This window comes from Scophthalmus maximus, chromosome 20 (genome assembly GCF_022379125.1).
Source record: "Scophthalmus maximus strain ysfricsl-2021 chromosome 20, ASM2237912v1, whole genome shotgun sequence".
Classification (NCBI taxonomy): domain Eukaryota; kingdom Metazoa; phylum Chordata; class Actinopteri; order Pleuronectiformes; family Scophthalmidae; genus Scophthalmus; species Scophthalmus maximus.
The window spans coordinates 15,574,060-15,677,291 of NC_061534.1; the positions used below are offsets into that span (position 1 = coordinate 15,574,060).

At 41.7% G+C, this 103,232-nt stretch overlaps 7 protein-coding genes and 1 long non-coding RNA gene across 21 annotated transcripts; 3 read left to right on the top strand and 5 right to left on the bottom strand.

The window, feature by feature from the left end:
• Nucleotides 1–1,568: 1,568 nt before the first annotated feature.
• On the bottom strand, nucleotides 1,569–5,963 carry LOC124849727. The gene is made up of 3 exons (XR_007030197.1): nucleotides 5,780–5,963; nucleotides 4,983–5,086; nucleotides 1,569–4,299 (listed from the first exon to the last, which is right to left on the bottom strand). It is a non-coding gene; the product is annotated as an uncharacterized LOC124849727 (long non-coding RNA).
• An 8,070-nt stretch (nucleotides 5,964–14,033) lies between these two features.
• On the top strand, nucleotides 14,034–18,812 carry arid6 (AT-rich interaction domain 6). The gene is made up of 6 exons (XM_035608747.2): nucleotides 14,034–14,215; nucleotides 14,767–14,923; nucleotides 15,781–15,833; nucleotides 16,369–16,466; nucleotides 16,552–16,708; nucleotides 16,910–18,812. Exons 1-6 carry the CDS (start codon nucleotides 14,183–14,185, stop codon nucleotides 18,272–18,274), a joined length of 1,863 nt encoding a protein of 620 aa, XP_035464640.1. The 5' UTR covers nucleotides 14,034–14,182; the 3' UTR covers nucleotides 18,275–18,812.
• A 4,528-nt stretch (nucleotides 18,813–23,340) lies between these two features.
• Nucleotides 23,341–39,715, bottom strand: LOC118285247 (rhotekin-like). 7 transcript variants are annotated; one of them, XM_035608751.2, is made up of 13 exons: nucleotides 39,567–39,714; nucleotides 37,885–38,084; nucleotides 37,552–37,598; nucleotides 37,405–37,458; nucleotides 37,009–37,126; nucleotides 36,539–36,784; nucleotides 36,334–36,428; nucleotides 36,046–36,140; nucleotides 35,822–35,950; nucleotides 34,380–34,542; nucleotides 31,061–31,159; nucleotides 28,298–28,364; nucleotides 23,341–23,675 (listed from the first exon to the last, which is right to left on the bottom strand). In XM_035608751.2, the coding sequence occupies exons 1-13, from the start codon at nucleotides 39,582–39,584 to the stop codon at nucleotides 23,669–23,671; spliced, it is 1,338 nt and encodes a 445-aa protein (XP_035464644.1). In that variant the 5' UTR covers nucleotides 39,585–39,714; the 3' UTR covers nucleotides 23,341–23,668. The 7 variants fall into 7 exon arrangements, with proteins under 7 accessions (XP_035464644.1, XP_035464643.1, XP_035464646.1 ...); XM_035608750.2 differs by having other exon boundaries at nucleotides 28,298–28,385; XM_035608753.2 differs by lacking the exon at nucleotides 28,298–28,364.
• Nucleotides 39,716–40,176: 461 nt separating this feature from the next.
• Nucleotides 40,177–60,287, bottom strand: zgc:162472 (uncharacterized protein LOC553495 homolog). Of its 4 annotated transcripts, none has more exons than XM_035607221.2 (29): nucleotides 59,678–59,895; nucleotides 57,855–58,058; nucleotides 57,136–57,772; nucleotides 56,904–57,007; nucleotides 56,710–56,775; nucleotides 55,567–55,731; nucleotides 55,167–55,300; nucleotides 54,936–55,030; nucleotides 54,745–54,799; nucleotides 54,506–54,643; nucleotides 54,127–54,366; nucleotides 53,335–53,398; nucleotides 53,045–53,246; nucleotides 52,847–52,953; nucleotides 52,293–52,680; nucleotides 51,994–52,128; nucleotides 51,464–51,500; nucleotides 51,261–51,365; nucleotides 46,194–51,156; nucleotides 45,895–46,055; nucleotides 45,539–45,795; nucleotides 44,203–44,266; nucleotides 43,969–44,107; nucleotides 43,758–43,875; nucleotides 43,620–43,653; nucleotides 43,416–43,523; nucleotides 43,041–43,326; nucleotides 41,158–41,479; nucleotides 40,177–41,059 (listed from the first exon to the last, which is right to left on the bottom strand). In XM_035607221.2, exons 2-29 carry the CDS (start codon nucleotides 58,049–58,051, stop codon nucleotides 40,946–40,948), a joined length of 9,435 nt encoding a protein of 3,144 aa, XP_035463114.1. In that variant the 5' UTR covers nucleotides 58,052–58,058; nucleotides 59,678–59,895; the 3' UTR covers nucleotides 40,177–40,945. The 4 variants fall into 4 exon arrangements, 3 of the variants coding, with proteins under 3 accessions (XP_035463114.1, XP_035463112.1, XP_035463115.1); XM_035607219.2 differs by having other exon boundaries at nucleotides 43,041–43,329; nucleotides 59,678–59,891; XM_035607222.2 differs by lacking the exon at nucleotides 51,994–52,128 and having other exon boundaries at nucleotides 43,041–43,329; nucleotides 59,678–59,890.
• Nucleotides 60,288–60,718: 431 nt separating this feature from the next.
• dab2 (DAB adaptor protein 2) lies at nucleotides 60,719–69,297 on the bottom strand. Of its 5 annotated transcripts, none has more exons than XM_047329651.1 (15): nucleotides 69,042–69,297; nucleotides 66,174–66,448; nucleotides 65,913–66,046; nucleotides 65,538–65,636; nucleotides 65,311–65,442; nucleotides 65,137–65,220; nucleotides 64,822–64,848; nucleotides 64,660–64,710; nucleotides 64,487–64,549; nucleotides 63,029–63,634; nucleotides 62,332–62,461; nucleotides 61,592–62,230; nucleotides 61,320–61,495; nucleotides 61,142–61,234; nucleotides 60,719–61,066 (listed from the first exon to the last, which is right to left on the bottom strand). In XM_047329651.1, the coding sequence occupies exons 2-14, from the start codon at nucleotides 66,316–66,318 to the stop codon at nucleotides 61,160–61,162; spliced, it is 2,361 nt and encodes a 786-aa protein (XP_047185607.1). In that variant the 5' UTR covers nucleotides 66,319–66,448; nucleotides 69,042–69,297; the 3' UTR covers nucleotides 60,719–61,066; nucleotides 61,142–61,159. The 5 variants fall into 5 exon arrangements, with proteins under 5 accessions (XP_047185607.1, XP_047185606.1, XP_035463116.2 ...); XM_047329650.1 differs by having other exon boundaries at nucleotides 61,142–61,231; nucleotides 65,913–66,052; XM_035607223.2 differs by having other exon boundaries at nucleotides 65,913–66,052; nucleotides 69,042–69,296.
• A 7,056-nt stretch (nucleotides 69,298–76,353) lies between these two features.
• On the top strand, nucleotides 76,354–81,210 carry LOC118284494 (complement component C9). The gene is made up of 11 exons (XM_035607224.2): nucleotides 76,354–76,501; nucleotides 76,619–76,709; nucleotides 77,299–77,449; nucleotides 77,536–77,677; nucleotides 77,999–78,137; nucleotides 78,262–78,483; nucleotides 78,576–78,816; nucleotides 78,901–79,020; nucleotides 79,506–79,681; nucleotides 80,368–80,602; nucleotides 80,706–81,210. Exons 1-11 carry the CDS (start codon nucleotides 76,428–76,430, stop codon nucleotides 80,861–80,863), a joined length of 1,749 nt encoding a protein of 582 aa, XP_035463117.1. The 5' UTR covers nucleotides 76,354–76,427; the 3' UTR covers nucleotides 80,864–81,210.
• A 1,601-nt stretch (nucleotides 81,211–82,811) lies between these two features.
• LOC118284495 (complement component C9) lies at nucleotides 82,812–91,562 on the top strand. The gene is made up of 11 exons (XM_035607225.2): nucleotides 82,812–82,940; nucleotides 83,058–83,148; nucleotides 86,887–87,037; nucleotides 87,124–87,265; nucleotides 88,164–88,302; nucleotides 88,424–88,645; nucleotides 88,782–89,022; nucleotides 89,122–89,241; nucleotides 89,699–89,874; nucleotides 90,538–90,772; nucleotides 90,889–91,562. Exons 1-11 carry the CDS (start codon nucleotides 82,867–82,869, stop codon nucleotides 91,062–91,064), a joined length of 1,767 nt encoding a protein of 588 aa, XP_035463118.2. The 5' UTR covers nucleotides 82,812–82,866; the 3' UTR covers nucleotides 91,065–91,562.
• Nucleotides 91,563–97,014: 5,452 nt separating this feature from the next.
• LOC118285398 (growth arrest-specific protein 1-like) lies at nucleotides 97,015–98,335 on the bottom strand. The gene has a single exon (XM_035609031.2). It carries the CDS (start codon nucleotides 97,925–97,927, stop codon nucleotides 97,148–97,150), a length of 780 nt encoding a protein of 259 aa, XP_035464924.1. The 5' UTR covers nucleotides 97,928–98,335; the 3' UTR covers nucleotides 97,015–97,147.
• Between the last annotated feature and the right edge of the window lie 4,897 nt (nucleotides 98,336–103,232).

The window sequence follows — 103,232 nt, forward strand, 5'->3', positions numbered from 1 at the left end:
CAGTATGGCAACAAGATGAGGAAACCTGTCATCAAAGTTAACTTAACAAATGTATATATATCATGTATACACAGAACAAAGCTTATCAAAAGCAAATGCTTTAAGATCAATGAACTTGACATTTGTACAGGTTGGGTTATATCTCTGTAAAAAATGTTTTACATTTGTTATAAATAGTTGGTGGTTTTGAAATGGAAATAAATTATATGCAAACTGTTGTATGCTTTTTTGAATCCAGTTTTTTATATGTGGGTCTTGAAGCATGCATTTCTCAGCATTACTGAGACTAATTTCTCTCTATAGAAAAATCCCCTTGTTACATATGTGCACCACTGCAACACACAATCACAGCCATCACTCCCTCATTCTTACTTTTCATGAGCCACTATTTTTCCCTCTGGTGAATACCAATACCAACATAACATGCCAAACACTGTTGTGCAATTCGTCTGTATTTCATTCTAAACTGTTTTTTATTTATCTATCTGTTGTCACTATGTTTGAGCATGGCTGCCTGCCACACATGCAAGCATCCATATAAGAATTTCAACAATGTTTTGTGACGAATGTCATTTCTATAACACAGTGAAAAGATGAAGACAATAAAAAACGGATTAGTACGGCATGAGGAGAAAACGTCAAGAGGCCACGCCTGTGCTGGGAATGTCTGACAGGAGATAATCACACACCTCGCAACCATGAAAGAACTAATTAAATGTAGTTCACCATGAGGCTTCAATCCACAGAAAGAGCAATTTGACAACATAATTTCAATGTTATAGTTATTGTCGTTTATGAAGCTTTGAAACTCTTTTCAATTGTCATGGGTCATTTAGCTGTTATTATATCTATCTGTCTGTCTATCTGTCTATGTCTCTGCTTTCAATGTGTCGTGTTGTCACATATCCGCCATTAAAATATCAATCCACCAAGGTGAATGAACAAGAATTCGCAAGGGAATGGGAGATGGTAACTGATGGCACTCTGATTGGCTTATTGCATGTTATGCCCACAACACACCCATGATGAATTAAGAGACTTAAGTATAACCCTTTTGAAGCATGCACCAAGAGCAGCGTTTTTGCCATTTAACATGCAAAAGTGGATTTTGGAGACGTCCTAAATGCACTCAAATTAAAAATTTAAAGCTACAGTTGGTAGGATTTGCAAAAAAATACTTTTTTTTCATATTTACTGAAACTGTCACTATATCCTCGTAGTAATATGTGAAACAGATCATATCTGACAGAATCTAGTTCATTTATTTCCCCCTACTGCCTTTAATGCCATTTGCAAGAATCCACCGCGCCTGAAAAATCACCAATCACAGCCAAGGGGCGTCTCTCCGCTCTGTCAATCATCAGGGTACGCGCTTCACAGTTCCTGTGCACACACACTCACTCGCTTGGTCAAGACCAAGCTCACATCTTAGCAACGAGGAGCTAGCAGCAGAAGCGGAGTTAGTTTGAAAACACAGTGGCTGAGAAATGCCAAGTATTGAAAAAACGGCCCACCTCCTTTGCCTGAAACTGCATATACGACAAAGACCACGAGCAAAATGAGCGAAATAGAAGGAAGCAGATTGAGAAAAGATAAAACCTGTTTAAACAGGAGCATTTCAAGACAAAGGTGAAGTTCCTGTGTGTTGTTTACACTGCTGGGAAAGTGTAAGGGATTCTTCCCGAAGCAAGACTCCACTTTGGCCATGGGGAAAAGTAAAATACACATCACCCCTTCGTTGAAACCAAGCAGTAAAAGGCGAACCAATGCAACCAATATCGTCATCTGTTCTTGAAAAAGAGGCACACTCCTCTCTTAACATCTTGTGAACATCTCTCGTTCTGGCTCAATGAGATGGCTCAGGTCCACAGGTGGATCCCAAACATTGCCAGTAGTTTGATCCTTTTCAGCTTTGATGTGATTTGCTGTAGCTGGAGGTGGAGGGCGGGACCCCTCGAGTATGGAAGCGGGATAGACTGCCTGTAATTGCTGGACAGTCCCGATTACAATTCTCCCTGCTAACACTATATCATGGTCCATAGGATTGTGCACACTGTTTTATCTTCATGTGAGGAGTCCATGCTTACGTGGCACTCAACTCTGACTGATGTGTGTTTCGGTATGTTGATCCTCTCCCTTTTTGTCTTGAAAACATACTCATCCACCTGCTCTGTACTGACTTGCTCTACAACAGCAGTTACTTGTTCTGCAAAAGCCTGTGCTATAATGATCTGGATTACATTAGACCCAATGATTGGTTGAACCAGGTGGCCACCCTTCATTACAAGTATGGGGACAACAACTTCAGTATTGGATGCAGCCCCTGAAGCTAATCTGAAAGTTGCCTCAACCCAACCTGTGTATGGCATGCTCTCCCCATTAGCTGCCTTTATGTCAAAATTTGGGGTTATGTCAAGAATTTCTACAATGTCTCTTAATCTCACGTTTGGTAGGTGTGCTTCTTTCCATAGCTCATCAATTATGGTCACTTGGGAACCTGAGTCCCACAAAGCCTGAACCCTTTGATCTTGAATGAAGCAATCAACAATGTGCTTTTCCCCTACCAATGGTGCCCTTTTTCCTCTTTTTAGGTTACTGTTCGTGGTCATACGTGAGGGAGGTTCACAATGTTTTTTGTGTTCAGCCCAATTATCAATTTGACATGGCCTAGAGCAGTAAACAACTTTATTACAAGATGCACATTGCTTCATCATTGTCCCTTTACCCCCTTTTTTACAACGTTCACATTGCTGGGACCCCGCTTCATTATCAGTCCCTCCCCGTCCCGTGCGAGTGACCTTCCCCCATTTAAAGGCTCGCCCCTAAACTGTCTCTGCTCTCTTGCTCGACAGCCAGCCAGGAAGTGCTCACTGCTGCCACACTTATAACAGTGTGTGCAATAATCTCCAGCTCCACTCTGATGGACTTTTGTTGAGTTGACGATCGTTCGACCGGACTGAGTGGATAGTGGCAGGCTTTTGTTGTCCTGACAACTTTTTCTTGTTCTGCACTCTCTGTCTCATAGGCACATGCGGTGTTCATTTGGCTCAAGCAACAGTTCATCAGAAATGTCAGCTTGCTCCAAATAAGGCTGAAGATCCCGTCTGATGTTGTTATTCTGTAGGCCAGTTAACACAATATGAAGAAACATTTTTTGCACTAACCCAAGGTCATATTGGCGACCTGATTCAGCTTCCTGCGACACAAACAAAATTTTTTATCTCAAGTCAAAAGTGCGAATGAGGAAGTTCTGTGGGGTTTCTTTGATACCCTGCACCTCTGAGGTCAGCTGCTTATAAAGGTCTGTAGCACTTTTCTCTTGATAGTGACAACGGAGTATTCATCTCAATGTCGGTAAGGTCAAGTTGGCTTTGCCCTCTAAATAACTTCGAAGTTGTATGCCTGGGGATATTGCTCTGATAACTGTATCTACAATCTCAAGTTCGGGGAGCCCATTGCTTAAGCCAGTTTCAATTTGTCATACTAGGCTTGAAAAAGTCAGCTTGTCTTTCTGACCGGGCTCACCAATTTGGCCAGCGTTTTTAAAGTCTTTGTGCCATGGGTGAGGCGCAGGACTTTGGACTGTACTCTGCGGAGGCTATGTGGTGAGGGCTTTGCTTCTAATTTCTCGTTTATCCTGCTTTCTTCATTCTCGTTCTTCTTCCGTGTGCTTGCCAACTGAAGCTGCAAGGCCTCAATTTCCTCCAATATTCTTTCCTCCTCTCCATCTTGTCTTTTCTGTTGCTCCTTTACTTGTCTCAGTGTGTCAGCCTCCCAAGTTACCTGGAGCTCAGAAATTTTGTCTTGAAGATGGAGTAATTCAGACATGCCTTTATCCTCAAGCTTCTCTAGCTCTCCTCTCTGAATGTGGTTGGAAATTAATGTGATGAGAGCCGTTCGGCCCTTGTCAGTCATATACTCGAACTCTGTTCCAGCGATGATTAGATAGTCACATAGCTCCACCAAACTTTCTCTGGGCAGCAGACACAGCTCTCTTATTACTTCAAGCTGTAATTTCTCTAACTTAGTCGACTCCATCTTTCCAGTAGAAGGTGAGAACTAGCAGTGACGTGGTACTCTTCACTCTTTAGGTGGTAGTGGCAGCTCTCCTGGTATTTAGAAATACCTCAGATCACATGCCAGCTGCACCAAAGACGGTCGGGATCCAACTTTTGGTGATCTGACACCTGCTCCCGATGGTCTTGGTTGATTAAAAGGGATGTGATGCCTGGCGACATATCTTGTAGACGCTGAACCACGCTGCACACAATCAAAGCGGTGCCTCCAAATGTTATGCCCCTGTAGAGGGGAAAATAGAAAATATGACACGGACACGATGTTGCTTCAATCACATCCGCTGGTGTAATGTTTTTTCCACAAACATATCAGCATGTTTGCAAAACGTACACACAATGAATTACACAATTAGAAAAATACAAATGTCAATAATGCCTTACATGCATTAATGAAACTAAGCAGGAACACAAATATTTGTCATATATCAGAAAAGAGTTAAATCTTTAAATTGACAAAAATAATATGGCAAAATGCATTTCAAGCATCTCAAAACAGTTTCTTCATTAAGACAGGTTCTCAAACAAAATAACATGAAACATAAACAGCACAATAGGACGTTTTAACGCTAAATACTGCTGTGCATATAGGATGTATCCTTTTACCTGTTCACATGCATCACTGTAATATTCAACACTATTAATTTATTTAACTGCAGCAATAATATTAATATCTCCCATTCAAATAAAACAAGCTCTCACAGACGCAACGGCGACGTCACACACGGTACCACGCTTTCACCTAGCTCCTCGTGGCGCAGCTAACCTGCAGACTACGGTAGAGCTACATTTAGCCTGCTTACTTCACCTGTTGAAGTTATCACAGTCACTCATGTTTACTCCCTGCATGTTCCTTACAATATGAACACATACAGACAACTTCAAACACATCACAACCCTCGTTCTTACCTGTAGAGGGGAAAATAGAAAATATCACACGGACACGATGCTGCTTCGATCACGTCCACTGGTGTAATGGACGAGAGCACCGCACGTGCTCCTATTCCCTAACCCTAGACATTAGCAATCAAACACAGATCAGCAAATCACATCTCGATATTAAAACGGGAAACAAATGGAAACTTAAGGAAATAAAGAAATACTGCAAAATGCAATGTAAAGTGTAATTCTAGTAAAAGTTAGTTAGACAGCATTGTAACACAAATCGTCTTTTTTTGTTTTTTATTTATCTTTTAAACCTCTTCTAACAGGTCAGATTTATGGATTACCGATCATAATGTATTTAAACTTTATTAAGAGATTAATCTTTTGAACCAAGAAGTGCAATGAATTACAGTATCACATCTTTATCACCATTACATTTAAACCATCTCAATGATAAAAGAACGGCCATACCAATCACCACTGCATCAAAATTTTATAGTATTCATAGTATTTATTGTAAATGGCCTACTTCAATATTCATCGTAGTGATTAATGCATAATTAAATAAACAGGAACTCAATCTGTTTAAGACTGGTCTGTGTTTGATCTCTTACTAACAAATATCATGCAGATTTACACTGCTGTGATTTGTTTTCTTTGTGGCTATTAATGTCAAGTCATATTTTTTTCCCCCTCCTGCATTATTACTGCCACAATTATCATCACGTTCATTTCACACACATCTACCCTACGTTCCCATAGAATTGAAGGAACTGGTTCAAAAAAGTTGCCTACTTTCATTTGTACAAATGAAAACTCACTCCCAGGCCAGTTTGGTAGCATTGCGTTTCCATGTAAAAAGTGCCTCATTGCTCAGTCTCCCATCTGTGTCAGGGTTGAGCAGGAACTGGACCCAAATGCAAAGGGGATAAAAAAAAGGATGTTTAATAATAAAACAAAAACCAGCATACAACTAAAGGTGTCCACGAAATGTAGCAACAAACGATAATCCAAATACTGGAGCCAGGGGGAAAAAATGCAAAAACAGACCGGGGCAAATAGCAGGAACAGACAAGAACAGACCGGGCCAGACAACAAGAAAAAAACAGACGAACCAACACTGACAAAGGGAAGCACAGAGACTAAATACACACAAGGAGGGCAGGGCAAATTGAAAACAGGTGAGACACATTAGGAACAGGTGCAGACAATCACAGGGGCAGGAGACACAGGAAAAACAAGACACCAGAAACTAGACACAGGACAGGAAGTGAAACAACACAAGGAATTAATTCAAAATAAAACAGGAAATGAAAACACAAGATCATGACAATCCGATCCAATAACAATTGGAAAACAATCAGCCATTAAAAAAAACTTCCATAGAGCTACAAAAGTTTTACTTTGTGACAAATGTTTGAATACTTACACTTGTAGAAAGACCCCAACATGTTTGGCATTGCAATAATTACTGATGAAAATTTACTGAGTTTATTCATATTGTTCTTCTTTAGTGGTGAGCAATTGTGGAGTGTTACTGCCACCTACCCATGGATGTATTCTCTTGTACCAAATGCATAACTGCAATGTATTGTGGGTGTTATCAATCTCTGTGACCATCGTTGTTCACTCGCTCCCTCAGCCCTCTGAGGGTCGATTTCATCAAGTTCACAAGTTTTTCTTCAACAACGTGACCGCGCATACCCAGCTTGAACCTCGGCCGCATTGCTGCAGTACCAAGGACTGGCCAGCATGTCTTTTTTGCTCCAAGGCTGAGCGAAGTCCCCGTGGGTTGGGGACGTCACATGATGTCAAGTTAAACGGCAGCTACCTTGAAACATGTGACTCTAACAAAGGAGAGATCGGGGACGAAGTTAACTTCAGATCAGAATCTCTGAAGCACCTACGAGTGTGTGTAAATGTTCGTTAGTAAGAAAGCAAAGGGAAAGCATTCAAAGCAGCAGTAAGGCTCATGCGATGATGACTGAGATCCAGCACCTGGTCTGTGTCAAACAGGGACACAGCGGCTCAGCTGATGAGCCCACACGTCTCTGGTCTTTAAACCAATGACAGCCTTCTGAATTCAGAAACGTTGGTAGAGCAACACACAATAGTCCGATGTGGTCCGACACAAATGACATTCAAGCAACACTAATAATAATGCAGTTATAAAGAGGGTAATCCATGCTTTTATTACCACACGGCTGGATTACTGTAACTGCCTGTATGTTGGTATCGAACAGTCGTCACTTTGAAGCCTGCAGCTTGTACAGAATACAGCTGCTCTTCTCCTTACTGGTAAAAGAAAGCGCAATGCCATTACACTGGTTCCCCGTCCACTTCATGATTGATTTTAAACTTTTGTTGTTTCCTTTTAAAGCTTTAAATGGGCTGGCACCTCTGAATTTAGCTGAACTTTTAAATCGTCATACTCCAGCTGAATCACTGAGGTCGGCTGATCAACTGCTGCTGGATGTCCCTAGGACTAGGTGACCAAGCCTTTGCACGGCTGCCCCTAGGCTCTAAAATAGCCTGCCCTCACACATCAGATCTGCCCAGACCCTAGAGGTTTTTAAATCCCTATTGAAAACTCACCTTTTTTCCTTGGCTTATAATTCAGACTGAGCAAGACACCCTTTTATTGTACTTTTATTGCACTTTGGCCAACCGTTGGTTGTTTTAAATGTGCTTTATAATTAAAGCTTGAGTTGTTCCCTTTATTAATTTAAAGTTCACCTGTAATGATAACTGGCTCTCTGCCTGCCACCTTGCCAAACTCTATCTTGCCATCAGGGTCTGTAGACTGGGGTTCTTTGCTCACCTAAGCTATATCAACCTGGGAGTTTGACAGGTGAACACAGTTTACGTCTCAAACTCTCTGACCGTCAACACTGGCTCCCCTCAAGGCTGCGTGCTTTCTCCACTTCTCTTCTCCCTGTATACCAACAGCTGCACCTCCAGTCATTAGTCCGTCAAGCTCCTGAAGTTCGCGGACGACACAACCCTCATCGGGGCTCATCTCAGGTGGAGATGAGACTGCCTAAAGGTGGGAGATTGACCATCTGGTGACTTGGTGGAGTCTGAACAACCTGGAGCTCAATGCTCTGAAGACAGTGCAGATGGTTGTGGATTTCAGAAGTAATGCAGGCCCACCCTCCCCCATCACCCTCTGTGACTCTCCAGTTTACACTGTGGAGTCCTTCCAATTACTGGGAACCATCATCTCCCAGGACCTCAAGTGGGGGCAGAACATCAGCACCCTCACCAAAGAGGCTCAGCAGAGGATGTACTTCCTGCGGCAGCTGAAGAAATTCAACCGGCCAATGGCGATGATGGTGCACTTCTACACTGCCATCATCGAGTCCATACTCACCTCTTCCATCACCATCTGGTATGCTGCTGCCACTGCAAAGGACCAAAGCAGACTGCAGCGTATCATCGGCTGTGCCGAAAAGGTGATTGGCTGCAACCTGTCGTCCCTCCAGGACCTGCCTGCCTCCAGGACTCTGAAGCGTGCAGTAAAGATCATAGCCAACCCCTCCCACCCGGACATAAACTTTTCAAAATGCTCCCCTCCGACAAGAGGTTGAGGTCTGTCAAGACCAAAACCTCCTGTTCTACCCTTCTGCCGTCAGCCTCATCAACAAGGCCCGGGACTCACTTCGGCAACTTTACACACAAAAACTATATGAAGACTTAACCATTCTTGGTGAAACTTGCACAATGTTAGAGGATTTTATTTAATGCTGTTTCAGGGTACCAGGGCCACACTGTATCCCCTTCTCCTCCCACCACATGGAATCTGCACCTCTGAGCTTATTTTGAGCTCAGCTGTTACTGCTTGCACAGGCCCAGTCTGTATATTAAATGTGTTCTATAATTTTAATATTGTCCATCTTTTTGTGTTTTGTACCGTCACTAAAAATAAATCTGAGAGTTAATCTATAACTTCTGGTTCAGGCTAATAAATTATGTTTATATCATAACTATTTTTGTCTTTAATACTGACTGAATATGTGATATTTCACATTCAAATATTTTAAATGTGTAACAGTACATGTAATGATAAGAACTGAATGATTAATTTTTCTTCTCTGCTCTTGGAGACAGAACAGGGTCAGCACAGCGGAGTCCTTCAGGCAGGTCCTTCCCTAATAAGACACAAATAAAAAATAGTAAGACACATTTGTAATTAAAGAGGTTTGTGTGCTTGTGTTCTGTAGATATTCAACTGTATTTGAATGTAGTTTAAGATTTAACAGAGTTCTACCAACACAGTGAATGTACAGTACAGTGTGTATAGAATATTTAACTGTCATCAAAGCTTACGGGCACCTTTGTTCTCATGTTGCACTTGGGAAAAATGTGACAATTAAGATATTCACAAACCATATGTGGACCTTTGTTCAGTGCTGAAGGGATGAGCCCAGTTCAGTTCTGCCTCATGTTGAGCTTCCACTGGTCCAGTCTCTCTGGATCATCTTGAGGAAAACTACACAGACAAACCACGTCACATGCGATCACAACAAGTCTGTTTCTGCATCCTAATTATCTAGGATGCAGATAATGATCTGATGCAGATCATATGTTTTAGTAAAAAATATGAATCAAACTTCTTGTGTTCTTCTGTTTCATTTTTAGTTACCGTACAGGCACAATAAAAAAAACTCCATCACAACCAAGAACACAGCGCATCCTCTACGTTCACGGTGTCTTCTGAAATAATGGTGATATGTGACATGAACACTACATTACAAACACCTTAATGTACCTTGACAGTTTCTTTATGTCACGTTAACATTGCATTGCTCGTATTTAATGTGGTGGACCATATTTACCATCCACACGCAGACGCCTGTTAACCGGATCATGTCGGTGTCATGTCATGTTGATCCCGCTCGCCTCGTCAGCAGAGCCGGAGTCTCGCTCGAGGCTAACCCCGGGCTAGCTGGCTGAGAAGCGCTTTAGCGAGCTAAGCTAACGAGCCAGCTACCGAGCGCAGACACCGACACCCGCTAATGACTGCAAACACAGAACAACACCATCATTTAACTTACCTGAACAACAGGAGCACAAGCTTCCTGGACTTCTCTGTTGGAAACAGAGCAGGCTTATTATTCATCTGGTAGTAGCTGGAAATGTTCTCTGCAAGCCTCCCAAAGCGGTTGAGAAATCCCGTTTAATGACCAGGTATTAGCTCTGGTTCCAGCTAACGCTGCCAGCGGCTACTGCCACCGAGCAACGAGCAAACAGCGGCGTCACCTGTCAATCAAGTTTCCACGCCCCTAATTATGCAGAATTTCAAACCTTAATATAATATAAATGGGGGAGTTATAAAAAAATCCCCCCCCCCCCCCCCCCCCAGGGTTGTCACCAAGGGGGGGATTAGCCACTGGGATCAAAACCATTTTTTTAACCAGGCTGTAGACCCCGTTTAATTATGCTGTAAAGTTGGGCAGTTTAACATGGGGCTCTATGGGGATTTGCTCCTTTCTGCAGCCAGCCTCAAGTGGGCATCTAGTGAACTGCAGTTTATAGCACTTCCGCATAGGCTTCATTTCTCAGCCTCAGAGTTGGCCCCTTGCTCCTGAAGTTCTGCTGCAATGTGTGGCTCAACAACTGCACAATGGAGAACCGGCAGGTGCTGCAGCGGGTGGTAAGGACAGCTGAGCGGGTCTTGGGAACACACTTCCAACTCTCAGTGACATTTGCACCAGTCGTCTACATAAAAAACAGCTCCATCACTAGGGTAACCCTAACCCCCCCCCCCCCCAGGTAAGCTTACCTCATGTGTGGCCTCAGTACCCAACAATAGTTTGTGGCACCCTCCGAGGACCTTCCACAACCCTCCGACTCATGGGGAATGATAACTGGCTCTCTGCCAGCCACTTTGCCAAACTCTATCATGCCATCAGGGCCTGTAGACTGGGGTTATTTCCACACCTTAGCAATCAACCTTTGTACGTTGGCTTCTTCCTTGTCATGGCAATATGTATCTGGATACAACATGACAAAGTTATGAGTCAAAAGAACGGGTTTGACTCAATGACTCTAGTCAGTGGTGCAACTAATATGACAAGTAGAGAACAATCATGCTTAGGTGTGCCAGGGAGGCTGTTGTTTACTGTAATTACTTCTAGCAGTTATTTTCCTGTTGTTGTGAGACAAAATGACTCCACGAGTGGTGCAGTTGAACCTAGATCAGCTAAAGGAATTATACTGGTTGGCTTTGATGGATGAATTTGGCAAGTCTGCAGGGCTACATATTGTGTGACACAAAATGAGTTCCTGAATGGTCATATGCCATATGGATGCTGAGAGTATCTGTTCAACAATACATACAGCTTATGCAAAAATGGTAATAATAAATAAATAAATAAAAATTGTCTCCTTCGCATCTGATTTGCAAAGAACAATTACAGTTACCTTTTGGTATAGGTTTTTCCTCTATCTCTTTATCTGGCCTATCTTGTAATTGTCTTTTTAACTTGTGTCATAATTTTTATCGGTCACTTTCAAGTGTTTTGTCTGTTACCTCTGTTGTATATTTTTTAAACAAACCAAATTAAAATGTAATTTTTTTCCAATGTGGATTTCATAAACTTCCGTGAGTTGCCTTAAATTGAAGAAGACAATGAACGTACAGTGAAAATGTCCACATTTTTCTTTGCACTCTTTCCCCAGCAAAGGTGTGTCATGTGATTCTGAAACATGACACCAGAAAGCTGTAACACGTAACATGTTGAGATATATAGGTGCTCGGATGAATCGGTGGGATCATTGCCATTACGGCTAATTACTCGTGAATTCCGAGCACCGTTTTTACTCCCATTTGCTTTTATAAGGGTTGGATGTAGAGGATCCAATGATGAATTACTGTGTGTGGCACAGCGGCAGCCATTAGGTGAAATAATTCAAAATGTTATCACTTTGAGCTTAATTTCACATTAATAACTTAACTTTAATGATACTTTTAAGATTATTTAAAATATTTGATAATCACAATTTGATAAGTTTAGTGACTCTGTATATGCTCTAGCTTTGGGGCGACCTGGCTCCACTTTTTCCTTTTCACTAGCTTCCGTTTCCTCCTCCTTGAAGAGTTTGTGTGAAAGAATGCAATTTAATCACACAACCACATTAGTGTACAGCAGCGTACTGAATAACATTGTACTGGAGTCAACAAATCTGGCTTGTTCAAAGGGAGCAAGGGAGAAACAGCAGCTGAATGAAACTAATTAGGGAGTATTTTATACGTCAGAGGCCTAGTCATTTCCTGGTGAGACTATATGATTATATATAATATACAAGTCTTTTGTAATATCTTGATGAAGTCAGAGCCTCATCTGACCCCACCTCTGCACTGCCTATATGACTAAAACCTGAAGGGCCTGAATGTGCAATAAAACAGAGCTGTCATATTAATGGAATCGATTTGAGTCAGTGCTAAACAAAATATGATAACACTCTCCTGTGTAATGGGAGGGCCTTTGCACATTGTTTACTGGAGGGTATGTTCTCTATATAGTAAGGTTGGAAATTGAAACAGGTTCTACCGGCTGTAATCAGGCCTCCTGATCACATGCAGGCCTTGAAGAGATCTGTGTCCAAATCAGTCTATATGTAAATGATGGGGTGTATCTGAAAATAATATGAGGCCTCAGCAATATGGGTTCAGTGATTCAAGTGGATATTTTCCACAAACTTCAGGTTGTCCTTGTCTGTTTCTGAATGATTGTCAGCTGATCGCCATTGATTATTTTTCCTACCTTTAGTCAAAAAAATGTTTTGCCTTGACAGCAGTGACACAGTGAACACTTTTTTCCAAGAAAAAGTCTAGAAGAGCTAGATGCAACATCATTCTTGATATTTCATATTGTCCACAGGTAGGTTTGTTATTTCAGCATGTGTATCGTGATGAGTTTGGATGAGACATGAGATCCTCCCTCATTCACCGCTCGAAGATTTCACAACATAGAATTCCAGTCATCAGAAGAAGGAGAGGATGTGTTCAAACTTTCGCCCCATTCATCTCTCTTCCCATAGCCATGTCAGGCTTCTATATTTGTTCTGTAGCAGAGAACACACTTAGATCATGTGTTTTGATAGGGCCAGTGCCACACCCAGACAACTCCTCTGACACGAATCCTTTGCAATGCAGACTGTCAGTTCACAGACAGACTTCATCGCAGACAGATGTCGTACACCTATCAAAACATACTAATGAATCCTTAGGATTAATTCTGAGAGGAGAGAGCAACAATACAGCAGATGTTGCTGCTTTACCCTATTAATTCTCTTCGTGAACATTAGGCACGATGCCCCACAATATTTATCACAAACTGTCTTTTCAGATTGTTTTTGGATTACTTGCCTTTTTCATACTGCAAATGTGTTATTAATATTATTATGATTATTTTTAACAACTGTGCAAGTTTGAGGCTTTGTTTGGACTATTCGGGGCAAATTGGGCAATGAATACAACATACTGTGTTGAAAACCTTCAGAAATCTGTTCTGCTCATGCAGCTTTGTATGAAGGACATATAATTGCTCTGACAAATACATTCAATCAAAAACTATGAACCTCAAATGAGTCCCATGCTTATCGTGTCCCAGTTGTTTGGAACACTCGGACAATCTCAAATTTATGAGATACGTGTGATTGAGTTTCAACACATAGTTACTGAAAAAAATGCATTTTAGTTAATTACAATTACTGCAAAACAATTAAATGTAACAGTTAGTAAAATATCTGGGTAACTTGAGGATGTGTTCTGCATTTAAACTTTAAACCAATACACCTAAATAAAAAAAAAGACAGGCCCATCACCTTTGTGCAATGCGTCCCAACCAAGTATAATGAGACAACTGTCAAAATCTCATGTTTCCTGATTCCACACTGACAATGTACTCCCTTTTAAAGACACAAATGTCCACCGTTTTCCTTGTTATTCTGCCAATTAATGTAGACAATGTTTTTTTGGGCACATGCCCCGAGAGCAGGTCGAACCAGTCTGACGATAGAAATCTCAGCAGGAAGACATTAGAGTGAACATATTTCCCCTCCTTCTTTAACCTTCACAGATAGTCACACAGGCGTGGGACTGACACAACATTATTACCTAGCAGCAGTGATTTCTTGTCTACGTTTTACTTCACTGGAGGGCAGACACAACCTACACGCAGTAGGTTGTTCTGTGATCATCGGGGCAAAGCAATAATATGATCGACTCTATTCTCTCAATGGAAACACAGGTGAGGATCAATATTTCAGATGTAAATCAGAGCAGGGTTGCTGTTTGATAATATTTCTTCACATAAAAGTAAATGAGCAATAGTAAATATTGAAATACATGCTAACTGAATTAAAGTAACGTGATAGTAATACAAATACTGAATTAAAAAGTGGAAAATGAAAAATATTTTTTATGATAGCGCACATGCATCCTGACATCATGACAGTATTAATGGACAACCGAAAACAGGGAATGAATACAAAATTGACGTCATTTTTGAGATTCATATCTATGGCATGTTGTTTAAAGGGACGGTGTTGACTCCAGTGAAGCCAGTGCAAATGTGTGTTCAGTTTGGTGTGTTGACAAAAACCTGGACATGTTTGACAATCATCAGTTAAGATGATGGGACCTCAAAACACTGAGGCATTGTCACCAGAGCAGCTCAGGGTTTAGATCGGATTTGCTCAAGTTGATCATGTCCTTACAGTTTCGGCAAAAGGAACTCTGATGCTACGATCATTTTTTAAAATACCTATATAGTAAACATTTGTCGTGTTTCTTTCTCAGGCACACAAGGAAATGGCTCACGGAGAGATCCACGGGAAGAGAACCAGAGAGCTGGTAGACGAGATCACGGAGGAACAATTCCTCAAAGATCTCCACCTTTTCATGAGGATGAGAGATACACCGATAGAGAGGATCCCACATCTGGGCTTCAAACAAAGTACTTAAATATTAATATTAAATATCAAAGTACTTAAATATTAATACTTCGGTCGACTGAGTGAGTGAGCTTTTTGTAATGTACCAGAAAAAGAATTTCAACCTTCCATGTAAAGCAACTAAATAACAGTATGGATGGTACAATGAAATGTATCTGCTTGATCAGAAACATTATTGAAAAATCTTTAAATACTTGGCCACACATGATGTAATAGGTGAGAGAGGGTGATCAGATGTACAGCTCCATATACAAAAAAAGCATAACATTCAGTATTTCTGTACTAATGTAAATGGCAAATTAAGAAACTAACAGGTTTGAATAATGAAGTCAAATCATTTATTTGTCAACTGACAGAATTAATTGACTGCTGTCAAATAATCAATCTATCATTTAGGTAATTTATAAATGTGTAGGACTTAGGGCGACCTTTTGGCAGAATTTGAAAATAATATAAAATATTGATATGAAACTTCACCGGCTTGATGCCACTAAATGTGGCAGCATTATCATCATCATCATCATCACCACCATTATCATCATCATCATCACACTGAACCTGTGAAACCAAAGTTTCCCTAATTTCAGCTTTTTGCTGTGTGAATGTAAATTGAATAATTGCTGTATTATGACAGCTTGTCAGTCCTTGCCCAAAACAATTTGAACATGTCAACTCGGGGAGCTGGGTAATTCTGATCTGAATGTTTCACTATTTTCTTACATTTCATAAGAACGATTAATTGGTTACCTAAAAAATTTAAAATTCTACTAGAGCAAAATTCTAATAATATGTGGAATGTACTATATTTAATGTGTATTTGTAATAAGTGTATCGAATGTATATTTTCATTATTTTTCAGTTGACCTTTTTGTGATGTTCAAGACCGTCAGAGACATGGGTGGATACCACCTGGTAATCAAATATTTCTGATTTACCATTATTACAAAGTATTATCATTATTATTTCATTTATTTATTTTATTTTATGAATTTTATTATTATTTATAATTGGTAGTAGTATAGTAATTATATATATATATATATATATATATATATATATATATATATATATATATATATATATATATACATACATACATAGAGTAGTTGTAAGTATATTTACTTAAGATAGCAAAAAAACGATTATTTATAATAATAATGACATGGATACTTCTTATCATGTTCTCAGCAGCCATAAGTAAAAGCCAATGTGACAGGATGGAGACAGACTTTAAAAGCTTCTTATATTGATAATGTCTTATACTGATCATACAAAGGAAATGCAAGGGCATTAATAGCTCAGGCTGGAAATGCAGTGGGGTGGGGAATTTGTACATGCCATTTACTTGTCCGTATGAGACAAACAGGAAATTAAAATACATAATTGTGCTGTTATTATTCTATCATTATCTAATTATAGATAAATAATTCCCTGTACACTACTTCAGGTAACTGCCCAGCAGCTGTGGAAGCAGGTTTATAACCGGCTTGGAGGAAACCCCCGAAGCACGAGCGCGGCCACATGTACTCGCAGACACTATGAAAAGTGAGTGCAACAATGCAAGTACACACCTATCAGGGTGAGAGTGGGCGGTTTGTTAACTTATCAGTTTCATCTGATCCATGCACAGGCTACTTCTGCCGTATGAATGTCACAAGAAATGCATATTGATGAACGCCTTGCCTCAGCACCAACCGAAGCTCTTGCATGACATCAACTTCAACAAAGACGATGAAGACGGCCAGAGACCAGCGAAACGCAAACTGTTATCAGCACCGCTGCACCAGGTTAGTTTCATTTAGAACATAAACAAGATTATGTCAAGTAATGAACTGGCTATTTGGGTTACTGTACTATATTTGACTGTTTTCTACCGAAAATCCATACTGCCCTTCTGTCTGTATGGTAAACATGTGGCTGAGAACGGTATTTCCCAAGGCATCAAACTATTTCTTCAACCACTGATGGAACACTTCTCTTTCCCACAGACACCGCGCAACCTCCAGTCAGAGCCACGTGGGAACAACTTCCCTCTGCCACTCCAATACCCACACTACTATCACCCAAGCCATGCAGTTCGGCCCCCGTACGTCTCCATCCCCTCTTCAGTGTTGACATCCCAAAGCACCCCTTCCCCCGAGCCCCAGTTCTCTTTCCATCCAACACATCTGAACACAACAGACAGGGTGAAGGAGCCACTGGAGCATTTGCGCGACCTGGCGGAACAGTACAAGACCTCATCGGGACTGGCCGAGCCCCTGAACCTCAGCATCAAAGCACAGAGCCAGGAAGCCGACAGAAACCCTGCCTCTTCCTTCGCCCCACCTTCCTCAGGCAAGAACCCAAAGTTTTTGAACAAGCCCTCCCCTCTGTACACTCCCCATCGCCCACCAGTGATGAGAAGTGACGAATGTGAGACACAAGATGGCGAAGCAGATGTCACATCGTATTCGTATCCTGCTAAAGAAGGGGAGGAATATGTCATTGATGTCACAACCTCAAGCGGCAACACGCCTGAGCATACTCCGACAATGAGGACAGACAAAGGCGCCACAGCAATGGCACCAAAATCCAGCTCTCCAAAAAGAGACTTCACAATCCGGCCAAAAGAAGCGAGGGAGGGCAATTCAGAAGTACGGGGCCTCAATCTCAGTTACACTCTGCCCAGCCCCCCTCAAGACAACGGAGGCAAGATGGAAATTCAGATACCACTCGCTATGTTTCAAAGCTGGCTCCGGTTATGTGGGTCCTCGGCCATGATTAACGGAGTTAAGCAGCTACATACCCTTCCTACTCTGGAGGGACACTCTGCACAAAGGAATTGCTCTGACACAGAGGTCCTCCCCACCAACCTGTCTCTTCACACGGATCACCAACACTGGAGCCTCGCTGCTGAGGATCTGAGGGTGAGGCAGAAGAGCGTGCCGAGCCCGCCACCAACACCCCAGACTACAGAGAATCACCACCACACAAGCCAAAACCATTTCACCAGCTACAAGCCATTGACTTCATGTGGCATTCTGAAAAGCGCATCCAGCTGGGACGTCTATCCAGTTGACCAGCAGGATGTCAATCAGTCATACGGCTCCAAAGCCTCAAACAGCTGGGATGCCTACAAAAAAGAGACCCCGACTTCCCACAACCGAGTGAAAACTGTCTCTAGTCCCCTCACAGTTCAGCGAGACATTACAGCCACTAAGTCCCATTACGAAGAACCTCCCAGGGGGGAAAAAGACAGTTCAGAGATGGGGCCCTCATCCGTGCTCATGGTGAATTCCGGCTCTGCTTCTCTGCTGCACCTCACCACCGAGGAAGTGATGAAGCTAAAGAAGATCATCTCGAGTTCGCTGTGAAGATCAGTTCAGATAATCACTCCAACACGCCACGTCACATTAAAGCCAACTCATATGATACCACTTTTCCACATTCCACATCTTATTCGATTTCTGTTTGGCACATAATCGAAAAGATCATTTGATAAATAATCCACCATAAGCTGAGCTTGATTTAAGTACAATGTACATACAGATGGCCTCCTTTTTTTGTACATAAATTTCATTTAATTCACTTTGAACTTTACAATGTAAATCTGAATAAATTCACATAAATAAAAGGAAATATTTTCAGTTGTTGATAATGTGGGATGTGATCCTACTGTATGTATATATATATATATATATATGTGTGTGTGTGTATATATATATATATATGATTAAATATAAAAAGTATGGATATTTATGTTATTTTATTCTAATTACTTTTCTGTTTATGCTATATCTGTATGTTAACGAGTATGTGTCAATATACGCACAGTAAATATATATATATATATATATTTGAAAAGTGATGTAACATGTTCAAAATCAATAATAAATATGTGATTAAAAAGAGTGCAGTCGAAGGAATATTCCTGTAATATTCACCACGATGTCACACACCCACACAAAGTAGAGCCACGTACTAGGTTTTTTTTTTACCTATTCATCCTAAATTTATCTGCAAAATAATTACTATTGTCGTGGAATTTTATCTATCCTCCCCTGAGAAACTGTTAAGACGAGTCTTCGTCAAGGTCAATCTGTCTGTGGCAAGCCACAACAATCATCGAGCAGCTGAAGTCTCTCTAGAGGTGTCATAGTCGCGGGGAGATGACGACATTACCTTAAACTAACTACACTACAGAGACCGGGAACAGGCAGATTGTCTTGGGGCGCCATACACTGACCACCTTGTTGATCTGTGTAAACAAACCAGAAATCTCCTTGATATATATTGAGCTCTTATAATAAATACTTGTGCTTAAGCCACGGTTTCCGTCTCCCTGAATCAGCATCCACTCCTTCAATTAATCCTTTTCAACTATGAACAGTGGAATTTGGACAAAACGATATAACAAACAGCGCTCACCTAGCACACCTCAGTTCTTTTAGTATGTTTCAAAGAGCCGTTGTAAAGCCCCTTTTTTCGGAACTTAACGCCACCACTTGGAAGAGGTGTATCAAGGATAACAGCAATTACTGCATTTTTGTGCCAAGCAATGAGGCGGTGGCCTCAAGTCATATTCAGTAAGAGGTGTGGTAGCTATTGCCATGACAGCAGTTATTTTATTACCTACACAATCTGCCAGGTTAACACCTAATAATGGAATTTTTTTAATTTTTCACTTGTTGTCTGACCTTTAACAACATTTCATGGGCATGGTGTTATTGTGTTCCTGCATTTTGCCAGAGGAAAGAATTACCAGGTCAAAAGAGAATGCCTCAATTGTGCTGTAGTAAACTCTGCTTTTATTTGTTTGTCTTTCTTGAAGCCTAAATATGCAGACTGCTATTATGTAATGGTAATTGCTATAATTAGTTCTTTCAGATTCAATGCGTGATGTGTTGAATTTTACAGGTGTGACCAAAACAACATGAAACAAGACAGACTCTCCCTTCAAACTTTTTATAGACAGTGATAGTTGTATGCAAATTTTTCATTAACGTCACAAAGTGACACAAAGTCACTCTGTTCAGAAAACACCTCATACTGTCCATTCCTGCAGCTCGTCTTCCCAGCCTGTCTGAAACACTTGGTTTGAGCTCCGGTCTCTTTAAGCCCCACCCCAATGAAGCCCAGTCCTTTAATATACACAAATAAACTATGAAAAGGGTTTTAACTTTTGCGTTTTCACCTTGTGACTTATCTTTGATATGTTGTATTTCGTTGGTTGCCATATGAGAACCTTGTTAACATCAATAGAAACCGCAAGACCATAATAATACAAGTTCAAAATAACTTTACTAAAACCTTAGAATAATGGGAACATTTATAATGGGTTGCACTTCATCAGAGTTCTCAGTAATTTCAAATAATAAGCCAGAATAAAAATGACTGGACAGTGTGCTTTCTAATCCTTTCAAAGTTTTAATTTATTTACATTCAGAAAATTCATAGAGCCAAAAAACCAAGTAGATTATTGTCCTCTAAGATACATGTATGAAGTCGGAAATGCTTCCAGGAGCTGTGGCTACAAAATGCATCATCTTACAGTCTATGGAGGATCCTTGTCCATCAACATAAACCCACTGATGGACACTGAGGGATTGTATCAGTCTGAAAGATGCAAGCAGGCTCAACTGCTTCTGTGAATTCAGTATGAAACCGGTGTACGAGTGACTTCCCGAATTCACCATTTTTTTTTCTTTGTATTTTGAGATTTCTTTCAAATACACACAGAACTTACGGTTGGTCCTGAACTGTGGTATGAGTTGCATAACTTGGTCTGATGTTAATTAAACCAAGTTTTTCCACTTTCGGATAATTTAAAAATTATAGTATTATAGAATATATAAATTAAATTAAATGTATGAAAATATATAAATTTCACCTCATTGTGTTGGCATTATTCTGTATAATTCTGCAGTTTCGAATTACAATATAATGCTATATGCATTTGTGTACCTGTTAAACCTTATTGTGCAATGGCCAGGGGAGCGCCCATCTTGTTGGTATGCGAGTTGCGCAAGGTGCAGACAGAGTTGCTGGCTTGATTTGTCATTTGTTGATTGTCATGCAAGCTATTTTCAGATCATTCACTCAAAATTAGCTGATGACATCTCTAGTCAACCCGCACACGAGACGGGAGTGTATGGCAAGCCTTTTCAACATATATTCCATATCCTTGATATCAGACGTCAGGTTCCTCCACTAATTAACTAGTAAATGTTTTGAGGCTCACTAGTTAACTAGTGGAGTCAAAAGAGGCTTCAACATGTTAACTAGTAAACATTTTTGCATTCACTAGTTAACTAGTAAGCAATATGTATCTTACTAGTTAACTAGTAAGCTGAACATGTGAGAGCTTTTGCAGCTCACTAGTTAACTAGAAGGACTTTTAGTGTTACTAGCTCGGTCCACAGGACCACTAGTTCGTCAAACAGCTGACTAGTTCGGACTTTGGTGCTACTAGTATGCTGCCCTGCGTTACTTGTTGGACAAATGTTCCACTAGTTGCTAAGAAAAAGTGACAAGTAAGAGGTTTTTTTTTTTCAACTAGTACAAACAAGTGTCCAACCAGTACTGACAAAGAGCCAACTAGTGGAGGAACCTGATGTTTGATATCAAGGATATGGAATATATGTTGAAAAGGCTTGCCATAGGAGTGTTGGTGCGTCATATGCGCACTTGTGCTGTGGTGAAGCGCGCAGTTGGTGTAGTGAAGGGCAGGTGATGAGCCTTAACACAGCTGGTGGTGAGCTGCTCCACACGCCAGAGAAGACATGTCAAATAATTTTAGCTGCATATTGAATAATATTGCAATGAACAAAGTTAAACTGATCCAGCACCAGCAGACGTGGTTATGGCACTGATTTCTTCATCCACATCAGTGACGGAGCCTTCACCTTGACCTCCTTGCAGTAATCGATCACCTCGCTGTGGCGAGTCATTTTCATATTGATGCATTTCCTCTTTATTTCAGTGACAGAGTGACTCACAGGTGACTCAGTATTAACATCTCTGCTTTAGTCTGTCACAAAACTCCTGCGCACGCTGCTAAAATATACTTTCATTTCTGGATATCTGAAACGTCTGCTGATGCTGGATCAGTTTACCTTCGTTCACTGCAATATTATACAATATGCAGCTTAATTATTTGATATGTCTTCTCTGGCGTGTGGAGCAGCTCACCACCAGCTGTGTTAAGGCTCATCACCTGCCCTTCACTACACCAACTGCGCGCTTCACCACGGCACAAGTGCGCATATGACGCACGAACGCTCCTGTCTCTTCCGTGGGTTGACCAGAGATGTCAGCAGAACTCAGTCTACAATCTCTTAACATTTTCATTTTTTCTCTTTAATGCCGTTTCATGAATGAACTCTTCCTGACATGGGACAGGAAGCGAAGCCTTATATGGTATTTTGGGGACATTGATTATGCTAATGTGCCCGCTCAAATAGGCACAGGTGACATTCATTTTGTTTACACACGTAATTTTCAAATTTTTCTGAAGACAGAAGCGTTTAAGGGGCAGTAAGCGATTCGAAAGCAATACCCTTTTTGTAAAAAATCTGCAAATATTTCCTCACAGTCCGCTAGCTGTGGGTTCTGTGTGTGCGCCAAAAAAAAATCTGGGTTTTCGGCTCAGCCCTGGCTCCGTAAATCGAAAACAATCAAATGGTTTGGGTCACACCGCAAAACACTGTGAGTGCAGTTTGTAAACATCACGTGCCGACACGTTCAGAGACGTGCTAGCGGGTGGCGCTGCAACTCAGGGCTTTTGGCCTAGTGGTTAGCACGTCGACAGAGGCAAGGCAGGCTAACTGCTTGGGGCCCCAAGGTCATAAGGGGGCCCCCGAGGGCTGACAAACTTGATTACTACAGCAGTGACAATGCGCAAAGTTTGCAATGAGAGTAGGAGACCCCCCCCCCCCCCCCCCGCCCCCCTGAGGGGGCCCCACCTGAGTGTATTTAAATGTCTTTTTCATGTCTGTGGACTAAACTGGAATCTTCATTAAGCTGTAAATATAAAAACCTTAGTAGCCATAATGCAGGCTCCAGCACACAAGTTTAATCATCTGCATTGGAACTATGTTAAATTCCATTGTCACTGAAATGTAAATATTAAACATGAATAGTTTTTAAATGGATAGATTATTTATAACATAATGGTGATGAACGCTGGTTCGAGGGGTCCCCTTTGAGTTTTGGCCTAGGGCCCCAACATACTTTAGAATCACTTCTGTGCGTCGATCTCCCATTCCCGAGGTCGGTGGTTCGTGGCCGGCCAGAACAGTAAAGTCATCAACAACAACAAAGAGGGAGACAAGCTTTCTCCAAAATCGCTTACTGCCCCTTTAAAACTGAAGCTGTGGTGTGGGTGAAATTAAGTGGAAAATATAATTACATTAATATACAGAATAAGGAGGCAATTGGAGAATGTGTCTGTGTTTCTTTAAATGTATAATATCAGAAGACAATGGTACAGTTGGAAATTTCTGGATTCATCAATGTACATACAGTCAGTTTTGGGTTGTGATTTAACACTCAGACTTACACTCATTCATTTTCCATTCGCTTTTCTACTAATACTGTGGGTTGGGTAACCAGTTGAAATGAAAATTAACTGATGTTACAGTAAGTCGAGATGCTTCCAGGGCAGAGTTTGAGATAGCACCATTCATGTCCATGCTTGCATCCTCGATCAGGCATGATAATCACACGGAGCAGCTTGTCACTCCTCCAGTGCAACTGCGGTCGGGTCATCAATAACTGTGAGAAATAAAACCAGAGAAAACTGTCGTACCAGCAAAAGAGGACAGTTTGACTAAAATAGCATCACATAAGCATTGCATCATCAGTTACCATCCATCTATCTACAGTATCATCTGTTTAGCAATGGCATTAACAAATGTCTCAGGTGATCTGATCACAAGTACACAGCCCTGAGTACAGGTGTGAACGCACCCACGACACATTGAGGACACATCTGAGATCTGATCCCTCAGTCCACATATAGAGCTGGTCTGGGACACGTGGCCACCTTCTTTTAGCAGTGTAAACGCAAATGTGACCCGGGCCACACTGAAGGACCGAACTACTCAGATGACGTCCTCTGACCTCCATGCTTTATAATGATCCAAAAATATTTCACACATTGATTTTTTTTGTGGCCATTGCCCCAATATGAACAGAGGCTCCCACATATTGATTTTAATTTATTCTTTTTCTGCTTCAAATGATAAATTCTTATTTCATTAAAGAAGCCAGGCGCGGAATATTCATTCGCTCCGACCCTCCATGCCTGTCTGTCTCTCTCTCTCTAACACACACACACAAGAGCATATCATACAAAGAAGTGAGCACCAATGACATGGAGACTTGAGATTGACTTTCCACTTGTAGACTTGAGATGGCTATCAATGCTAGGTACAAGATGTGTAACGAAGCAAGTATATTGGCATGGACATTGTTTTTCTCTCTCTCTCTCTCTCTCTCTCTCTCTCTCTCTCACACACACACACACACACGCACACACACGCACACACGTACGCACACACGTACTAGGACGGATTAAATAAAGCACATATCACATCTTCCTGGCATTTGAAACTATTCATGCTGGTATCCATCCACACATCAGCTCACACTGAGTTCGCCAATTTCTTATCTTAGCGTTGGTTGGTATGAGGATGTGGTTCCTTTTACAGGCATATGAGGTCATTCTTGCCAGGTTTCATTCACCTGACCTACTGACAGGAAATATTTATCAGATCCACTGCTTGTTTGTTTTTTTAAATATATTCCCAGTAAGAACACATTATAAGGTGTGAGGTTTTGCAGCTTGTGAAAGCCCTGTCAGACAACAGTATTAAAAGAAAAAGTTCATTCAGGATTTGTGCAAATAAATCATGACACAGAAAACACTACCAATCATCTTAAGTTAAATTCAAATGAATAAAAAAATCGATGGTTGTAAGTCGGTTTGGACAAAAATCGTCAGCAAAATTAATGTAACGTCAAGTGTAATGTAATCAATGCAGACACTGCATTCTTATTTTACAAGACTTAAGTGCAGCTTCTGATACAGAGGATGATGTTATCCTGATGTAGAGACTCCAGCATCGGTATACCTTATACAGCCTCATGGTGTGGCTTACAGGATACTCATCAGATCATAGACTGCTTTTTATTTAAGCTGGTAACAGTGTTTCTTATTTGCATTCAAAGTTACACAAAGCCACCATTGTAAAATCTGGACTATTTGACTTCTTAGCTTGTGACTTCACATATATCAACTATCACAGTCTCCAGCAAAACCTGTTCTCCAGGACATCAATTGACCAACCTCTGGCCTTCCTCTGCACACAAACCACCACACTCCTGAACAATATCTGTAGTATTTGACACTGAGGTACATTATGTACTGACCTAAACTTGTAACCCTGAGTGTTTGCCATTCTAAGTAGTCAAATTATCAGTTAGTGTGTGGTGACATAGCCCACATTGTATAAAAGGACCGGTATGTGTTTAGATCAAAGCAGTATATATCTTTCTGAGCTCCGATGTCATATTTTTAGCCATGTACCTGTCGACCTCAGCAGGTGCATGAAAGAACAATCTGTGACTCATGCCACTGTGAGTTATTGCTCTTTCCATGATAAAGAACAAACAGACAAAGCAAGAAGTTCTACCCAAGTATATAATTAGGACTTGATAATGAAGCCTGACTAACTCCAGAGCTGCACACAATGAGCAGTAAACCTCCCACAGTAATTCCACTGAAATTGAGCTGCAATTTCACTAAGCACTTAAGCAAGTTAATACAACTGCTGATATAAAACAGACTTAAACCAAGGATATGATTATAAAATAAATGGATATGGATTATAAAATACATTGATACGTAGAAGAGGTATGTAAAATATATAGACACAGTGAGATATTATCAGCAAGATTTTATCTCGTACATATTGCCTTTGCTGAGACATTATTTCCACTGAAATACTGCCAGAAAAATAAGCATGGCAAATTATTCATTGTTATTGAATGTCAAATGTGGGTGGGCATTTATTCACTCAACACCTTTTGTCAGTGCAGGTGAGTGAAATTCCAGCAGACTTTTTGTTCTTCTGAACAAGACTGTTGAAACATCAGCATTCGTTTTAATACCTCGGAAACAGAGGCACGTCCTACTTAGTGCTGCACTGCTTCTATTTTACCTTAGTTCACAGAGACAGTGCATGTTAATATACATTACTATAAACATCCAAGAATTTGTCTTAAGGCTAAACATTTCATTTGTAGTCCTTTGCCAGGTGTAAAGTTGGCAGCCTTAAATCATAAAGAAGTTTAAAACAATATTCATAATGTAAAACATGTCACTTGCATAAAAGCAGAACACATACAAGCATATTCAGAGAACTGAAATAGGAAGCTAAATTAAATAAATAAAATAAAATAAAAATAATGGCTTAACATACCAACAACTATCAGTTACAGAGCAGTTTGAGTTACAGAAGACATTGCAAAAAGAGACCGTTAACTTAAATCAAGCAACATGGCAATTTCAGAGCATGCAATTTGTATATTGACAGACATTTCTGAGATGGAGAGAGCATCCAAACTTGTGCTGAACGATTCAGTGACTCAGTGACTCTCTGATGTGTATTGGTACATGACTCCTTTTGTGTGCTGCTTGAATTGAAAAAGTTCATTATCTTAGAGGAATATTGCAGTTGATTTACTTACTTATTTTCTACTCTGACTTGTATTTTGTCTTCCCAACAAAGTATTTGAGTGGGTGAGTAGCCATACCTACAATTGATACATATTTGCATGTTTGATCAGATTTTCCCAGCTCAACTGTGTGTTACAGAGGTGAAAATTATAAAATTTCTTATCGACAGTTGCAATGGTTTGTTTGCATGATAAATCAAGTGGCCTCCAATTACTTGCTTGTGACCTAGTTAAACAGTAGTTTAGGTGCAATACGGTCATAGCATTCTTGTACATTCCAGTAGTCTAGACTTTCTTTTGAATCTGAAATTTACTAAGTTATACTTGATCCTTTTGCAACCCTTCTTAACTTTTGGAGGAGATCCTTGAATCAAGCACAATCCCCATGTATTTGAAATATTTGTATTTGTTGAATTACAAGTATATATGGCCCCAAATCTTTAGTACTTGTCTTTGTGCAATCACATGCTTGTGATTTTTGACATAATTGTTTTTGCCATTGCATTAGTTAAGGTAGAGTCTCTGTAATGCTGTGCACACATATTTGTGTCGTCAGCATACATTTAAGTCGCTTTGTTGGGAGTATACACATTGCATGTCAGTAAGATATGAACAAAATCCCTGTGGGATGCCAGTAGATAAGAGTGAGAGCAGTTGATTGATGGTTTTTGACTTTGACAAACTGAAATCAGTAAATGTCTCAGCATGGGTATCTAGGGAAACACTAAAAGTAGATAGATTTGAAAGAATAACAGCATGATTTACAATTTCAAACCTTTACCTAAAGTCAAAAAACACAGCCCAGACAACTTCACCCTTAACCAACAATGATTTAACCTTCTCTAAAAAAATGCAGTTAGCCATCTCTATAGAGTATTTGGTTCTAGATACAAACTGCACTGGTGCAGTGAAAATGTGCTATTTTTCAGGTGGAAAGCAACTCCACTTTAAACAATATTAAATACTGCCTGTGAGTAGGCCAAAATCTTATATCCGTAGTGGTCATTTCTAATCCAGATAACCGTATATATTGTTGCTCGTTTTATTGTTTTACTGTGTCTTTGAGATTTAAGTTGTAACAGTATCTATTATGTCCTTTCATCTTTGTGATACTTTGCCATATGGTTTTTTCATGGGCAAAAACATCTTGCAACATCTGAGTTTGGAAGAATATCTCTAATGCGAAAGGGTGGTTGAGCACCATCTAATGAAGGGGATGTTGGCTGCAGGGCTGCAGCCTCCAATTGAGTAATTGTAACTGCAGCCTCTATTGCAACTGAAATAGAGGCCAATATTTTATTGATTGGGCCTTTCAATCAGTAAAAATAATGATTGAAAGACTTGACAATTTTGACTGGGTCAATTGAAAGTTTGCAACTGATTTAATTCATGTTTAATTTGCCTTCCTATTTTGTGAAGCCTCTTTCCTTAATCTTTTGCCAAATTTTCTTGCTTTGCTAATCATGTTCTTTCTTCAACTAGCCGTGCCAAAAGTCCAATGCAAGCCTTATTGGATTGTCAAAACAAACAGGAATTACAGTAAGCTATGTGTTATGATGACAATATACAAACAGAAAGCTAATCCCTTAAACAAAATCCTGCAGAAGCCAAAATGAAAAATGTGAAAGAAAAGTGCTATGTGAGAGAATGCCTGCCTTTCCTTGTAGTAGGAAGAGAGCAAATTGCGGATCACTACAGATAAATCCGGAACCACATGACCCTCTATGGGAGAGGAAGGTGTAACTTAAAAAAGGGAAAACAGGAAAAATGGGAGCAGACTTAAATTACTTCAATTTATTGTTTAAAACATAACAGAATCTAGATCAAATATTTCAAACATTTCCCATGAAGCTTAGAATGTCAAAGTTGATGATTGATAATGGGGAATTCTGAGAAACACTGTTACTTCCTTTACAACATTATCTTGCCCTCTCTTCCTTCTGAGTTTTGTGTCTTGCAATGCTATCTATGAAAAAAAAAAATTTCACTCAACAAAGCCATATTTTAGGTAAACAGATATTTCTTCTCCTTGGTTGCAATTATATAGCATAGCTAATTCAGCTCTGATTTATTTCGGTTTCTGATTAGAATAGCTGACATGTTTTTGTAGGAATATTTTCACATCAACAGAATCTGACTTGTTGTCCCAGGTCATTCTTGAGCAGCGTCATATACCTGTTTTAGATCCTGTGATTTGCCCTAACCAGTCTGTCTACTTTCACGGGAGGCAACACTCTAGCTTTTGGCAGATGAACACGAAGTCTGTACAAATGAGGCGTCGTGTTTTATGTTTTCATTATATTGTAAGATAAGCATAGATGGATGTAAGTTGACCTTGACATTTTTGATACATGCATCCAAGGCAGCTTTTAGTTTTCTTTCATTTCCACATGATAACATGATGAAATCAAATAGCAGACTCATAAAACTTGCTTAGTTCTATAATCACAGTGAAGATTAAGTCTGAAGTATAAGGTTATAGTCATTGCTGGTACATGAAAGGGGTCAATAGTAAATGGACTGGTAAACGGACTGTATTTATATAGCGCTTTTCTAGTTATATAGACCACTCAAAGCGCTTTACAGGAAAGTCACATTCACCCATTCGCACACAGCGCTGCTATTTACCGCGCATTTTTCTGTCACATTCATACACTGTTGGAAGAGCCGTCAGAGGCAAGTTAGGGTTAAGTGACTTGCCCAAGGACACAATGGCATGTGGATTGGCGGAAGCTGGGATCGAACCGCCAACCTTCGTCCTGAGCCACAGCTGCCCTAGTAGTGACGACTCTGAAGAAAACCATCCGTTGACTCTGTATTTCCCGGCAGCTCTAAGTGGGTAGTTTACTTCACATCCTTGGTGGGTTTCTCCAGCCTGCAACTTTGCTATTACAATTCAATCACTGCTCTAAGTGAGAAATGTTTCAGCAAAAAAGCTCTAAAAATCTACATTGCACTGCTCAGCTCCTAACTGCAGACACAAAGTAAGCAAATAGTTGGTGAACATAGGTTTTCTTTGGTGTTTAAGCTTAAATCCATACATTTCCTTCAGGAGTTGGTGAAGAAGAAAAAAAAACAGCTAATGGGAGAGAGAATGGTGTGCACTGAAAACACTTTTTGTGGATGCAAAAACACCAACATGGCGCTGGTCAAAATGTGAAACTCGATGCTTCAAAACGGCAGTTCACAAACCAACGGGTGACATCACGTCAGTTGCCACTTGGTCTACACACACTAGGGGCACTTTTTCATGTGATAAATTCACATGTCAATACATTTCTTGTAAATGTTGTTTTTATAATCATTACTTTTGCACACAATTGAATATTACGAAAAGGAAAAAGGAGGCAGATTTTTCTGAGCTCGGTGGGACAATCATGGTATGTGATGGTGGAGCTTCAGCTCCTGTATGATCCTATGGAACTCTCCCTTTCTTTCTCAACCTGGTATAATAGGAAATCTCTTCTTTTGTCAAGAGAGGAGAAGGTCAAGATAATCATCACTGGACAATACAATCACTTTTGCTGAAGAATAACCTGCTGCAAATCTATTCAAACTTCATTGAAAAGGTGTTGCAGTTTTTGCAAATTCATGTCGCTGTCAGTATGCATATTTGTGATTCCAAATATGTGTTGGTAAGTATTTCCATGTGGTTGGTTAGCCGCCTTTTGGAAACCAAGTTGCTTTGGAGCCAAACAAGACCATAACCGTCCTACAAGGTAAGCCACATATTATTATCCTTGCCATGTTGACAAAGGTCTTGTATGACTGCCACTGAAAGGGCACGATTTCATGGGACGTTCCCATGGGCCGTATCAGTGAGGAGGGACAAAAACTTCAGCTCTGTTCAGGTTGGAGGACTTGTTGGTAAAATGCCAACTATTTAGAGCTGTAACAGTCAAATGATTACTAAATAAATCGCCAAATATTTTGATCAATCGGTTTAAGTAGTTTTAAGTTTCTTTGATTTTAGCTTCTTAAATGTGAATATTTTCTGGTTTCTTTGCTCTTCTGCGACAGCAAACTAAATATCTTTGGAGGGTGGACAAAACAAAACATTGTGTTGGGGTTTGGGAAACACGATCAACATTTTTCACAAAATAACAATATTTTATGGACCAAACAACTAATCTATGAATCGAGAAAATCTTCGACAGATTAATCGAGTATGAAAATAATCGTTAGTTGCAGAACTACAACTATTTGCTGAGAAGTTCAGCACATTAACTTTAGTTAAGTGACAATATGCTGTGTTTACAACATATGTCAGTTGGAGCCCTGAATGAAAAAAAATCATGTGAATGTCACACAAATAAAAGTCGACCAGTCAAAGTACTTTAACATTTCATTTGAGTTAAATCACTGGGAGGTATCAGTGTGAGTATATGCCAGGTCTCACTTTGCTTTCGTTACACTACCTATTTCATGGTATAGCGATCCCTGCTTCACTGCAATGGATTTCCTGGGGCTCTGCATTTCAATCTTCATGAGGTGATGACAACACTGCTTCCACTGGCCTGCAACAAATAGTACAGTATGAGAGGTATGAAATTAGAAGAATTGCGAACATTTTCTTGGCAGAAATTGATTGACCCTCTGCTTCTGTATTTAACCTGCCACGTTCTGTTTCAAGAATTTGCAAGCTGGCGGAATCTTAATAGCGAGGAAAGTCACGACTGTCAGGAGGTTTGGCAGGAGGCTAAGACAAGACTTAGTAAAAGTAAAGTAAAAAGTGGACTCAATAATTTGTTCCACAATGCAGACTTATTGTTGGAGACACAAGCAAAAACAGTAAAATAAGTTCAATTTTTACTCTTACAAACCTGAGAGAGAGATTTAGCCATAGTTTATTATTGTTTTAGGTGTGTGCAGTAAATACGAATTACCCAACAGTCTTTTGGATTTATGAAGTTGGCTCAACAACACTGAGACATCTGCAACTAGTGTCAAACTAACTGTTTCTTTGATCATGATACAAGAACTATAAAGACCAATTCGGGGCCCAAAGAGCTAAAGGCACCGCAAATTGAAATAAAAACAACACAACCGAATATAGAAACACATTGTATCATGGTCTACAACCACATTCCCAAAAAGGCTGGAACGCTCTGTAAAATGTAGATAAAATTTGATGATTTGCAAAACATTGAAAACCCATATTGAATTGAAAACAGCACAAAGACGACATATCAAACAGAATGACAGAATATGAAACAGAAAAATATTTTTTGTCAAAGTGACACTCATTTTGAGTTAGGTGTGAGCAGCACATTTGAAGTAGAAAGTTAAAGAAATAATTGTCTGTTCTTCTGATCGGATTTTCATAAATATGCCCAATGATAAATGTTCGACTAATATTGCCAATTCTCTAAATTAACATGTCCTTCACCTTCCTCCCTAAATCTTGCATGTCTGCTACAGAGGTTCCTTTTTTTTTAGTTTAGTCATGGCTGCCAGGCAGGTGGATGATTGTATGTCTGTCAACAGGCTGACAGTATGCGGAGCAATTCAAAGTTCATTGCAATGACTCGAATATATCTTTATCTTATTGCTTGTCTTATTCAGTGTATTCACTGTGCTGAATTACTATATAGTCATGTACAATGCAATTATTGAAAGAGAACGTTGGCCGTGCTGCAAACACAACCAAACAGACAAAGGTGTCAAACAGATGTCCACACAAGTGTTTCCAGGGGACACAAACATGTAAGGCACCTGCTTGAATACTTTTGTCATTCAATGCCAAAGATTTTCAAACTTGAGTTGAACAAACCAATTGCCACATTTTGCGTGAATGCACTGGAGAAATCTACTATATACTCTGTTTGTCTCAAAGTGGCCCAGGAACTTGTAGCACTGATGTAATGTACAATATTATAAGACTAAAGCGTCGGAGTCGGACTGTCGTAAACCAAGGCAGTAGGAAAAATGTTTGGACTACGTATGAAAATTGTGTTTGGCTGGCATTATCTTAGAAGTTGGAAAGGCCATTCCCCTAAAAGGGGCAGTATGCGATTCTAAAGTGATACATGTTTTGCAAAAATCCGCGCATATTTCCTCACCGTCCGTTAGCTTTCGGTTCTGTGTGCGTGCAAGGTTTTCGGCGCAGCCCAGGCTCCGTAAATCGATAAAAACAAAACAGATAGTGTGGGATCACACCACATAACACTGCGAGTGCAGTTTGTAAACATCACTCGTCGACACCTTAAGAGACCTGCATGGCCATGCAACTCTGAGGTTTTTGGCCTAGTGTTTTTTTGCGCGTCGGGCTCCCATACTCGAGGTCCCGGGTTTGCAGCGCGGCCAGAGCAGGAAAATCACATCAACAACAAAGAGAGAGACAAGCTCTCTCCGAAATCGGTTACTGCCCCTTTAACAAAACAATTGCCACAATTTTGCGTGATTGCATTTGAGAAACCTACTTTATCCTCTGTATGGCTCAAAGTGGCCTAGGAACTTGTAGCATCGTTGCAATGTACAATATTATAAGACTAAAACGTCTGACTGTCGTAAACCAAGGCTGTACGAAATATGTGGAGGGATGGATGGAGGGACGGCTGTAAATGTAAATGGCCTCTATAGTTTCTTGCTTACTCGCCGAGAGCTGGATGAGAAGACTGAGAAGTTACTACAAGCAGTCAATTGACTTAGCTTAGCATAAAAAATGGATTCTGACTCTTTCCAAGCTTGACCATTGAGTTCCTGGAGTCTCCACTGGTTGGCAATTGGCAACCACCAAGATTACAATTGTACTGGCTGCCAATGTGGCCAGTCAAAAAAACAACAAGACAACTTGTCAATTTGACACCTATTATGATATTGTACCAAGTAAACAAACAAGACATCTGTTCTTATAGGCAGAGTTTGTTATCTTCATTCATGCTTGCAGTTTCCTCATGTTTCCAGGCTTTAATCTAAGCTAAGCTAATTGGCTGCTGGTTATAACTTCATATTTGATAGACAGATATGAAAGTGGTATCAATCTTCTCAGCTAATACTTGTGAAGTAAGCAAATACATATGTGTCTCAAAATGTGTTGACTCCAAATCTCTGACTTAACTGACACAACGTGAGCATTACTGGTTTCACAAAAGTCGTATTTATTGCAGAGACTGCCATTATCCGACAGGTTATGTTTTCAGCCTTCTTCGCTCTTCTTCTGTCTGTCTTTTTGTTGATCATCAAGGTATCTTAAAAACCTGCCCTTAAAAAACCCTTTTAGTGAAATGTGGTGGTAGTTCAGGCCACCAGAACAAGTGTCGAGACTGTAAAGTGTTGTGTGCTTCCGGCGCAGATGTTGATCAAGGAGTAAATCTGTGAAGTCATTAACTCTTGCACTTTATGTATATATTTCAACTAAGTAAGTAAATAAGATCCAGTGCCAAACTAAAGCTGGCTTGTGATAATACAGGATTGTGTAACCGTGGCAGATGTTTGAACTCTTAAGGCTCTTGAGTGTCTCTTTTGTGTGCACATTTGTCAGTACAAAGAATATTGTGCTTATTCTAATTAACTGTGACACCAAAGCAAAACATTTCTTCCTTGGCCCACATCCTAAATTCCCACATCATTTAATATAAAGGACATTAAGTCAAATGAAGCTACCCTAGGTCACACAGAAAATGAAAACCTGCCTAGCTGAAAAGTAGTCTAAGTGTCGAAGGGGAATATTCAAATATGCAGGTGGCAGAGAGAGGACGGTATAGGTATTGTTGATAATAAACAACCAGGCCTCACTTATGTTAAAGATCTGCTGCCAGAGGGCTTCATTCCAGCGCTGCGTGTCTTCAGGTATGTGCAAAGTCAGTGTGTAGGATACATCCTCTCCATGACACTGTGTGCTGATGTAGAGTCTCTGAGAATGGATGGCATCTCTCTCGAACGCACAGAGAAGGGTATCCTGACCGAGAAAGGATAGGAAAGAAAACACAAATATGCAACAAGTATCAGTGTGAGTCAGTGTAGTGACATCCACATAGTTAAGACATTACAGCACATGCAGCCTCAAAGCTACAGTTAGCCCGCAGGACATCAATTTGACATGATCATTGACAGAATAATCCAACAGCTTTAAATGCACATTAACAGAAGCTGACAACAACTATATCAGTGGTAGAAGTACATTTGAATATGACCCTACTCTTTGGTACATTTTACTTTCTAACCGCTTTTCATATTCTACCTAATACAACATCGGTACATTTAATAAAAATGAAATAAATAAAGGTAGATTGATCACGGGAGTTGAGCAGTGTGCTGTCTATCTGCAATCATCTCCTGCAAAGTGTCTCATTATCTGTGCCGTGTGATTTCAGATTAAAAGTCAGTTCACATGAAATCAGTACATCAATTGTTCAATATGTTCAACAGTTTCAAATGCTGTGTTCCCAGCAGATGGAATGAGCTTTAAAAAAACCCACGTAGAACTAAAACTTTTGCGCTCTGAACAACTCGATAAAACATCTCAAACGTGACATGTGGAGTATGGGAAATACTGGTTGAATCTATTATAATGCATTGTATTTTAGAAGTTGATCAAATGTTTGTCATGCAATTGTCTGACTATAATATTGGTTTTGTTGTGTGTATTAAACCGAAAGAATAAAGTTATTAACTTCATTAAAGTTGCGTGATGGTCCAAGATTTGGCACGTTGCAGTATTTACAACTGTCGCCTCACAGCAAGGTTTGACCAGCCATCATTGCACTCTGCACCATTGCACTAGTGCCTTCCTATAACTTAAATTTTCTTTACTAATAAATGAATATACATATATATATATATATATATATATATATATATATATATATATATATATATATATATATATATATATATATATATATACATATATATATATATATAATTTTCTATATATGTTTATATCTGTACATATAGTAGCTACATTTTTATACACTCATAAGTACACTGTGAGACCACAGTCAAATTCCTTGTTACCCATGCTTGGACAATAAAGCTGTTTCTGTTTCTTGTGACTTTTTTATACTAATATAATATGTCTAACAGGGTGTGACATGGTTTAAAGTGCATGAACAATATGTTCGAATCTTAAGATTACAACTGGCTGTCTCTCCGAGGAAATGATTTCATTCATTCACAAGTGCACTCTGGTGGCCTCAGCGTGTTATTCTCATTATTCATGCCAGCTCAGAACCAACCTTTTTGATGGGGATTACAAGTAATGGCTCGTCCTCGGACTCCACGTCTTCTTGACTCTCATAGCAGAGCAGACTTTGTCCCCTGAGGATGCCGTAGACATTCTCCCAGCAATCGAGGTCCTCTCCAAGCTGAACGAGAGAGCTGAGAGTAAAGTTATACTGCCGATTGAGTGTGTGAGGGAAAAAAACACGAGGCTGGGAAAAAGATATGAAAATCTAGTCACCTTGACCTCGAGTTGACCACTTATGACTGGCTGAATCATGCACAGAGGCTGAGCAACTAAGCGGCAGCACATATTTCCATAGAGAGGCAGCCACTCTGGGAGACAAAAGAGATTAAGGATGAATTTTCAGGAGGAGAGGGGAAGAGAGGAGACAAGGAGAGTAACCAATGGGGGAAGAGAGACGAGAAGTGAAGAACAGAGGAGATAAGGAAGTGAGATGAAGGAAACAAGAAAATAAAAAAAGCAGTTGAGAGTAGAAGGAAGGAAAGGAGAGGATCTGTAACTCACCTGCTGCTGCCAGTGACAAATCATGTGTCTTGAAACCTTCCTGCACATGTTCCACTGTCAGAGTTGCGTGAGCCACCAAGTTGTACTTTGGCCCCCTTCAGACAGAAAGCAGTGGGCAAAATCAAATGGACTTTTCTCTGACAGAGTCACCCGTAACATATTCTCCTCTTAATGTGTGTTGAAGGGAGAAACTGTCACCCCTCACAGTGCGGACAGATGAGGGGGTGCAGGCGGGGACACACTTCCTGGTCCCGCGTCTTCTCCACTGGAGACATATCCACAGATGGCTGCAGACTCGAAGGCAGCACGGATCTTCTTCCCCGAGGAGCCCCCCAAAGAGCCCCCCAGACGACTCACTCTCCTGGGTCCTAGAGCCCCTGGGGAGAAATCCTCCACCACACAACTGCTGTACAGCTCGACGCGCAGATGGAAGCCTGGATCTACCTCATTGCTACACACACACACACACACACACACACACACACACACACACACACACACACACACACACACACACACACACACACACACACACACACACACACACACACACACACACACACACACACACACACACACACACACACACACACGTACTAGGACGGATTAAAATGTCTTTAAAATTGCAACAGACAAAAATGAAAGTGTAAAAGGCTTACAGTTGAGTTCACATACAATATGACGGTGTCTTCAAAACAGATGTCAGTCAAAGTCCTGTCCACCATCACCAGGCCGGTGTCGTAGATCTCTGTGTCACACTGAAGCAGGCAGAACACGGCACAACGATGTAGCTCTGCGGGCAAAAGGAAATAGTACAAACTGGCATTGATCCTAAAGATCTTTATATATATATATATATATATATATATATATATATATGTTTGTTTGTTTTCCCTTTAATGATTTAAATCCGTGGAAGTCAGGGTGTAGATAACAACTTGACATAAACATTCATAATATACAGCAAAAGGGACTTAAAAAAAGTAGTCAGTGTTAAACTCTTTATAGCAATTGCTGTCATCTTGAAGACATTCACAACAATCCGTTCCCATTCACACTATTCCAACTCACCCCCTTTGTTTTTGAAGTATTCTGAGTCTTTCCACATGAGAGGGATTCGCAGGTCTACAGAGTGCAAGTTGTAGTTAAGAGATAATAATTCCGTTTCAGGTATGTCCATAAATTTGTGGCAGGATGGGTTTTTTTGCCGACACTCACCTGAAAGGGCTACCTTTCCCTTACATGGCACTGTATCTTCTGATGGCCTGCAGTCGGAGACATAGATCATTACACACAAACACACATGTAAACTCTGCGTGCATGTGTGTACTGTCAGTATCACATGTAAATCATAGGCACACTATTTAAGGAAATCCTCGCATCTTAACAAATGTCTGACCTCTAGTGGCCGGTCGCAGTCATGGCAATGTCCAAAATCACATCCTCTGCACTTACTCTCTGCCCCGTTTCTGTGAGTAACATTCCTTTACATCTGTCTCCACTGATCTGTTATCTATTGATCCGTACACACAGTGTTGTGAGCCATCTGACCTGCGTCCCGCTCTCTGTAGGATTTGAGCGTTCCTCATCTTCTGCAGTTGGCTGAGCAGTGCCAGGATGCGGGCATTGCAGGTAAGCAGGGTCTTTGATGCCTCGAGGGCCTGTGCTCTCTGAGAACAGGCTGCCAGCAGCTTACTGGCCCCTTCCCGCATCCGCACCTCCCTCTCAATCTGCTTCAGTACCTCTTTGTCCTGCCCAAGATAAGTTGGGAAGAACATTATTTTTTTACTCATTTTCTTTTGACAAAACAGGAAGGAAGAAAAACAGCACAGAATGTTTGGAGGATTGCACTGAGAATTATCTGGCTTCCAGGACCCAAAGTGTAAAATCGTAGCCCTGGTCAGCTAATCAGTTGGTCAATCGCTCTGGCCCAGGCTGAAACATTTTCAAAGAGTCTTGGATTGATTGGCAGGAAAGTTAAACCACGCTGAGCCAGGGCCATTACATAAGAAGAATCCAGAACTGGCGAGGGGTAACATTAGTGTACACTGCACTGAGTTAAGTTCCTACGTCACATTAATCCCTTGATACAGTCGAGCCGTCAAGGCAATGAGACTAAACTGATTTCTTGCGAGTTGGTTCGACCAGAAAATCAATGAGATCGTGTCACCTTAGAAAATAGGGGGGGGGGGAAATTAACAAGACAGAATGTGGAGTGATGGAAAAACTACTCCTAAGTCCATGTGCATTGTGTAAAATGTCTTTCTTGATAATCCATTTAGTTTTTGCCAACAAGCTATGACTCTGAACATTAAACCTTCACATGAAACAGCCTCAACATCAACGTTATGTAAGATTTGTTTCACCACGGTCAGTCTCTGTCTGTACCGTATATTTGGACACAGCATTCCATGCATTAAAGAGCCATACAGTCCATGTTTGGAGAAGTACCGCTTTAGGGATCAGAGCGTCGTTACATAATTAAGTAATTTATTCTGATCTTTGACAGAATGTTGTGATTTTGTTATGAATGGTTCCAAAATTATTATATAACCTGTACATTACTTTAGAGCTGCAAGAGTAAATCGGTTAATCGATTAGTAATCGATTAGTAAAGGAATGGTCAACTATTTTAATAATCAAATAATCGGTTCAAGTAGTTTTTATGAAATTCTCTGATTTCAGCTTCTTAAATGTGAATATTTTAGTAAATATATTTAGTAAACTAAATATCTTTGGTGTGTAATATAAACACGATGAACATTTTCCCCCATTTTATGGACCAAGCAACTAATCGAGAAAAAAATCGACAGATTAATTGATTACGAAAATAATTGTTAGTTGCAGCCCTACTTCACTTGACAGACTTCGAAATATAGATATTTTAATGGCTCATTTGTTTATTTCCATTTTTGTAATAGTGACGCAAATTAATTGGTGGTTATCTGTTATAAAATGTTTTATTTATATAAGATTAGTTTTCTTACAGAAACAGAGGATGTATTTTAAATGGAATCCATAGATGGAAACATGTTAAATGTTAAGATTCTTTTTCTGACATGTAAAACAAAAGGGCGCCTTTTAAAATTTTGTTTAAATAATAGGTTATATCTAAAGCCTAGCTTTAATGAAAATATAACAACAACATACTCTATACTGGACCGCAATACTTAGAATTATTAATAATGTAATTAAAAAATGCAATGCAAATAGTTTGAGTTCCTTTCACTGACCTTGGTGTTTTCATTCATGTTCCTTCTCCACTGGGCCTCAGAGGTCTGCTCCAGTCCCTCTGCAGTTGGCAGGCAGCGCAGTGAGCGGACTGACTAATCCTACAGCTGACTACGAGTGTTGAGTGGACCTGTAGACAGAGCAGTTAGTTACTCAACACAGATCAAAAATGGCCTTAAGTTCACTACAAGACGTTCCAGCATGTGGGATTAGGAGAGTGAAACTCTTAGTGCTGTAGTCCAGCAGCTCCATCACAGAAAACGTTTAATACACAGTGAATCACACACAGCACTCCATTAAAAAAAAGTGCAGATTGACGCAGTGAGATGTGTTCAAACTAATTTCTGAGGTCATGAGGTGTGAATTGGATTACATTATTGTTAGGTGCGATACCTCATAGTGCCTCGGAGTGTAAATCCCTTCTGTGGTGAACAAGCAGGACTTAAATACAGGACTTCAATGCGTCTGTGGTTATGTAAACATTCAAAGCAGTTTAATGTACCATTCACTAAGCGCCAGTCATTCATGACTTCTTTCAGAATAGGTCAACATAAAAATGTCACAACTGTAGTATCATAGTTGCAAGTACACTGCAGCAAATTCTGAATCCAGTGGAGGTGGAAGAATACTTTTTATTCAGATCTTATAAAAAATAACATAACTTAAGTATCAAAGATTATCTGAATGCTGTGAATCTGTTGAACTGATGTACATTATATACACACAAAAAGCCTAAATCTATGTTGATTAGCATTCATTTTTGATCAATTTGACTACCTCTATTTTGTATGTCGGGATTCGCAGAATATATTGATGGAAATTTTACTAAATTACATCTGAATCTGACGTCCGTTTTCTGTCATTGTTTTAATCAAATAGAAATAAAAATAGTTTCAGATTAGAATAAATTATTAACAATGATCACAAAAATACAGATAGGCATTAACAGGGTAACACAGGAATGTACAACTGTACATGATGTCAAGTAATCCAGTAATCTACAGTATTTACATTGTTACAGCTTGTTAATAGACAAATAAAGAAAAATTTGAACCTGAGAAAAAAGAGTGAATAATTGGGAAAAAGCTGCCGCCTCCTTCAGCCAAACCGGTGATTTACAGGTACCAATTTTTTTTTTTTCATTAGCACTTTGAATAAGGATACCCTGAATATGTATAATGTATACATTCAATGTATAATGTATACGCACTCATGGAAGTGAAAATGTGTTTGTCAAGGTAGTAAATTCAGCCTCACTTCACTTCAGGAAAAAGTACAGTTTTTAGATATAAATAAACTTTTACAGAGATAAATTCACACAAGAAAGAAAAAAAAGGTGAGCCACTGGCAGGTTTTTTCACACTCCACCTCGCTATGGCTTTTATCCCTCTTCCACTTCAGTAAAAATATCACTTAAGAAGTACTGGGACACATTGGTGGGCTCCTCTTCTATAGAGCTGCTCTCCACACAGTTACCTTGCTCAGGTTCTGACACCTAGAAGAAAGAAAAGCAAGGGGTCAGCGGTTATCAACTCCTTGAGGGTGTGTAACCCTTCCACCGAATTAAGACGACTCTCCATCCACCCTCCTTACCTCAGCTGAACACTGAGAAGTGCAGTGGATTGCGTCCGAGTATAGTTGACCGTGTCCAGTGGTCTGTAGATTATCCACCTCTGTAAGTGCTGGTGAAGTGGCAGAAGAGGTCGAGTCGGCTTCCGCTGGCTGCTGCGTCGGACTGGGTGTGAGGGCAACAGCGTGTGATGTTGAAGCGACTGATGTTGTGGTGGAGCCTTTTCTTGTTGTGCGTTGAGTTTTGACCTTAGGGCCCTTGGAAGCTGCTTTCCCAGGTGAGGGGTCGCTTGAAGGGACAGTGGTGTTCACGTCAGAGAGGACAGGGAGGAAATCTTTGGGTTTTCTGTCAGAATTGGAAAATAGAGATGATGACTTTTATCCACCATGTGAAATGGAACCATTGGCGAAAATGTCTGTATGTTAGACACAGAACACTGTGGAAGGCTTTGTATTTGTTTTTTGGTATTTTGTTTTTTATGTTTTTATATTCTGTGTGTTCTTATTGTGATATGGATCCCCTTGGGTCTGAAATAAAGAAATATATATATATATATATATATATATATATATATATATATATATATATATATCATGCTGTATTTAGCATTTAAGTACAGCCTTACAAAGTTGCAAGCAGGGCTGCAGACAACTTAAAGGGATAGTTCAGTGATTTTGAAGTGGGGTTGTATGAGTTACTTATGCATAGTAAATATGTTACCTTATGGAGATGGTGATCAGCGATGTAATTTTACGGAATTTGGAGGAGAAGCGGAAGTAGCGAAAGTCTGAGTCCCAATGTTGCAGAGGGGACCACGGAAAAACGTATTTTTCGCCAAATTTTTGAATGCTTACATAAAAAATAAATATCAGTTCAATTGTACGCTAAAGGATGTATTTTTTTCACTGCTTTAGTTTGCCGCCAGACAGCCGTTTAAGTTTGCACTTTTTTTCAAGCGTACTTCGGCCATGTATTTACTTTGCCAACTCGTGCCGTCAGAGTATCACTCCGCAAATCATCTGTTTGACTCAAAGCTACCGCGGTGAGTTGGCGTACAATTGAACGGATATTTATTTTTTATGTAAGCATTTAAAAATGTGCCGAAAAATACATTTTCTGTGGTCCCCTCTGCAACTCCATAAGGTAACATATTAACTATGCATAAGTAACTCATACAACCACAACTTAAAATCACTGAACTATCCCTTTGAAGCCCCAGTGTGTAATTTTTGTAATTTTCTGGCGGTATATGGTGGTAAAGTTGCAAACCCCAGTAGGGCGATAGGTTTTCAGTAGGTAGATACCAAGCAATATGATTCAAGATGTAAAAAAATGTGGAAGCACAGGCCTATTAATTACAGATATTTAAGCAAAAGCTCACAACAGGCCGTGGTATATGCTCATTATTGCACACTGAAGGGGCTTTGTTTAGCTGGTGACCCCCTTAACTGCGGTATAATGAGCATACATCCCGGTCTGAAGTGAGCTATTGCTTTTATAAAACGGTTACAAGTATGGTGAAATGAAAGTAATAGACATGTTTTTATTTCTCCTGGCTGCCTGCACAGTCCACGGCAGTTGCTATGCAACACACTGTAGCTTTCCTCAGAAAGAAAGCTACGAGACAATAGCTGGCTTCACCGGCAATTTAAGTTCGCCGGCGTTTTAGCGTGGGCCAAAATGCCATTCAACCTCGTAAGTTTACTCAACTTCACTCCGTCACTACTCACGTCTACTTACGTCGTTACTTCCTCAGTCGCTGAGTGATACAGACCTGTGCAAACTGATTCAACGTCATAGGCGTGGTATATGCTAAAAATACCATGGCTATGAACCAATCAGATCGCTTGATTTGAGCTACCCGTTTTATCATACAGATTAATTACTTTCATTTTATTTTCCTCACCTTTTCCCAATGTTAGTCCCCCTGGACTTTGCCGTGTGAGTTTGTGCTCCTGAGCTTCTCTCCTCTGAGCCTTTACAACTCGCCTGAGACTCCTTTCCAATGTTTTCATGGCCAACACCTCTGTTCTGTGGCTCAGTGACAATGTCTTTGCCTGCTATTGTGTTTGCATTAGAAGCTTCTGGCTGCATGGAAGGCCCCGGTAGGTCAGAGTCCTGGTTGTTGTTTGCAGCGAAAGCCTTGCTGGCATGCGTGTTCTTTGTAGTATTGGGCTTAACTTGAAGTTTGGCTGCTTCAAAGAGAGACAGGTACATGATGAAATAGATGTGTCCAGTTTGCTGAGTGCTTATGATGAGTTTTTGTTTAGCCTTTGCTTACCTCTTCTTCCAGTTGCTGATGTTCTCTGCTTTGCAGGAGGGATTTCAATCTTCGCATTATTCTCTTCAGTTTCTGGTAATATGGGGGGCTGGACTGCTGGTCTACTATCTGTTCCAAAAACACAAAAAAATATTTTGGTATTGGCTATTGGTAATATGAGATGAACCACTAGAGAAAAGAAGACAAATAATGAAATCACTCTACCCTGTGAATCCACTGGATTCTCCGCGATCGAATCCTGGTGGGTGTTAAAAAAAGCGAGACAAACAAAACAGAAATTTAGACCAAAACTGACATTTCATAACACTGCAGATATAAGTGGTTCCTTTCAATTTTACTTACCATACATGCAGCTGGCTCCGGCCCTGCATATTTTACACTGGAGAAGCCCATTTCACCAGTCTCCTTAGTTGGCATCTGGTATCCATCTCCACCTGGTGCCAACCTTTCCCCAGGGACACTGCCGAGGGGTGAAGGTGGTTAACAAATCAGACACAAACAAAACAGGCTCCCTGCCTGCATGGATGATGAGTTGATGAAGGACCGCACAAACCTCTGCTGCTGTGTTGGTGCATTTCCAGCAGGAAGACAAGGTCGGGGCTGATCTGCACTGTCCATCACCTCTCCTGATGAGCAGACTGGGATCTCGGTCAGTGAGAGGATGAAGAACGGTTCATCTGAATCCGACATCACTGAGAGGCAGGATTTAAATTAACACCATGACGTAGGCACTCAGAATAATTCACAGTAAAAATTATCTGATGTGTGCGATCAATATTTTACTTACGGTCTGGTAATAATCTGAGACTTTGAGGACTTTGGGGCCCCTCAGTACTTAATGTTGATGTGTTCTAGGATTGAAGGAATCAGAGAAAACCAGTTCAGGGTTAATCCTTAAATGTGGTTCGGGCTTCTTGACCAGGATTACACCCTGTGCTTATCCAAAGTTGTGTTAATCAGTGCAATGACTTAGTGTAGTGTTTTGCTCGTACTACACTGTACAGCAATTGTTTGCAAACTTTTTTCGCAGATATAGGCCCTTAGCCCTATCAGATTCATTCAAGTACACTAACCCCCAAGACACTACTAGTAATGTTCCAAATGTGTTTATCCGAAATTATATCAAACTGGGTGTTATTTGACATTATTAAAAATAGAAATGTGGATACCGTAAGCCTACAATAATGCAAGCATAGTCACTGTCAAATGCATAGGTTTTCCTTTGAAGGACAAGCATCCTGGTTGGGAGTCAGTGCTAAAGAATATGAACTTGGTGATTTGGTGACACATGATAAAGTTGTTGCTCTGTGTTATCAGCATGTTACGGAAGGGGCCACATATGAAAAATGTATTTGAATTCTGACCTCTGACGGAATCTTGGTGTACTGTTGGTTGGGTGACCAGACGGCTGACTCTGGTCCAAGATATTCCCTCATTCAGGACGGTATAAGTGCTACTGCAGGGAGTATGACCATAATCATTTTTACCTCACCCACTACCGAAATATTATCCTGCTTGGTTGTCTGAAGCAGATCTTACACACTAAATAAGGAGAAGAATGTTCATTCAGGTGCAAGATTAATTTATTTTACTCATATTTTTTAGCCACTACTGCCATCTATGGGTGAAAAATGGCATAACACTAGTTATTTCAGGAAATTGCAGGCAAGTGCAATCTGCCAGAAATCCATTTTAATAAGAGCAAACTATATATATAAAAAAATGTTCATCTGTTTATCTAGATACTTACACAGGCATTACCCTCCTTACAATTAATTAGCTTGTTAAATTTTTGTTTGATCCAAAAACATGTATACGTTGTATTTAGTATGATTAAGCCATTTAGCTCCATTCACCCCCATTCTCTCAGGTCTGGCAGGTTATGGTTAGGGTTAGAAGTCAGAATTCTCAGAATAAAGTCAGAATACTGAGAATAAAATCAGAATTCTGAGTTTTGAGTCAGAATTCTGAGATTAAAGTCAGAACTCAAATAAAATGTTGACGTGTACCATAATCCTCTTCCGTAGCATGTAGTCACATGTCTGGACATGGCCAACATGAACACACTTAGGATGCATTTCAATACAAAAAGACACTGATCTGCTTCCTCCTGCACATCTTACCTGAGAGGTATTTTCCAGTACTTGTGTCACACAACCCAGAGAGGAAATGGCATCATTTCGATGGGAGTCATTTTGACTCGGTTGATCATTTATTTGTGTCATGCCGCCCAGCGAGGACCCAACATCATTTGGGAGGGGCTCTTGGTTACTAATATGTTTACCAGCTCTCTCTACTGGTTCTTGAATGTCAGGTCGGAGTTCAGACACAAGGTTGCGGGAATCTGACCCATCAACACATTCAAGTTGAGCATCGGAATCTGTGAAAACAGAAGAACCATTAGTGGCAGTAATCCCCCCCAAAAAATCTGCCCCTCATTCTTGGAAATAAGGTCATTTTCATTGTAAGGGTGTCAAACCTGTTTCTGCTTGTGTAGTGTTCTGGACTTGTCGGGGTTGTGGAGGCCTACTGCTGCGGCCCAGGTTGGGTTTGGGTTTGATAAGCCTTCCTCTATGACTTTGAGGGCCTTTTATTGAAGTCTTGGAAGATTCGGTGGGCTCTGACTGGGTACTGTCAGTGCTTTAAGTGGAGAATTAAAGAGTTACAAAAACTATTTCTACTTAAAATTCATTTATAACATAACATTTGTACATAAGACAATCATATTGACATTCAAACACCTTTTGAGGAAAATTTAAGATGGAAATTATAACTCACAGCTTAGGTTTGTTGGTTGATGTTTCATTAGTTTCCCTCGTTTCTTTTTCTTTTTCTCCTTCTGCTGTTGTATTGTCAATGGATCTAGGCTTTACAGTTGGGCTGGAAGGTCTCTCCACAAGCTGCACGACAGAGTCTTTCGTGGTTTGAGGTCTAGACCCAATGCTTCTTGATGTTTGTGCAAGGTTTGGTTTGGGTTTGACTCTTTGTGATCGCCCTCTCGTACTCTTGCAAGTAGATGCAGCTTCACTCTCTTCTTTCTGACTAACAGGTAAATCTTCTACTGGTGTAACACGTGGAGCCGGGTGATCACTACTATCTTGGTCTGAAGCAGAGTCTTTTCCAACTTGTGATTCTGTGACATCTAAGTCGGATGTCACCAATTTATCACTACTCTGATCAATCAATCTACTGACTGAAGCTGTATCTCTACTCTCAGTTTCCCCATCATCTTTATTATCTGTGAATCCAGATGTTGACCCTGTGTCTCTGTTATTGGGTTCAGAAGGGGTTTGAGAAAGGATCAGGTTTTCTGAGGTAGTCTGATGTGATGTTGCTGCAACAGAGTAAAGCTGACCAAGAAGTCCATCATATGTTCTCGTCTCCTCAGTTGTAGACAGTTCCTTTATGGGTGTAAGAGTGGATCCGAAATCAAATGATGGTGTGAAAACTGAAGCAGGACCAGAGCTTGAACTTGGGTTTTCAGAAGAGGTGCCACAGGTTGCTTCAGGTTCAACCTCTGCTATTGCTTTTTCATGGACTTTGGAGATTGGAATTGGGCTGCAGTCTTTCTCTACAGAGTCTTTTTTAGATTGAGGTTTCGACCGAATGGTTCTTGATATCTGTGCTAGGGTTGGTTTGGGTTTGACTTTTAGTGATCGCCCTCTCTTAATCTGGCAAGTAGATTCAACTTCACTCTCTTCTTTCTTACTGACAGGCAAATCTGCAGGTGTAACACATGGAGCAGGAAGGTCAATGCTGTCTTGAACTGAACCTAAGTATTTTTCAACTTGTGACTGTGTCACGGCTTGGTTGTAGGTCAACAGGTTATCACTACTCTCAGGTGTTCCATCATGAGTTGCCCCTTTATCATCTTTGGATCCAGAGGACCCTGTGCCTCTGTTACTGGGTTCAGAAGGGGTTTGAGAAAGGATCTGGTTTTTTGAGGTACTCTGATCTGAATTTGCTGCAACGGAGTAAAGCTGACCAAGAAGTCCATCATCTGTCTCCGTCTCCTCAGTGGTGGACAGTTCCTTTGTGGGTGTAAGAGTAGAGCCGAAATCAAATGATGGTTTCAAAACTGAAGTTGGACCAGAGCTGGAACTTGGGTTTTCAGAATAGGTGCCAGAGGTTGCTTCAGATTCAACCTCTTCTACTGCTTTTTCATGGACTTTGGAGGTTTGTATTGGGCTGCAGTCTTTCTTTACAGAGTCTTTTGTAGATTGAGGTTTAGACCGAATGGTTCTTGATATCTGTGCTAGGTTTGGTTTTGGTTTGATTTTTATTGATCGCCCTCTCTTAACCTGGCAAGTAGATGCAACTTCACTCTTTTCTTTCTGACTGACAGGTAAATCTACAGGTGTAGCACATGGAGCAGGAAGGTCACTGCTGTCTTGAACTGAACCTGAGTTTTTTTCAACTTGTAATTCTGTGACAGCTGGGTTGTGAGTCTCCAGGTCATCACTAGTATTAGTTGTTCCATCATGAGTTGCCCCTTTATCATCTGTGGATCCGGATGTTGACCCTGTGTCTCTGTTACTGGGTTCAGAAAGGATCTGAGAAAAGATCTGGTTTTCTGAACTACTCTGATCTGATGTTGCTGCAATGGAGTAAACCTGACAAAGAAGTCCATCATCTGTCCTTGTCTCCTCAGTTGTGGACAGTTCCTTTGCGGCTGTGAGAGTAGAGTCTAAATGAAATGATGGTGTCAAAACTGAAGCAGGACCAGAGCTGGAACTTCGGTTTTCAGAAGAGTTGCCACAGGTTGCTTCAGGTTCAACCTCTGCTATTGCTTTTTCTTGGATTTTGGAGTTTGGGATTGGGCAGCAGTCTTTCTCTACAGAGTCTTTTGTAGATTGAGATTTAGACCAAGTGGTTCTTGATGTCCCTGGTAAATTTGGTTTGGGTTTGACTTTTAGTGATCGCCCTCTCTTAATCTGGCAAGTAGATGCAACTTCACTCTCTTCTTTCTGACTGACAGGCAAATCTACAGGTGTAACACATGGAGCAGGAAGGTCACTGCTTTCTTGAACTGAACCTATGTCTTTTTCAACTTGTGACTGCGTGACGGCTGGGTTGTAAGTCACCAGGTCATCACTAGTATTAGTTGTTCCATCATGAGTTGCCCCTTTATCATCTGTGGATCCAGATGTTGACCCTGTGTCTTTGTTATTGGGTTCAGAAAGGGTTTGAGAAAGAATCTGGTTTTCTGAGGTCCTCTGATGTGATGTTGCTGCAACGGAGTAAAGCTGACCAAGAAGTCCATCATCTGTCTTTGTCTCCTCAGTTGTGGACAGTTCCTTTGTGGGTGTAAGAGTAGAGCCGAAATCAAATGATGGTGTGAAAACAGAAGCTGGACCAGAGCTGGAACTTGGGTTTTCAGAATAGGTGCCAGGGGTTGCTTCAGATTCAACCACTGCTTTTGCTTTTTCATGGACCTTGGAGATTGGAGTTTGGCTGCAGTTTTTCTCTACAGAGTCTTTTGTAGATTGAGGTTTAGACCACATGGTTCTTGACGTCCCTGGTAAATTTGGTTTGGGTTTGACTTTTATTGATCGCCCTCTCTTAACCTGGCAAGTAGATGCAACTTCACTCTCTTCTTTTTGACTGACAGGTAAATCTACAGGTGTAATACATTGAGCAGGAAGGTCACTGCTGTCTTGAACTGAACCCGAGTTTTTTTCAACTTGTAATTCTGTGACAGCTGGGTTGTGAGTCTCCAGGTCATCATTAGTATTAGTTGTTCCATCATGAGTTGCCCCTTTATCATCTGTGGATGCAGATGTTGACCCTGTGACTCTGTTACTGGGTTCAGAAGGGGTTTGAGAAAGGATCTGGTTTTCTGAACTACTCTGATCTGATGTTGCTGCAACGGAGTAAACCTGACCAAGAAGTCCATCATCTGTTCTCATCTCCTCAGTTGTAGACAGTTCCTTTGTGGATGTTAGAGTGGATCCGAAATCAAATGATGGTGTGAAAACTGAAGCAGGACCAGAGCTGGAACTTGGGTTTTCAGAAGAGGTGCCACAGGTTGATTCAGGTTCAACCTCTGCTATTGCTTTTTCATGGATTTTGGAGTTTGGGATCGGGCTGCAGTCTTTCTCTACAGAGTCTTTTGTAGATTGAGGTTTAGACCTAGTGGTTCTTGACATCTCTGGTAAATTTGGTTTGGGTTTGACTTTTATTGATTGCCCTCTCTTAATCTGGCAAGTAGATGCAACTTTACTCTCTTCTTTTTGATAGACAGGTAAATCTACAGGTGTAACACATAGAGCAGGAAGGTCAATGCTGTCTTGAACTGAACCTAAGTATTTTTCAACTTGTGACTGTGTGACGGCTTGGTTGTAGGTCAACAGGTTATCACTACTCTCAGGTGTTCCATCATGAGCTGCCCCTTTATCATCTTTGGATCCAGAGGACCCTGTGCCTCTGTTACTGGGTTCAGAAGGGGTTTGAGAAAGGATCTGGTTTTCTGAGGTACTCTGATCTGATGTTGCTGCAACGAAGTGAAGCTGACCAAGAAGTCCATCATCTGTCCTCTTCTCCGCAGTTGTAGAAAGTTTGTTCATGGGTGTAAGAGTGAAGCCTAAATCAAATGATGATGTCAAAACTGAAGCAGGACCAAAGCTGGAACTTGGGTTTTCAGAAGAGGTTGCTTCAGGTTCAACCTCTGCTATCGCTTTTTCATGGGTTTTGGAGGTTGGAGTAGAGCTGCAGTCTTTCTCGACAGAGTCTTTTGTAGATTTGGGTTTAGACCGCGTGGTTCTTGGTGTCCCTGGTAAATTTAGTTTCGGTTTGACTTTTTGCAATCGAGTCCTTCTAGACTGGCAAGTAGATGTGACTTCACTCTCAGCTTTCTGACCAACAGATACTTCATCTGCAGGTGTGACAAAAGCTGCTGAATGTTGGCTGCCTTCTTGGACTGGGACAGAATCTGTGTTTGATCCTTGTTCAACGTGTGATTCTGTGACTGAGGTGTCAGATGTTACTGAATAATTGCAGAAACTCTTAATTTTTTCAGCCTGAGACTCGGGCTCAGTCTCAGCTTTGGACATTGTGTCTGTTCTGGCTTGTTCCCGACTGGGTTCAAACTGGGCATCAGAAGAGTAGTGACTCTGGTTTTCTGAGGCTCTCTGAGCTGATGCTGCTGCTCCTGATTCTACCTGACCAACAGAGCTGTCCTGACTGACAGACAACTTTTCTGTAAGTGTCACTTTAGTGCAGGAAATGTCATCTTTTAGTGAATTTGGGGAACATTCTGGTATCTCAGGAGTTGTTTCTTCAGGAGCTGATGGTGATTCAGTGACTTGACAGTTGGCAGTTTCTCTGTTGCTCTCTTTAGCGGTCTGACTTGTTGATGTCTCTGGCTGGGATTTGGGCTGTGCAGTCCTTGAGCTTCGGCCTAGATTAGGTTTAGGTTTGACCTTGGATACGCGTCCTTTTCTTGTCTGTAGAGAATTCTTCTTTGAGCTCTCTGGACTTGACTGTAACTGAGGACTAGGGTCTGTATCAGAAACAATCTTCTGCCCAGCACATGGCAGATCACTGGTTGTAATCAGGGCATTGTCACAACGGTCTGTTGTGCCTTCTTGAGGCTCCACAGAAGCAATAGTCTCTGACGTTTCTATGTCTCCATGAATGAACATGACAAGAGTGTCATCTATTTCCTCTTGGGCAGTAGGCTTTGAGGCAGTTTCTTCTTCCAGGTGCTGTCCGGTTTGTTCGACACCGACTGATGTTGTCTCTATAATTAAACATAGCAGCACATTTTATATATACTGTAATTAAATTTGAAAATAAATAAAATCTAATTCTAATATGAGGAGTCTTATAGCATCTGTCTCCAACCTGTTATGTGATCTTCTTGATTCTGTGCTGACTGAGGGAGATGAGTCAGGTTGCCAATGGTCAACAGGGTTTGAGCAGCCTCATTGTAGCCCTCGTCCTCAGATACTGAAACATATATACATACAAAATGTATATTTGAATGAAATGAAGCAATCTAAAATAAGAGTAATCCACTTGCAGCTAGTAAGAATACTTCAACATACCTTCTGTGTGTTCTGTAGAAAGGAAGTCTATAACATCCTGCAAGGGAAACAAATATATTGTGAGTTGTGTTTGACGCTCCTTATGTAAGCCAGAGTAGTTAAGAAAGGATCTGATTGTATATGGAAAACATGTATTACAGTAGCCCCAGATACATTTCCTTGTCATTTTCTTTTCTATGTCTTTGTAAGGTGATTACATCTGGATACAAATATGTTGCTATGAGTTCATCCAGCTCAGCAAATTATGAGCAAAGCTGTGAGTGTCACTGTTCAAACTCAGATTTGTTGCTTTTTGTCATTTAATGTGTGCAACAACAAAAATGAGAAAGCAAGCCAAGTCATAATATGATTGTGATCCAAACACAAACAAATACATGCACTAAAAAGAGGGAGACATTTGAAAAAAAAAGAAGATAAAACTACATATCAGATCTTTAAGATTAGATCTCAGAAATCATTTAAACATGTTTAGTGCAACCTGGAGTAATAATTAAATTTTAGTGGTACTTCATTTTAAACAGGACACTTACAACCAGCAGGTCCAACTGATGTTCACTTGGCTCAGTTGTGCCTGTCTCATTTTGTGCCCACTCGCAAGAGGCATCAGGGCACATGGCATCTTGGGAGATGCCCAACACATCAGGTATATTGGCCAAGACATCAAGCTAAGGGTGGGATGGGGGGAGTCAAATTGGAGGGTGTGAATATGGAATGTGAAACCATGCACACAAAAAAATGCAAAATAAAAAATGCATGTTTTATGAATTATGTGGAATAAAATAAAATGAATGGACACTGTGTATCATTCCAAGGAAACAATTTATCATACTTCCTCCAAAGTCTCTTCCACCTCTGAAATCACAGGTCGTGGGGAGCGCAGGCTGGCAGGCACAAACACAGGGGCAATGCCGTCCTCACTGGGGCTACACACAGGGCACTCCTCCTCTTGGCCTTCCTCATCCTGCAGCTTTTCATCTTCCTCATCACTGTGTTCTGACCGAGAGGCCCTGAGGGTGACTAGTTTGGCCTTTTTGGACTCGGGGGCTGATTTTTGCTTTGATGATCTTCCCCTCTTGGCCGTGCATTTGGGTTTAGGCTTGGCAGCAGACACAGTGGACCCCACTGGCAAGGCAGGGGTGGTATCAGATGCTGAGGTGTGTGCAACTTCTTTGGCAGGGTAATTCAGAGGCTTGGTGGGTTTGGGCATTCTTCCATACCTTCAAAACACAATCATACACTTATGAATCACTCGCGTGCTATTATGTCATATTATGTCATATTTTGTATTATATTTATAATGAAGTAGTTTCTTTGGGGAATGGGAATGTTTCTGGTTACAATGTTAGAGTGGTACTCTCAAAGAAGACATGAAGTATTTTGTACCTGGTAGGTCTCGGAGGTTGAACACAGGCCTCCTCTTCTTCAGAGGAAATCTCAGCATCCGCTGTATTCTTATTGGCTTGTCTTGAAGGTGATGAATCATTAATTACCTAGAAGTTAAGCATAACGTTTAGTCAGGTAAAGTAAAGTAATAATGTGGAGAAATATCAGATGACTGTTCATTGAAATGGCAATAACAACCTGCTCGTGAGAGGCTCCGTCAGTTGCACTCTCATCTCCTTTATCTGACGCATTATCTTTGGCCTTGGTGGAGGGGGGTAGAGGCTTCTTGCCCCATTTCCGGCCCAAAGGCAGGAGTGGTTTAGGTGCTCTGCCTTGCGAGAGTTTAGCTGGCTTGATTGCTGTGTCCTTGGATACATCCACATCCTCAGTCTTTTCAGACCTGATTTTTAGGTATTAGAGTATTTTAATTCCAATCAAGATACATATAATTTGCTTACTTTAAGGCAACATTCTTAAAGTTTCCTTACATGTCTGAAGTTATATGGTCTTCTGGAGGTGCTGCCTCAGTATCTTCAGGTTTGCATGTCTCACCTGAGCATGAGGGCAAAACAAAATTAAGCAGCAATCAACAATCAGCACGGGTCAAACACATATGGAGAAACAGGGATAACTTTTGTCAAAACAACTTTCAGCTTTTGTAGCCTGGAAGTTGTTCCATTCAACAAGTTATTTTATTTGCTCATGCAGATGAGTGAGGCCCCACCTTCTATCCATTCACCTTGAAACTGGTTGGGCCAATCACAACCAATTATGTAAAATTTGATATGATGACTGACAGATGCGCCCAATGAAAGCACCACAAAAGCATTTCCAAAAACATCCATAATGTCTATCACTGACGTGGAGAGGTCTGTCAAATCTTCTATGGAGACAGAATTCAACAAACTGGACAGTATGTTTTGCTTTCTGCCTTCTGTAGCTCTGCGCAACGCCACACGTTTCCTTGCTCTGATTAGTTGTTGTTCTGTTCTTCAACCATCGATAACACCCCATGGAATTAGAAAAATAAACTGAGGGGTTCCAGACCCATTCATAAATGGGAATTGGTCTGGCGATGCCATGTTACTATTTGTAATCACATTTAAAAGTTTCAATATTGCTTTTCCCTGGGGCCTCATCACAATTCTAGAAATCTTGTCAAACCAGTTAGGCAAAACAAAGTTGCAGCTCCCATGGATCTACATACTGACTTTTACAACATCCACCAGGTTCTTTAACAATCCGGAATATTTTCATGATTGAACTGAACACTTCTGTACCTTGTTTGTTGCTCTTTTCCCCCGTTTTCTTTTTTTTATTGTTTGGTTCCTGAGTCACAGCCGCCTGTCGAGACTTTCTTTTGTGTTGTCTCATGGGCTTGGAAACCGGGGTTCCTCCTTCATTACAGAGATCCTCGTTTTCTTTCTCTCCCTCCTCCTCGTCCTCTAAATCAGGAACTTCATTGGCATCATCCTCATCTTCCTCCTCCACAGCACTCAGTTTCCTTGCAGCGTTTTTGCCTGTGGAGGGAATGGGGCAAGGATTTGTCAAGTTGAGACAAACTCAGGGAGTTTGTACTCCAAACAGATATTAAGTTATAGAGAATAATATACAACTCACTGCGTCTTTAACATAGTTAAAACATGGCAAGATAGTTACCCTTTGCCTTTCTCTTGCACTTCTTGGATTCTGAGTTCTTCTTAGTGAGTGACTTGAGTTTCTTCCTGTTTTTTTGAACCTCCAGAATTTTCTCTAGCAGTTTGGAAAAATATTCTATGTCCAGCTTGCGCCTCTCTCCTACAAAACAATTGCCAGTAAATATTGCGTCAAAATACCCACAAGGACTATTAAAAATCTATTGTGATATTTAACTAGCTAAACATAGTCTGAATACTTACTGAAAGCTTTATCAATCCTCCAGGCATTCTCACGCTCCTCCTTCTTGAATTTGTTCTGGAAATTTAAATCAATTGCAATTAACAAAGATGTTTTAATAAGTTTACTGAAGCCGTGAGTTGCTTATTACTCATCATTTTATGAATACATGTAAATATGTAGTAATAGCCTAGTCATAGTAGTCATCACTGACCTTTATCTCTGATCGAGCTCTGTGAGTAAACAGTTGACAAATCATGGAAAAGTCTGTCCCCACCATACTAACAGCCAGGTAGAACATATCTGTCTCTGATGAAAACAAAAATAATCAATAATCAAAAATCAAAAATCAAAAATCAAAAAACCAAGGCATCTGAGAAAAAATATATAGATATTTAAAGATATTGTAATTCAGGATCTATATTATCAATAATGTCATCTCAACCTTCGCTGGACCAGGGTTTGGAATAGGTCGCTTTCCTGAAGCTCGAGTAAGTTGTAGTGGACCCTCGTTCAAAGATGGGGTCTCGGCCCTCTGCTGGGTTTGGCCCTTTTGCTCTCTGGACTTCCACTGTCAAGCTGAGATGCAGGTTGAGAGGATATTATTAAACTAACAACGGCTTCCATCATCTCCAACATCACAATAATGAAGCAATGTTTATATTAAGAGGGTAATTTAGTCTCTGGAGGACGGTTTGGATGCATTTAGGGACATTTCTATATACTTTTAAAAAAAGCAAAACTAAATTGAGTACAACCTATTGCCTCCAACAACCAAGCAAAGGGAAGAAGATTAAGATGAAACAATATTTAATATATATTGTGGCCTATAAAATTCTACTGACCTCTCTTCGTCAATGATCAGTGAGCCGTCCTCTGCAACTTTGAGCTGAGGAACCATGACGGAATCGTCCTCATCCTCTTCCTCCTCGTCAGCCACCTCCTCTCCCTCCTCCCTGGGGCATATCATTTTAGGGGGGACTTCAGGTTCCTTTGCTGTCTCTGGAGACCTGCAGGCGATACATTGCAAACGTCAGGCAGAAGGAAGGGGTTTGGTGTACAAGTAGCGTAAGAGACCAGATGTAGACTGTGGGAACAAAGGTTGCCATTGGGCACGTGTTGCCCTAAGGAAAGTAATGACGACTCATCTAGCAAACAAAGTACCACATCAGACTTGCGACTGTTACTCCGTAAGAAAATGACTCACGTAGGCACCGTGAGGTAACGAACCCCATGACTATTCCTTGGCTTAAGAGACAGACTGCTAACAGAGAGAGAGCTAAAGTCTCTGTGACCGTACAGAAAAATCGCAATTATATATTTTCCCCAATTCCTGTTCCCACTACACTGTTTTGCAGGGGCAGCATTGTGGGCTTAATGTCGACCAAGATGTTTGTGATTGAAATACAAACAAGGCAGAGTGTTTTTTCCTCTTGAAGCAGAATGATAGAGGGTGCAGCCAGAACATTGTCAAGTGCTAACACAGCACTGTGCAGATACAAGCAATCTGTACTGGCTGCTGATAAAGATATTGATTAAAATATCTTTCCATTTTTCAGACAAATTTATTCCATAATGATAAACCACTGGTGATAAGGCTCTGCATTTAAGCCTATTGCTCTCTATATCAAATGTGTAGTAACTGAATAAGACCAGTACCACTTCTGCAATCAATTTAACAAAAGCTGTATGTTATTTGGGTTTGGAAACTGTAATACCAATCATCAAAACCAATGTAACGTCAAAATTTCAGAGACCTGTAACTGTGTAAAGTGCATGTTCTGTCCTGTTTCTGATTTATTTATTTTAAGCACGACTCATTTTTTGACAGAAAAAGGTTCACTATTGTGTTTAAAGTAATTTTACAAACAAAATCATCCAAATATTTGAAATATTTAAGCATGGATGATACAGTTACACACTATGTACAGTATAAATAAAACTATAAATGAAAGAAATTTTAAAATAATGATGTGATATATCCTTACTGTTCTCGTGCTGGTGAAGGTGGGATCACAGTCTCATTCTCCTGAGATAAGTCTTCGAAACTAGATCTGGAAGAAAAAAAAAACTTCTTGTCAGATAAGATTTCAGGATGATCAATGGAAAACATACTACTTACTACTCTGGAGTAAAGAATCAAAAGTTATGCAAACTTAACAAACACGCTGGAGACACTTACGTCATGGGGTTAGACACAGGTAGATAGTGGATTAGGTCCCTCATGGTCATTTTGGCGGGATCTAAAGTATATTCCTTTACCCGGGCCTTACTTTTCTTGCGTTTCTGAAACATCACATTTAATTTAATGAACAAAAAATATATTTAACAGTATATATCTAATCAATATGTTGTAAAACTCAGGAAGCATTGAGAGTGAGGATTAGAATGCTTACAGAATAATCTGAACTCACCGTTTCTTTGTGCCGCTCCTGTCTGAGCAACTCTCTCAGCTTTTGGGCCTTTGCCAGCCTCTGTAAATCAGATGGGTCATTCAGGAGTCTGCTCAAAGAGAGCGCAGATGGTGACAGTGAAAGTCCACCCTTGGATGACATTAGAGTCTTGGCCTTCTCTGATAATTCAACAGCTTCTCTGTCTGGTATAGAGCGAGGGACTTTATCCGGTGGTCTGGGAGGAACTTCTTTAACTTGGCCGTCTGACTTTCCTTCTAATTGTTTGCCACTGTCTGTTGGCAGATTGTTTTCTTCTACAGATTCATCAGGTAGGGAGACAGCTGAAGGCCCAGACGAGTCAGAAGAGTTGGGGGTGGGTTTGGGCTGCTTGCTCTCTTCTGAAGGCCTCCGTTGCTTCGGGGATTGGAGTCCGTGCGGGGCAGCTGTGGTCCCAGGTTGGCTGGATGTTGCGGGCTTATCAAGGTCTGAGCTGGGGACCTCAACAGGAGTTTCAAAAGGAGCCTTTGCAGGGGTCTTGGGTGTCCGAGCATGGGCGGAGGGGCGGCCAGGGGCCACTTTGGGCTTGACAGAAAACCGCTTCCTTCTCTGGACTGCAGCTGAGGAGTTAGCACCTTCACCATTTTGATCATTGCCATCCCTAAAAAGTAGTAAAAAGGGTTGTTTTCTGTTATCCAAAACATAAAGAGTAGTTAAGAGGTAATTTAATGTCTGTTACTCACCCTGGGACTGTAATTTTTTCAGATGGAGTCACAACGGACGTGGTGTCCGTCACAGCAGTATGAGCGCTGCTCTCACCAACGTGTCTGGGGGTCTCACTGGCCTCCTGATTTGCTGTGGTGGCTTCCTGGGGTGTTGCAGCTGTTCTGCCAGTCGCACCGACATTGGGCCGGACACTGAATCTTGATCGACGAAACATTTTTTAACTAAAAATTTAAAAAAGGAGGAAGTCAAAGCTGGGTCAACAATACTACAGTAAAACCTGACAAACAGTTAAAAGGTGAACACCACAAAAAGAAAATGACTCTGAGGAACCTGAGGTGTAGTGGAGAACAGCATGGGTATGACCAATGAGCTTTACATACAACTGACATGCGTGGACTCTTGTCAACAATTTAATCAATTGTCTTCAATAGGTCTTTGCAGAACATAAGGTAGTGGACAACATGCTAAATAAAAACTACCTAGGACACAGTCCTTCACCTAGGACACAGTTTGACAGTAAGTTCCTAAGTTTTAATTCAACTCCTTTTACCTCAAAATACCATCCTTTCAAACAGCACATCAATCAATGCAACATGTTTTTGCAATAATTTGTACTTATTTGAACTCGGTGAGGAGCAGCACACTGCAACATACTTAAACATACATGTGTGACAGTAGTGGAATAAAAAGAACATGTCTGTCATGCTGTTGCAGTGTATAAGTGTGCCTGTTGCAGTCGTGTAAATCATGGTTTGATGTTGTATGCTTTCCAACACCACAGTAGTAGTTTGACAGTAGGCACTACCTGTAGTTTATGTTTTTTATTTCAGATGACTACTCTATCAAGTGATCACTGTAAAATATACATGGTTCGGTGTGAACCAAAACAAACTTTGCGGTTGATCAAGGACAGAAAACCCACGTCCTCAAGTCCAAGTCACGCTCACCAATTTTGCCTTGTATGAATGAAGCATCTGCTGTAGTGTAACAAAGCATATTCTGCATATCGTTAATATCCATATAGTCTCAAAGAAAGGCCGAAGATTTAATTACCGCTTGTACACCAAACGGCTGTTTATAATGTCCTGACAAATGTATTGCCTGTCATAAAGGAACTGTGCAGTTCTAGTGCCAGCAATACTTTTTTTTATTAATTATATAACTTCATACAAGTGCAGTGCAATAAAGATGCAAAAAAAACAAACCCCTGAATCAACTCATTATTTAGTGTGACAACCCTTTGAATTTTAAGCAGCACCAATAATCTCCAAGTTGTCCTTAGCATCTTAAAGAACTTGCCACAGTTCTTCTTAAACATCCCATGCACAGCAGTGCATTTCCTTAGTTGACACGTGTGTTCATTTGTCCTGGCGTGTGAGGACGAACTCAGGAGGAGGGAGATTGGCTACGGGATACGCATGTTGTCTAGAGGGGCAGTCGGTCAACGCGCCAATGTATCGCGCGAAGGGTTTTCCCACGTAGACGCAAACTCCGCGGCGTAGAGACGTCACTGCCGTTTGATGACGTCACTGCCGTTTGATTGCGTCACGCAGTGTTGCCCAAACCTCAGCTATTGGTCTCGACTGACGGGACTAGTGACGCCGGGACTACGTTCAGAGTCCACACGCAACATTCACACGAGGACGAGCGGGACGTTCCGAAAAAGTGTCGCGTAAAGCGCGAAACACGAGGCGGAGAACCTCGAGCTACTCGCCTCGCCGGTCCGCGGCTCCGCGGCTCTGCCACGGCCGGACCGTACTGTCGTCGCGGTCGAGAAGCGGACGCCGCCGTTCTCCTCATCACACGACGCCAACCGCGCGCTACGTCGTCTAAAACGTACCTGTTCGCGGACGCGTCGCCCGCTGGCACAAGCGAGGTGTCATCTATCGAACAAATGGCAGATAGCGGACTCCATGCACACAGCCGTACGCCATGTTGTTTTTTTTTTTTTTTTTTCATGTGACGCGTTGTGCTCGTGAGTGAAAGGGCTTGTGGGAAATGTAGTCCGCTCAGAGCTGCACGGCACGAGGCAAGACCTGGCCTGTAATAATCCGCGGAGGGAGAAGAGTTAAGATATTTCATTTGAGCAAAAGGAACAATTGCGTCTGTGTGAAAAAAAATAGTCCACTTCATTTAAAGTCCCGCAGTCACAGTTTTACTTAAAATAGAAGTCGCAGTGGAAGTATTAGCAGCAACATTTACTTAAAAACATCAGATTATTGGATTGTTCATACTGATACATCAATATGTACGCAGCATTTTTGATTTAGTTGGTGTGAAATTCATTTTTGATCGGGCAGTTTTGCTGATAATCGATCACATTTTTTTTGAGTGGATCACAGTGGATCTTCTATTTGTCCTCAAAGTTCATAGTTACTATATTCAGATATTGATGCGGGGTAAACGCATCACACTGCACTCTGGAATAGTATAGTATATATATAGATAAGTATATAAGGAGACGAAAATGAAAATATTGAAGTACACTTTTCTCAAAATTGTACAAAAGAACAGTAGATGAAATGTATTTGGTTGCTTCTCACCACTGGTAATAAATGCAATTTATTTTTCAGTTTATTTATTTTATATTATTAATACAGGATTGCAAGGACTCTCTTTTCCTTTTTGAAACAAAGTTCAGTCCCAGTTATTGTGCCAAGTTTCGTATTTGTGGTTCATTTCAGATCACAATTTCAATTGCATTTGGATGTATATGTGCTTTCACTGTATATCCAACTTATTAGCATTAAGCTAAAAATGTAATCTCATGCTGTGACCGTGACTGTGACCTTTGAATTTTCTTGAATCATACAGTAAAGTAAACTGCTGATTCACTAACTCTGTTTGAGGAAGACAATTGACTTGTCAACACCTTGCAGCATTATGGGTGAATTCTTTTATTTCTTTAATACACATAGGATCAGCAGTGAGCCTCTTTGGACATGCCTTCTCTCTCTCTCTCTCTCTCTCTCTCTCTCTCTCACACACAGACACACACACCCCGTTTCTTTCTTCAGCAGATCATGACATAACATTTACTTCTCAGATCAGTGGTCTTCAGAAATAAGGGAACTACTGATTGGACAGACAACAAAAACATCAGAGGTGTAGAAATAAGGGTGCATCGGGGACAAGAGTTAGAATAGTTCTGGATTGTCTCGGGCATGAAGCTGATTGTCCCAACGATGTGATGTGAAGGCTTCCGTTTGCTCCATTTACTCTATTTCCACTGAAAGGAAACAAGAGGAAATTGTGAAAATTGTCTGTACTCTGAGCAGATGAATTGTGCTATGACATGACTTACTTGCGAACAAAGTCGTCATCAAGCAAAGGGGTTCCCAAAAGGATCCCCAAAAGCAGCTGTTGAACCAGAAGTCTGACCAACAGTAGCAGTCTGCTGTAAGATTGATAAATATGAACATATTATCACCTGGAGCTGCTTGTGATAGTGTAATTTTTGGTTAATCTGTGAATGTATGTACCATAGTTACAGGTGGCATGCCAAATGAACTGGAGTTTGGAGCCCCAAATGCATCATCAAACATGTTGCCTGGTGCTGAGTTTTTTGAGATGGGAGCAGGAGTGAAGGCATCAAGGAGACCAGGGTTAAAGCTCAGAGCTGGGGCTGCAGCTGGAACAGGAGCAAGTTTAGGGGCATCTAAACACAAAAGAGGACACAATTAGTGACAAATCTCAGCGCCATCTACACGTCAACTTGCAAAGTTTATCTCCGTGCATTATGCAGCTGGTTTACCATTTGGTGCAGACATTTGATTGATATCAAAGTCATCATGATCTGCAGTGTCCTGAGCCAGGCCCACTTTACTGGAAAAGTACTGATCAAATGCCACCGCTTCACAGCCGCTGGAGGTCGGAGCAGAGTTGGACCCGAGCTCTCCTTTCCTGGCTGGGATGGCCGGAGGCTTGGCAAGCTGGAAGTCTTTGAACATGTCCTTTCCGGTCTTCTTCTCTTTTTCTCCAAGTGGGTCCAATGCTGTGAAGGCACTGTTCTCTACCTTTGGAGGGGCCTCTTTAGCAGGCGGCCTAGGAGGGGGACGTGACGGACCTTGATGGTCACCCATTGCCAAGAATGCGCCTGCGTGGAAAGGATTGGTCATTGCGGGCTGGCCCCATCCTGGAGCACCAAGTGGCCCAGCTGGTGGAGGCTGGCCCCAGGCGTGGGGCGGGACGCCAAACTGTGGTGGCACCTGCTGGCCCCAGGCTGCGGGTGGTATGGGTAAACCACCAAAGGCAGATGGCTGTGGGAAGTTGGGCCCAGGGCCTGGAGCTGTCATTCCAGGCATAGGAAACATGGATGGTGCAGCGGTGGGGGCTCCCCACATGCCTGCAGCAGGGATACTTGTGGTAGGTGGAGGACTGAGCTGAAGATTCCCTGAGTGTGGAAAAAAATGAACATAGAAGGTTTAAGGGAATGAAACAAAGCCTGAAAAACCAATTTGCATCCAAGACCAAAAAAATCCCCTCGTGTGTTACCCAGAGCTGCTAAAGAGGAGGGAGCCGAGTTGGCAGGTGTGCAGCTGAAAAAGTCACTTGGAGCAGATGAACCCTCAGATGGACCAGGAGCAGCAAACAGCTCTCCTCCAAACAGGTCACTTGATGCAGACTATTCACCAAAAAATGACAACAAAAATATGAAGTAACGTTGCGATCATTGACATCATTATATCCACGGTTACTCATAAACTACAGCAACAAATGATTTTACTTTAATAATGTATATCACAAATTAATATTATTTGACCTGAAAGCTGATAAATATGCATGCTTTTCCACTCACCAGTGCTTTTTTTTCACTGAAGCATGAATGTTAGAAAAGTGATTAAGAGCAGAGGAGAGAGAGTGTGCAGTCGATTGTTCAGTTCAAGACAGTCAAAGTGTCATTTACAGTATCAAAGCCAGTCAGAGAAGCATGTGACCACCTGTGCATGCACAAAGACAGAACGGATCCAAACAACGAGCCGGTTAACCACAGGTCTAAAATTACAGGCCTCGCATCTCATGTAAACCCAATGCATTCTCCAGCATGACATATCCTGCTGACACCAGTGCATCCACCCAAATGCTCAGAGAAGAGATGTTAGCAACTCTTGGGGGAAAAAAAAAGGTACAGAAACTCCCATTTTCAGGCATCACACATGCAACTAGGATTTATCTGGTTACGAAATGTCACCTTTGCACTCCTTCGACCTCGTCCAGCCTTAGAGCTCTGCGGAGGGGGGTTTATGACAACTGAATCCCTGCTATGAGTCGCAGGGGGTTGTGGGTGATGAGCTATGCCGTTAGCGACGGGTGAAGTGTTCGAAGGCGAGTCAAAAAAGGGGTTTTTGGTTGAGAGAACAGGTCCAGAATCATTTCCGTCCATCATGGTAGTTGTGCTGCCTTGAGTTATTTTGCCACCTAGTGGCCACTGTCCGTTACTGAGAGCAAGGATCATGGTCTTGCTGGTTAACCCGTTCATCTGCTGACCAAAGTGTTCAGAGTTTCCATTGAAACTACCGTTCATGATTATCTTGTTAGTGCTGCCAGCAGTGGTGCTTAGTTGACCGGTGGTGAGGAATATCTGTGAATTGTCGGGTGATTTAGAAAGGGGGTCATCTCTGAAAGGGTCATTGTCTGGGGTTGGAAAGTAACCAAACGGCGAGGAAAAGGGATTCTCTGTCTGAGGAGACTCCCTAGGGTCAGGGGCACAGGAAGTAAGAAAGGAGTTTCCCTTAATGCAATTCTGATTGCTGTCAACTTCGGCGGAAAAGTCCAGCAAGAGAATATCATTTGAGTCCTGGTTAACATGTGAAGGTACAGTGGGGGAGAGAGAGAGAGAGAAAAAAAGATTTATGAATCACGTCTGCAAAAGGAGATTAACACACGTGTTAACACAATGCAAAATGAATCACGTGGTGTGAAAAGACGTGGAGATTTAAAGCTGCTACCTGAATATTTAATATCAATGTTGAATTAGACTTGATGGACTCTGGAATGTGATTGACCCTCTTCCAGTTCAGAAAATGAAGTTGTGACCAAAATTCTCACTTGCTTGCCAGGGAGTATAAATATGCTAGAGTCAGCACTTGCAACGCGACCAGCTGTCTCAGCAGCAGTGCTGTGCAACACTACAATTTTTGAACACCAGGGGTCAGCAAATTCAATACAAATCTGTTTTATAGATTCTGCTAGTAGCAGCTTTAAAAGGTTTAACGTTCAACAATGAGATTGGTAAACATGGAGCATAAACTCAATTCTTGAAAGGGTGTTTTTGCGCCAATCATAAAATTGACAAATCATTTTAAAGAATATTTTTGTTTAAATGTTAACACAAAACTGTGGTCTTTTTAGAATTGAGTTTACACACAGAAAAGGAATGACTTCGGAGGTTATTCAGTGGAGCATGTAGCAAACCAGATTTCTATTATTGCACTTACTGTATCAATATTATTAATTATTTTTTTGCTTTCCAAAGAAAATCCTACTTTAGAGAAAACACCGGATGGCGCCTATTGTAGTTATTGAACTGTGTAAAAAGTATACAAAGTAAATATAGGACTGTAAACACCGAGCTGCACTTCACAGACCAAGTATAATTCCACTATGCAGTGGATAAAGGGGACATTTGACACTGTGGCACCACACTTACATTTGGAGCCTGGATGTCTGGGGGGGTTGACATGGCTCCAAAAAGGTCAAGCTGCTCCACTGGCTGGATGTCAAAAGGAAATAGAAACATACCGTATTCATCCAGCTATTAAAACCACTATAACTGTGATATTTTTTTCAATGTCGGGCAGCAAACAGCGGAGTAACTCTTACTTGGGTGGTTTTCACGTCACTGTCCATATTTAACAAGGCATCATTTCCATTCTGAAAACAAAACAGAGAAACTGAAGGTTGAATCAAGGGAGAGAGAGAGAGAGAGAGAGAGAGAGAGAAACTATTTGAAAAAAAAACCCCAGAGTGCTTCCAAGTGCTTACCTCAACTACCACACTGCCATTTTCACCCTGTAAACAGAAGGAGACTGTTAATGGCTGTGCTTATTTTTTTGAATTTCCTGAGGCGTGTGTCATTTCACGTCATTTCAGGGGGAAGATGTGATTCCCTGAGAGAGCACAGAGAGGCAGTGTTGGCATACGAGACGTATATACAGTGTGTATCCTGTCAGCCCTCCCAGATGAACAAACCAAAAGCTTTTGAGAAAGAAAATGTTCTCACCGTCCAACTTTTGAAAAGGAAATTAAAAAAAAAATACTTTTTCCAGTTTTAAAGTCAAAAGCCCCTAAGCCAGTTACCTTCTGCAAGGCCTCTGCCTCCTTCTTCCTCGTGTTGAAGATCACCTGGAAGAGATCTTTCAGATCAATGACCAGGGGCTCTGCCTGTTATGGAGGCAGAAAGGACAGGATGGTGAGAACGCCTGCGTTTCTTTTTCCTCACGTGTCCGTGTGCCGGTCGGCGAGTGTCATCACCTGTTGTGCAGTCTTGATGGCAAAGAACTGATGCTGTCCCTCTGCGCCGCACACATATCCAAACGCCCTGTTGTCCGTCACATCTCTGGCGATGAAGGAGATCTTATTCACCACGTGCTCGTGTTCGATCACCTGCGTGACGAGGACACAGGCTTCGTTAGCAATGCAACTACAACCGCGTGCACTCCAGTTTGTGATCCGACAGTGGTGGGGGGGGGGGAACTCACTCCCGACTTCTCGTCAATGATCTTGATCCCCGACATGGAAATGTTGACCCAGATCCTCTGTTTGTGCTTGCCTTGGGACCGAGCAGCTACTGCCATGCCCTGGAGAGAGAAAAAAATGATTTTTCGTTCAACGTTGAAGTAAACAAAACATGACTGCAGATTTGAGGCTCTGTAAAGTTCCTGCACACTGTCGCCCCCTGCAGCAAGGACACATCTACAGGTGTTCTTCAGCCACTGCAACACATGGAAAGAATAGTCCCTGACGAGCCACGATACAGTAGCAAATGAGCATGTTTGTCAGACACCACCACCTTTAGCCATTCTCTTAACATTCTTTCAAAGCTGGCAGGGTAAGTCTCTGCTCTCGTGCTGCACCTTAAGCTTCATCATGGAGTCCTGGCACATCTTGTCTCCCCGGGCCTCCTGAACATCATCGACGCCAATCAGTTTGGCCTTGTACCTCACTCCATCCCCTTGAAACCTGCCCAGCAGGTACTCATCTGTCTTCTCTGGAACTTTACAAAAAAGAAAAGAAAAAGGAGGGTAGATGTTTTTGGTAAAAAATATTCTTATAAATAAATAGTTCATTTTAAAGTCTTAATGAAGGCATGATCGTGTTTTTCTCCCATCGTTCACCTTTCTTCTTCTCCTTCTTGAACGGCACCTTGGATGTGGCTGTTGCAGGGGAGGCCGGGGGGGTGTTGGAGGTTGAGCCTGTGGACGGGGAGGAGACGCCGGGCTCGGCAGGGACGGGCGCGCTGCTCGCCACCTCTGCAGACATGGCGGGGAGAGAGAGCCTCACTGGACAAGTGGACGGTCAGGGGTAAGGCAGACGGCGGCTCCGCGTTCAGGGGTGGTCAAACCAAGCAGATGACTCTTAACACCCACACATGCTCCTCGTGTTATTTTATCTGGAACAGAAAAAGTGAAGTGGAACAGTGTTGGGGGGGGGGGGGGAGGAGACAAAAAAGAAGAATATGAGTGGTTATTACTCACTTATTCTTGGTAAAAACAAGCACTGTAAATGAAGATAATTAACATATTTTGTGACTACTAGAAAAGTTTTTAGTAAGAAGCTGCACATCATAAACAATCATATTCTTTTAACTATCCACAGTAAACATTTACAACCACAGAAACATCCTTCAGGGGGAGAAGCATAACAACACATATGACCCATAAAATAGCATAGCCTTGTTAACAAAAAGCACAGAAAACACACACTTTAACCCAGCATTATAAAAGCTGTGTGAGTTGTTGGAACCTGTAAAGGACTGAATAAGCCTTAAGACGAAGAGGGCAGTGCTCACAGTCACCTCTTCATAAATGTCCTGCTGTCCCGTCACTGAACTCTATATTCATTTTGATGGAATAACCCAGTATCACAATAAAAGTGCGGATGGACAGAAGGAAAAGACATTTTGTAATCACCCTGCCACATCATGTGATGTGTTCCCCCTGTTAATATCCGGCGAGCCGTGCAAGCTGGTGGCTCAGACTATAGCAACATGCTAGTCACACATGTATCATAATTTCCATCCATTTAAGTGGCAGTATACTGACATCAGTCACAAACACCTCCGCACTCCCTGTGCAGGATATGTCACATCACAGCGGATCAGATGCCACAGGTTCACCCATTTCTCCTCAGCAATGATAACAGCAAAAATCTACATTTGTGCAGATACATCACCGTCACCATGAATCGAACAATCGCAACAAAATGTAATTGATGACATGCGTTCAGCCAGACCAAAAAAAGGGCATAAAGGAGTGCATATGTGGGACATACATACCTATAGGACAACTTCCACAGGCTACACTGACAAGAACACCAGTGAAAAAAGAGATTGTGAGCTCTGCAGGAGAGACCAAAGGTTCATAGTGGGCAAAGGTTGAGCTATTACCTGAGGTTAATCTTACGCTTGCAGAGCAAAAGATCTCGTGATGCCCAGTTAAGCGACAATAAACCAAAATTGGAGCCTTGGGAATGATCACTTACTCATAATGTTCTCAGTTTCAAGCTGCCTATAAAAAAAAAACTTTCATTACATTTAATAGATTGGCGACGTGGAATCAGGTCAAAACTTTCCTCGAGCATATAGATTAGAATATAGAAAAGACTATATATAAGACTATTTACTCTGTTGTTTATGATGAACTAAATCAGATTGGCAATTAATTTGATTCATAAAGGAAATGAGAGGTGTACCGGATGAGATTACAGATGTGTTATCCAGGAACCTCTTTATGAAACCCATCGGATCATATCACAAAATGACAAGTATAGTAAATTCAAAAAAGGAGGGTGCTTTGAGAATTGTCTTTTCTTTGTCAAGTGAGTTTTCTTTAAGTTGCAGTTTGAAGGAGGATTGCATCACAAGAGCTACTGTACAGCAGAGCTGTAAAACAATAAAAACTCTTTATTTTATCTGCCAGTACCAGTTTGCTCAAGGGAACGAGCAGCGTGAGCCCAGGGTAACATCCCCATGGTGACATTTAAATCCCCGCAGTGCTCAGATGCCGTTTCTGCTGCTGTGCACGGGAGCGTGGAAAAAAAACAAGAACCCTACACACTTGGTGATGCTCCATTAACACAAGCATGACACACGATTGCACTTGTCCAGTCCCTGCAGTGGTGTCAGAGTCCCGCTGGCTGGAGGCATAGGCTAATAAAAAGGGCAACACGTCAGCGCTTCATTGCAGAGTTAAGTTAAAGGATTACATTTTAACAGCTCAAGAGGCAGTCACTAGACCGGCAGATGAAGGATGAAGAGAGAAGTCTGGAGCTTTGCTTCTTTTTTCACGACATCCGCCAGTGTCCAAAAAGAAAGAAAACGCTTTGGCACAGCAAAAAAAAAAAAAGAAAAGAGGGTGAATTCCCGCCTGTCAGCAGAATAAAGCAGCAGTGGAAAAGGCAGAAATGTCACAATCCTGGGCCGTCAGGAAACGTAAACTGCTGCACATCTGGAGGAAATCAGGGAATGACTCAGTCTGCAAGTGAATGAGATGGTGAAATACCACAGGGCCCGCTGGTGAACAGAGAGAGCATGCAAACACTTTCATACATAACAGGGAAAACAGCTCTCAGCTCTCGGGCTGGGGCATGTGTGTGGGTTGGGAGGAGCACATTAAAAACATGCTCAAAATCATAATTGTCTCAAGATTAAAGAAGAGGGGGGGGGGGGATGTTGTTTGGTTGAAGCCCCAGTGATCTGAAAGGAAAACGAACATGGGCAGAAAAACTCAGTCGAGACAGAATAGAACCAAGAGTTTAGTGAGAAAATGAAAAGGGGGAGAAAAAAAAGAGAATTTAGTTCAACGTCCCGAGATGATGCGTCGTCGACGACTGTTTGAGACAGAGACAAACTTGACGTGTAGTTTTTCACTGAGGCTCAGTCCACATAAGTGACTTTTCCACACTGGAACTACTCTGGAGGCGACTGGCCAGCCCGGGGAGACGGAACTAACGAATGGAAAGTACAGTGAAGCACAACGCCGTACCTGGGTGGGAGCGCGCAGGGGGATGGCGAGGTCCCGCTGCTCGGGGCGGCGATGGGTCTATTTGTCTGGAGTTGTTGTCGTTTGTCCGTTCGGTTCGCGCGATGCCGCCGCGGCCCCGGTCCGAGGTGAGCGGAGGAAGAAAAAAACCAAGTCAAACAGAGCTCCGGGAAAAAGGCGCAGGAGTCCGACGCTTTCCGCCGAACGCAGTGGACAGAGAGCAGAGGCTGCCTGCGGACTCCCAGTTGAACCCTTCACTGGCTGACATGGAGCCGGGGCACTGCGCATCTCGGCCGGGAGGGGGGCGGTCCCTCTTCACGCGTAGGAACACAGCCCCGCCGGCCACATCGCCCTGCTGAAGTAAGTGGGTCATGAAAAAAAGAAAGACAAGAAAAATGGTTGGTTTGATTTCGTTTGTGGTACAACTCACTGTTTGTTTTTGGGTTTTTTTTACCAATGATGGTTCCCCAACTCAGCACCTCTACGTGCCTTTTACTCTGTCAAAGCTCTACTCCTGACCACAAGTTATGATTATGGAGATGGTCTGGACGAATTTGAATTCACAAGATGTTAGAAGTTGTGATATGTGTTTCTGCAATGTGACCAGGTAATTGTTTTGTGCCTGTTATGAAGTTTAGTCAGCAAACAATTTAGTGATGTGCTGGGCCAGAATCAGGTAATTAATAAGATTTTGTGTGTGTGTGTGTGTGTGTGTGTGTGGTTCCAATAATGCCAATTAATTAGAGAGGTAAGTCTACCATCATCAGTTGTTTTTATAAATGGAGTAAAGTTTAGGTGGAAAAGTTTATGCCCAGGTACTTAATATTAACGGTGGGAATGGGGAGAGGGATAAAGCACTAGATCATCTGCATACAGGCCGATCTTGTTGTGGTTTTGGATTCCCTTAATGTTGTCGTTCTGAGCTATTGCAGCAGCAAGAGGTTCAATAAAAAGAGCATAAAGTGATGGAGAGAGTGGGCATTTTTGCGTGGCTGCCCTGTGCTGTGTACAATTGTATGTGAATCAATTGGTAGCAACTGTGACCATTTGTGAACTGAACGGCATTCTTCTGGTTCACCTCACCGGTAAGTCTACCATCATCAGTTGTTTTTTTAAATGGAGTGAAGTTTAGGCTGGAATGTTTATGCCCAGATTCTTAATATTAATGGTGGGAATGGGGAGAGAGATAAAGCATTAGATCAGTGGCGGACTCAGGCTGTTTGAGGGGCAGGGGCAGAAAAATAAAAAGGGCACATACTGCACACCCACCAATGCGCAAAAAGCTATAATGCATCAAGTATGATGAAATTGTCTTCTTACATTGAAGGGCATCTAAGAGGGCACTTAAGTTTATCCCATTGTAAGTGCACCCACAGTGTTTGTCATCGGTTTCTGAGAGACTATGGGTGGTGGCCATCACACCCTCTTGGGGGGTCCGGGGGCATTTTAAAGTTAAATCCATCATCTGGTGAACTTTGATAGCAAATTACTAGATCTATGAAGGACTTTATGCTCTTGTCAACAATTGTGTGCTGTAGCCTTACAACACATACATGTGTTATATGGACACTGACCCCCTCCCACATACACGTATAAAAATGGGGAAAAGTAGCTTCTTCTGAAAAGTGCGCTGCTGGGTGACAGTCTGAGAGCTGCTCTGCAAAACACAAATAAACTATGTGTCTAGTCGCGTCTTAGCATTGACGTTGTATCTATAGTCGCACCAATAATTTGCGTCATGTTTGGTTTGAGCTCCCCTTTAGATATCTTTGATTTTGCTATGAGAAGTGTAAAAATATTTTTGGGTTTGTTATGAGTCTATGGTGCAACAAATTTGACTACGGCTGGCCGCCACTGACTTCATCATGTTTTGTCACCTGTAGGAGTAACATATACAGCACTGCATCCCATTTTCTCTGCTGGAAAGGGGAGCCTTTAGGGCACTGTCATATATGGGCGACATATAGGCCACTTCATAACGGCACCCTTTTCCATTGGAAAGGGCACCCATATAGGGAACATCAAGTTTAGACCATTGTAAGCGCACCTTATAGGGCACTGCATCACGTTTTCTCCACTAGAAGGGCCCTCATTAAGACACATTATTAAATTGTCTTGCTCTAAAGGGCACATAATGTCATAATTTATTGCATGAAAGGGCACCCTAGAGGGCACTCAATCATATTTTGTCCAATGTGAATGGCAGCCAATATGGAACTTCCTCTCGTTTTTGCCCCCCCTGGTTCCACCAGTGCATTAGATCATCTGCATACAGACTGATCTTGTTGTGGTTTTGGATTCATTTCTCATTCTGAGGTATTCCCTTGTCGTTCTGAGGTATTGCAGCAGCAAGAGGTTCGATAAAAAGAGCATAAAGTGATGGAGAGAGTGGGCATTTTTGCATGGCTGCCCTGTGCTGTGTACAATTGTATGTGAATCAATTGGTAGCAACTGTGACCATTTGTGAACTGAACGGCATTCTTGTCAAATCTGTGTCGTATCCCGAACAGAGAGTTCCAATTCAATGTGTAAAATACTTTTTCGGCAGAGAAGATGCAGAAAGAAATGAACAGATTTTGAAATCACAGGTATGTGTGCCTTTAAATTAACTGGCTTAATGACAAAGGGCTCTTAGTGATGAAGCCACAGAGAACCATCATCCGAGTCTGCAGCTCCTCTCATCTCTATGGGACTCCATGGTTCTAAGCTCCTTGTTTTGGTTTTAGGGTCCCAAACTTCATCGTTACTGTTTTGTGTCACTCTGGGATAGCATAATTTTCAGCAGCAGCAAGCCACTGTTTCAGCAACAAAAAGCCCTGTAACCCACTGCTCTACCAGCCAGATATTTCCCTCAGAAGTTTTTAGACCAAAACATAGCTAAGATGAGAGTGGAAACTAAACATGCCAAACACACAAAATTAATGTTAATATTGCATTTGCTGGATGTGTCAATAAGCTACTGGCTCACAAGCCACATCATCTTAAAAAGGAAAAATAAATGTATGTCAATGTTGTGTTCACAGCTTGTTTCCACTGTGCTCAAGTAGCCAAAGAAAATCAGTTTGTGCAGCTTTAATTTTCCAATACAGCTACTTTCCAATTAAGCTGCTGCTTAACAGTAGAAATATTGTTTGAAATTAAATAAGTAAATTAATTTGAAAGATATGATTGCCTTTCTTTTCTATTTTGTAACGGGGCAGACGGGGTCGAAAACGGCAATGTTCAACTGAACATTTGTGGCAGAGAAATCCATGACAATATTGTATTCTACCTTCCTCTGCCAGCAAGAATGGGTCACTTTCAATTTGTAAAACAAATTCATATCATATTGGTGTCACAGATAAATGTTATGTACAATAAGCATCATAACATGAAATGTAGAAGGAGTAAGGTGGTAGAAGAGCTTAGGCCAGGGGGGAAAGCTGCACTCTTGCTGACACATCTCTTTTTTAAAGGACAGGCACTACATTTCCTCTGCTAGTCCTATTGCAGTTAACTGACGGTTGAAAATGGGCCATGAACTTCCTCAATATGAATGTCTATTTTGCCTTTGATACCATATAATGATTCAGACATGAAATTACAGTTTTTATATTCGCTGTTCTAAACACTGAGGGCCAGTAAATGACGTTCCCAGGAAGAAAATCCTCAAGCCACACAGGAAGTGTTTTGTGTCATGTTTGCAGAAGCATCAGTGGATGTTTGTTGAGGTAAATTAAGAGATGAACTGTGTAGTTGAGCAGGAGCAGGCACAGTTGAAAAGATAAAGAACTATAACTTTGCCAACAGAGAAAGTTAAACAATACAAACAAGAGCTATACAAGACTAAACATCAACATCGGCATCAGCGCTAACATGAGGAGTGATGTCAATGTGGCTTCTTCCCGTGAACTGGTTGGATTCACTTCTCTAAATGTGTGTTTCTATTATGATGGCGAGCCACAGCATCACCGTGGACTTTTCAGAGGACTTTTAAACGACTGATGGTAACTTAAACCCTGACGTATACCTCCGACAGGTGACGCTGTGGTGTCTGTGTTCCTCAGTTCAGCAAATCTGTTCCTATGTTTATATCACAAAGAGCAACAGAATCCATAACACAGAAAAAGTTATAAGATATGACTTTCACTGCTCATATGCTCAGATTTCATGCGGTGAACTTTAAATCTGTTCATTTCCATTCGTCGTTATACACATATATTTGTATATAATATGAAATTTCACGTGAATTTTCGTATTTGACACATGACAACTCAGCCACTTTTTGTTAACCTGTTGGTGCCATAATGACTCAAATCACAGAGCCAGCCAACCACCACATGAGAGCAGCCAGATGTAATAATCACATCTGCGCCTTCTTCAACCCAGATCCGAGTCATATTTATGTAGTTCTGGCACCTCAGAGACTCTAAACGGATCATATTTTTGGGCACTCAAACACAATTCATGTCTGATGTTTAGGAGATGTACAGTACACTGTATGGGATGAGATTTCAGAAATGAGAGGGAAAAGGACAGAGGAAGGACGTTCTTCCTGGCTTTGTATCCTGCCTTCTGCTGACTGAGGCTGGTTTTTTGTGGAGATGAGTCCCACAGAAACCAGATAATTCGCTCGATGAGAGCCTGTTTTGCCCTGCAGTCGCCAAGCATGAGAATAATCTTTTTCATAACATGTTCTCATGTTTGGAATGTCATTTGTTTTAGATGTGTTTACTGCTCTCATGTCTATCAATGCAACAGTATTCATATACTAAAGATAAAAGCATTAGTCGTAGCAAAATGTTTTTTCCTGTAGTCAGATTTTAAGAATGTTACCAATCTATTTTCCAGTGTTTCCCTGATGCAGCATTACCGCCTCATGACGTGGGAATAAAGATTTGGTTCCTTGTTCTTCTGTCTGTGATTCATCATCTGTCGTAGATCCAGCACAACCGCACACATGAATGCAGGAGGACATGTTGGACATGTTCTACTTACTCATGTGCAATTTAGACTCACGGCAGCAGCGATTCTGGTGCGACAGGGAAAGGTTTGGGACACCCCTTCATTCAAGAAACAGTACGGATGGCACATTAGAGGATTTATCTTTATGACAGAATGCTGACAGAGACAATCTAATGGTGTCCTTTCCTTCGTTTATGACAGGAAGGCCACAATCCAAACACAACGCATTTCGGGCGTGATTCCTGGAACCGGCTGCCACCGCAGCCAGACCCTAAGATAGCCACTTACAGTATAATTGAGGTAGTCTTAGATTTTATCCCCTCTGTTCATTTAACTCTCAGCTGCAATCACAACTCTTGTCCATTTCAGGCTAAAAATACATCATTCAAGCAGTTGCACAAGTGGCAGTGCAGGAAGTAACGTCATCATATTCTGTTGCACATGATGATGATAAGATTCTACGGGATGCAGTGTGTAAATAACAGTAAAACGGAGCGAAGCGCTACCCCACAAGTGTTTCCACACAGTTCCAACCTCCCTCCCCCCAGAAAAAACAGGAAGTCTTTCTAGTCAGGAGAAATATTGGCCAAGCACCTTACCTACCCTCTGGTTTCCTGAGAAAGCTGGGAGGAAACTGCCGAACCTCGTAAAAGTTGTGACTTCAGCACATACTTGGGCCTCTCCAGCAGGCCATGACCACATTGCCCCTCGACTACCCCAGTTCAGCTTGCAGATAGAGTGGAAGAACGAGGACAGGGCAGGCCCCCACATTGACTCTGGACACAACGGGGAATAGCACGACGGTGTTTATTTAAGTCAGCAGAAAATACGTGTCAACATTCTGAGTATTCTCTGGCTTTACTCTCTCAGATGGATAAACGCAGTCATTTTTTTTCACCTCTGCCACATTTCTGAATCCATGCATAATGGCTCACTTGATCATGAATGATTAGCTAATTTGATTAAAGAATTATCTTAAAAAAGACGTGTCTACTTTTAAATGCAGTAGTGCTTTCCTCTCTCTTCATTGAGATATAGTCTCTTCTCTCTTTTATTTTTTTTTGGGGGGGGGGGGGGTGTTATACAGATTTCACTCCCTCCTTTTGAAGAACAAAGTAATGCAGACTCAGCAAACATCTCCTAGATCACATGACAGATCATTAGGTGCAACAGTTAAAAACTTCCTGTGCGAGGACGCAAGGCTTGTTTTGATGTGTTTACAAAAGAAAATGGTGTTTGATATGGTACAGGAGCACATTAGTGCAAACATGCATTAGGCTACATGTTTTAATTATAGTCTCTATATATACATAATCACCTGGACACATTAACAGTACAAGATTGTGAGACATGGACAAACAATACTTACATACGAATAGTCAGTTCAATGTTGCCATCTTGTGGACAAAGGGTAGCACTTCAGGACAGTTTTTCAAACATCTCTGATGTTGGCAGACAGTGGATGTTTACCAGGTTGAATTTTGAAAGTCTTGGCATTCAATTTCCCAACTTCAGATGATGACCCAAATGAACCATGGACGTATCTTGTCAATGTGTAACAACAGTCAAAAACGGCTTCATTAAATATTTGCTCTGCCCTGCGGTAAAACCAGCCTGAATTATTGCACAATCTGGGGAACACAGAAATTACCAAATTGTCTTCAAATAACATTAGTATTCTTGAAATAAAAGCTGAAACACCATACGTGACCCTTTGACCCCCATGTTGCATGCTGAAGTTTCCAGCTTTCCATGACTTGCGGAGGGTTGATACAAAAAAGTAAATAAAAATATGTTTTATATACAGCAAAAGTCTTGAAACTAACTGATTGAATCATAAATTCCAATTATTTCAACTGCATGTTTTATTAATTTCTTAATGTTGTCAATGTGTATTATTAATTTGATCAAACTAGATGCAATGTGGAAAAAGAAAACTAGAAATCCACAGACTGTAGTCGTTTGCATTTATTTGTAATGAGCCTTCAACTGGGTTTCAAATTTGACAACTTTTCGGTTTCAGTGGCTTAATTTGTTTTAGTAGATCAGTAGTTCAGTTTTATATCTTATTTTTATCTATCTATATTTTTCATTAGTGCGAACTAACGGGGAAGTACAGAGTTCAATTTAGACCTGAAATGACATAGCAAACTTGCAGGGAAGATGATAAGGAGTGAATCATCCCTTTTATGTAATACTTAGTTTTTTAAGGCCGTGAAGAACAAAACATCCAGACTGAAGTAAAATGTTTTACTTCAAACAAACACTGTACACTCTGGTTCGGGAGTTTCCAACACGGAATCAATGCCACTGTGGCTGAAATCCAAACTATTGACTTTCCTGACAACGGCTTGGTCCTTCTGCAGTTGGATAATCATTGACAATGAAGGTATAACTTAAAAGAAGACAGACGCACAACACCATTTGTCTTTTCAAAGGTTCATCATGAGGACTGCGGTCGCTCTCCAGCTGGGCTTCTGCGGCCTGTGTCTAACTCTGGCACTTCTCGGAGAAGGGATGTATGTATAGTTTCTGCTTCATTTATGCCTGAAACGTAAAACGGATTTTGTTTTAAGTCAAACTTTGGATCTTGGCATATTGGAGAGAGTTCATTTGCTCTAATCTGTGTATTTCAGGGGAGTGGAGCTTCCTGACCCACCAGCAGTGAACTGTGCATGGAGCCGCTGGTCAGAGTGGAGTTCATGTGATCCTTGCACAAAAACCAGAGTGAGTCCAGTAAATCAGTGGTCGATGCCAGTAGCTGCGAAACTCAATTCTAAACTCAGTCTAATCAGAGTAGCCTACCAGCTTGTATATAACAAACTGTACTGCCACGTGAAGCTGAAACGTAGTTCAAATGTATTGTGAGTCAAAATTGAGTTATGACCAGAATCTGACTTTCTAAGCTAATTAACGTGAAGAACTTCATAGGCCACAAAGAAAAAGGTGTTTCCTGTTGTTGGACAGGAACAGTTTAGTAGTTGCGTTTATTATGTCACATATATAAGGCAGTAGCTGAATCATAATTCAGAAAAGAAACCAGAGAACAAACAAGCGTGGCGTAGCCGAGCTACAGTAACTGAAGAACTTCACTGTGCAGCTCTGGTAGGAGTTCGTAGATGTGGTTATTATACACTCAAATCAGATATATACATTTATTTAAGTAAACTTTACCATATTGTACTACCTCACGATTTCATTTGGACCAGGAAATTAAAGAAAAAACTAAAATATATAGCACTTTCCCTGGAACTCGCCCTCTCACTTTGAAAGGCAGCATAGATGCTTAACAGAGGATATCATTTGTGATCCTCAGAGACGTTCTCGAAGTGCAGAGGTGTTTGGCCAGTTTGGAGGACAGTCCTGCCAGGGATCACTTGGGGACAAGGAGTTCTGTACAAATGATACTGAGTGTGCCCTGCCGCCGCCCCGTCAGTGCCTAGACTCTGAGTTCCAGTGCGAGTCAGGTACGTCAGAGTGTTATAATTCACCTACAGCAGATCTGTCTTTATTGTATTAGGCATCATAGGTTTAACCCCTAATCTTTGCACAGGTTCTTGCATTAAGAAGAGATTAATGTGCAACGGGGACTATGACTGCGAAGATGGATCAGATGAGGACTGTGATCCTGAGAACAAGCCATGTCAGTCGGCAGTCCTGGAGAGCAATGAGCAAGGCAGAACAGCTGGATATGGGTAAGAGTGAGTTATTCAACATTTAATGCAGAAGAAATGTTAGTTAGTTTGTTAATTTCGGTCACTTTTCAACTTATAGAAAAAATAATCAGCCTAGGCTTAGTTAAAACAATAAATAAGCAGCGAAAGAAAGTAACAAAAAATTAAGTATTTTGTACAGTATAACCTTTTGTCTACCCAAAAATCACAAACACATTTCACTTCAGTTTTATATTTCTTAATCAAGAACACGTAATAGGATGTGTACTGGTGTAGTACACTGGGGTGCTCTTCAAAACGTATCACACTGTCTGAAAGTGGCCTTTGGGTTTCATGCGCCAGAATCAACATCTTGGGTTCAGATCCTCGAATGAACCCCTTCAACAATGATTACTTCAATGGAAGATGTCACAAAGTGTTGAATCCAAACACTGGGCGGCATGACAGGCTTCCCTGGAACGTTGGTGTGCTAGACTATCAGGTAAGCCAGAGCCATTCTTCCCATTTTAACCTGAGGATGCATGACCTATGGTGATTTTAATGGTGACAAATACACTGTATGTCAGTAATGTTTCTAAAACAAAAAAAACTCACTGTCTTTCCAGACTCTGACGGAGGAGACTGTTTCTAGAGAGATCTATGAGGACACACACAGCCTTCTGAGGGAGATGCTGAGGGAGATGACTGTTAAAGTTGATGCCGGACTTTCCTTCAAATTCAGCCCCAGTGAGGAGTCCATGTCGAAAGCGTCTACACAGCTGAATTTAAATTACCAATACGAGAAGAAGTCTATGATTAAGGAGGTCTCAGAGTACAGCGTCACTGAGGTAAATGTCAGCCAATGGCACACAAAGCAGCGTGAACTAAACTAAATCAAGACAAATACCTATTCACAAATACCTTTGTCCTACACACTTAGAACAAGAGCTTTATGCGGGTGAAGGGCAGAGTGCAGCTGAGCACCTACAGGCTGCGCTCTCATGGGCTCCAAAAGGCTGATGAATTCCTAGAGCATGTCAAATCTTTGCCGTTGGCGTACGAGAAGGGTATTTATTTTGCCTTCCTGGAAGACTATGGAACCCACTACACCAAAAATGGGAAGTCTGGCGGCGAATACGAGTTGATATATGTTCTCAACCAGGACACCATCAAGGCAAAAAGTAGGTGTCGCCTCCCCCTGTCTCATTTTTAAGCTCATTTTCAAAATCTAAGTGCTAATCTTCTTTACTCTTTGATTCTTGCAGATCTGACGGAGAGAACGGTCCAGGAGTGCGTCAAATTAGGCATCAAGGCAGATTTTGGTGACGATGGAAAAGCACACCTAAACCGCGACAAGTGTAATGATGTAACATCAAAACAAGAAGGTCCGCCTTCCCCTTTTCTCCTGATCACAGACAACCCTGCCAAGTCAATTATCAAAGTATAGCTTTAGATTTTTCAAGTCTATCTTAACACGGTACTCGCACACCATATGTACATTGGAAAAACAAATCAATCATTCCTCCTGGCTATATTTGCCATGAAACAATGCCTTTTTAGCACGAAATTCCTGTGGGAAAAATTCAGTCCTCGTTCACTGCATTCTGAAGTTGAGACAAATCTAATATGAGGCTTCCATAGTATCAGTTTGCCAAAAGTCTTGTGCCTGTGCTTTATTTTGGTAATGCACCTTCTGTGTCCCATGGACACAAGCCAAGAGTCAGCAAGAAAAAGCTGTCTGGAGAAACACAAAGAGGGAATTTTGCAGGAAAATTCTTCTGTTAAGATAAACTTGTAACAATCTGAACATTTTTCATCAATGTATCAATGATGCAAAGTCCCCAAATGTTGGTCTGCTGCTGGCACACAGGTAATATTCATGGAAAAGCAGTGGTGGACAAGGTGATGACATCAGTCAAAGGAGGAACTCTGGAAAGCGCCGTTACTATGAGAGCTAAATTAAATCGGGAAGGAGTGATGGACATCGCAACATATCAGAACTGGGCTCGAACCATCACCGAGGCCCCCGCACTGCTCAACAGTGAGGTAGGAAATATAGATTGTCATAGTGAAGCCGTTACAAAATCATTACAGGTGTCACACAATGATGACATTGTTAGTCCATCTGTGAGTGGGTCAGTGGGTTGGGTCACTTTGGTCCAGAGTTAAACAGCCCAACAACTGATGGGTTGCTATGTATTCGTGTACAGGCATTCATGGTTTCGAGAGGATGGATCCTAAAAGACTCTGGTGACCCTTGTGCCACTGTGAGCTTGACATGTGATGTTTTTAGCGCAATTATTTAGCAATATTGGATGGATTACCATGGAATTTGATTTAGAACTTCAGATATTTATGGCTTGCTCAGAGACGATTTGCAGAAGCTCTGACCGTGATGTTAAACTTTTATTCATCCAACACTTTGGTTAGAGACCAAATACCTGACATTCTCATCAGCCTCGGTTGTACTTTGTCAATAATCAAATGTTAGCATGCTAACCCACTGAATAAAGATGGGGAATTATATCTGCTAACAAAAAATACATGGCATTAGCATTGAGCTTAAAACTGTTCGGACTAAGTACAGCCTCACAGCTGCTAGCATGGCTGTAGACTATTAGATTTGTTTCAAGAAATGAGGCAATTATAAGATGATGTGGTGATATTCTTATTTTTTCTGTCAAAACATAATAGCAAATGAATTGATGCACAAATTCTGTTGTTTCTGGCAGCCAGAGCCCATCTATATGTTGATTCCATTGGATATGCCTGGCGCCAACTCCAGGATATCCAACCTGAAGCAGGCCACCGCAGACTATGTGGCAGAGTATAATATCTGCAAGTGTAAGCCTTGTCACAACGGAGGAACTGTCGCTCTGCTGGATGGAAAGTGCATGTGCCTGTGCCCTCATCTGTTTGAAGGCGCAGCCTGCCAGAATTTCAAGGGTGATAAAGCTAAACATGCAGGTAAGAGTTGTATGACTAAAGTTCAAAGCATACATTATCAACTTGATACACCATCATGACCCCTTTACATTTAAACATTCGTTTGGACAATGTTTTGCTGCAGGTACAAGACCTACTGTGAACCAGGAGGGTAACTGGTCGTGCTGGTCTGCCTGGTCCAGCTGTAGTGGAGGGAAACGCACCAGGACACGCAGATGCAACACGGACGGGCTCCTTGGAGCTGTGTGCAGAGGCGACACCAGCAGTGAAGAGTTCTGCTGAGAGGAAGGACGACCATTTAACAAACACAAACTTTCTCTCACTCTGATAACACACACACACAGAGCTGTCCTACGAGAACAGTGTCATCTTGAGGTTGGTTATAGACAATGCAGTTCATAGAATTGCAGTTGTTTTTTCTGTTTGTAGATATGGTTTCAGTTTATTTTGTGATTTCAATGTGGAGTTTCCATAAGAAATATCAGTTGTATATGTGTACACACATGGATTTACATGTAGCTGGGGGAAAAAGTGAAACTCAGATGATCAAGTTTACCTAAGAACACAAACTTTCTGGTATTATTTTTTTTAGTACAAATGACAAAAAGTCAATAAAAGTGCTGATTTTAGAACTGTGTCGTTTAAGTTCTTTTCATTTCAGTCTCTGCAGCAAGTTATGGCTCAATAGTTGTGGCTCAATAATGAAACAATAAATCCAATAAAAAGCATTTGCTCAAAATTTAACTCAGTTTAGTCTTTTACAGTCCACAACAGCCTGGACTGAAAAAAACTGTGTCCTGTTCAGTCCTTAATCAGACTAAAATATGGATCCAAAATAACTTTTCACAAGAAAAAACAACAGTGTCTTTCAGCTTTGGTTCCCTGAACATGGTTGCTGGCTGAACTGTGTATTAATGTGATAATAACTCATCTTTAAAAGCACAGACACATTCCATCTGGCTGTGCCGTGCAAACAAGAACCAGATGAGCTGAAGACAATTGCATGGGCAGAGAGAAGTGGATAACTGACGGACAGAGACTGGAGATTAAGGAGCTGCACATACACACAACATAAAGAACACATTATGAGAAGGTTTTTCATGTAAGATCTGTTTCCCTTTGTGTCAGGTGCTGCTGAAACCTCTTCCACGCGTGTACACGGTTAGAAACACGTTTCACCCATAATGATGTCAGTTTCAAACTATGGGAACAGAAAGACACGTCGGCAAGTTTGGAACGCTAAAGCAGAATGCACAAATACAAAGGACATTTACCTGCTCTGGATGAAACACTTACTTGCTTTGCAGATTTGTGTTTGTGGACCTTGTAGCTGCCTCTATTGGTGATTAGGGCCATTTAACAGGGCAACACAGAATTCCAAATAATAGATGCTTTGACATGCCACACAAGGGATTAATAATGCAATATATACTGCTAAATCAATCATTATAAATGCTTCATTTTCATTTGCCTTTGTATTGTGCCATGAAAAGTGTCCAAAAGAACCCACTGTGCCTCCTCATCATGTGCTACAACCCACAACACCTAACACCTTTCTTGTTATTTTAGTTTCTTCTCCTTTGTTCCCTGTAATACCAGAACTGTGTTTGACATCTTCTCATTTTCAAAATCATTACCACTGGGGTTTCTTTTTTTTGCTTTAATGCCTGAGGATTTGCCTTCACAATGGGCAAAGAGGCTGACTGGCTTGTTTGCTCAGCTTAATAGACTTTGATTTGGTGTTTGCTCTTGGATTTAGACTTTAGTCATTTGGCGGCAACACTGCAGGTATGGCAGGAGATGCTCGTGCCAGAGAATGCCTTGTAAAGCAAACAGCGGTGAGTGACGCAGCAGCAAGCAAAGCGCTTCTACAGCCTTGCACAGGATTTAGGAATATGCGCAGACCTGCAAAGGGGAAATTGCCATGATACGACAAGTTGGCCCTTCCTTCCTGCCTAGGAGACAGAATTCTATTGGATCGTTGATAAAAATATTGTCTTACTAAATAATTTTAAAGGAAAGATGGAAACATTATAGCCTATAAGACATCTGAATATAGGGTGTTTGTATAGTGTATATCCCTGAGGAGAGCTTTATTAGTTTCAAACAAACACTTTACACTCTGGTTACGAAACACTGAATCAAAGTCACTGTGGCTGAAATACAAACTATTGACTTTCCTGACAACAGCTTGGTCCTTCTGCAGTTGGATAATCATTGACAATGAAGGTATAACTTAAAAGAAGACAGACGCACAACACCATTTGTCTTTTCAAAGGTTCATCATGAGGACTGCAGTCGCTCTACAGCTGGGGTCCTGCGGCCTTTGTCTAACTCTGGCACTTCTCGGAGAAGGAATGTATGTATATTGACTGCTTCATTTAAGCCTAAAACATATTAAGGATGTTGATTTAAATCAAACTATGGATCTTGGCATATTGGAGAGAGATCATTTGCTTTAATCCGTATATTTCAGGGGATTGGAGCTTCCTGACCCACCAGCAGTGAACTGTGCATGGACCAGCTGGTCAGAGTGGAGTTCATGTGATCCTTGCACAAAAACCAGAGTGAGTCCAGTAAATCAGTGTTCGATGCCAGTAGCTGGGAAACTCAATTCTAAACTCAGTCTAATCAGAGTAGCCTACCAGCTTGTATATAACAAACTGTACTGCCACGTGAAGCCTTAGCTAGAGCTAATTAACGTGCACAACTTCATTGGCCACGAAGAAAAAGTGTCTCTTGTTTATTTTTCCTGTTGTTGGACAGGAACAGTTTAGTAGTTGCATTTATTATGTGACATAAATAAAGCAATAGCTTAATCATAATGATGAAAATAAAACACCAGAGATAACGAACAATCGTGACTTAGCCGAGCTACAGTAAATGAGGGACATCTTTGTGCAGCTTGTGACTCTGGTAGAAGTCATGTTAGTTGATGTGTTTAAGCTACACTTAAATCAGATATTTAAATGTATTTAACTAAACCTACTATATTGAACTACCTCAATATTTCATTTGAACCAGGAAATTAAAGAAAAAACTAAAATATATAGCACTTTCCCTGGACCATTGATTAATAATCAGCCTAAAAATATATACAATTTTATTTTACTACTTCTGTTATACAGCTTGTCAAAGATCCTTCATGATAAATTGGAGATATTCAATGACTGCTGGGAAAGTGCAGCTAACAACTAGGGAAAGACCATGTGACGGCACAAAAAGACAGCTGACTGAAGGAAAAGACCCCAACGGAGCTGTCATGGACTAGTTATCCATGATGGCAGGCTCCGTCACTTTGATTATTGAATAAGAGTCACCCCTCATGGCTCAGAAAAGTTCCAAAAGAAAAATCCCCCGAGTCTGCAAGGGCGGGGGCGGAAGATGACTCATCGACTGACAACCTGGTAACCGACCCTGGCATGAATATGAAGACGAATTAGATAAACTGTATTGCATTTACAGCCTCAGCCGTGGGACAAGAACTCTGAGTATGTAGCTGCGGCTGGACCAAGGTAACATCCATCAGAGGCCTAAAAATACATCAAGGGAAAATGAGCTGATTGAAGGAGATGAGGCCGGAACCTTGCATTGATCATTATCTCCTGAGAAAAAAGTCAAGTCAGTCGAGTGAAGCACAGTGGCAGGACACAACCCACAGTCCAACAATTATCCTCAGCTGCTTAGGAGAGTAATAGCACAACAGCTGAGAACCTGGAATCCAGCCAGGCCACAGCCCCAAGTGAAGTGGTCAAAGTCCGGCAGCAGGAACGAGTGGACAACAGTCAACACAGACCTGAGCAAGATCCTGGTCAAGGCACAGCAGAGAAGAAGCTGGAGAAAATCAGCGCTCTGATCTACTCCTGTGGGGCAGAGAGGTTTGGAGCTTCCCAAGTCCAGAAGGCAGCAAGAAACCAAGCGCCTTATCAACGAGAGAAGGGACTCGGGGAAACAGTGGAAAAGATCCTCACTGGAGATTTGGCATAAACCTCCTACAAGCAGACATTAAGGAACACCTGGGAAGACTGCGTAGAGCAGAAAACATCAGAACTTGATGCAAGAAGAACAAGAGGGCAAGGACACCCTTGTACAAAGATCCCTTCAGATTTGTGAAAGGTCTCTTCAAAAATGAAAAGAGCAGGTCATTAAAGGTGCCAAAAAGGGAGCTGGAGGACCACCTGAAAACAACAGATAACCAAAGGCATGAGCAGAGGATGATACCTCTGGACATGCCACCCATTCCTCAGCCAGAACATCAGTTGGATGACAGCCATCCAAGGTGGTATGAGGTTGAGAAAACTTTTAGGAAGGCAAGGGCAGCTTCAGCTCCCATACCAAATGGAGCTCCATACCGGCTGTACATGAACACTCCAGATGTCCTACGGTTCCTGTGGAAGCAAATGAAGGTGGCATTGAGGAAGCAAACCATCCCAAGAGCATGTCAAAGAGCAGGGGCAGTGTTAATCCAAAAAGAAAAAGGATGCCTCGAAGATCAACCAATTCCGGCAAATCAATCTATTGAATGTTGAAGGGAAGATCTTCTTTAGCATCGTTACTCAAAGGATGACAACCCACCTGAAACAGAACAACTTGATTGACACATCAGTACAGAAAGCTGGTATACCAGGTTGATCTAGATGCTTAGAACACACAAGCATGATATGGCATCAACTCCAGACAGCAAAGAGGGAAGGAAGAGATCTGGACATTTTATTCCTGGACCTAGCCAATGCTTTTGGATCTGTCCCCTATTCTCTCCTCTAGACAGCCTTTGAATTCTTCCATTGGGCTAACGACCATCACACATCTGGTAAGAAATGACTTCAAAGATCTGCAATTCTGCCTCACAACAACAGAGCACAACATTATGGCAATCATTGGAAATGGGAATAATGGCAGGGTGCACCATCTCCCCTCTAGCCTTCACCATGGCAATGGAATTAAGCATCCGAGTGTCAAAATGGGTTGAGGGAGGAGAACATTTTCAGTCTGGACAGCGGTAACCACCCATTCGCTCCTACATGGATGACATGACCACCCTGACCTCAACCATCGCATGTACCAAACATCTACTGGAGAAGCTTCATACCAACATATGGTGGGCACGGATGAAGCTCAAACCTAGCAAATCCAGAAGCATATCAAACCCAGAAATTTCACCATTTCATCAATCAAGAGCCTAGGGAGATGGTCCAATGCAAGCCTGAAAGACTCAGACCAGAGTGAGCAACTGAGGGAAGAAACCATCAGAGGCCCTTTCAGCATAGACAAGACCTTGCTTCCTGGCAAGTTGAAACTGTGGTGCCTGCAGTACGGATTGATCCTCCGTCTGATGTGGCCTCTAACAGTCTCTGAGGTCCCCATCACCAAAGTCGAGAAGCTGGAGAGAACGGTCAGTTCTTACATCAAGAAGTGGCTTGGACTCCCTGAGTGCCTCAGCAATATCGGCTTGTTTTGGAACGGTGCTCTGGAGTTGCCTGTCTTTAGCCTCACTGAAGAAAACAAATGCACCAAAGTGAGACTGTACATGACCCTGACTGAGTCTCAAAATGCTATGATACGAGCGGCTGCTCCAAGACTGGCAACTGGGAGGAAGTGGACCCCATCTGAGGCAATATAGCAATCAAAATCTGCTCTAGGGCATGGAGACATCATAAGACAGGTAAGGCAGGGAAGAGGTGGTTTTGGACTCTGAACGCGTCAGCCCTCATGGCACAAGGCAACATCCACCCAGAGAAGAAGGCAGATAGTAGCCGAGATCCAGTGGCAAGAGGAGGCAGAGAGATGCACAAAGGTCAGTCTCACTGCCAAACAGAGACAATGGACAAACTGGGAAAACCTGGAGCACCGTAAGCTCACCTGGAGGGATCTTTGGGAGATGGAATGAAGCAGACTTAGCTTCATCATCAAGGCCACCTATGATGTTCTTCCCACACCCAAGAACTTAAATCAGTGGGTTGGAGAAGATCCATCATGTCCTTTCTGTCAAACCCCAGCAACGCTAAGACAAATCCTCACCAGCTGAAAAATCTGTCTTTCTCAAGGCTGCTACACCTGGAGGCCCAACCAGGTCCTGCAAACAACTGGCAAGCACCCTGAAAGTATGGAGAACTTTCACCTATGCCCTCCTTCCCTCAATGCCCGGATTCTCAAACACCACCACATTGTACTATCAAGTCCTATAAGCTCAACATATTTCAAACCCATTTTCCCTCATCTTCACTATTTCTGCAAGCAGTAACTCGCCCTTTCACTTTGAATGGCAGCATAGATGCTTAACAAAGGACGTAATTTGTGATCCTCAGAGACGTTCTCGAGGTACAGAGGTGTTTGGCCAGTTTGGAGGACAGTCCTGCCAGGGATCACTTGGGGAGAAGGAGTTCTGTACAAATGATACTGAGTGTGCGCTACCACCGCCCCGTCAGTGCCTAGACTCTGAGTTCCAGTGCGAGTCAGGTACGTCAGAATGTTATAATTCACCTACAGCAGATCTGTCTTTATTGTATTAGGCATCATAGGCTTAACCCCTAATCTTTGAACAGGTTCTTGCATTAAGAAGAGATTAATGTGCAATGGGGACTATGACTGCGAAGATGGATTAGATGAGGACTGTGATACTGTGCGCAAACCATGTCAGTCATCAGTCCTGGAGAGCAATGAGCAAGGCAGAACAGCAGGATATGGGTAAGAGTGAGTTATTCAACATCTAATGCAGAAAAATTTTATGTAAAAGGAGGCTTTTCACTGCATTGGCCCATTCATGGTGACCATATGTAGTCACAACTTGAGTTGCAACTATTTATCGATTAATCGATTATTAATCGACTACTCAATTAATCACAAACTACAGTATGTGGATGAGGCTGCATGGTGGTGTAGGGGTTAGCACTTTCGCCTCACAGTTCTTTTACGTGCTCTTGGGATGATTTGCTTCCTCAATGCCGCAAGTTCTGGGTTCGAATCCCAGTTCAAACCAACCAGGGCCTTTCTGTGTGGAGTTTGCATGTTTTCCCTGTGTATGCGTGGGTTCTCTGGCTTCCTCCCACAGTCCAAAGACATGCAGAATGGGGTTAGGTTAATTGGAGACTCTAAATTGACTGTAGGTGTGAATGTGAGAAGGAATGTTGTTTCTCTCTGTATGTGCCCTGTGATAGGCTGGCGACCTGTCTAGGGTGAACCCCGCCTCCCACCCAATGTCAGCTGGGATTGGCTCCAGCCCCACCCTGCGACCCTTAAATAGATAAAGCGGTAGACGATGGATGGATGGATGGATGGACTATATGGATGATGGATTAATCGGTTCAAGTCATTTTTATGAAAAAAAAATTTAAAATTCTATGATTTTAGCATCTTCAACGTGAATATTTTCTGGTTTCTTTGCTACTCTATCTATATTTATTTCGAACGGACAAGATTATGAGAAGTATCAATCTTGCAAATAGAAGCAAATTAATGTATTTTTCATGAATTCTAACTATTCCTTTAAGAAACACGTAATAGGATGTGTACTGGTGTAGTACACTGGGGTGCTCTTCAAATGTATCACACTGTCTGAAAGTGGCCTTTATGTTTCATGCGCCAGAATCAACATCTTGGGTTCAGATCCTCGAATGAACCCCTTCAACAATGATTACTTCAATGGAAGATGTCACAAAGTGCTGAATCCAAACACTGGGCGGCATGACAGGCTTCCCTGGAACGTTGGTGTGCTACACTATCAGGTAAGCCACAGCCATTCTTCCCATTTTAACCTGAGGATGCATTTACTAGATGATTTAAATGGCGTTGAATACACTGTATGTCAGTAATGTTTCTAAAACAAAAAAAACACTGTCTTTCCAGACTCTAACAGAGGAGACACTTTCTAGAGAGATCTATGAGGACACACACAGCCTTCTGAGGGAGATGCTGAGGGAGATGACTGTTAAAGTTGATGCCGGACTTTCCTTCAAATTCAGCCCAAGTGAGGAGTCAATGTCGAAAGCGTCTACACAGCTGAATTTAAATTACCAATACGCAAAGAATTCTATGATTAAGGAGGTCTCAGAGTACAGCACCATTGAGGTAAATATCCGCCAATAGCACACAAAGTTGCGCGAACTAAACTAAAACAAGACAAAACAGTGTAACTGAGAATGCCTCAAAACGATACCTACTTTCTGCATCTGTATTCACAAATACCTTTGTTCTACACACTTAGAACAAGAGCTTTGTGCGGGTGAAGGGCAGAGTGCAGCTGAGCACCTACAGGCTGCGCTCTCATGAGCTCCAAGTGGCTGATGAATTCCTAGAGCATGTCAAATCTTTGCCGTTGGCGTATGAGAAGGGTATTTATTTTGCATTCCTTGAAGACTATGGAACCCACTACACCAAAAATGGGAAGTCTGGCGGCGAATACGAGTTGATATATGTTCTCAACCAGGACACCATCAAGGCAAAAAGTACATCTCATTTTCAAGCTCATTTTTCGAAACGGAAATTTCTGTTGTGAAACTTCAGCTTGATAAGTGCTTATCTTCTTTACTCTTTGATTCTTGCAGATCTGACAGAGAGAACGGTCCAGGAGTGCGTCAAATTAGGCATCACAGCAGATTTTGGTGACGATGGAAAAGCAAACCTAAACCGCGACAAGTGTGATAATGTAACATCAAAACAAGAAGGTCCGCCTTCCCCTTTTTCTCCTGATCACCCTGCCAAGTCAATGATAAAAGTATAGATCTGAATTTTTCAAGTCTATCTTATTACTGTACTCACACATTGGAAAAACAAATCACTCCTCCTGGCTATATTTGCCATGAAAAAATGAATTTTCAGTCTTCGTTCACTGCATTCTGAAGTTGAGATAAATCTAATATGAGGCTTCAATAGTCTCAGTTATCCAAAAGGTTTTTTGCCTGTGTTTTATTTTCGCAATGCACCTGCTGTTTCCCATGGATATATTTAATCCATTACTCAGCAACAAAAAACCTGTATGGAGAAACACAAAGAGGGAATTTTGCAGGAAAAAAACTAACTTTGGAAATATGTGTTAAGTAAGACTTGTAAAAATCTGAACATTTTTAATTAATGTATCAATTATACAAAGTTACTTAATGTTGGTCTGCTGCTGGCACACAGGTGATATTCATGGAAAAGCAGTGGTGGACAAGGTGATGACATCAGTCAAAGGAGGAACTCTGGAAAGTGCCGTTACTATGAGAGCTAAATTAAATCAGGAAGGAGTGATGGACATCGCAACATATCAGAACTGGGCTCGAACCATCGCAGAGGCCCCTGCACTGCTCAACAGTGAGGTAGGAAATATAGATTGTCATAGTGAAGCCGTTACAAAATCATTACAGGTGTCACAAAATGATGACATTGTTAGTCCATCTGTGAGTGGGTCAGTGGGTTGGGTCACTTTGGTCCAGAGTGGAAAAACCCAACAACTGATGGGTCACTGTGAAATCTTGTACAGGCATTCATAGTTTCCAAAAGGATGGATCCTAAATGACTCTGGTGACCCTTGTGTCACTGTGAGATTGACATGTGATGTTTTTAGCGCAATTACTCAGCAACATTGGATGTATTGCATGTCCTGCTCAGAGACGATTTGTAAAAGCTCTGTTATGACTCCCTGATGTTAAACTTTTATTCATCCAACAATTTGGTTAGTGACCAAATATCTGACATTCTCATCAGCCTCGGTTGTACTTTGTTAATAATCAAATGTTAGCATGCTAACCCACTGAATAAAGTTGGGGAATTATATCTGCTAACAAAAAAATACATGGCATTAGCATTGAGCTCAAAACTGTTCGGACTAAGTACAGCCTCACAGCTGCTAGCATGGCTGTAGACTATTAGTTTTGTTACAAGACACGAGGCAATTATAAGATGATGTGGTGATATTCCTGTTTTTCTGTCAAAATATAATAGCAAGTAAACTGATTCACACATTGTGTTGTTTCTGGCAGCCAGAGCCCATCTATATGTTGATTCCATTGGATATGCCTGGCGCCAACTCCAGGATATCCAACCTGAAGCAGGCCACCGCAGACTATGTGGCAGAGTATAATGTCTGCAAGTGTAAGCCTTGTCACAACGGAGGAACTGTCGCTCTGCTGGATGGAAAGTGCATGTGCCTGTGCCCTCATCTGTTTGAAGGTGCAGCCTGCCAGAATTTCAAGGGTGATAAAGCTAAACATGCAGGTAAGAGTTATATGACAGCTATAAATCTAAGCATAAGCAGAATCAACATTCCAATAAGACCACGTCATGTTGCCTTTTCGCTTTTATGCGTTCATTTGGACAATGTTTTGCTGCAGCTACAAGACCTACTGTGAACCAGGAGGGTAACTGGTCGTGCTGGTCTGCCTGGTCCAGATGTAGTGGAGGGAAACGCCACAGGACACATGGATGCAACACGGACGGGCTTCATGGAGCTGTGTGCAGAGGCAACACCAGCATTGAAGAGTCCTGCTTGCTAATAACTCATCTTTAAAAGACACATTGGCCGTGCAAACAAGAACCAAATGAGCTGAAGTCGACAGGACGGGGAGAGAGAAGTTGATAACTGGTGGACAGAGCTCGGCGATTAAGGAGCTGCACATAAACTCGACATAAAGAACACATTATAAGGAGATATTTTAAGATTGTTCCATTTCCCTTTGTCAGGTGCTGCTGAAACCTCTTCCACACATGTACATGTGTAGAAACACGTCACCCATACATGATATGTCAGTTTGAATATGTGGTGAAATGTGGCAAGAGAAAGACACTCTAGTGAGTTTTGAACGCTGAAGCAAAATTTACAAATACGAACTACATGTACCTGCTCTGGATGAAACACTTGACTTAACTTTCTTTGCAGATTACTGCTGTTTGTAGACCTTGTCGTTGCCTCTACTGGTGAATAGGTCATTTAACATGGCAACACAAAATTCCAAACAATCGATGTTTTGACAAAGGATTAATAATAAACTGAACACTACTCAATCAATCATTTATAATGCTTCATTTTCATTTGCCTGTATTGTGCAGTGCCGTCTCACTCTCACACTGCCATGACAAGTGGCCCACTGTACCTCCTCATACTGTGCTACAATCCACAACACCTAACCTTTCTCTCTCTTGTTATTTTTAGTTTCTTCTCCTTTGTTTTGTGTAATACCAGAACTTTGTCTAACATCTTCTCATTTTCAAAAATATTACCACTGGGTTTTTTTTGTTGTTGTTGCGTTTAATGCCTGAGGATTTGCCCTCACAATGGCCAAAGAGGCTGACTGGCTTGTTTGCTCAGCTTAATGGCCCTTTGATTTGGTGTTTGCTCTTGGATTTAGACTTTAGTCATTTAGCGGCAACACTGTAGACATGACCGGAGATGCTCGAGTCAGAGAAGGCCTTGTAAAGCAAACAGCGGCGAGTGGCACAGGAGCAAGCAAATCGCTTCTACAGCCTTGCACAGGATTTGGGAATATGCACAGACCTGCAAAGGGGAAATGATACAACAAGTTGCCCCTTTCTGCCTATGTTAAAGGAGACTCAATTCTTTGGGATCCTTGATATGAAATATTGTCTTCAAAAATTATTTTAAAGGAAAGATGAAGTATTATAGCCTATACCACACCTGAATATAGGTTAAGTTAGCATAGTATACATCCCTGAGTAGAGCTTTGTGAGTTTAACTTAACATGACTATTGTTTAAACTGACCTCCAGTGTTTTAGTGTATGATTTTTTACGTATTCCTCTCAGCACGGGAATATCACCTCCTGTCATCACTCCAATAGAGAGGAGTTTAAGTCTTAAAGTGTGTGTGTGTGTGTGTGTGTGTGTGTGTGTGTGTGTGTGCGTGTGTGCGCGTGTGATAAATGCATGCTTGAGAAGTAACCACTGGGGGTGGTGGCCCCTGGCCTTTGGGATGTCAGCATAATGGAGTAAAACTTTGGAACCTTATTGAGCTCCAGGGAGACCCCATTCACTCCAGACAGAACCCCGGCCTCGGGCCATTATCTTAGCCTTAAAATGTTTTGTTCTTTCTTCAGCCTTCAACGGAACCGTTAGCACAAAATAATGAACCCCTCGTCATCGATTGACTGCCCAATTGTCTTCTTACTAATATTTACTCACAACAGGAGAAGATTTGAAGCTTGAATGTTAAAGAAATAAACGATTTTTGCATGTCACATGTCATATGTCATGTGCCAGTTTAGACACATCTACAATCTCACATAAATTGTAAAATAAATACTGCACCTTCTATGTGCTTAGTAGAACAAGTTAAAGTCAATGTTGTAGTATTTTTATTTTTCATAATACTGCAACAATTTGAGTCCAAGAATCCTTCACTGTGAGACTTGTCTCTCACAGGCTGTAGAAAACTAAGTTTGCTTTCAAAATGCAGCCCATTGTCGTCTCATCTCATAAACATATAGTCTCTGCTTTCAGTGAGGAAGAGGTAAGGGAATTTTCTTTCTTTTTTTCTTCTTCTTTTTAAACAAAAGCCCTGAGAAGGGTGTGAAAGGAGCCCCCTCGCACTCCTAAATGCCTGGTCACAGTAGGAGTCGCCCCCTCCCCACCTCCCTGGGTCACTAAAGGCATTGAAGTTTTAGAGGGCTGCTACGGCAGATTACTCCACACAGCTGTCCCAGCACCGTGAAAATGAAGTTATGCCCCTGGTCGGCTATGTTTTGTTGCCCACCCCACCCCCTCCACTCCACTCCACTCCTCGTCCTCTCTCACTCCATGAAAACTCTTCAGCCCTGCTCTTTGGATGGGCTGCAGGAGGGAAACAGAGGAGGCAACCTATGGACAATTGCTATCCATCCACTGCAAATAGAGGGGAACCTGTTCTGATTGGTCGATTAAATATTCCCTCTTTGCATCATTAATCAGACACAAAATCCCTGACATTCTGCCCAGCACAGCCCTTCTCCCAAAACCAGACCCTTCCCCCTTTAACCCCCAATCATAAATCAGCCCCTCCTCCACCTTTCCCACCTCACTAAAGCAGCGGGCACTGCCCTGTTCTAATCCGCCCCCGACCTCCAATTATTGTCAGTCTCTGGGGTTGATACACTTCACTTCGCTTTTGCTTCGTTTTTGTTTAATTGAATCCAAAACTGGACTGTTACTCCAAATTCCAACATGTTAAGTTTAAACCCAAACTGTAACTTTTGCAAACAGAAATACCACGATCCTCCCATTAGAAAACAAAAGGGTGAAAATCAATGCAACAAACCCTAACTGCATTATAATCATTATATGTTTTGCTGCAACATTCTCACTTGGTCTGGTAGCTTGGTGGTTTATGCCAAATAATGTGTTGATTTGAAATATTCCTGTCTTGTTTGCTGACATTGTGTGACTCCTCTGTCAGAGACAGATAAACACTTCACTTTGGTCGCTTTTATCACAAAAATAAAACGTAAGCAACAACTGACTCAAGAGAATCTTGAAAAGCAAAGGAAAATTCAGTATTATTAAACATAGTCTCACTTCTCAAATATTTTCTGGAGGTTTTATGAGATTAGTGGATTAACTATACAGCCTATGAAATACTGGAAAAGGTGGAGATGCTCATCACAACTAGTAGAATATTCCAAAACCTTAAAGATATGTGATCTACAATGAAACAAAATATTGAGGGACTACTCAACTAATTGTCATCTGCATGTGTGTCCATTCATCTCCTTAGTTTCAAATCTGTCTGTTGCACCTTTAACTTCAACAGACGTCAGGTTGTGTAGATCCAACTTTTGCATTTAGGACATAAAAGTCACTGTGCCCTCTTTCTCTGTTCTTGCATTTTTCTTTGGGTTCACATGAGAATAACCGAATTAGAAGCAGCTCTCGTTATTCCAGGACCGGGAGTTTCCAAATGCGCTCACCAGGAAAAAGTCAGTCTGGCATCTGAGTCTGTTTTTAAAATGTTTTGCAATGTTCCACTGGGACTTTTTGAGAGAGGTATTTCACTGTCAGTGACGCCAACGTAACCGAGCAAAGGTGTCACATCAAGCTCGATGGCAAGATATAGGCCCAAATAATTTCACCTTACAAACATTTAATCTGAAATTTAGATGGTCGTTCAGAATATAGGGTAATAAAAAATATTAAGTGTTATTCACGTTACACCAGTAGTCAAATAATTTTAAAAAAAGGCATGTGGGAACATCGCTGGTATGATTGAATATTGTTTTGTTTTTTAAAGCGGCATTAATGCTGCCTGTTTAATTTTCCTTAGTGTAACCTAAAGCACGAAGGATTCAGGGCTGGTCAGAGGGATGGTCGGCCAGCAACAGTTTGAGTTATGATGAGGCATTTTTAATGAGGTTCTAGCTTCTGCACCTAAAGCCCCAGTTTAACTCTTTTCTATTTGAGCATGGGGGAAAAAAACCCACAACATTCCTATTTTTCTATGGTGCCAAAAGTTAATTGAAAACATTTCAGGGCAAAGTATGGTCTGGGGCCCCCTTAGGACTCTCATCCCTTCATTATCCTCAACAATAATAAAAAGGCATTACAATTATTAATGGGTTGGAGCAGAGGCCTGCTCTCTTAAAGGGACAGTGGCAGGCTTTTGCTTCTCATAACAAAGGGCCCAGAAATGCCTTCACCGCATCACTTTTGGTGGTCTTTTTTTAAAAACAATCTCTGTCACTGTAGGATTTATTACTTGGTTTATTTTTTTCTTAGCCTAATGAAAGTTTGTTTTTCATATTGAAGAAAAGCCTAACCAACACCAAACTAAGATAGGGAACGTTAACCTCGGGGTGAAGATAACACAACTAAACATCATACTGTTGCAAATATGAAAGTTGATCTGTGTAGAGACCAAGCAATAAACCTGAACTTTCTCCCACAACTCCCCTCTGGGGCTAGTTGGTCTCCTTGTGCTCCCCCACTCCCTGAAGAGGGTGACAGAGGAACAGTGTGAATGAAGTGCCCCCACATTGTGCCGCTGCACCATTGTGTCATTTGCATCTCCACAATTGAGGTGCCACTCGACTTCTCTCCCAATCAATGGGCTGGAGGGCCCGTCTCTCTCGCTTGAAAAGCAACATGGCTGCCATCAATGGTTTCAAGACCCATTATCGCAAATGAAGGAGTGGACGCTGTTTTGAAAGCTGACTGGATCATAACATGTCAATAAAAAACATTACACCCCACAGCATCACTGCTGTTGGAAATTATAGAGACACGATACAAAAAAATCGAATTCCTTGTAAAACTGCAGATTTTTCTCATCAACTGTCACCACTACTCAAGGCCTGTATTGCTTTGTTCGAAACACTGAACTAATTCTAAATAGTCCCATTGAAACTACCGAGCCCTTTGTGAAATATAAGTGGGTAACGATGGACTTTGAATTGCTCAGAGGCCTATAACTTTGGTCAAAACTGTGACTCAGGAAGTCATTTTTGGAAAGGACTCTGTTTCCCGAGCAAAATAGCACATATGGTACAAAACTAAGGCGTCTGCATGCCAAAAAAAAGTTAAAAACAACAGTAAGGTTTAGAGATTGCTGTAGTTTCAAAGACACTGCGTAAATAATCACTTCAAATGCCTCCAGAAAAGATTTACCCTGAGATTTTGTGCCTGAGCACATTTTCAATGGTTTAGTACTTAAACACATCAAAGACAAAGATTAGTGTAATTGAACTAACATTAACTTCTAGTGCTTTAATCAACAAGTGAAGCCTAATCTTAAAAAGACTTACAGATTAAACAGATGAAAGTCCAAAAGAAAATTCATTTTGAAACTCTTATTTATTTCATGTGCACGTACATTCAGAGGAGTGTGTTCATAATTGGTATTTAATATCTCCACTCACCCAACCCCCCCCCCCCCCACCCACTGTGTCTTTGTGGCGACGTTCTAAAAAGTCACCTTGCTCTCCTGTGTTTGAACCGTTTCCAGGAGCTAACAGATTATACCTTGGCCAAACCTTCATGTTTACAAGGTCAAGTGAATCGCTCTTAAGAGCTTCTTCGTGCATGTTTTGCCCTGGGAAGTTTTAGTGGCTGTACATCAACTTTGGTTTTTAATGAGCAGGTTGTGGAGAACGCTGCATTCACAGGCTGCCTCTGATATGGTCACTTCATGGTGAATAAAAACAAACATTAAGACTTTCAGGCACTTTTTCACAAATCATTTTTTTCCTTCCACTGTGGCCACAATGCAGTAAAAAGACTGGGACTCAGCTCTATTCGCCTACAGTGCAAATCTCAAATCAATTCATAAACAAGGATTTTGACAAAAATAATTTTATACAATATACTGTACAATTTACCCTTATATAATTGACATACAAAAATAGGCTCCTCCAACATTATCAAATGACTAATATTTCTGAATGTGCAACAGATCCTATAGAGGCAACATGTGATCTGGTCCACGAACTGTCATTTGCATGATGTTGGCATGTCAAACAGCAAATGTCCTGAACTGTATGGATTTGTGCAGATGAGTAGCAGAATGTTAAAAATTCAAAACCCCATTTTTTCCCTTCAGTTTCATGACAAACATGGCCGGTTACAAAGAGTTGGTTTTACAGTGAGCGTCGCCGCCGACTGTAGCAGCTTTTCAGATGAATTGGGTTAAAACCAAAATGGTGGTCAGGAGGACTATAAGCCCACTCTGACACGGCGCGGAGTCACTCGAGTTCTCCACGTACTGATAATCCCCCTGGTCGACGTAATCGTCCTCAGAATCGTCCTCGGCGTCCGAGAGCCCGCTCCCCGCGAACCTGTCGCCGCGCTCGGCGCAGAAGGTTTTCATGCTGACCTTGATGTACTCGCAGATGTTCCTCTCCGCGCCGTCGCACACGCATGTGTCGAGCTGCTGCGCCTTCGGGATGGCGCGCATGCCGGCGATCACCCGGCGGCACCCGTCCGAGCACCTCTCCCCACCGAACAGCTTTCGGCAGTGGAACAAATAGTCCCGCATGGCGGAGCTGCAGGACGGGTCCGCCTCGCACTGCCGCCGCGCCTCCGTGCAGCCCACGGCGCTGGTCCGCGGCAGGCACGGCTCGACGGCTTGCTTGGTGCGCCTGCAGACCGGGTCCCGGGCGCAGTCGCAGTCCTCCAGAGCCGGGCCGCTCTGGGTGAGGTTGAGCTGAATCAGGGACGATATGCAGTGACTGGGACACTTCTTGCGTTCCCCACCGAGGACAGACGCGCAGGCGTAGAGGTACTGGTCGTACGCGTAATGGCACTCCGGCTCCCCGTGGCACTTGAGGATGGCTTTCCAGCAGACCAGCCGGCGGCCGTGGCTGGGGGATCCGACACAGAGCCCCACGGTCAGGATGAAAACACTGCACACCAAACCCGCCGCCCGCCCCGTCAGCATGGCGCGACTTGCCATTTCCAGGAAGAACGATTTTTTTCAAAAATGTTGCACTTCATACCGCCGCGTCGACGCTGTTGGAACCCTCGATGGTTTCATAGCGGGTCACAGTCGGGGACCTGAAGTCACCGAGGCGCCGCCGAGTAAGCGACAGCCCATCACATCGCGGATGTGCGTGCCGAGCCAGTCATGTTAAGATCTGACAAGCTGCAGAGTTTCACACCACAGTCCCACTCCGTCTCTTTCTGTTGTTGAGGTCCCGCAAAGACGAGGCAAGTTTTCCAAATTTAAACATGTCCGCAAAAAGACGCGAAAGCTTCCCATGCGCAAAGTCTTCCAGAACGTGTCCCGGAGCCGCTCATCCGCCCTCGGTCCCAGCCTCTCTCCCACCCCGAGTGCAGCCGCTGTGCGGTGTCCGGCCAAGAGGCTGATTAGGTTACTGCAAAAAAAAAAGCGCGTCCGATTGGTCCGACGGGCTGCTGTGATTGGTCCAACGGGCTGCTGTGATTCACCTCGTCACGCGCGGGCGGTGACGCAAGCTGCCGTTTCTATACAGTGGGAAACGTGAACATTTCTGCTGCGGTTTTTGTTTTTTTTTAATTGCCTTGCCTGAAGAATTTTCAACGAGGTTTAATTAGCCTTAATTTGTGTGTTTGTTTGTTTTTACATATCACACAGGAGACATTAAAACAGCCCAAGTCATGCAACAAGGTAAAAAAAAAACCCATTGATGAACCCTGAAAGAAACACATCCAAAAGTTGTTTGCTTTGGGTAATGAGATAGAGACGATTTATTCATAAGAAACTACTACACTATTTGGATCTACAATGTTCAACTGTTGTGGTCTGATTCTTTAATAGTTGGTGTAATAATTGTAACTGAAAACTCTTGTATTGTATTAGGTCTCCCTGCAGGGAGAAATATAACAATAATATAACACACACACACACACACACACACACACACACACACACACACACACACACACACACACACACACACACACACACACACACACACACACACACACACACACACACACACACACACACACACACACACACACACACACACACACACACACACACACACACACACACACACACCGCTTGTCTTGCACGTTCCCCCGTGAAACATAACGATTCGTTTATGCTGCAAAATACACAGCCAGTCTGCACAGACACATTTGCACACACGGATAAAGACAATGCGCCAGCTTCAATGTTTAAGAGCTAGTATTTCCAGATATGGGAGCTTGGAAAGTACCAGAGGCCTTCAAACAAGCACATTTGGCTTCTTTTTTCTTTTTTTTTACTGCCCATTTTTACAACTGTATAAGCAAGCTGTGGTGTGAAATCCTAACGGCCCTTTACCTTTTGGTAAAGGATATTTCCTATATCCTAACAATAACACTTAACAAGAAGAAGTGTGAATATAGCAACTGCAATAGCACACACACAAACACACAATGTCAACAAACAACAAGCATGAAGAATGACTACGGAATGGTTGCGTTAGAGCCTTGAGGCCAACAGAACCGAGTACATGAAAGAAAAGTGCTCCGTCCTACTGACTGTCTACACATCACCTTACAATTACCACAAAGAGCTGGCAGCTCTCAGGGGACCCTCGGGCCCTCCACTCCAATTAGAGAGATTAGAGGAGTCAAGACGAGTGCAGAAGAGTTTCTTAGCCAAACAAACCAAAGACCCCCCCCCCCCATACAGCTGGCATACCAGAGCAACAGGCTGACTACAGACTCATTTTAGAGCAACATCAAAGTGGAGGTTAGAGAAAGCCCAAATGGTCAAGGGTCTCCATTAACAACCAAGAAGCTGACACCAGCCAAGACTACTGAGGCCAAAAACAGCATTTAACAGATATATGGGTGCAGTGTTACTGCAGAGGACTCCACAATTCTTCATGTTTGATACTTTTACTCAGAGTATGGATGTCTCAGATTTCTTTTTTCTACTTGCTGCACAAGGCATGTACAAAGCTTTCTTTTCAACAACTGAGAGCAAACTGAAAAACCCACCCTGGCTACACTTACATTTGGCTTTTAAGAGGGAATTCATAATGCAGAGCAGAACCGAAATCCATTCGGTGCTGGATGTCAGCCAGATAAAAACAACGACGGCCAGATTCAGTGGAGCCAGCGGCTCTGTATGATGGCACAGGCAGCTGCTCCCCCCCTAACTGGACCCCTTAAATGACTCTAATGCATCACCTCCATTTTCTACTTTTCTACCAACCGTCTCAGAGTGTTCTGGGGTTAAACATGAGACCGGTGTCCTTTACAGTCCTCCATTTACTTTAAAAGAGTAAGAACAGATATGCATCCTGTACGTGCGGTTGTTCATGGCGACTCGCATGAATGTAATAGGGTTTCCAGAATTGGAATGCAGTTCCCGAGAGTGGATTTGTAAATACTCATGCGGAGACAGACATGCTCTTCAGTTTGTCTCCACTGCTGTCAGAAGTTGTTACACACAAGCTGCACTGCCAGAACCATTCACTGAACTTTGTATTCAAGTGCTTCCAAGCCCAGGCAGGGAAACAGAGAGGAGTGGGGGGTGGGGGTACAATATTAAAAAGTTGCCAAGTGTTTTTCTGCCTACATTTTTAATATTTCTGTGGCTCATGGGAACTTCTCAGATGTCTGTCATCGATAAATGATGTTCATTGTTTTCATACAAAAGAGCAGAGTCAGTATGCTTTTATTGAAAACAATAATGCAACTTTTTGTTGGTTTAGTCATATGAAGAATATAAAGCGGTATATAAATGTTGGGTTTTCCGGTGTTTGCCTTTCACATGACAAACGCAGCGGGAGTTTGACCGAGTCAGACGCGTTAACACCAACAAGAAAATTTGCAGAACATTCTGTGGCGTCTGGGTAGAGCATGCAGGAAGCCGGACATGATGGCGATAATTCTGCTGTGGAAAGCAGTATATTGGCTTACAGTTATCAACACGCCCACTCGCTCACTGTAATTTCTCCACAGATTTCCCTGCTGTATTCTCACATGGACTCACTCTGACATTTTCTAACTAGGGTGCTGGCAGGAAAATTTCCGGAAAAAAGCCAGAGCAACATTTGCAAATATTCGTGTTATCATACAGCTCCTCTGGGGTGCATGTCTGAAAATATACCAAGTGCCATTATGCATCAGATTAACAACACAACTCTACAGTGATTTAGTCTTTTGATATACACCTGAAATATTAATGAGGGGAGATGACAAACACTGGAGGAAAGATTGCTGGTGCCGTGATGTTGGCATGAGTGGATTCAACAGAAACATGCGATATAACATAGGTTTGTGCAGTTAAGACAATCTGGTGAATCTGACTTTGAACATTCGTATGAACGCGCCTTGAAGAAAAAGGAAGTGAACTTTAAGACAAGAAAACAAAACAGTTCTTGTTCAGAAAGAGTTACAACTCTATCAACTGCATTAGCAACAGCAACATGCCATAAATCAACCCAAACGTTTCCTGTGTCTTGTCCGAAGTTCTAAGAATAGTCCCGAGGATGGCTGAAAGATAATCTCAGAGAACGGGCCCCATACGAGTCCAAATTCTTCATCTTCAACTCTGCTCAAACATTGTGATTACTCGGGCAAATGTAAGGGAAGCATTGGGTCACATCTCATTTTCTGTCTCCTGAAACAGCAGCTATGCTTTAAAGACTACGCTCAAACTGTGCCCCACATTGGCAGGATGCCAGAGGGCCTGAATTACAGAATGCACCATCGAAGTTTGAAAACTAACAACCTCATATCCTTGCCTCTCCAACTTTACTTTGGGACTGTACTGTGTGTGTGTGTGCGTACGTGCATGAGTCTTAATCCCACAGTAATCCCTTCTAGCTATTGCTAAATTATCTCAGATAAAACTTTTAAGAAATATTAATAATAATAATAAATTTCATTTATAGAGCACTTTTCATTGCTTAAAGCAATCTCAACAATAATGAAAATCTTTATCTTCATTTCATTTGACAGGGACAGCGCATATTAATAGACATTTCTTTAAATATGCCAGATTTAGCCAAAAAAAAGTAACCTGTCTTAATGTTTGGTTTCTTTGGGGCTTCAATTCATATTTTGACATTTTGGGAAATGTTAGAGAGTTAGATTAGACGATTGATACCAGTCTCTTATTTTTTCCATTATGTATAAGGCAACAGCTAGCAGCCAGTTAGCCTATCTTAGCATAGAGTCTAGAAACAGGAGGAAACAGTCTTGATCTCTTTGCGGAGGTCTTGGTGGCATTTGTGTGCCTGAGCTGTTATTTCCTCTTGGAGAGATACGCGAGATACGTTTGTAGAGGAGAGGTCACGTTCCAAACAAAAACTACAACTCCTGTCTGCCCTAAAGTCTTGTTTTCTTCTGTAACAGTCAAACGCTTCCTTCTTTAGACACAGATGCCCTCAGTGGTATTATCTCTGGGGAAGTTTGTGTGGCTTTAGTGTCCTCCCCAATGTTGTACTGAAGAGAAATGGCTCTGTTATCTTATCATTACCTTGTCACAGAGTACATACTGTAGGTCTGGGAGGTTTTCCCAGACCATTGTTCCTTCTAACCCAGATTTTACTGCAGGTGTCATTAATCTACTACAGCACCCGATATCAATTAGCCTTCTTTGTGATGGCAAAACCAGCGTCTACATCTCTGTCTGGATTTCAACCCTCTGTTCCAATCTTTTAAACAGCCCTGTCTCCTTTCCTATAAAAACGTGAGTGAAACGGTAACAACCAGAAAAGGCGTCTTTCTGTAACATTATCCGGCTTCACCCCCTGTCGCAGCGTTAATCCCCTCTTTGAAGTAAACCAGAGGAATCCTAAAGTCTTTCCAATGGGAAACCAGTAACAACTGTCTACATGCTAAACCTCTCATCATACTGTGTTTTCACTTTATTTATTAAAACTTTTTGAGTGCTCTCGGCTAATTTACAGCCAGAATGAACTCTTTGTTGTCTGGCTCTCTCCTTTTCTTTTCGGGTGGCTGTCCACTAACCAGAAGGTCTTCGGTGCGATTCCCACTTCCCCCTGTCTGCATGTCGAAAGGGTCCTTGGGCAAGGCACTCATCCTTAAGTTGCCTCTTATGGCTGTGCTCTGTGTATGAATGTGACAGAAAATGAGCGGTAAATAGCAGTGCTGTATGAATGTGACTTGTGCTCTAAAGCTCTCTTGGTGGTCGATAAGACTAGAAAACCACTATATAAATACAGTCCATTTACCATCTTCTGTGAGTGCAAGGTCAAAATCTCCTTCCTGCTGTGGTACGTAGCTTTGCCAGAGGGATGCACTTATAG

Bases quoted from the DNA above. Each gene is read 5' to 3' on its own strand.
- dab2 (XM_035607223.2), bottom strand. From the start codon at position 66,318: ATGTCTGCAGAGGTGGCGAGCAGCGCGCCCGTCCCTGCCGAGCCCGGC. The intron at 62,231-62,331 runs GTAACACACGAG...TTCCACACTCAG, and splicing joins CTCCTCTTTAGCAGCTCTGG to GGAATCTTCAGCTCAGTCCT. The intron at 61,496-61,591 runs GTAAACCAGCTG...TTTTGTGTTTAG, and splicing joins TCAAATGTCTGCACCAAATG to ATGCCCCTAAACTTGCTCCT.
- LOC118284495 (XM_035607225.2), top strand. From the start codon at position 82,867: ATGAGGACTGCAGTCGCTCTACAGCTGGGGTCCTGCGGCCTTTGTCTA. The intron at 83,149-86,886 runs GTGAGTCCAGTA...TGTGATCCTCAG, and splicing joins ATCCTTGCACAAAAACCAGA to AGACGTTCTCGAGGTACAGA. The intron at 89,023-89,121 runs GTACATCTCATT...TGATTCTTGCAG, and splicing joins GGACACCATCAAGGCAAAAA to ATCTGACAGAGAGAACGGTC.
- arid6 (XM_035608747.2), top strand. From the start codon at position 14,183: ATGATCGACTCTATTCTCTCAATGGAAACACAG. The intron at 16,467-16,551 runs GTGAGTGCAACA...ATCCATGCACAG, and splicing joins ACTCGCAGACACTATGAAAA to GCTACTTCTGCCGTATGAAT. The intron at 16,709-16,909 runs GTTAGTTTCATT...TCTTTCCCACAG, and splicing joins TATCAGCACCGCTGCACCAG to ACACCGCGCAACCTCCAGTC.
- LOC118284494 (XM_035607224.2), top strand. From the start codon at position 76,428: ATGAGGACTGCGGTCGCTCTCCAGCTGGGCTTCTGCGGCCTGTGTCTA. The intron at 78,138-78,261 runs GTAAGCCAGAGC...CTGTCTTTCCAG, and splicing joins TTGGTGTGCTAGACTATCAG to ACTCTGACGGAGGAGACTGT. The intron at 80,603-80,705 runs GTAAGAGTTGTA...GTTTTGCTGCAG, and splicing joins TGATAAAGCTAAACATGCAG to GTACAAGACCTACTGTGAAC.
- LOC118285247 (XM_035608748.2), bottom strand. The intron at 36,141-36,333 runs GTGAGTTACAGA...TTTGTCTCCCAG, and splicing joins TTTGTCACTGGCAGCAGCAG to AGTGGCTGCCTCTCTATGGA. The intron at 29,529-31,060 runs GTAGTGTAACGA...GAATTGTAATAG, and splicing joins ATCGCTATACCATGAAATAG to CAAAGTTGCAGGCTGGAGAA.
- LOC118285398 (XM_035609031.2), bottom strand. From the start codon at position 97,927: ATGGCAAGTCGCGCCATGCTGACGGGGCGGGCGGCGGGTTTGGTGTGC.
- zgc:162472 (XM_035607219.2), bottom strand. From the start codon at position 58,051: ATGTTTCGTCGATCAAGATTCAGTGTCCGGCCCAATGTCGGTGCGACT. The intron at 43,330-43,415 runs GTAAGCAAAGGC...CTCTCTTTGAAG, and splicing joins ATCAGCAACTGGAAGAAGAG to CAGCCAAACTTCAAGTTAAG. The intron at 41,480-43,040 runs GTGAGGAAAATA...CAATTCTGACAG, and splicing joins GGGACTAACATTGGGAAAAG to AAAACCCAAAGATTTCCTCC.